At 62.4% G+C, this 119,827-nt stretch overlaps 8 protein-coding genes and 1 long non-coding RNA gene across 14 annotated transcripts; 5 read left to right on the forward strand and 4 right to left on the reverse strand.

Annotated features, from left to right (window-relative positions):
* Positions 1 to 858: 858 nt before the first annotated feature.
* LOC106495651 (myosin light chain kinase, smooth muscle-like) lies at positions 859 to 4,985 on the reverse strand. The gene is made up of 10 exons (XM_013956162.2): positions 4,863 to 4,985; positions 4,330 to 4,417; positions 3,980 to 4,183; positions 3,453 to 3,670; positions 2,824 to 2,947; positions 2,598 to 2,750; positions 2,246 to 2,366; positions 2,062 to 2,152; positions 1,508 to 1,645; positions 859 to 1,271 (listed from the first exon to the last, which is right to left on the reverse strand). The coding sequence occupies exons 1-10, from the start codon at positions 4,876 to 4,878 to the stop codon at positions 1,051 to 1,053; spliced, it is 1,374 nt and encodes a 457-aa protein (XP_013811616.2). The 5' UTR covers positions 4,879 to 4,985; the 3' UTR covers positions 859 to 1,050.
* An 8,084-nt stretch (positions 4,986 to 13,069) lies between these two features.
* On the forward strand, positions 13,070 to 15,895 carry LOC106495652 (uncharacterized). Its single transcript, XR_010886485.1, has 3 exons — positions 13,070 to 13,164; positions 13,973 to 14,411; positions 15,360 to 15,895. It is a non-coding gene; the product is annotated as an uncharacterized lncRNA (long non-coding RNA).
* Positions 15,896 to 19,500: 3,605 nt separating this feature from the next.
* Positions 19,501 to 20,676, reverse strand: HEXIM1 (HEXIM P-TEFb complex subunit 1). Its single transcript, XM_013956151.2, has one exon. The coding sequence runs from the start codon at positions 20,431 to 20,433 to the stop codon at positions 19,507 to 19,509; it is 927 nt and encodes a 308-aa protein (XP_013811605.2). The 5' UTR covers positions 20,434 to 20,676; the 3' UTR covers positions 19,501 to 19,506.
* A 3,844-nt stretch (positions 20,677 to 24,520) lies between these two features.
* ACBD4 (acyl-CoA binding domain containing 4) lies at positions 24,521 to 34,110 on the reverse strand. The gene is made up of 10 exons (XM_067311801.1): positions 33,876 to 34,110; positions 33,651 to 33,771; positions 33,443 to 33,527; positions 33,246 to 33,366; positions 29,995 to 30,108; positions 28,425 to 28,531; positions 27,157 to 27,316; positions 25,589 to 25,734; positions 25,137 to 25,181; positions 24,521 to 24,717 (listed from the first exon to the last, which is right to left on the reverse strand). Exons 1-10 carry the CDS (start codon positions 33,943 to 33,945, stop codon positions 24,607 to 24,609), a joined length of 1,080 nt encoding a protein of 359 aa, XP_067167902.1. The 5' UTR covers positions 33,946 to 34,110; the 3' UTR covers positions 24,521 to 24,606.
* A 5,401-nt stretch (positions 34,111 to 39,511) lies between these two features.
* Positions 39,512 to 53,779, forward strand: PLCD3 (phospholipase C delta 3). 2 transcript variants are annotated; one of them, XM_067312209.1, is made up of 16 exons: positions 39,512 to 39,619; positions 44,067 to 44,228; positions 45,424 to 45,652; positions 45,775 to 45,904; positions 46,229 to 46,454; positions 47,236 to 47,437; positions 47,587 to 47,731; positions 47,851 to 48,003; positions 48,112 to 48,264; positions 48,628 to 48,663; positions 49,257 to 49,416; positions 50,032 to 50,148; positions 51,902 to 52,083; positions 52,191 to 52,326; positions 53,245 to 53,356; positions 53,439 to 53,779. In XM_067312209.1, exons 1-16 carry the CDS (start codon positions 39,517 to 39,519, stop codon positions 53,692 to 53,694), a joined length of 2,502 nt encoding a protein of 833 aa, XP_067168310.1. In that variant the 5' UTR covers positions 39,512 to 39,516; the 3' UTR covers positions 53,695 to 53,779. The 2 variants fall into 2 exon arrangements, with proteins under 2 accessions (XP_067168310.1, XP_067168311.1); XM_067312210.1 differs by having other exon boundaries at positions 53,207 to 53,356; positions 53,439 to 53,607.
* On the reverse strand, positions 53,747 to 74,496 carry NMT1 (N-myristoyltransferase 1). Its single transcript, XM_067312211.1, has 12 exons — positions 74,347 to 74,496; positions 68,326 to 68,437; positions 66,501 to 66,645; positions 63,760 to 63,878; positions 63,085 to 63,176; positions 62,302 to 62,418; positions 61,622 to 61,792; positions 61,086 to 61,194; positions 59,754 to 59,924; positions 59,268 to 59,435; positions 58,677 to 58,814; positions 53,747 to 56,706 (listed from the first exon to the last, which is right to left on the reverse strand). The coding sequence occupies exons 1-12, from the start codon at positions 74,472 to 74,474 to the stop codon at positions 56,686 to 56,688; spliced, it is 1,491 nt and encodes a 496-aa protein (XP_067168312.1). The 5' UTR covers positions 74,475 to 74,496; the 3' UTR covers positions 53,747 to 56,685.
* Positions 74,497 to 74,864: 368 nt separating this feature from the next.
* Positions 74,865 to 84,880, forward strand: DCAKD (dephospho-CoA kinase domain containing). 3 transcript variants are annotated; one of them, XM_067312116.1, is made up of 5 exons: positions 74,865 to 74,925; positions 78,473 to 78,590; positions 80,577 to 80,780; positions 83,002 to 83,089; positions 83,717 to 84,880. In XM_067312116.1, the coding sequence occupies exons 2-5, from the start codon at positions 78,479 to 78,481 to the stop codon at positions 84,000 to 84,002; spliced, it is 690 nt and encodes a 229-aa protein (XP_067168217.1). In that variant the 5' UTR covers positions 74,865 to 74,925; positions 78,473 to 78,478; the 3' UTR covers positions 84,003 to 84,880. The 3 variants fall into 3 exon arrangements, with proteins under 3 accessions (XP_067168217.1, XP_067168218.1, XP_067168219.1); XM_067312117.1 differs by lacking the exon at positions 74,865 to 74,925 and adding an exon at positions 74,958 to 75,323; XM_067312118.1 differs by lacking the exon at positions 74,865 to 74,925 and adding an exon at positions 75,367 to 75,381.
* An 11,355-nt stretch (positions 84,881 to 96,235) lies between these two features.
* C1QL1 (complement C1q like 1) lies at positions 96,236 to 103,833 on the forward strand. The gene is made up of 2 exons (XM_067312029.1): positions 96,236 to 96,893; positions 103,605 to 103,833. Exons 1-2 carry the CDS (start codon positions 96,306 to 96,308, stop codon positions 103,782 to 103,784), a joined length of 768 nt encoding a protein of 255 aa, XP_067168130.1. The 5' UTR covers positions 96,236 to 96,305; the 3' UTR covers positions 103,785 to 103,833.
* A 2,196-nt stretch (positions 103,834 to 106,029) lies between these two features.
* Positions 106,030 to 118,314, forward strand: KIF18B (kinesin family member 18B). 3 transcript variants are annotated; one of them, XM_067311937.1, is made up of 16 exons: positions 106,030 to 106,047; positions 106,589 to 106,980; positions 108,791 to 108,948; positions 109,474 to 109,578; positions 109,848 to 109,958; positions 111,358 to 111,555; positions 111,807 to 111,983; positions 112,408 to 112,482; positions 112,673 to 112,785; positions 113,139 to 113,274; positions 113,550 to 113,665; positions 114,657 to 114,871; positions 115,618 to 116,188; positions 117,010 to 117,105; positions 117,317 to 117,408; positions 117,769 to 118,314. In XM_067311937.1, exons 2-16 carry the CDS (start codon positions 106,677 to 106,679, stop codon positions 117,867 to 117,869), a joined length of 2,568 nt encoding a protein of 855 aa, XP_067168038.1. In that variant the 5' UTR covers positions 106,030 to 106,047; positions 106,589 to 106,676; the 3' UTR covers positions 117,870 to 118,314. The 3 variants fall into 3 exon arrangements, with proteins under 3 accessions (XP_067168038.1, XP_067168036.1, XP_067168039.1); XM_067311935.1 differs by lacking the exon at positions 106,030 to 106,047 and having other exon boundaries at positions 106,480 to 106,980; XM_067311938.1 differs by lacking the exons at positions 106,030 to 106,047; positions 112,408 to 112,482; positions 112,673 to 112,785 and having other exon boundaries at positions 106,480 to 106,980; positions 113,044 to 113,274.
* The last annotated feature ends 1,513 nt before the right edge of the window (positions 118,315 to 119,827 follow it).

Genomic DNA, 119,827 nt, shown 5'->3' on the forward strand with positions numbered 1-119,827 from the left:
TGAAATATCCCATCCAAGGAGCCACACACACACTCATCTAACATTTATGGGGGCTGCAGTGCATTAAACTTTGCCACAGATGTCTCACACCATGGTGATCACTGGCTGCTAAAGGGTACAGAAGACCTATCCAAAAAACAGTTTGTTTTGCCAGTCCATTTGCTGAATTCTATACAATCTGGGGGAAAAAAAAAAAAGAAAAATTCAATTGCCAGTCCAGCTGCACCCAGGAGCTTTGACAGCTGATGGCGCTTTGTCTGTGTCACATGAGTGATCTCGGTCAAAGCGCTCTGACGCGTGGCTGTGTAGTGATTGTGAGAGTGGTGGATCAGTTTTGTTTAATAAAAACACAACCTTCCTCTTACCCGCTCCTGACCTAGCCCCTTTTTCCCAGCACAGTGCAAGAGGCTGAAAGGGAAGTGGGTGCAGGAGGAGAAAGAAGGCTTTACTGCCCTGCTTTAGTGGTTTTTTTGGCATGACCACACTCCTGCACCCTGTCCTGCACCCCATTTAAGCCAGGACGTGCTTGCAAGCCCTCTGCCTTTGGCATTGGCTAAGGGAGAGCAGCTCCCAGCCCAGCTTGAACGGGAGGTGGTTTTCACTGCGGCAAAGCACGAACGCCGCAGCCAGCCCCTTCCCAGAGCCAAAGCAGAGGCTGCTCAGCCTCACAGCACCAGGAGCAGGGAAAAACCAGAACAGCAGCAGGCCCAGGGTCCCCAAAGCCTGGTTTCTACAGAAACGGCTCCCCTGGCTGAGGCTGGAAGTCCCACTGTAATTTCCATCTGCTTGGGCAGTTCTTTCCCACCCCTCTAACTGCTTCTAGGAAAACAGAGCCGCTCAGGGAGCGCAGAAGTCTTCAGTGCTTTATTGGCCTCATGAAACACAGTGAGCAGAGCTCAGCCCACCGGAGGCGAGTCCTGGGGTCTGGACCTACAATGGGACAATCAGCCGGGTCCTGGCAGAGGAGGGAACTAGGCCATACCTCTGCTCTCAGCAGTGTCCTGTGAGCTCTCTTGGGACTGGAGGAAGCTTTGTCCCCTGGCGCCAGCTCTAGGTGGCCCTGGGCGGGGGGAGCACAGCCACCATGGCGCTGGTCTCTGCCTCTCCCACGGCCGTGACAGCCCTGCACACGTACTGCCCTGCGTCCTCCGGCACAAGCTCCGAGATGGTGAGGCTGCAGCACCCGTCGGCCCCGCGCTTGATGCGGACACGGGGACTGTCCTCAAGGGGAGCGCAGTCCTGGAGCCAGGTGACCTCCAGAGCAAGGGCACCTGCAGCGAGGTGACAGGGAAGAGCAGCTGCATTAAAGCAGGGGTGTGGCTCGCTCCCCTACGGTGGGTGCTTCTGCAGGGGAGAGCCAACCCCAGGGCACTGCCGGCTCTGCAGGACATGCAGCCTCCCTGGTTGCACGCTGTTACTGGTGCCACGCACAGCTCGGGGCTTGTTCCCACCCCAAACTGTAGCTGTCCTGATACCCTGCACTGCTGCTGGAGGGGCAGGACCTCACCTTCAACGCGGCACTGGAGACAGATGCTCCCACCTTCCACCTCCTCTTGGTCTGTCAACGGCTCTGAGAAGCTGGGGCCCTGCTGGGGTGGAAGTGCAAAGGCTTGGTCCTCCTCTGGGCTGCAGCACCAGTCTGCGGCTGGATGGACAGACAGAGAAGCGGGTGAGGGACCTGCTGCATTCGAATCTCCCTCCTCTGCCTGAGGAATAGGTACAGATCCCAGCAACACAGGGGTGGCATCAAATCCCCTCCCCAGGGTCTAGGGAAGAGAGCAGCAGGGAGGAGCAGCTGCCAAGGCAGCTCGGAGCACTGTGGAGCCGGACACACACTCTAAGGCTCCGTCAGAGACTGCCTCTCCAGGATGAGGACGCAGAGGACTTTGGGGCACTAAAGCTGGGCACGGAGTAGAAATACCCAGCTGGGCACGTGCCCAAACAGGGCCCAGGTGTTTGGTGGCACTGGGGCAGGTCAGATTCAAGGTGGAGAACGCTGCCAGGGAGTGGCAGAGAGAGCAGGTGAGACGCATCGGGGTCAGCACTTGCGGGGTCCATCACCTTCCTCATCCTGGGTGTCCGACACTTTCCTGTCCAGGTTTTGAGAGCGCAGGGTCAGTCTGTTGAGAGCCAGCAGGGCTTTTCCTGTTTTCTGGAGCAAAGAGAAGGAACACTGTGTCCCAGCAAAGAAATCCCCAGCCCCACGTCCTCAGCTCCCCACCCTGAGCACATCCCCACCGTGTACCTGCCACTTGCGACGAGCCAGGAACTGCTTAATCCTCTCCTTTGACAGCACCTTCACGCTGCTGGGTACCAGCTGCTGCAACCAGGGGTGCAACAGAGCCTCTTTGCTGGAGAGCCGGCACCTTGGGGGCAAACGGGGCAGCTCAGGGGACTTCATCGTGTTCAAGCCCTTGGAGGCTGACACAGCCTCAGAGAACGGCTCTGGGCCCAGGTCTGCAGAGGCCGTGCAGGCACTGCGTTCAGCATGGCAGGGCATGCTCACCCCCCAGGCTTGAGCTTCTCCTCCCCAAAACCCAGCTCAGCTCTATCTCCAACCACAGGGATATGCCCCACACTCATTCCACAGGTCCTACCAGGCATCCTTCTGCAGCAGCTGGCTGATGAAGTCTTTGGCCTGCTGGGAGATCTCCGAGAAGGTCTCCTCCTCAAACTCCCACTGGGCAGCTGTGATGTTGCTTAGTGTCTCCAAGTCATTGTCCCCCTGGAAAGGGGACTCTCCACTCAACCTGAAGTGACAGCAGATGTTAGTGGTGGCTCAGCCCTCTCCAGCCCAACCGCTGTCCACAGAAAGCCACTCACAGGATATAGCAAATGACACCAATGCTCCACATGTCCGTGGTGAACCCCACAGGCTCAAAGGAGACCACTTCTGGAGCCATAAACTCGGGGGTCCCGTGCAGCACCTTCACAGGGGTGCCTGGAGCTGCAGAGAAGACAGAGACCTTGGGACAGGTCTCCAGAGGTCCCTCCCCAGCTGGGATCTCCCTGGGGCAGCCCAGCTCAACCCCAGCAGTCCATGTGCCTTGGCCACGCTGCCAGCGGCTGGCAGTGGCCTTGCCAGCTCTGCCTGGGCCAGAGGGAGATGTAGCCCTGGTGTCCAGGTGGAACTGCCCCCACCCAGTGTCCACTGCAGGTCTTGGTGCTCTCCTAGGGCACCTCTGGGTGCTGAGCACTCAGAGCCAGGCCCAGGGGCTTGGGACTGCCCACCTCAGAGGAAGGGCAGGTGACAGACAGGTTTTCCTGGCTCATCCCATGATCACCAGGAAGGGCCCTGATCCAGTACTACAGGGCTGCACATCCTAGAGGCACATGCAGGAGGATGCAGGAAGCATCTAAGTGTCTGCTGGTCTTGCTGGATTGAGCCCTGCAGCAGGTCTGTGATGGTGGCAGTCCCTGCCCTGCTCGCCCAGGTATTTCCCCATGCTCACCCAGTTTCTGCGCCAGGCCAAAGTCAATGATCTTGAGCCAGTGGCTGCTTGGGCTGACGCAGACAATGTTCTCGGGTTTGAGGTCCAGGTGGACAATGTCCTGGCTGTGCATGTACTGGAGCCCCTCCAGGATCTGCCGCATGTACTGGATGCTGCTGGGCTCTGTGTGCTCAAAGTCTTCATCCACAATACGTTCAAAGAGCTCCCCACCTGCGATGCTGGGGGAGCAGACAGGGCTGGGTCAAGATCTTGGGGCCTCTGCTGGGGTCTGCCAGCCTCCAGAGAGGTGAAACCCCACTGGGGAGCCCTGTGGGCTCCCTCTTGTGGGTTGCCCTCTTGGGTGCTTCTTGAAGAGCCTGTGTCCCCCAAGATCTGCAGGATCCCGATCCATGTTACCCCCTGAGCCAGGGCCCCAGGTGCAGAGGCTTCTTCCCACCTTAGATGTTCCTCCTTGTTGCACCCAGCACCCACAGCAGGGCCCAGAGGTGGCTCTGCCAACCCCACGCTCAGCTTTCTCCCCTACTCACTACTCCATCACCATCACCAGCTCCTTGGGGCTCTGGAAGGCAGCAAAACACTGCACGAGACGTGGGTGATGCAGCAGGTTCATGAGCTCCACCTCTGCCTGAGCCGCCTGCCTCTCTTTGGGTGTCCGCGTCCGGAAATACTTCCCAGCCCGGATCTTCCCAGTGGCCTTTTCCTGCAGCCTGTACACCATCCCAAACTTCCCCCTGGGATGGAACAAGCACAAGGGATGGGGGAGCCATCACAACCATCCTGCGTCCCGCCTGGTGCGAGAGCTGGGCTGGGAGCCCTGCCTCATGGAGCCCAGCACTGGCATTTCGGGGGGAATGGAGATGCAGCGACCCCAACTTACTCTCCAAGCTTCTCCAGCTGGGTGTACACATCCAAAACCTTCTCCTGGCTGTTGATGGTAACATTGCAGTATTCAAAAGCCTCCTCACCTGCTGGGAAGGAGAGAGAGGTGGCCTGGGCACAGATCCTGCAGGGAGCTGAGCCCAAGCCACACACAGCTGAAACCGGCTGCCTTTGCTTCCCGGTCCTCATTTCTCTATCCCCTTTGATATATCTGTGCCGCTTCCTTCAGGTCTCATTGCTCTCCCCGCATGCTGCAGGTGGGACTCGGAGGGATGGGGTGCTCCTGCGGCACGTGCCCCCGAAGCAGCCCTGCACCCTGCAGTCACGGCGTTTCAGTGGTTTGTGGTGAGAAATGCCTTTCAGAAAGATTCGAGGCAGTGAAGAGTTTGAGCAAAGGGGCTACAGGGTCCAAGCCGGAACATTAAATGGGTCAGGACAGGAGATCAGCACCAAGTTGGAGGTTGGACCAGCAGTAAGGTCCCTATGTGTGGGCGGCATCTGTCCTGGGGCAGACTGGGGGCTCTGTCGTACCTTCTGGCTGGGACATTGTGGTGCTGCTGGCTCCTCACTGGGTGCTGGGCCAGGGGTGACAGTCAGGACCGATGCAGAATCTGGCCCTGGGGCTCCTGGCAGCCAGGAGGCTCCCAGGGTAACTGCTCCAGCTGCTCCCTGGGCTCTGCAAAGGGAAGACACAAGGACAAGCATGCAGTGCCGGACTTGTAGGAGCTGCACAGCCCTGGAGCGGCCTTGGCAGTTCACCAAGCCTGGAGGCACCAGCTATGCCGCCTCGCAGCCGGGGTGTTGGTGCCAGGCCAGCGGCATCGCCTGCTCGGTGTGTCTCTATGCTTTGCCGGCTCCGGCTCGGCACCTCAGCCCCAGCTCCTGCAGAGCCCTGTGCTTTCTCCATACCTCCACCACGGAGGCAGGAGACCACAAGCACCTTCCTCCACCAACCTCACTTGATCTCCCCATCCTGCAAATGGTGACATCTTGATGGACCCCAAGAGACCTAGCAGATACGCAGGGCCGAGTCCACACAGTTTGAAGAGGTGGGAAGCAAGTTTAAAGCAACCCTTTTCCCTCGGATAGGAAAAGTCTCTGGCCAGAGGAGCTGCTGCTCCTGGAAAGAAGCCACAGCCTTCCTCATGCCTCTTCTTGCATCAGCCAGGAAATCCCCAGGAAAGAGCTGTATTCCTAGGGCAAAGGAGCTGTTTCCTTGTGCGCGTCCCCTCCCCAATCTGCCCATGAGAAGTGGGCAGAGGCCAGAGCGCAGGGCAGCAATGCCCAAGGGTGCTGGGCAGAGGTGCCCGAGTGCCAAGCCGCAGTGCTGACCTGCTGCCGTCCGGTCCTGTCTCAGGCCACCAGCAGGTCCCTGATCCTTCACGTCCTGCCAGGCCACTACTTAGACACCAGAGTCCTGAGTGAGCTGGAGAGGAAAGGGAGACACCGGCATAAGGAATCCCTGCAGACATGTGGTCCAGATGGGGACTCCTCCCGGACCGAGAGCCCGCCTGGTGACGAGGACGCAGCCGGGAGCATCTCTCCCGCGCCGGAGCAGTGGTGCGGGGAAGAGCCCTCGTGCTCTCCTCCCTTTCCTTCCCAGGCACAATGGAGCATTTCCCCTTGTCCAGTTTCCAGGCATGGGGATAAACATCTCCTGGCGCAGACAGTGCTGCCGAGCTGGCCAGCGGCCACGCAACCTCCACGGCCCTCCCTGAGCCAGGGCCCATCACCGCGGGCCTGGTCCCAACCACCTGACACCCTGTTGGGCATCACCCAAGGTCTGAGCCGGGATTTGGGTCCACGATGGGCAGGTCTCGGCTGGAGACACAGCCCAGCTGAAAGCACACAGGGGTCTGCAGAGACCAGACCCACCTCATTACACGGCACAGGAAAACAGCAGCAAAGCTCTCAGCCCTGCACCAGGATGGGCAGGGTCCCAGTATCCCTATCACCCTTCCCGTATGGATTCAGAGCTGCTCAGGAGTTAAGTGCTATGGACACCTCCACTTTTGTGCTCCGGGCCAGCTGCAGGCAGCGCAGCCCCCACCTCGTCCTCCCCACCCATGGGTGGGTTCCTGCTCCACGGCTGAGTACTTCCACCTGCTCCCCCTATTTCCAAGCTCCACCTGCAGCCGGCATCCCACGGGAGCAATCGTTCTCCCGGTGGCCCCTGCCTCGGCCCTGGCTGCCCCCACAGCGAGCTCTGCTCTGTGCCAGGCACGGGGAGCCGAAGGGTTTTGCAACGGAGCAGCGGATGAATGGGAAAGGGCGGGGGGGGGCTGCAAAATTCCCCCCTGCCTCTGAGCCCAGGGATGGCAAAAAAGCCCGATGCTGGCGTTTGGCAGCATCTCCTCTGCCAGCTCCAGGGTTTTCCAGCCTCTCCAGGGCTGCTCCTGAGACCTCTGGAATGGACAGCGCCTGAGCGAGCCGGATGCCTGGGTCCTGCAGCCCGTCTAGCGCCAAGCACGTTGCTGTGCCTCAGTTTCCCCCCCTTAAAACCGGACTAACCGCGATTTGCCCCAAAGGTGCCACCAGACCGGCGGGGCTGGTGCAGGGGACGGCAGCGGAGGCCGTTGCGTCCGCGGTGGGAGCCGAGGGCACGGTTACCTGCCAGCGCCGGTGGGGGGGGGGGGGTCACGGCGCTCGCTCCGAGGCCACCTGGGACTTTGCCAGCGCAGGCAGCCGCTCCCGCCGCGCGGCCCAAAGTCCAGGACCTGCCCCGGCGCCTGGGGACGGACGGCGGTGGCGGTGGCGGTGGCTCCGCTCAGTGGCGCCCCGGCGGGATATCAACCGTTGCACGGGACGCTGGGGACAACAGGGTGGGGGGTGGCGGGGGGCAGCGGGGACCCAGCTGAGGAAATGGGGAAGGGTGGGAGAAGGGAGGGATCACCCCATGGCCCTGGGATCCCCTCCCGCACCAAAACGCACGCTCCGGCCTCTGCCGCGGCCTCTGGACCTGGTGGGAGCCTGCGAGCGGCTGCTGCCACCGTGGGGACGTCCCTGAGCCCGGCCCCTGCCCCTGGTCCCACTGTGGGGACACCTCTGAGCTTGGCCTGTGCCCCTGGTTCCACCATGGGGACATCTCCAAGCCCAGTCCCATGCCCCTGGTCCCACCACGGAGACGTCCCCGAATCCGGCCCCATGCCCCTGGTCCCACCGTGGGGATGTCCTCGAGCCCAGCCCATGACCCTGATCCCATGACAGGGACAACCCCGAGCCCGACGCCCTGTCCCTGGTCCCACTGCAGGGATGTTCCCGAGCCTGGCCCCGTGCCCCTGGTCCCACCATGGGGACAGCCCTGAACCCAGCGCAGTGCCCCTGGTCCCACTGTGGGAACACCTCTGAGCCCAGCGCAGTGCCCCAGTCCCACCAGGGGGACATCTCCAAGCCCAGGCCATGCCCCTGGACCCACCATGGGGATGTCCTCCAGCCCGACCACGTGCTCCTGGACCCACCATGGGGATGTCCCCAAGCCTGACCTCATGCCCCTGGTCCCACCATGGGGACATCCCCAAGCCCATCCCCATGCCCCTGGTTCCAGCATGGGGACATCCCGAGCCCAGCCCATGCCCTGGTCCTGTGCAGGACACCAGTGTGGCTGTGTGCTTGATGTGGTTGCTTCCAGCCTCATCCGGAGGGGACGGCGGTTGTACTCTGTCCCTTGTGTGGCCGGTGGGTTTGGGTAGGAGGAAAATGAGGAGTTTTAGTAATTAAATCGAGAATCCGATCAAGATGGCCCGGTCCGCGGGGGGAGGTGGAAGCGGAGGGAGGGGAGCGGCAAAAGGATCTGGGCTCCTGCAGCCGGAGACCTTCGGCATCAGGGAACCGGGATCTGGGCCATGGCACCGCGCGGGGTGCTGGGTCGTCTTTCAAGGCGGGAATTCGGGGAAAAAGGGCTGGAAAAACACCTCCGCTACGGACCTTGCCCCGGAGCAGGTGGCGCTTTCACGGCCTGTGTTCACAGAGGGCATGGGGACATATGGAGGACATATGGGGACATATGGGGGCACAGATGGCATAGGGACACATGGGGGACATATGGGGACATATGGAAGGCACAGAGGGCATGGGGACACATGGAGCACATATGGGGGGCACAGAGGGCATGGGGACACATGGGGGACATATGGGGACATATGGAGGACACATGGGGGACATACGGGGGCACAGATGGCATAGGGACACATGGGGGACATATGGGGGCACAGAAGGCATGGGGACACCTTGAAGAAATGGAGGACTTGGGGACACAGGGGGACACCGGGGACATGGGGAAACAAGGGGGGACACGAGGGCACACAGGGTCCAGGGGGACACTGGGGCTCACAGGGGACATGGGGGGACATGGAGGGACAGGGAAGACACTTGGGGGCAGCCGGAGAGACACAGGGCACATGGGGAAACACAAGGGAACGTGGGTGCCACAGGGACACCCAGGGAACACAGGGACACCCATGGGGACACAGGGACACCCAGGGGACACAGGAGCACCCAGGGGACACAGGGACACCCGTGGGGACACAGGGGCCCTGTGGGGACCCAGCTCAGGTGGCCGGGGTGGGGGAGGGGATCCTGGCTGTGGGCGGGGCCTGACCCCTTTGCACACCTGTGGTGGGTGGGGCTACATCCATGCGTGGGACAATTGGGGCGGGGTCACATGGGCCAGGGGGCGTGGCCAGGAGCAGGTGCTCTCCCATGTGGGCGGGGCCCCCTCTTGTGCAATGGTTGTGGGCGGGGCCGGGGCATTGTGCACTGCCTGGGGGCGGGGCCAGGCGCCAGGCAAAAGACTGTGGGCGGGGCCAGCTCCTTCCGCACCGGCCATGGGCGGGGCCAGGCCAGCGCACGGCTAGTGGGCGGGGCCAAGCCCGCGCTCGGGGGGGTTGTGGGCGGGGCCTGTGCCCTGGCGCAGCCCCAGCAGCCCGGCTGGGCCCCACCGGTCCCGTCCCAGCCCCCCGGCAGCGCTGCGCCAGATGTTTGCACGTGCAGCACAGCTGGATGGGGGCAAGGCACCAGGCTGGCAAAAGCCGTGTGCCGGCACACTGCCGGAAAGCTCGGCTTTCCTTGAAGTCCGAGTGGGCCCTGCTCAGCTCATGCCCGGGCTTAAATCCAGTAGACGCTGGAGGAACATCTCATGGGCTTCAGGTCTGTGCAGCAGGAGGTAGCTGGGACCTGTAGCTCTGCAAGATCGGGGTCGTGCAGACAACATCCAATGTCCCCAAAATGCTGGTATGTGGAGGAGCAAGGGGCCTCTGCCCGCCAGGAACAAAAAGGCACCTGGCCGGTCACGAAAACCCCTGCCGCGAGGCTAAAAAGTTCAGGAAACACCCAAATACACGCAAGAAAAATTGTTCCGGAGCTACGAAGCGCAACCCCTTGCTGTTACACCCGGCACCGGCTGCTCCCGGGGCAGATGGACCTTGAGCTACCTCCGCTCCTCTGGCCTCGAAAAAGCAAAGGAGACGAGCACGGGACTGACAGCACCTTCGTACTGCATGGAGCAAACACGCAAATAATCTTTGCCTAAAATCCTTGTGTTACAGCAACCTCAGGGGCTGCTAGGAATGAGAGGAGACTTGAGCCCAGCTGAGCCAGCTTTGAATTTTAACCTTTTTGGTGCACGGCCCCAAATCCTGTTTCCCCTGACTTTGCTTGGCCTCCCTGAGGAGGGAGGCTTGTAGCTAGCAGGAGCCTTTAAAAATCAAACCCAAAGACATTTGCAAGCCAGGATTGAAACAGGGGATGAGGCATGGCTCGTGCATATGCACCGAGCTCGCACGGGACTCGGGAGCGGGTTCGCAGGCCTCCCGCCGCGGATGGTCACGCTACAAAGGTTGCCGGCTAATAAAAAGCCAAGCGCAACGGCTGGGAGAGCCCCCTCCGTTACCGCAGGGGCTTCTCCGCCCCGAGCAGTCGCTCTGATCACAAGGGCCAAAAATAATCCCACGGGGCAACGGCAACCTGGGAGAGCTTCACTGTCCCTCGCCACGTAGTGACAGAGGGACGGGAGCTTTGCTTGCGCTGAGCGCGTGCGTGGCTTAGCTGTGCCAGGACGGCTCGCGTGCTTAAGGATACGCGTGTGCTTTGAACGCCCCACGCCGTTCCCAATGGTCCTGCGAATCGCAAAGTGTCCTCAACCCACGTTTGGCTCTGAGCAGTAGCAAGCTCCAGGCAGCACCCTAAACCCACAGGGAAGAAGACCTAGAGGAGGACAAGGCAGGTGGGTTCTCGCCGCAACCTGCCCCCGGGGTCCAAGGTGACTGTCACCAGCAGGGCTCCGGCTGGACTGACCCTCTGAATAACACGAAGTGGGGAGAAGACCGGTGCGCGGCCAACCCGGCTCGGTTGGGCAAGGTGAGGACGTGCTTTGGGGCTTGGCCTTGGTCTGGTCATCGGTGCAAGTAGGGTGAGACCAATCGATGAGGCGCCCGGGGAATCCAGCGCCATCCGCACTAGTTTGGGGCTCTGGGCTGGTGTCCTCGAGTTGCTGCTGCCACAGCTGCCAAACTCATCCTCCACAGGCGAAAATCCCCCGAAAGAAGGGGGCCCTCGGGCTTGTAGGGACGGACTGGCACCCGATCACTTAACATCGGCTCAAGGGGCGCAGAGGAGAGGTGAAGAGCGGCTGTGACCACCTAAGGGCATCCCAGGGGACCCGTGGACCTGCCTCCATCATGTCCCCTTTGCAGATCCCGACCAGCTGCCCAGATTTTAATGCCGCGGTTGGGGACAGGGACAAAACCCTCTCGAGGACGTGCTGTGGCCCTCCAGGAGGCACTGTGGGCTTCACCTCGGCCAATATCTCGGCCCAAGCCGTGAGGCCGGAGGCTCTACGTCCGGCTTCGCCTCCTGCCTGAGCGCGCTCTCGGGTTTTCTCCTGCGCTCTCTCCCGCCCCGGCACAGCATCAGGCCATCGCCACCACCCCGCCGCACACCGGGGCAAGTCTGGGCTTCTCGCTGGCTGCCGGCCCGGTTGCAGCTCCCAGCTCACGCAGGGCTGGGCTGCCCTGGCCCCGGGTGAGCCATCCGCGCGGCTCCGACACCACGGTGCCCCGCGGGACACCGCAGCAGGGGAACAGAGGGACGGTCACACCAACAGCGCGTTTCTCTCACATTTACGGCACACCTGCGTCCGACACGGCCCCAAGGAGATACCAGCAAAAGCCGGGGGCAATATTGCCTCATCGCTCAGAGAGATTTTAATTCGCAGTGAACCGGTTAAACATCCTCCTCTGAATTGTCCCCCCGAATGCTGGGAAGGGAAGCAGAGAGAGGGGTTTCTGCAGGAGCTCTAGGAAGGAAACGGGTACACCGCTTCGTTCAGTCCGTCCCCCCCCCCCTTATTTTTTTATTTTTAATTTTTTTAACATATTTTGATACACTGGTAGACTACTTTGGAGGGGGAGTTGGAACTGCTGAAATGAAATCTTAAAAAGCATGCGCCTGTGATTTTACAGTTTATTAGCCCCCCCCCAAAAAAAACCCTCTTTTTTTAATAGCAGAATGTGATTCAGAAAGCTTCAGCAGACTTCCCAGCCTGTCTCCCTGCATTGCTCACCACCCTGTTCTTCCCAAATTTACACACGGCCCCGATTTGAGGCCTGGGCCCAGCCTGCTCCTCGCTTCCTCCCCAGAAAGTCCAAGCCTCCTGCCTTCCTGCGGAGGCTTTTTTGCCGTTAGGGCAGTGCTGCTGGGTCTCCTCATCCCCAAAATACACGTTGTTGCGTTACACACTTGCCAGGCTTAAAACCCGTGACGCCGAGAGCGTGGATTTTGTAATAACCACAGAGCGGTGAGCAAGGCCGTCCGCGAGGAGCGTTATCAGCGCTGGCGGCAAGACCAGAGGCGTTGGGGGAAAAAATCCGAGAGGAAAACGCTTGGAAAAGCCCATCAACTTTGCTCTCTGGCTTGCTCCTTCGCTTGGGAAGCAAGATGGAGCCCACGTTCCCCCCGGGGAGCAGCAGGCAGAGCTGGAAGGAGAACTGATGTGGGGCAAGATGCATGCGCTCCCCCACAGCGCCAGCGCTGCCCACGCGGTCCGCGCTCAGCACACCGAGCGACGCGGATCCGTCCCGTAACGGCGGGAGTTGCGCAGGGCGAGCTGGGGGGGGGGGTTCGCAGCAGGCATTAAAGAGTTAAGCGCCAGGCAGCTGCAGCAGAAGGCAGGGCCTAGGAGCCAGGCAGCGGCCGGCCCGACGTGCCCCCCTTCAGGGCGTCTGGACGCAGCGGAACCGGGATTTCGGCGTCGCCGTTAGCGACAAACGTCCCCTCCCCCCCCCCCTCCCCGGGCCCGGCCCCGCCGGAACCTGACCCCGAAATGGAGGCGCCCCCTCCGTTCCCTTCCCCTCCCCGCCGACCCCCAGGCCAGGGCCGCGCAGGGCCCCGAGCGCCTCCTCAGCCGTTCACGGAGCGCGGCGGGAGGCGGCTGCAGGCCCCGGCAAGGCCGCGGTCCCGCCGGACCCGGTGCTCGGCCGCGCCCGTCGCCATGGCAACGCTTCCGCGCCCCGCGCGACGCTCCCCGGGAGGGGCCGCCCGGCATCACGGGACTGCGAGTCTCCAGCCCCATCGTGCGCCGCAGCCTGCTGCAGTGGCGGACTACGTCCCCCAGAATCCCCCGCGGCGGCGGCGCGCCCCTCCCCTTCCCCAACGGGTCGCGTCGCCATTGGCTCCGCCGCGCCGTCAAGCAGCAGCACGGCGGTGCCTGATTGGCGGCAGGGCGCCCGGGCCGAGGCGCTGGCTATGGCGGCCGGTCGGGCGGTGGGGGAGCGGCGGGCGCCATTTTGTGTGTGCGGCGGCCGCGTCCCGGGCCCCGCCGTCTGCCGGGGAGGCGGCGGTGAGCGGCCGGGAGCAGCGGCGGCCCTTCCGCGGGGGCGCGGAGCCGAGCCGGGGAGCGCGCGGCGGCGGCCCGGCCGGGCCTCCCTTCCCCGCGAGGGCAGCGCGGCTCTCGCCGGGCCGCGCTGCCGCTGCTCCGGTAGCGCCGCGTCCCGCAACGGCCGTTCCCCTCTCGGGGCTCCCGGTGCGGGGAGGCCGCTCGGGACCTGCCGGTAGCGCCTCGTCTGGGAGCGGCGGGGCCCGCTTCGCCCCGGAGCCCCCCTTGCCGGGAGGGGGGGCGGGTCCGCGGCCTCCTCCGGGGCTGAGGGAAGCCCCGGTCCCGAAGCGCGGCGGGTCGGGGCCACCGGGGGCCGCTCTGCCTCCCCGGCTCCCTGCGCCCGGCGGCGGAGGCCGTTTTTAAGCCGTGGTTCCGCCACACGCAGCTCTGCGCAGCCGAGGGGCTGGCGGTGCCGCGCCGCGAACATCACCCGTGCTCCAGCCTGCGCTTCCTAACGCTGGGGGGGGGAATCGGCCATCAGCCTTCTCCGAAGGGGGGGAGGAAAAAACGGGTTAAAACGTATTCGCTCGACGTGATGCGACAGCAGCGGGCTAAGATCGGTGTGGAGCCGGTTGGTGATTGACACGCAGTGGGAACAAAGTGGGGAGGAACAGCGTGATTTTATACTGAAAGTGAAATTTGGGTTAGAAACATGTTTCCTGGAAGGGTGGAAGCTGCTTGTTGTCTACCGTGCAATTACACACCACCACTTTAATACACCGTACCGGAAAAATAATCCCTCCGATTTAATCCTTTTGTTTCACACGTTTAGGCCAAACTACGGCCAGGTTTCCGCAGGGAGTTCTCACTCGCCGAATCCACTGGATCGCAGTTAATATGGCCTCCGCTCTCCTGCTGCTGTGTACCGAGGCAGCAATTATCACCGTGTCACTTGTAGAGCCTTAAAAATAAAAGCGCTTGCCTGTTGCTGGGGCTGAATCACTAACTTCTCGAGCTGATAATAAACCGGAGCGAACCCTGTCTTTGAGTTATAAATGCCATTCCTCTAAGCTGTTGGAGACGAGAGCTGGGGAAATAATTGAGTGCTTTTTCTTGTGCAAACTCGGAAAATGTGTGGTTGCTTGGAAGTAGCGGTAGGCAGTTTTGGAGGTGACAGAACCGTCCGAGTTCGGTTTCCTGATGCACCGGGAGAATTGCGGCAGCCTGTACACGCTTAGCGTCTTTTCCTGTGTATCCGAACGCTGTGGAAGGTAAATACTATGTTGCTAACTCCTATTTTAAGGTGTTTGCTCGTGAGCGGAGAAACGGGAGACGGGATCTGGGCTGAGTTCCTGGTTGCGTTACGGGCTGAGTTTCTTTCAGCAAGTCACTCAGCCGCGTTTCCTTCCCCCTACGAAATGGAGGTGATGCCAGCTTATCCCCTGGTATTGCTGGAACTTGGTTTGGGTGTAAAACAGGGAGCTTTTGGAGGCTTCTGCTTTAAGCGCAGATTGCGCTGTGAAAGGTGGAGTTTTTCCAGTTATCAAACAGTATTTTAGGTGCTTGCAGTGCATTTTTCGAAGAAGGTGCTTTGTTGAAATCACTCTGCTGACAAATTTTAGACCCCTCGACTTCCATGTCGCTTTACTAGTTTCTGAACTCCGGAGCCTCACGTTTTATAAATTACTGCATTTCCAAAGCTGGAGACGTTTATTGTCAGCTCTATATTAGCATACACGTAATAGCTGAAGGTCTAATTTTAAGTTGATTTTGCCAAACCGAAAGGTGTATTTAGCCTGAGCTGCGCGTCTTGCGCTTAACTGGATGGTTGGGGGGGGGGGGTTAAGGTTGGGAGCAGGCAGTGAGGGAACACGACGGGCCCGATCCTGACAGCCGGAGTTCAATACGTTGCAGATCGACCGAAAGCTGCCTGCTTTTTGGGAGGCCGTTAGGCGATGGCCGTGTTGGTGGGGGCTATAAAGAACTCTCCCTTATATAGGGTTAACTGTGCCAGAGATTTTCCTCTTTTAAAAAAAATGCTGCTTGTTTTCCAATAAAATATAATCATCAGGATTTCCAGAGCAGCTGCGTTGGTATATTGCCATAAGTTAAATCCAAAGACTCTAAATTAAATTAGTGCAAGTTAAGGCTTAGGCAGGTTAACTTTGTTATCGTCGGTACCTTATGCATTCGTAATAAAACGTGAACGATCCTAACAGCAGGGTTTAATGGACGCCTTCGAGACGGATTGCCGCGCCAGTAAATACAGGTAAGCTTAAATTCAAGTCCTGACGGATCAAATGGTTTTATTTTGTTGCTCAAGAGTGCCTCGAAGGGTTTGATCTGTAGCCGCGTTACGGGTATAGCTATCAGCTCCTGCCCAGCTGTCCCCTACTCCATGGATAAGGAAGCAGGCTTCAGATGGCAGAAGGAAATTGTAATGTCGAATCTTTCCTCCCTGCTCCGTTGGAGTGGTTTAACCAATGGCCGTGGTTCCGGCTCTTCCCCGGAGGAGAGCTCGCAGCCTCCGGGAGCGCGTTCCAGAAAGGCCTGCCCAGGCTGCCCTCTGCGAGTGCTGCGTTGAAACGTATTCCCCTGCCTACGGCCCACGAGAAAAACTCCCTGCTTCGGTACTCGAACTTTCCCAAATCCTCCGCGGAGCGTAAAGAAAAGAAAGTTGCGCGGCAAATTCTCTTCGGTTAACGTCAGAGTGAGGCTTCTGGTTTCCCCTTCGCGCAAACATTGAATGTTACAGTATTAACAAGCCGTTAAGATGAACTACTTCCTTTTTTTTTTTTTTTTTTATCATATTGCAGTTAGCAAGATATTAAGGGAGCTGCGCTGCTGTTCTGCTGCTTTGCATTTGCATTAAAAAAGAACGGCTGTAATTGCAAGCGGGATATTTTAGTCCCTTTGCACCCCCCTCCCCTTTTTTTCTTTGCAATTGTGCATTACCGAAACAATTCCTGCGTCTTCCACCTAGGGCGGGGAGGAGTACAGCCCTTTTCGCAGCGCGGGGAGGAACTTTGAGAGACCTTCAGCCGAAAAGTCTCTTTGCAAAACCGCGTTTCTAGAGCTGCCGAAGCTGCTTGCTGCGAAGTTGGCGTCGATGAACCGCGCAGCTGCCGTCTTGCAGCCGCGGCGGGCAGCATGGCAGCAAGTCCGTGCTTCCCGCTTGGCCCTGGCGTCGCGACGGGCAGGAGCTCTGACACGCGAAGCCCTGCGAGGCGGATTCCTGTCGCCGCTTACCCGAATCCGCGCGCGGCCGTTAGGTGATGCTGAAGCGGTGCCATAGCGCCGGCAACGTTCCCGTGAAACGCGGCTCGGCGCAGCGAAGAAGTTGGAGCCTGAAGGAAAGGGACAGTTGGCTCAAACAACCCAGGGAAAACCAAAGGGATGCAAGTCGGGAAAGGGATACGCTTCAAAGATTTTGGCGAGCGCGGCTGCCTTGCCCTCCGGGGAGGTGCTTGCCCTCACCTAGTTAAGACGGCGTGCTACCTTATTGTCAAGCCGGACTAATTGCTGCCCTTCGATACCGCATCACAGCCAGCGCGGCAGCGCTTTTATCTTCGGCAATCGCTAAGATTTTATTTGTTCCTCTCAAACAATCGGCCGGCTGCGGGCACGGGAGCCGGTTGCCTCTGGAGCGAAAGCGTAGGGCTCTGCCCGGCTCCGGCCCGAGTTTGCGCGGGATCTTAAGCCGACGAGCTCCCCGCTCATCACTGATCCACCTGGAGGTTTCGAAGGTCCCTTCGCGCGGCAAGGCCGCCTCTGCCGCGGGGACTGCCGCCCTTGCGCGGTGCTCGGCGCGCCTGCGAGGGTCGTCCGCGGCGCTGCAGGCCGGCAGAGCCCGGTTTAAACCCCGGGCAGCCGCGAGAAGCGCCGTTGCAAGGCGAAGCGCCGTTCTTAAAGGCCTTCTCAAACGCACATCGGCAATAATCAGATTTGTGTCATGAGTGGTTTTTGCTAAAACGGTTTAAAGCCTCAGCAGCACGATATAAAGCAGAAATAGTTGGTAGAAACAAAGCGGATTGGGCAGTTGATCATTGTGGCACGAGCAGCAGTAGTTTGGGGGGGTGTCTTCAATTTTTTTTAAGTTATATTCATTAAAGCAGTTGCAGACAACCTAGAACGAAGATTTATTTCTGTCAAGGAAACGTTTAGGGTAACTAGACGAAGGGCAAACCCTGTGGGCGCGCTAAACTCGATAGGAGACGTCGCTTTGTTTGTAGCAACTATTGCTGCAGCATTTGACGAACAATATTTGCTTGTATTAAGTCTTTCGCGTTAACCGGAGGCAAAGACCGACATTTCACGGTAGCACAGCGCTGCCTCTTAAAGTATAGTACCTGCTGCTGAAATTAGTGTAACCGGACACACGCCTGCTATTTTCCTGCCCCCGAAGAACGTGAAACCGTCGCACGCAGCACAGTTATTAAGAGAGACCATCTCATTTGGGCAAACAAATCGCAACGTGCTCGAAAGACTAGTCCCGGATTAACGAAGCAAGCGCCATGACTGGCGTTCCCATTCCTCGGCGATGAGCAGAATCTCCCTCGCCGGCAAGAGCATTGAGTTGTTCCCTGTCGCTGAGTTTTGCTCGCCGGGTGACTTCGGGAGGTGTTTGCCGGCGCCGAGCGAATGTCGGGCTCCCTCCTACGATCCAGGCTCCGATGCATCAGGCACCGTCTCTGCCGAATGATGTCATAGCAGAGGGGAAGGAAAAAAACCGGCAACCGGGAGGCTCTGGAGCAAGCAGAGCTCTCGGAGTTTCCTTTTTTTTCCCTTCCCAAAGCTAAGAATCGATGTCGGCACATGCCCCAGAGTAGAAACGGTGCCAGTTTGCGTTAAAAAAATCCATCCTGAGCCTTAAATCGCAGTCCCTCGGGCGCAGCGTTGCTGCGCTGCTTCCCATTCCCTGCTTCTGCACGGCTGCTTTTGCTGCCCACCCCGACCAGACCAGACCATCGTTGCGGAGCCCTTTACCTTCCTCCTCTCGTGTAATTTTAAGCCCTCTAATTTTTTGTAAAAGGATGTGTTTTGGGTTTGTTTTTTTTTTTCCCCCGTCTGTAGTGCGATGGCTATTTAAGCAGGCTGCTTCCCAGGCTCTCGCGTTGGAAGTTTCCTTCCGTATATACGTCTACGCGGGCTCGATTTTGAGCCTAGCGCCCTTCGCTTACGCAACAGTGCAAATCAGAGCAAGCTGTAGCTGTATTACTTTGGGCTTTAACTTACCTGTTCCCCCCCCCCCCAAAAAAAAATACAGCCCACGCAGTTGTCGGGCGAGGACAGAGGAGCCTCCTCCGCCTCGCTGCTCCCCGGGTCAGGCAGGGCGCTTCGGCCGCAGGGCAGCGCAAGGTTCAGGTGCAGCACCGGACCGTCTTATTCGTCAGCCATTTTCGAGGTGAGCTGCTGACTACCGAAACTTTTCACAGGGCCGCCGCGAAACTTCGAGCAAGGGGTTTTTTTCCCCTTCGAGTCCCTGGCCGTTAAGGCTGTTTCTCTGCGCTTTTTTTTCGCCACGATTCCAACTAACTGACCTAGGTTCCTACAGGAGTGGGAGGAAGATTAAGTTTAAATTGGCCTTTAGGCAAACAAATATTCTCTAGTATAAGTAATACATTAGGGAGGTATAAATAGCGTCCATTATACAAACGATATTAAGCAGAACCCAGGACGTTACCCCTCTTCCAGGTATTTTTGTTGTAGTATGTAAGAGTGTCAACTCATTTAGCAGGATTAGAGCTGAAATTAAGTGTCTTCGGGGGGGGGGGGGGAAGCTATGCAGAATGGCTGAGAAATTAGAGCTGATTTCGTCTCACCCCTTCACAGACCGGTTAGAGCAGACAGTGAAAATTATTCAAAACGTATTCCCGCACAGGAGAATGACATTTTGAGCATTTTCTAGAAATCACACCGAAACGGTTACAGTTACAAGTAATTAAATTTATTAGACCTCTATAACTTTTATAGTCAGTTTTGGCCAATTTACAGGTTTCCTGGGGATCGTTTTTGGTTGGAACACACAAGGAAAAAAAAAAAAAAAAGAGGAGGAGGGGGGAGAAAAAGAAAGAAAAGCATCATAAATCAAGTTCACTTATACATCAACCCCTCCCCTAACCCCCCCCCCCGCCACAGCCACCTAAAAAAAAAGGGGGGGGGGGGAAGCCTCAGCTGCACACAGGCTGAACAGGACACACACTACACTACAGCGAGAGCCTCCAGCCCCAGCGGGGCAGGGGCTTATTCCGAGTCCGCGTCGTAAAAAGGGTCCGCCGGCGTCTCTGTACACATGTATATAATGTTACACCCCCCCCCACTGTAAAAAGCCCCCCCCCCGAACCCGCCCCGCCCCCCCCCCCGGTGTCACTCCCCCAGCTGGCAGGGGGCTGGCTCCTGTCGGGGCAGGTCCTTCTCCTGGAGCAGCTGCAGGTTCTCGGCTCGCAACCTGTCCACCTCCAGCTCCAGCTGCCGCACCCGCGCCGCCTCCGCCGCCTCCCCCCCGTACTTTTTGCTCTCCATCCTCAGCCGGTTGTTCTCGTCCTCCATGCGCGAGAGGCACTTCTCCAGCTCCAGGTACTCCTTGACCAGCTCCTGCTTGCTCATGTTCTGCAAGCTCTCCACATGGTACCGCTCGTAGGTCTCCGAGAAGTCCCGCTGCAGAAACTCGCTGCCGTCGCCCCCCATGCCGTCGCTGCCGCCGTCCTCCTCGGCCGCCTCCTCCAGGAAGTCCTCCTCGCTCGTGTCGTCCGACTTGGCGGCCGCCCGCCGCGGGTAGAGCCCCGTCTTGAGGTCGGGCTCCTCCTGGTCGTGGTCCTCCATGAGGAACTGCGTGGTGTTGTAGGGGGCCACGGGCTGCCCCTTGGCGAACATCTCGGCGCGGAGGCGCGAGGCGCGCAGGCTCTGCCGCTCGTCGAACTGCTGCTTCTCCTCCCAGCTCAGCTTCGAGTAGGGCTTCCAGCGCCGCTTCTTCTTCGACGGCCGCCGCCGGTGCTTCTTCTTGGCCGGCCACTCCTCGGCGCGCCCCACCGCCGCCCGGTACCGCGGCCCCGCCAGGCCCGGCCGCGCCGCGCCGCCTGCCGCCGGCCGCCCCTCGGCGCCGCCCGCGCCCTCCGCCGCCTCCTCAGCCGCCCCGCGCGGCGGCAGCGGCTCGGCCTCGCCGCCGCCCGCCGCCGCCGCCGGGGCAGCGTCGCCGCGCTCCGGCTCGGGCTGCGCCTCGGGCTGCGCCTCGGGCTGGGGCTGCGGCGCCGGTTCTGGTTCTGGCTCCGGCTCGGCGGGCGCCGCGTCGGCCATGGCTGCGCGGCTCCGCTCCCTCAGGGACAGGCGCTGCCCGCGCCGCCGCGGCGCATCGGGGCCGCCCCCGTCAGGCGCCGCGTCCCCTCAGGCCGCCCGCGCCATGGCGCGGCCGCCGAGCACCTAGGGGTTAACGCGCCGCCGGCCGCCGAGGGGTTAACGCCGCCGGGCCCGCCCCCCCGCGCGCATGGCACGCGCCGCCGCCTCGCCTCGGCCCCGCCCCACCGCTGCCGCCTCCGCCCGCTCCCCGCGCCGCCAGCTCCCGACTGCTGCTCCCAGCCCGCTCCCCCGTCTTAAATAGCGCCGTCCGGCTCCGCCCCGCGCCGCGCAGGCGCGCTGCCCGCCCCGCGCCCCGCGGCATGCCGGGACTCGCAGTCCCTCTCCCCGATCGATTCCCTGGCTCCCGCCCGCCGCGGCGACTACGGCTCCCAGAACCGCGGCCAGCGCGCTGCTGCTGCCAATCAGCGCGCGCGCGGGGCGGGCCCCCGCTCCAGGCCCCTCCCACCGGCCGCTGCGGCAGCAGAGCTCCGATTGGCTGCGGCGAACGTCACTTACGCGCGGCTAAACCAATAGGAGCGCAGCGGGCGGCACTGGGGCCGTACCATGTGCTCGAGGGGCTTCCCTTCGCCGTGGGGCAGCGCGGCGCCCAACGACCTTCACGGCGCCGCTAAGGGCAGCGCCCGGCGCCCCCCGCGCCCAGCGCCGGCGGCGTCAGCGCCGCCCCCCGCGCCCGGAGGGAAGTGGTACGGCCCAAAAGTAGTCCCGGACGGCACCGCCGGTGGAGCGGGGGGGCCGCCGGGCCGGGCCGCCGCGGGCCCCGCCGTCCCGCGGGCGGGGGCTCGGCCCGCCCCGAAGCGAGAGCGGCCGCAGCGGGCCGGGCCGGGCCGGCGGGAGGCCGCGGGGAGGGGGAGGGGTGACGGGCGGGCGGAGGGATCCGGGCGCCGCGCTGAGTGAGGAGGCGCCCCAGAGGGGCGGAGGGAGATGTAAACAAACCCGAGCGGGAACGAGTCCCTCCTTAAAGGGGCCGTGCCCCCCTCGCGGAGGTGGCGCGGAGCTGCGCTCCCCGGACGCCTGGGCCCGCCCGCCTCCTCCTCGCGGGGGGGGGGGGGAAGGGGGGGGCAGTGCGGCCGGAGCCGCGGGCACACGCAGGGTCGGGGTCCGGCCCTGCCACCCCCGCGCTGGCGGTGTCGCCCCGGCACGGTCCGGGGGGGGGGGGGACACGCGGCCGAGGGGGGGGGGCTGGGCTGTAGGAGAGCCATGGTGGGGGAGGGGAAGGAGGGAGGGGCTGGGAGGGCCCCACGGCGGGGGGGTGATGGGGGCCCACGGAGGGGGGGGAAGGGCTGGGAGGGACCCCACGGCTGGGGGGGGGGATGGGCTGGGGGGAGGGGAGGGTAAAGGGGGGGGCACAGTCCATGGGGGGCCCCAGGTTTCGGGAGGGGGCTGGGCTATGGGGACCCCCGGCCTTGGGGGCCTGGCAGTGGGGGACCCCGGGGACAGGCGGGGGCGGCTCTGCCCCCCCCCCCACGAGACCCCCCCCGGGCCGGGGAGCCCAGCGAGGGAGGCGCCGGCCGGGCGCCTTCGGCCTCCCGCCAGGTGCTCGCCCGGGTGAAGGCAGGTTCAGCAATGCCGGATTTCCAGTTCCTCCCTCCTGCCGCTCGCCAGCACCACGCGGCGCAGCCGGCAACAACCCGCTCCCGTTGGGAGCCCCCGGCCCAGCCACCCCCCCCCCCGACCCCGGCCTCGCCACCAGGCCGGGGAAACCGAGGCAGGGCGCAGCGGCCTGGCTGCGGTTCGGGGCAGCCCTCCCGCAGCAGCAGGGCCCGGCTCCGCAGCCAAAAGCCCTCGAGGAAGCGGCCGAGGGGAAGCGGGGCAAGGGCAGCGCTCGCCGGTGCCTTCGGAGTGGCATCACCCGAGCCCGTGGCCACAGGGGGCTGAGGCGAAGGGAGGGCTCCCGAAATGCTGCCCCCCCCCCCCCGGCCGGAGCAGCCCCCACGGGCAGGAAGCTGCCACCCGCCGCGGTGCCGGTCCAGAAACACGGCCTGGCGCGTGGTCGCAGGTGAAAACCTGCTGCGGGATGGGAGCCGGGGGCCCTTCGTGTCCCACTGACGGCTGCCGCCAGCGGAGCTGGATGGCCCTAAGCAGCGTTGGGGGGGGGGGGGGGCACAGGGGGCTGGCAGCAACGTGAGCAGTGTCTGAGATGAGCCAGGGGCTCCCCGCGTGCCGGATCCTGCCTCCGCTCAGCACCGCTCCCTGCGGTGGCATTGCCACCCGCGTCGTGTCAGGCGGTGTCACATGGAGCTGGGGATGGCCCCAACCAGCGTTGGGGGGGGGGGGGCGAAAGGGGTGCAGGCTTGGGGATGGGGTGCAGGCAGCGAAGAAGGGGCTGTTGTCCCCTGAGGGATTTGGGGGGGGGGGGGGACAGGCTAAGTGGGACACCCCCTGTCCCCGTCCCTCCCTCGCACCAGCCCTGAAGCAGCTGGAGAAGGGGGGCCGGGACACACGGCTCAGCCCCTTGCGGGTTCCCGTTTCCCCAGCCCGGGCCTCCGGCGGGCACCGGGGGGGGGGGGGGGAGCTGGTGTTGGCACCGCGGCTCAGCCAGTTTAACAGCCCCCCCCCCCCCCCCCCCCAAAAAAAGAGCGGCTGGCGCTGGCCCGGCCGAGGCAGCAGGGCTGCTCCGTGCCAGGACGGGCTGGGAGCACCGGGGCCCCTTCGCCTCTGGCATGACGAGGGCTGAACGGGGAGGAGGAATCAGGCCGGAGCCGGGTTACAGCTCCTGCCCCGCCGCGTAGCCCCGAGGTGACGGTGCGGTGACACTGGGCTCCTTCCCGCCCCAGCTGCCCCCCTCCTTCACCCCGCTGGCACCCGGGTTGATCCGTGCACGGAGGCCGACGGGCTTGGGGGAGCCAATCCCGGGCATCTTACACCCAGCAGCAGCTCTCGGGCACATCGGAAAACCTGGGTTCTCCCCCCCCCCCCCCAAAACCCTGCGGTACCCAAAGGTGGGGGCTACACACGGCAGCTGCGTCACGTCGTGCCTCAGTTTCCCCAGCTGGCCCAGGGAGGAGCAGCCGCCCTGTGCGATCACAGGGACTTGAGGCACTCGGAGCCTTGTCACCGCCTGGGTGGGGACGAGTCTCGGCCTCCGCTCAGGGCCGACCCAGCGCGACGGCAGGCGCTGGGTCCGTGGCCCGGCCCCCCCCCCCCCTCCGGGCCCCGCTCGAAGGGGCTCGTCACAGGCTCAGGGAGGCCCGCGCTGGATGGAAAGGCAACTTTAATTCAGGCAGCTTTGGATGTTAAAGCACATCTTTAAACCGGGCTCTAAATCCAGAGCCTGCTGTGGTGGCAGGGATGTGCCAACCCGCCGGCCACGCGGGGCTGGGGCTCCCTTGCCCGTCCCCAACCCTCCCCGCCCGGGGCCGCGGTGACGAGCAGCAGTCGGCAGCCGACCCCCACGGCGCGTGATAGCGATGAGACCCCGGCTCCCGTCCGACGGGCAAGGCCGGGGGCTGTTCCCTAGTGGTGACAGTCCTTGTCCAAGCCAACCCCCCCCTTCCGCAGCTCCGTTGCCTTTCCTGCTCCTCGGGAAGCAGGGCTGTGCTTTACCGAAGGGTGCAGGGCCAGAGCGAAGCAGGCCCGCGGCCGGCAGCGGCTCCCGGCGTCGCGCCCGCGGCCGGGCTCTGTGCCAGGGGCGCCCGGATCGCGTGCTCGGCTCACGCGGGCCGCGAGCCCGGGGGCCCCACGCGCGGTGCAGCAGTGCTCGAAGACGGCGCTTCCCGAAAGAGGGAGGCCGCTTTCCCTGGGTGCAAAGTGCTTTTTCGCCAGCCCTGCGGTGCTGGAGGGACCCTGAGAGCGACAGATAACGGCAGGGCGCAGCAGTTCCTCCGCCCCGTGGCCGGGCGGCCGCAAAGGGGCTCCAGGCCGCTCCAGGCTCACATCTGGCCAGCCAAACCCCGGAGCCTGGGAGAGTCGCTTAAAAGAAGCCCCTTTCCCCGGGGGGGGGGGGGGGGGAAAGGTATTTCCCTCCTTGCATTGATCCGATTGCTCTTGCCTGGCTCGTGATAAGCGGAATCACTAATTATCAGTGGCGGCACCCGCTCGGCGGGCCGAGGGCGGTGGTGGCGGCGGCGCGGCAGAGCCGGGTCTCACGGCCAGCGCCGGGCCGGCCGCTGGCGGTCACCTCTTCCTGCCCTGCAAGCGGCGCAGCAGCCACTGGGCGACGAAGGGCCAGGTGACGAGGAAGAGCAGGGTGCGAGGGGACACAGCCAGGGGCCACGGGAACGCCGCCTGGGGAGGGGACAGAGAGATGCGGCGTGGGAGGGACGACGAGCTCGCCGGGGTCCCCAGCGAGACCAAACGTCCCCCCCACCCCTTACTTGGAAAGGAGGCCGCGGCAGGACACTGTCACAGCCCCACGATCCTTTTTGTATCCCTCACTCCACGGAGATCTTTCATATCTCCACGTGGCCCCTGCCACATCCGTGTGGTTGTCCCAGGTGCTAGGGACACGTCCCCTGCGCCGTCCCCTGCTCTACAGCTGAGGGACCCTCCGCTGTCCTGATCTACCCCCCCCCCCCAGCTCGCAGCATCTCCAAGGGGTGTCGGGGCAGGCGCCAGGGAGGCCCGGCGGGAACACGTGGGACAGGATGAGCTGCTGGGACGTCCAAGGACAAGGCCACACAGCACTGTGTCTACTTCCAACTCACCTGCGGAGCAAGCAGCCGGTCGGGATTGGCCTCGGACACGTCCGCCTGCAAGACAAGAGAGGTTTCCGGGTGCAGCTAGGGCTGGGGGCTGGGCCCCCCCCTTGCCGGCCACTGTGTTCCCGCAAGAGGGGGAACGGGCAGAACTGAGCCCAGTTCGGGCTCCTCCAAGGCACCAGGACAGCGCAGCCAGGACGGGACCCCGGGGGCAACGGGAATCACGGGGGCAGCAGCTCCTCGCCTGCACCCTGGGGCAGATCGGAGCGGCACCAGCCTCCGCCCTGTTGGGATGTGTCACGAAAGCCTGAGCTCTCTCCGCACCTGGGACACCTCAGGCTCCCCGTTTGCAGGGATCGGAGCCAAGTCCCAGCGGCCCCGCGGGCTGCGCCCAGGCCCCGGCGACGTGGCTGCAGGCATCACGGGTGCCGTGTCTCCCCGCGCGGCAGGGCACGTACCTGCGCGGAGGTGAGCGTCTCCAGCTGGCTCAGCCTCTCCAGCACTCGCTGCATGTCGTCCTGCAGGGCTCGGACGGCGCCGGCCACCCGCGCGTCCAGCTCCGGGTCCCCCTCGGCGTCCTGCTCTCCCGCAGCGAGTTGCGGATCTGCGGGGCACACGGGCAGGCGCTGCTCAGACGCAAGGCGGAGGGGCAGGAACACCCCTCGGGAGCAGCCGGGAAGGGCTGGCTGAGCACCAGCTTAGGCTAACGCTGGCAGCGAGGCCCCTACAAAGCCGCCGGGAAGCCCAGAACATCACGGATTCATCTGCCGGCTTCGCAGGACGTTACCCAACGGCAAACGACGCGTCTCATCGGGCGCCTACACCGCGGGCTCCCTCCCTGCGCGATGCCGGCTCTGCCCAGCCTCGGCGCGTGCGCTGCAGCTGCTCCCGGCACGAGCCGCGAGCTTCCAGCCCAGCGGCCCGCGTCCCTCTTCCCGAGCCGGGCGCTGCGCCCATCTCGGCGCTCACGGTCCTGCAGGGGGGCGCAGGCCAACACCACGTCCCCCAGGCCTCCCCGCACGCACACGGAGGCATGCGCGGGTCGCCTCGGCTCACCCAACGAGGGAGCAAAGGCAGGATGCCGAAAACCGGGCAGGACGCCCGGCCTGTTTAGCTACAACCGCGCGCTGCAGCTCGGCCAGGCCTTCGGGCTCAGCAGAAGCCCCGAACCAGCCTTGCTCCAGGCCACGAAACACCCGGATAATCCTTGCTGCGAGCGGGAGACGGGGAGGCGTTTGCTGCAACACGGGCTGCTCCTTATCCCGGCTCCCGGCAGCCTCGGCAAGCCAGGCTGTGCCACCTGGCTACGCTCCGGCACTCCGGGGAGCAGCTCAGCCCCTTCCCAGCGCGCTGGCGGAGGAGGGAGCTGGCGGAGGCCGGGGTCGCTTTGCGCCCATCCCCGTGGCGGCTTTATGGGCCTCGTTACAAGTTAACTCCCAAGGTCAAGCAGCCTGGGAGGCTTGGCGGAAACAGCAACGGGGAGATAAGCGTGACGGGTGGGCCGTGCTCAGGTGAGGTGGCAGCTCCACCCCTTCGCAGCGGGTGCTCGGCCTCGCTGCCCCCGGCGCAGCCCGCCCCGGGAGAGCTTTGCCAGCCGGAAAGCCGCCAGGATGCATCCGGCGGACGGGGAGAGCCACGGTCCTTCTGCCCTGTCTCTGACTACCTTCACCCTCTTCCCTGCCTGGAGAGAGCTCGCCTGAAGCTCCCAGCTTGGTTCATCCCACAGATGGCTTACGTGCCCCCCCTGTAACCCAGCCCACAAGCCCCAGATCCGTAGATTTTGTGGGATGAAACACTGAACTGCCTGGGAACACATGGATGGAAAGAAGAGACACTCGGAAGTCACTCAGAAGTGAACTACCCCTGGGTGCTGGAGCTAAACTCTGCCCCCCGTTAGGGGTGGCAGCCCTCACCTCTCCGCTCAGCCCCCGCGCGGACACCCCGCACCCGTAGACGCCCAGCCCCGAGCACAGGACGTGGGGACGGAGCAGCGGGAAGGCGCGCAGGAGCCAAACACTGCACCCACCTCTCTCCGAGGCAAGGCCTGCGAGGCCAGCGCCGCTCTTCCCCTCTAGTCTTCCGCCTTCAGCCCCCTCTCCCTCCCTAGCGGCGCGGGGCGCTGGGGGCTCAGGCCCGGCCCGGATGCCGTTTAGGGAGAGACCCCGTTTGGCCAGCAGCTGCCCAGCCTGTGCAAGGGTAGAGAAGAACGGCCCTGAGATCCCAAATCCTCAACCTCCCCCCGGGGCTGCGGGAGCAGAACAGGCAGGAGAAGCCGGCGATCCGGTTCCTCGGGGCTCGGCACCCACGTCGGCGCAGTCGCCTCGGACCTCTCCAGGCTGCGACGGCCACCGATGCCCCGAGCAGCTCTAAGCCTCTCCTGCTCCCTGCGCTTCTCCTCCCCGTGCCGCAGCAGAGGGCCGAAGAGCAGCATTTATAGCGGTGGAAGAGGCGCAAGGCTGAGCGACGTCAAACCACAGCGGCTGGACGAGTTATCAGCCGATTTGGAAGGCAACAGAGCAGAACCCCAGGGAGAAGCGATTCGCCCAGGCTCAAGCTGGCAGAAGAGCTCTGGAGAGAACCCAGGCATCCGGGCGGTTTCCTCCCTCTTGCCCACCAGGTCCTCAGTGCCTCACTGGAGCACCCTGAAGTGCAAAACTTTGCTGGTGGCACCCGAGACGGCTGTTAGCGACAGCCCAGGCTGAGCAAGCGGAGAGCAAGCGGCAGCGGTGCGAGCACGGCACAGCCCAACCTGCATCCGGGCCCGCTCGGGGCTCCCAGCCGACGCCAGGCCTTCCACGGCCTCCGGCTGCCTCCCTTTGTGGCCGTGAGCCCAGCCGGAGCCACGCTGCGGCAGGAACGAGGGAGGCCGAGGGCGTCGCTGGGGGGGGACGGGGACGCACCGAGGGCTCCTCGGCCTCCCCTCGGTGACGGGGACCGGGCTCCAACGCCACCGGGACACAAGGACCCCTCTCCGGTGCGTAACCAGGGCAGCAACGGTGCCTCAGCAGGGCCCCGTTGCGCTGTACGTTTGGGGAGCCTCAAAGTGCCTCGTTTGAGGGCTCCTGGGACGGCAGCACAGAGCAGCAGCGTGGCAGCGCCAGGGCAGCGAAAACAGGAGCGTGCAGAGGCGGGAAGAGCTTACGGCAGTAGGGAGAGGCCGAGATCTGCCTGTACGGAGCACGTTGGGCCAGGCCAGGGCAAGGCTGCCAGGAGGAGAAGCCTCCGTCACGCTGGCAGCAGGATGCCAGCACTTGGCAGCCCTCCTCTAGGTTGTCCTGCCCCGAGAAACGTTACCTGGTTGGGCTCCATCTGCTCCAAGGTATCGCAGTAAAGTTCCCCCTCGGAGTCACTGGTCACCTGGCTACCCTCAAGCGCTTCGGCGGCAGGAGCCAGCCCACCTCCTGCAAGGGAAGCACACGGCTCAGCCGCAGGCAGCGCCGGCGCGACAGAAAGGAGCTTCGGGAGCAGCCTCGTTCAGACGGCAGCAGAAGCCCAGCGCGGCCGCGAGGAGACGGGTCTGCAAGCAGCCGGGAAGCCAACGTCGGCATGCGCAAAGCGAGACACCAGGAGGAGGCCAGAATCCCTCAGCTGGGAAGCTCAGAGCACGTCAAAGCTTCGCACGAGGGAGCAGCGCGTTGCTTTCACTACTGCAAAGTAAACTGAGGCCCAAGGGTGGAGGAATCGGCTCCGTTACCAGCGCCAGGATCGCGGCCTTGAATCCAAGGACCAAATTCCCCTTTTCCTGCCCACCAGCTCGCAGAGTCGGGCTCGCAGGCAGGCAAATACAAACGACAAGGTGCTATTTCGGGGTGGGTTTCTTTGCACACGTACAGCTCCCACCTGGGGAAAGGGCCGCCGAAGCGTGACGGCGGCCAGCGGAAATCCCAGCGCAAAGCATCGCGCGGAGCCTTTCCGATTTGGATCTAAGGCCCCAGCCGCTCTGACACGGCATTAAGGTCTGCGAAGTTCGGCCTTTGAGATCGCCCGGCAGCACCGCGCTGAACCCCCCCCGGGCGTGATACGCACGCCGCCAACCGCAATCGGCGCCACGGGTCACCGCACGCCCAGCCGGGCACGCGGGCAGGCTGCCCAGCTCCGCTCACGTTCCCGGCCCACGTTCGCTTGAGGATTGCCACGGTTTGGAAGCAGGCGTTCGCTCTGTGACCATATATGCTCCTTGGGGGAGGGCTGGGAACGCCTCAGGAGGAATTCCTCCCCGGAGCACCCAAGGCAGAGCGAGAGGCCCCAGCAGACAAGGATGTTCTAGGCCGGGAGCACTGCGTGCCATCGAGGGAAGGCACGCAGAGAGCGCTTTTCCCAGCGGAGCTGCCAGCAGGTGGGTGGGAGAGCGTGCAGGGCGCTGTACAAGAACTCAGGACCAAGACGGAGACAGCCCCGCGCAGGCAGAACGAGGACTCCGCACAACTCCCGGTACCGCAAGAGGGGCCGACTTGGCTCGAGCCGCAGGAGAACTTCCCTCCCCGGACTGCGGCTTTCCAGGACAACATTTTCCCAGTCTACAAAAGCACATCTCACTCCCGCCCTCAAATCTCCCCCCCCTGCAATTTAGCATAATCAGACCTCTCTCTACAGATAAGAGCAACCCGGAGACAACCGACACGCTCAAGGTTACCCGGGGGTCAAGAACAGCTCCGAGAGCTGGATCCACGAAAAGCACCAGCTCTCGGATATTTGTGAAACGCTGATACGCAACCAGGGTTGGACCGGACGGGCCTGAAGCCAACGGCTCTGCGGATGGACGGAGGCCCGGCCCAGCCCTGCTGCTTCCTCCTCGGCCAGCGCAAGGGCCTGCGCCTCCTCCGTGGGGTCTCTGCTGGGTGCCGGCCACACCAGGGAGACCAACCTGGCACTTGCTCCCCGTGCTTCTCCTTCTCAGGCAGGGCATTCTCCAAGCGATCCCGAGCCGGGCTCCCTTCTTGGCTGTCCTGGCTGGCGTCAGTCACCTGCTCCTGATTGCCTGCGCAAAGGGGAAGGAGCGGATCAACGTTAAAGCCGTGCGGATGGTCCCGCAGTCCAGCCCACCCCGCTCCGCTCCGCGCGGCCGCCTCCTCGCAGCACCGCTTCCCCGTCAGCTGGGCTGGGGACACACGGAGTCGGGGCCGCCTTCCCACCGGGCCTGTTGGGAGCATCCGGACGCGGCGGGTGGAGGGGGATGCAAAGGCTTCCTTCCTACCCAGGGACTGGCTCTTCCCAAGCACGGGAGAGCCGGCTAGCTCGGCACCTAACGGGAGAGGAGAGAGCCTGCTTCGTTTGCCGACAGTCCGGGAATCGCTGTGGACTCAACCGATCAGCAAGAGCTGCCTTAGATGGTCTCATCTCTCCGGGGACGGCAGAGGAGCTGCTGTCCCAAAGCCCCTGCAGCAGCAGGCAGAGGGATCGGCTCCATTATCAGCCGTGGCCAACGGCCGGGTGAACGGTGACTGGTGACGGCCACCAGCCCTGTCCCCTGGCAGGCCACCGGGCCCGTCCGCACTAACGCGCGGAGCCAAAGCGAGAAGCGCTGGCCGAGGAGAGCGGTGCCATCGACCACGAGGGCTTTCAGCAGGCAGCGTGGAGCGCTGACATCCGCCTAATGTGACGGCAGCCCGGAGCGGGTCTCGGCCTTCCCCGCGGAGCTGCGCTCCATGGGAATTCACCTCTATCCGTCTCTTGGGAGCTCTGCAGAGCCCACGGGGTTAAGTCCAGCCACGCAGCCTTTCCAGCAGCCGGGACTTTGCTCCCTGCTCCCGGCCAGGCGGGTATGTGGCAATGCCGCCCTGCTCAGCGCCTTGCCGAGGGGCTGCTATTCCCAACGGGCCTTCGCGATCGCAACAGGTCCGTGGCCGTGGCACCTCCCACGAGGTCGAGGACAAGCCCCGTCCCCAGATCCCTCCTCAGCACGTTTACCGCGATCGCAGAGCCTGCCCCACGCAGACACAGAGCTTAGACGCAGGCAGGGTCCCGTCACCTCCCACGCCATCGCTCCAAGAAGAGCTTGGCTCCGACACCAGTCTCCACGTGCCTGCCGGGCTGGCAGAGCAACGTCTGGCCTGTGCTTAGGGCAGGGGCATTTAACTGTAGGTGCTTCAAATCTTGGCCTACAAAGATGCTCGTGAAAGCTTTCCTAACTGGAGATCTCTTTGGACCCCGAACCACTCACAATTCACGTTCCAAGCGACGGCTTACGGTATTTTGATTTTGTAAAAAAAAACAGGTCTGGCTTGCGACCACCCTGTGCGTCACCTCCGTCCTCCGAGGCACGGGAAGTCACGCAGCCTCTCGAGGGCCTCCGTCTGCCACGTTTTGGTTTCACCTCGAGCACTTCTGCGAGCACCTACCGGCCACAGCATCTGAAACCGCCTTTCTCATCTGGGTTATCATTAACAAAAGCTGCAATAGCACCAACGCTCAGGGTAGGCTTAGAACCTTTAAACACAAATGACTCAGCAGTTTAAGAAGTTCAGCGTTTTAAGCCACGGTTCAGGCACCTTGGGTTTATTTCTTTTGCAGATCCTATTAGGTTTAGACCTAAACGACAGACTGTCATCTGTAAGTGACAGCAGCACAGGAGGACACTCCCAAATGGATAATGATTCGGAGTTCAGACCCAGCTTTTATGTTCCAGGGAAAAATAAAGCCTATTTATCTTTTAATGGGACCAGAATCAGCATCAGGATAGAGAACAAGAGCGCTTGGGTACCACAGGAAGGACCAGCCATCACGAGGCCAAGCGATACCTTGGGGCTGAGGAACATGCCCTACAGGCAACAGGTTTTGGGCATCCTCTTCGGAAGCAGGGTGTGACAAAGCTTATCTACTGCCAAGCTAGTCTTCCGCCGGGAATTAGGTACAGCCAAACCTCCGTGTTTGGAGTTTGCACGTTCATTCCTCAGTAGCGGATCCCATTCCGAAACCTCATGGCTGCTTCTCAATTCAAGACAACCAAGTAAAACTCTTTGCTCGCCCAAACGCTCCCTGCTCTGTAAAGCTCCTGCCCCCCCTGCCCGGGGGGGCAAAGCAGCACTTTCAGGGTCCAGTTAGGCTCCACACAAGTCTCCCAATTCCCAGCCCTCCGTTACTGCCTGGGGAGGTCGCCCCAAGGCTGGGGGAATCCGCTCCGGCACTTTGCTTAGCGGGACCAGAGCGATGGAGCAGAAAGGAAGGAGACAGGAGATGAAGGGTGACCAAAAGCCAGAGATCAGGACCCTCTGCCCAAGCACGGCAGCTGAAGGAAGCGCAAACAGCTACGCCGTAAACCTGCCTGCCACGGAAGCCCACCAAGCCGATCGGCATCAAGTTTTCCAGCATTTGGGAAGTCACCGATACCAGCTAACTGGGCGAGAGTCCGCAACAGCCCTGCTTGCACAGCTCGCTGCTCGCGGCAAGTCGGAGAGGCTGAGGATCCTGCTCCAGAGGCGAGAAAGGCCCCCAGCAGCCTCTCAGCGTGAGGTAGCTGTCACCACAGACACACGCACGGAAAGGGCTGGGAAGAGCTCTCTAGAACAAGGCAGTCCCAGCATCCCCAGAGCCCAGCAATCCCATTTCCCAACCCCAATTTCTCCACATCCGCTCTGCCGCAAACACGCGGACCTGCCCAGCTGATTACGTCAAATGACCTGGCCTGGGGGACTGTCACGCTCGTCAGGGACACAGGCAGCCCGAGCCCGCCCTTTCCAGAGGTGGGCCAGAGTCAAGGTTAACCAAAGCAGAAGGACAGCCCAGCTGCCAGGAGATTAAACTGGAGCTGATCCAACTGCTCTACAATGTGGGGCTGTATATGGATTCGGGCCGTGGGATATTTAGGAACCAAATCCCAAGTTCTCTCCCCAAAGTTTCGGGGAGAGAAAGCCCAGACTGAAGACATACCTGGGTAAGAGTGACACTCAAATAAGCGCCTCATCAGCACCTGCCCGATGGCCGGGAAGACAGAACGGACACGGTGTGTCCATCTCCTGTACGAGCAGGGCAGTTAGGTGCGGGCTGTGCTGGGTACCGGGGCAGGGACAAACAGAGGCGCGGGAAGAGGGCAGGAGCGATGTGACGGGCACCGAGGGAAGAGCGTGGCAGAGGTGAGCGACATGCTGGGCGCCGGGGGCGAGAGCGGCTGCCACTCACCCCCTTTCGTCTTGAAGAAGGCCTCAGGGGGCCGGGGCATGTCACGGATCACCTCGTAGAGCGGCTCGAAGTACCCGAACATCTCCTGCGTCGCCTCGTCCATGGGCACCGTGTCGATGACCTGGGGAGAGCCACAGCTTGGCAGCGGGGCCCGGCGGGCGGCACCGGCCCCGACCCGACCCCGCTCCCCCCGCTACCTTCTGGGCCACCTTCTTCATCTCGGCCACGTAGGCGGCCATGGCCTCCTCCTTGGACATCCGCCCCAGGCTGTGCCAGGCGTCCCTGCGGGCGACAACGACCGCGAGGTGAGGTGACCCGGGGGGGGGGGGGGGGACAGGGGACACGACCAGCCCGAACCGGCCCGAACCGGATCCAGCCGGCGCGACCCGGGCCGCCCCGCCTCACCACTTGTAGCGGCCGATGGGGTCCCAGAAGCCGGGCCGTGGGCCCTGGCAGCGCCCCGCCGTCGCCTGCTTGTAGTAGCTGTAGAAACGCAGCATCTCCTCGTACGAGGGCCGGTACGAACCTGCGACACGACGGAGCCTCAGCGGCGCCGGGACCGGGGCTGCGGCCACCACCGCCGCCGCTGTCCCGGCCCCAGCCCCGGCCCCGGCCCCGGCCCTCACTCACCGCTCCGGGGCAGCCCCTGGATGACCCGCACGGCGGCGCGGAACTGCGCCCCGCAGCCCGCCTCCTCCATGGCGCCGCGCAGCCCGGCAGCGGCACCGGCAGCGGCACCGGCACCGGTGCGCGTGCGAGGGGGGGAGCGCGGGCCCAATCAGCGCGCGCCTTCCATCCGCGCCGCCGCGGCGCGCCCAATCAGCGCGCCGCTTCCGAAACGGGCCATGCTGCCCCCCCTCCCAGCACCCGCCCTGCCGCCGCGGTCGCTCCCCGGCGCGCCGCAGCCAATCGTGGCGCGGCTCGCTCGCCCCCTGCTGGCTGCAGAGCGCGTGGGCCTCCTCCTCCCCCCTCCCCACCCCCCCCCGCGGCGCGCCGCAGCCAATGGGCGCGCGGCTCGCGCCCACCGCGGCGCCCCCTGCCGGCTCGAGGCGGCGGCGCGCGGGGCCATGTTGCAGCGGGGCGCCGGGGCGGGGCAGCGGGACAGCGCAGCAGGGCGATGCACCGAGTTAATGCACCGGGGCAATGCACCGAGATAATGCACCAGGGCGGTGCAGCGGGACAGCGCAGCAGGGCGATGCACCGAGTTAATGCACCGGGGCGAGGCGCCGGGACAGTGCAGCAGGGCGATGCACCGAGTTAATGCACCGGGGCGAGGCGCCGGGACAGTGCAGCAGGGCAGTGCACCGAGTTAATGCACCGGGGCGAGGCGCCGGGACAGTGCAGCAGGGTGATGCACCTAGTTAATGCAGCAGGGCAATGCACCAAGTTAATGCACTGGGGCAAGGCGCCGGGACAGTGCAGCAGGGCGATGCACCGAGTTAATATACCGGGGCGAGGCGCCGGGACAGTGCAGCAGGGCGATGCACCGAGTTAATGCACCGGGGCAATGCACCGGGACAGTGCAGCAGGGCGATGCACCGAGTTAATGCACCGGGGCGAGGCGCCGGGACAGTGCAGCAGGGCAGTGCACCGAGTTAATGCACCAGGGCAATGCACTAGGACAGTGCAGCAGGGCAATGCACCGAGTTAATGCACTGGGGTGGTGCAGCAGGACAGTGCAGCAGGGCAATGCACCAAGTTAATGCACCGGGGCACTGGGGCAATGCACCAGCACAATGCACCGGGGCACCAGGGCACTGGGAGAATGCACTGGGGCAATGCACCGGGGCACTGGGGCAATGCACCAGGGCAATGCAGCAGGACAGTGCACCAGGACAATGCACCAGGGCAATAGGCAACGGCACGGTCTCGTTGCAAGGGGCAGGGGGCTCGCTGCAGGCCTGCAGGGGCACAGGACAGCTGGGTCCTGCAAGGCAATGGATTGTTATTAATTCTTATTAATCTTTATTCATTATTCGTGTATTCATTATTGGTACCCTGTGGATGAGGGTGCCCTGGGGTGGTTCGGGACCATGCCGGTGACACGGTTGGGGACACTGGCTCTGCTTGCAGTCCTGGGGGTAACGGCAGAAAACCAGCGCCCCCAAGCCCACAAACACCCCATTGCACCCTTGGGCCCCATGCAAGCCCCGCTCCCTCGCCGGTTGCTGGGGTTTCTCGTGATTTCAGGCAGCCACCCTCAACGGCAAGCTCCTGATCCCAAATTCAGGTTGTTTTGCTCCGGGAAAAAAAAAAACAAACAAACGAGCCAATATATTTCCAGCCCACGTGGCCGGGGCATTTGGAAACATTGCCTCCGCCCGGTGCAAAAGTTCAACACCCAGAAGAGAAGCCGAAAAGAGGCTTTTCAACCCTTTTGGCCCTTTCTGAGGTGTGACTCAGGCTTTCTGCTCCCTTCGCGCCGGCGCCTGGGGCCCGCTGGCTCTGACTCACTGGAAAACAAGCCCCGATCGCGGGCGCGGAGCCAGGCCGAGCGCGCCAGGGCCCTCAGCGCCGATTCCCGGCGACGCGTGCTGGGCTATAAGAAGCCGGGAACGCGAGCTTGCTTTCCACGGGCTCCCTCCGAATCGCTGCCGGGCTGCAGAAAATAGCGACGCTGCACGAGCGCTTTGCAACCAGGCTCTGTTTCGGCCGGGCGCGGGGAGGGATTTTTTTCCGCGTCTCGCCACGCTGCGGCATCGCCCCGGCGTTGGGCCCTGTTTATTTGCTGCAACGCGCTGTGCTCTTCCCGGCCTCTGGTCCTGCTATTAATAGCAGCGGTGATGGGGCTCGCGGGTGTGCTGTTATGTAACGTGTTTTCTTCCCCCCCCCCCCAACTCCGGCCCCGAGCGCGGCGCTGGCCCCGGCGCTGGGACGGGACGGCGGAAACGCTTCCTGCCCCGGGGGCTCGCGGTGGCGGCGGCACCGTTTCACGCTCCGCTTCTCCCCCGCGAGCTTCCCCAAAAGCGCCTCGCGGCCGCGGCTCAATTCCCCGGAACGCGATTCCCCTCGGGGCGGCGGAGGGGAGGACGCCGAGGACTTGCAACAGCGCCGGGGCAGAGCCTGCCTGCCGGGCTGGAAGGGCGTTTTTGGGCTGGATCCATCTGCTCAGTGTTGCGCTACATGCCCAGATGTTGCACCACCTGCCCAGATGTTGCACTACCTGCTCAGATGTTGCACCACCTGCCCAGATGTTGCACTACCTGCCCAGAGGTTGCAGCACGGGCCCAGAGGTCGCACCGCATTCCCAGATGTTGCACTACCTGCTCAGAGGTTGCACAGCTTGCCCAGATGTTGCCCGGCCTGCCCTGAGGTCGCACGATATGCCCAGATGTTGCACTACCTGCCCACGTGTCGCACTATGAGCCCAGAGGTCACACTGCCTGCCCAGATGTTGCACTACATGCCCAGAAGTTGCCCTGCCTACCCAGATGTTGCCCTGCCTGCCCAAATGTTGCACCACACGCCCAGATGTTGCCCTACCTGCCCAGAGGTTGCACCCCCTGCCCTGACTTTGCACCCCCAGCCAAGATGTTGCAACACCTGCCCAGATGTTATGCTGCCTGTCCAGATGGTTCTCTCCCTGCCCAGATGTTGCGCCGCCTGCCGAGATGCTGTGCCACCCACCCAGATATTGCACCTCCTTCCCAGATGTGACCCCCAGCTGCCCAGATGTTGCCCATGTCCCCCCCAGCCATCCACATCCGGCAGCTGAGAAGGGCTGGAAGCGCTGGGGAAAGCCGATGGGCTGCCAGGGAGAGGGCGGCACAGGGAAAGGGGCCGAAAGAAAGCAAAAATAGTTCTTGCATGGGTTTACCAGCCGGAGTTATTCTGGATTTGAAAGCCCGCAGCCGGCTGCGCTGCTAAAATAGATGGGGCTGACGATGCCCCTCGGTACGAGCGCACGAGCCTCGTGCAAAACTAAGGGCAGTTGCTTAAAATCGAAGCCGGCACCTTTGGCCCTGGGTGTAGCCACCCGACCGGCTCCGTGGGCAACGCCGCCGCCACTGCGATGTCCTGGATCAAACCTGTCCGTCCGCCGCCCGGTGCCCCTGGATCAACCCCTGCCGCTGTCACGGCACCTCGGGCCCTGTTTTGGGAGGGTTTGCACAGCCCCAGTGCTCCTGGCCGGCTGCAGGCCCCCCCCCGCTACAGTGTCAGGGCTCTGCAGCCTGGGTTGGGGGGGGGTCTTCCCCCATCCCGCCCCTCAGCAAGGCAAGGGCCTGCAGTCCCCCAGGAAAGGTGGAGACGGGGGGAAAATTCCCTGAATTGGGGGAAATTCCCATGCATGCTCCCATAGCTACGTGTTTCCACTTGCCGATGGGGCTGCACACACATATATGCACATGCATGAATGTGCACACCGATGCACGCATGCACAGGGCTGCACACGCAGACATGCATGCACAGACATGCGCATGCACACGTGTGCATGCACCTGCACGCGCAAACTTGCATGCAGAAATGTGTATGCACATGCGTGCACACGCCTGCACACACACAGACATGCATGCACAGACATATGTGCATGCACATGTGCGCACATGCCTGCGCACACACAGTGCATGCAAACATAGGTGCATGCACGCAGGTACCTGCCTGCATCCGTCTGGAGGCTCCCAGGATGGGAAGCGACGTCCCCAGCTTCCTCCCGGTCATGGGGAGCGAGCTGCCGTCCTGCTGCCCCAGCCCTGCTCTGCAGGGGACTGTCACCTCAGGGTGGCACTGGCTCCCCCGTCCCCTCAGTGCCACCCCGTCTGCAGGGCGGGCACCTTCCTGCGTGTCCTTGCACGCCCCGGCACCGGCCCTGCCCCGTGGCCACGCTGCCATCGTCCCAGCTGGCCACTCTTAGCGTCACTTAGTCTAAGCGCCGAGCTGTGACAAGCCCTGCTTTGGCTCAACAGACACTGTCCCCAGGTGTGCTGATAGGGAGGTGGCACATAGGTCCCATCTGTCCCCAGGCGTGCTGGTGGGGAGGTGGCACATAGGTCCCATCTGTCCCCAGGTGTGCTGGTAGGGAGGTGGCCTGTGGGTCCCCGCTGTCCCAGGTGTACTGGCAGGGATGTGGTCCATGGGTGCCTGCTGTCCCCAAGCATGCTGGCAGAGAGGGTCCCCGCTGTCCCTAGGCATGCTGGTAGGGAGGTGGCCTGCAGGTCCCACCTGTCTCCACATGTGCTGGCGGCGAGGTGGCCTGGGACCCCAACCGAGCCCGCTGTCCCAGCCGAGGCAGCGTTGTCCCTGCAGCCTCAGCTGGGACCCCCACGACCCCCGGATGGGTCTGCCGGAGGGAGGGGGGGTCACTGGCCGGCCGGCAGAGCCCACCGAGGGTCCCCGAGCCGGGGGGGGGGGGGTCCCCGGGAGAGGCTGGCCAGGCCCCCACCCGGGTCGCTCCCCTCTTCGAGGAGGTGCTGGGGGTTTTGGGGGGGGGGGGGGGGAGAGCACGGGGGTGCGCGGGGCCGGTGACGGCGGGACTGGGACGGGGCAGCTGCGCGCCGGGAGGAGGCTGCGTCTCCCCGGTGGAGATCGGGGCCCCCCCCCCCCCCCCCATCGCTTCCCGGTGCTTCCACCCGGTGCAGCCCGGGACTCCTGCTTGGAAGCTGGGTGCGCGCTGAGCCCCGGGGGCGGCCCGGCCCCCCCCCCCCAAGGCCATGTCCCGGTGCAGCCTGGACCCCCCCCAGCCCGGCCCGTTCTCGGTGCAGACCGGACACCCCCCCCCCCCCCCCCGGGCCACGTCCCGGTGCAGACTTCCCGTCCCAGCCTATTCCCGGTGCAACCCCCCCCGTGTAGCATCCCTGCTCCGACCCATTCCCGGTGCAGACCGGACCCCCCCCCCCCCCCTCCCCCGGGCGACGTCCCGGTGCAGACCCTCCGTCCCGGCCCATTCCCGGTGCAGATCGGACCCCCCCCGGGCCACATCCCGGTACAGCCCGGATCCCCCCCGTGCCGCTCCCGGTGCAGACCGGACCCTCTCGGGCCACGTCCCGGTGCAGCCCCCCCGTCTCGTCCCGCTCCGGGTGCAGCCCGGACCCCCCCCGTCCCGTTCCCGGTGCAGCCCGGACCCCCCCGTGCCGCTCCCGGCGCAGCCCCCCCCGCCCCGGAGCAGCCCGTTGCCGGCCGGGCCGGCACAAACGGTTAACGCCGCCCGGGCTGAAACGTGACTCCTCCCGGCGCCTCCCCGCGCCGGGCCCCGGTCCCGCCGGGGCCGCCCAGCCCCAGCCCCAGCCCCGGTCCCAGCGCCGCCGCCGCCGCCGCCGCCGCCCCGCGACGCACCATGATCTGCGGCAGGAGGACGCGGAGCGGCACCGAGCAGCCGCTGCCCCCCGCCGACGGCACCGGCGGCCCCCGGCGGCCCGGCAGAGCCTTCAAGAAGATGGGTGAGTCCCGGGGGGCCCCGCGCCGCCCCGGCCCCGGCCCCGGCCCCGGCCCCGGCCCCGGCCCCGGGCCCCGCGCTCCGGGCACCGGGCCCCGGGGGGAGGCGGGCGCCGCCCGCGGGCTCCGATGCGGCGGGGCGGGAGGGGACGGGACGGGGCGGCCGCCGCTGCCCGCCGGGGCCGGGGCCGGGGCCGGGGCCGGGGCCGGGGCCGGGGCTGGGGGGGGGCAGCGCGCCGAGGGGGCCCCGGGGCGGGGAGGGGCCCCGAGGTGTCCGGGACCCCATGGCCAGGACAGGTCCCCATGGTGGGGAGGGGCCCCGAGGTGTCCAGGACCCCGTGGCCGGGACAGGTGCCCATGGCAGGGAGGGTCCCCAAGGTGACTGAGGTCCCCATGGCCGGGACAGGTGCCCATGGCAGGGAGGGGCCCCGAGGTGACTGAGGTTCCCATGGCAAGGAAGGGTCCCATGGCTGGGTGAGGTCCTCACCATGGGCAGGTGTCCCCATGACAGGGTCAGATCCCCATGGCAGGGAGGGTCCCCAAGATGGCCGGGACCCTGTGGCAGGGACAGGTGCCCATGGCAGGGAGGGTCCCCAAGGTGAAGGGGTCCCCATGGTGGAGAGGGTCCCCAAGATGACCAGGACCCCGTGGCAGGGTCAGATCCCCATGGCAGGGAGGGTCCCCGAGGTGGCCAGGACCCCGTGGCAGGGACAGGTGCCTATGGCAGGGAGGGTCCCCAAGGTGACAGGGGTCCCCATGGCAGGGAGAGTCCCCAAGGTGGCCGGGACCCTGTGGCAGGGACAGGTGCCTGTGGCAGGGAGGGTCCCCGAGGTGACAGGGGTCCCCATGGCAGGAAAGGGTCCCATGGCTAGGTGATGTCCTCACCATGGGCAGGTGTCCCCATAACAGGGTCAGATCCCCATGGCAGGGAGGGTCCCCAAGATGGCCAGGACCCCATGGCAGGGACAGGTGCCCGTGGCAGGGACAGGTGCCCATGGCAGGGAGGGTCCCCAAGGTGGCAGGGGTCCCCATGGCAGGGAGAGTCCCCGAGGTGGCCGGGGCCCCATGGCCAGGACAGGTGCCTATGGCAGGGAGGGTCCCCAAGGTGACTGAGGTCCCCATGGCAGGGAGGGTCCCCAAGGTGACAGGGGTCCCCATGGTGGAGAGGGTCCCCAAGATGACCAGGACCCCGTGGCAGGGACAGGTGCTTATGGCAGGGAGGGTCCCCAAGGTGGCAGGGGTCCCCATGGCAGAGAGAGTCCCCAAGGTGGCCGGGACCCTGTGGCAGGGACAGGTGCCTATGGCAGGGAGAGTCTCTGAGGTGACCGGGGTCCCCATGGCAGGGAAGGGTCCCACGGCTAGGTGAGGTCCTCACCATGGGCAGGTGTCCCCATGGCAGGGAGGTGTCTCCACAGCTGGGAGAGGTCCCCATGGCAGGGAGTGGTCCCCATGGCTGGGACAGGTCCCTATGGAAGGGAGAGTCCCCGAGGTGGCAGGTGTCCCCATGGCAGGGTCAGGTCCCCATGGCGGGGAGGTGTCCCCATGGCTGGGAAAGGTCCCCATGCCTGAGACGGGTCCCTCCAGTGCAGCAGGGTGCGGGCAGATCCCACCTCCCTGCCCATTGGGTTCCCGTTGCCCCCCTTCACCGGAGTTCAGGCCCCCGCTGACCTCTTCATGGGAGTGGAGCAATTCCTCCATCCGCTTCCCACATGGGGAAACCGAGGCACGGCCGGGCAGGGCGTTCAGCCAAAGCCCATCCCCTCCGCTCGAACCGGCCAGGGCCGCGTGGGATGGAGAAGCAGCATCGTTACGCCGTGCGCTGGGTGCGGGGCGGACGGCGCTGAGCCGAGCCCTCGGACGCCGGGATCCCTGCAGGCCCCGGGCTGCGCGGGCCCGGCTGGAGGAGCGGGCTCCTCGGCGGGATTTTAGGGCAACCGAGCGATGCCCGGACGTGGGGCTGAGTCTCAGCAACTCGCTTCATTGATGGCCCGAGGGTTCGTCTTGCAAACCCAACGGGAGCAGGTCTGGCCTGGCCCCCTTTAATACCGGGGTGCAAGGGTGCTGTGTGGACGCGCGGTGCAGGCAGGCCGTGCTGCCAGCCCCCGGGCCGGCCCCTGCCTGCGCTCCGGCGTGTGCCGGGAGCCGCGCGTCTCCGTGCGGCTGTGCGCCTGCCTGCGGCGCTGCCTGCGTGTATGTGCGTCCGTGCGTGCCTGGGTCCGTGCATCCCTGTGTCTGTGTGTCCCTGTCTGTGCATCCCTCTGGCCACGCCTCCGTGCATCCCTGTGTCCATGCGTCCCTGTGTCTGTGCATCCCTGTGTCCATGTGTCTGTGTGTCCCTGCGTCCCTGTGTCTGTGCATCCTGGTGTCTGTGCATCCAGGCATCCGAGTGTCTGTGCATCCTGGTGTCTGTGCATCCATGTGTCAGTGTGTCCGTGCGCCCATGCTTCCCTGCATCCTTGTGTCTGTGCGTCGGTGTATCCATGAATTCCTGCATCCATGAATCCCTGTATCCATGAATCTGTGTATCCATGCATCCATGCATCTGTGTGTCCATGAATCCGTGTGTCCATGAATCCATGTATCCATGAATCCGTGTATCCATGGATCTGTGTATCCATGTATCCATTCACCTGCGTGTCCATGCATCTGTGTCCATGAATCTGTGTATCCATGAATCCATGTATCCATGCACCTGTGTATCCATGGATCTGTGCATTTGTGTATCCATGCACCAGTGTATCCATGCATCCGTGTGTCCGTGCATGTGACACTCGGGACAGCAGCTCCAGGTGCCGGCGGGCTGCAGGGTGCCGGGTGCTGTGCCGAGGGAAGGCCGTTTCGGCCGACTTCCCGGCACCCCGCGGGGGTGAGCGCAGCCGCCCGGCCCGGCTCCGGAGCCGGCACGCGCGGGGGCTGCCGGCGCTCGGGAAGGACAAGCGCCCCATTGAGCCAAGGACACGCGGGGGCCGGGGCGGAGACGGTGGCCACATCCCCGAGGCTGCTCAGCCCCCAAACTGCCGTTTTCCACCCCAGGGGAGCGTTTCCAAACGGAGCGGGAGAGACCGGAGCGCCGGGGCTGTTTTTACAGATTGCAAAAAAAAAGGGAGGAAATAACTGAGTTGTTTCTTGGATAATGGATGGAAAAGTCCCAGCCCACCGCGAGGCCGGGTGCAAGCCCGGCCGCCCCGTCCCAGCGAGCGGGTCGGTGACTCACCTCCGGTCCGGCCTCCCAGGCTATTCCCGTGCCGCTCCGGGCTCTGCCGTTGGCAACGGTGCACAGGGCAAGGGAGCAGGATTTGGGCGGCTCCGTCGGGATTTACCAGCCTCTGCTCCACGGACTGGGCAGGGCCCTGGAGCTGTTGCCCAGGGTTGTTCCCGCACAGGCACGAGAGGGGCTGGATGGTGGTGGCTTGTACCATCTGTCCCATCTCATCCCATCTGTCCTGTCCTGTCCTGTCTCATCTGTGTCTGGCCCATCCCATCCCATCCCATCCCATCCCATCTGTCCCCTCCTGTCCTGTCCCATCCTGTCATGCCTGTCCTATCCTATCCTGTCCCATCCTGTCTTGTCCCATCCCATAATGCCTGTCCTATCCCATCTCTCCCATCCCGTCTGTCCTGTCCTTTCCTGTCCCATCCCATCATGTCTGTCCCATCCAACCTGTCTTGGCCTGCTTGTCCCATCCCATGCTGTCATGTCTGTCATGTCATGTGTGTCCCATTCCATTCCATCCCATCCCATCCCATCCCCTCCCATCCCATCCTGTCCCATCTGTCGTACCTGTCCCATCCCATCATGTCTTGTCCTGTCCCGTCCTGTCCCTCCATCCCATCCCAACATCTGTCCCATCCCATCCCATTGTCCCATCCTGTCCTGTCGTGTCTGCCCTGTGCCATCTGTCCTAGTGTGTCTGTCCCATCCCATCACCTATGTTGTGTCCTGTCATGCCTGTCCTGTCCTGTCCCAACTTGTCCCATCCTATCTGGTGCATCCTGTTCTGTCCTGTCCCATCCCATCATGTCTGTCCTGTCCCATCTTGTGTGTCCTGTCCCATCTTGTCTGTCCTGTCCCATCTGGTCTGTCTCATCCTGTCCCATCTTGTCCCATCCCGTTCCTCCATCCCATCCCATCGTGTCTGTCCTGTCCTATCATGCCTATCCTGTCCTGTCCTGTCCCACCCTGTCCTGTCCTGGCCCATCCCATCCTCTCGTGTCTGTCCCACAGGAGTGTGTGCACTGGTGGGCGGGTGTGTACACGTACAGGTGTGCGTGCGGCTGTGCGCAGAGGGTTGTGCATGCGACGGTGCGCGTAGGTGCGCAGACGGGTGTGCTCCCGAGCCAGGAGAAGCTTCTGGCCGCGGTTCTTCGCCCAGCTCCTGGGGCGGGTGGGTGCGCCCGGGGCAGGCGGACAGCGGCAGGGTGCCGGGCGCCGACGGATGCGTCCCCTCGCAGGCCTGACGGACGACGAGGACATCAAGCTCATGCTGAAGGGCTCGCTGCTCTGGAAGATCAAGTCGCCGCGGCGGGCCAAGGAGCGCCTGTACCGCTTGCAGGAGGACGGCATGACCATCTGGTTCGAGAGGCGCTTCCGGCACGCTCGCTCCAAGCAGATCTGTAAGTGCCGGCGGCCGGGGACGTCCCCTGGGAGCTCAGGGCTCCGGGACCTGTCCCCACACCGCCTCGAACCGCAGCGAGCAGCTGGGAACCAGCTGGGGCCCTGAAGCCGCCAGTGGGACCCAGGGCACGACCCGGGACAGGGACCCTGGGCGCTACGCGGGACCCAGGGTGCGATCTGAGATCCTGGGCATGACCCAGGACCCAGGGTATGAGTTGGGACCCTGAGCATGACCTGGGACCCTGGACACAAACCTGGGACCCTGGGCATGACCCGGGACCCTGGGCTTGACCCAGGACCCTGGGCATGACCTGGGACCCTGGACATGACCTGGGACCCTGGGCTTGACCCAAGACCCTGGACATGACCTGGGACCCTGGGCACAACCCAGGACCCTGAGCATGACCTGGGACCCTGGATATGACCAAGAACCCTGGACATGACCAAGGACCCTGGGCACAAACCTGGGACCCTGGGCTTGATCCAGGACCCTGAGCATGACCTGGGACTCTGGGTACAAACCTGGGACCCTGAGCATGACCTGGGACCCTGGACATGACCAAGGACCCTGGACATGACCAAGGACCCTGGGCACAAACCCAGGACCCTTGACACAACCCAGGACCCAGGATATAACCCTGGGCACCACCTGGGACTTGGACCCCAGCCCAGGTCCCAGCCCCCAACCTGGACCCGACCTGTAGCCACACCACCACAGGGGGCCCAGACCCCCCCCCCAGGCCTTGCAACCCACTCTGCTCTGCCCCTCCAGCCCCAGCCCAGTGCCTCCCAGTGCATCCCAGTGCCTCCCAGTGCAGCCGTGGCCGAGCCCCCGGAGCCCAGCTGCCGTTGCCATCCTCTGTACCGGCAGCGGGACCAGCACGAGGGCCCGTTTCCCTCCCGGCCGGCCTCTGCCCTGCTCCCCAGCACCATCCTGCTCTTTCCAACGGGAAACAGCTCCATCCCCCCCGGCCACAGCCAGCGTCACCGTCCCCAGGATGCCACCGGGCTCTGTCTAGCCGGGGATTAGAGCGGCCGAAAAGGCCGATTAAGCACGGCCGTGACGGCGCCCGGCTCCCGCCGCCGGCTTTAGGGCAGCCGCGGGCACCCCGGGGTGCAAAGGGGCACCCACCACCGCCGCCCCCCCCGCCAGGAGCCGCGGGGGGGGACCGTCAGCGCCTCGTGTCCCCGCAGTCTCCGTGATGCACATCGAGGGCGTGCGCGAGGGGTACCAGTCCGAGGGGCTGCGCAAGTACGGCGCCTCCTTCCCCGAGAGGCACTGCTTCACCATCGTCTTCAAGGGCAAGCGGAAAAACCTCGACCTGGCCGCCCGGGGCGAGGAGGACGCCCGGCACTGGGTGCAGGGGCTCAACAAACTCATCGCACGAGTGGACACCATGAGCCAGCGGGAGAAGCTCGACCAATATCCTTCAATGGGAGAGCCAAGGCGTGCGGGGATTGGGGACGGTCCGGCACGCTGCCGTGGGGACGCCGGGGGGAGCCGGCACGGACACGCTGCCGGGCTCTTTCCTTACCTGGGCTCACCTGGATCCACGATATGCTGCGGCGCGCCGACAAGAACAAGGACAACAAGATGTGTTTCCGCGAGATCAAGAACGTGCTGCGGATGATCAACGTCGACATGAACGACATCTACGCCTACAAGCTCTTCAAGGTACCGCCGTCCCGCCGCGTCCTGCCGTCCGTTCCCCCCCCCCCCAGCACGCTCCGAGCGCGGAGGGCTCGGCAGAGGACTGCCAAACTCAGCACACCCAGGGTGCTCCTCCCGCCCGGCTGCCCCGCCAAGCACAACCCCCCCCCCCCCCCCGCCGAGCCCGGAGTCCTAGATCCTGCTGCGGGCAGGCAGCTGAGACCCCCCAAACTCATCACACCGGAGGGGGCCCCGATCTGCCCCCGCAGGCAGGGGCACAGCCGAGGCGAGGGGGCCGCCCCGTCCCGTCCTGTCCCCCCCCAAAGCTGGGCTCTCGGCTCCCCCCAGGAGTGCGACAGGTCGGGCGACGAGCGGCTGGAGGAGCGCGAGGTGGAGGAGTTCTGCCGGCGCCTGCTGCGGCGCCCGGAGCTGGAGGAGATTTTCGGGCGCTACTCGGGCGAGGACTGCGTGCTGTCGGCCGAGGAGCTGCGGGAGTTCCTGCGCGACCAGGGCGAGGAGGCCAGCCCGCGCCAGGCCCGCGCCATCATCCACGCCTACGAGCTCAACGAGAAAGGTGGTGGTGGTGGTGCTGGTGGTGGTGGTGGGGAGGTGATGGGGCTCCTGGCCGCGGCGCGGCCCGGCTGAGAACGGGCAAACTCAGCTCAGGGCTGGCGGTGCGGCTGGCTGCTGGGCGGGCAGCTGGCAACGGTGTGGAGCGAGGGGTTGAGGGGCGGCAGCCTTGGGGACGGGGACGTGGCCTTGCCTGCTCTGGGGTTGTCCCCGGCTCGCTGGAGCTGGGGCGAGGGCGAGTGGCCCATGTCATCAAAGCCACAGCCCCGTGTCCCCTGTCCCTTCCCTAGCAGCCCGTGTCCCTCCTGGTGAACGTGGCACTGTGGGGACAGGAGACATTGGGGTGGGGAAGGACACCAAGGGGACCTCCACATCCCCTGGGTGCCACAATGCCAGGCCTGGGGTGAGGGTGACACTATGGAGACAGTGGACACCAGGGTGGGGATGGACACCAAGGGGACCTCCAGGTCCTCTGGGTCCATAGTGCCAGGCCTGGGGTGAGGGTGACGTTGTGGGGACATCAGGGTGGGAAGGGACACCAAGGGGACCTCCATGTCCCCTGGGTGAGTGTACCACTCTGGGACAGGGGACATCAGGCTGCAGACAGACGCCAAGGAGACCTCCATGTCCACAGAATGCCACAGTACCAGGCCTGGGGCGAGTGTGACCTTATGGGAAAAGGGGCCATCAGGGTGGGGATGGTTCCCCATGTGCCGTGATACCAGACCGAGGGTGGCACGGACACGTGCCAGCCCTCTCCAACGCCCTGCTGCCGTGTCCCCCAGCCAAGCAGCAGGACCTCATGATGCTCGACGGCTTCATGATGTACCTGCTCTCTGCCGACGGGGACATCCTCAACCAGGAGCACACCAAAGTGCACCAGGACATGAGCCAGCCCCTGTGCCACTACTTCATCTCCTCCTCCCACAACACCTACCTGACCGACAACCAGATCGGTGGCACCAGCAGCACCGAAGCCTACATCAGGTGGGACCCGCATGGTGGCTGGAGGGGGCTCTGGGCGACCTGAGAGGCTGCAGAGTTTGGTGGCCACGGCCCCGTTGCTCTTGGCTGCTTTGGGGGCTGCCGGCTGGCCCGGGCGCCGTGGGGCTGACGTGCCGGCTCCGCATGGGCAGGGCGTTCATGAAGGGCTGCCGCTGCGTGGAGCTGGACTGTTGGGAGGGCTCCAACGGGGAGCCCATCATCTACCACGGCCACACGCTCACCTCCAAAATCCTCTTCCGTGACGTCATCGAGAGCATCCGCGATTACGCCTTCAAGGTGAGCGATGCTCCGTGAGGTGGGCACCACGGTGCTCCTGGTGGGGCTGGCAGCGGGTGCTCCACGTGCCGGGTGCCCTCGGCCACCCACTCAGCCCTGCCCGGCCCCTCCGTCCACAGCAATCGCCCTACCCCGTCATCCTGTCCCTGGAGAACCACTGCGGGCTGGAGCAGCAGGCCACCATGGCCCGTCACATGAAGGCCATCCTGGGGGACATGCTGCTGACCCAGCCGCTGGAGGGACAGGACCCCAAGGACCTCCCATCCCCGGAGGTAAAGCCACCCTAGGCTGCAGCGGGGACCAGCTTGCCTGCTGCTGTGTCCCCATCGGGCCAGTCCCGTGTCCCCACCAAACCCAGAGCTTGGTCCTTCCTCCTGCAGCAGCTGAAGGGGAAGGTCCTGGTGAAAGGAAAGAAGCTGCCAGACCTGCAGCATGAGCCCCGGAGCAGCGGCTCCCTGTCAGACAATGAGGACGAGGAGGAGGAGGAGGAAGAGGAGGAGGAAGAGGGCCTGCAGGAGAGAGGCAGCCGGCAGGTGAGGGGCGGTGGGCATGAGGCTGGCTCTCGAGTGCTGCTGCTCTCCTCAGCCCCACTGCCACCATGCCAATGGTAGAGGTGGGGGTACTGCGTGCTGGAGGACACGTTGTGGCCTTGCACCGGGCAGCCCCAGCACCCCGACCCAGGGCTGCTCCCTTGCCCCCAGCTCCTTGTGCCCCAAGGGGTGACCGTGACGGTGCTGCCACGGTGCCATGCTGAGCCCTTCTGGGATCCCCGGGTGTTTTCTGCTGGGAAAGGCCAGTGCTGATGCTGGAGAAGACCCTATGGCTGGACTGGTGGTGCTGGGGGGCCAAGCGCTCCTGGGCATCCCCTGACATGGTCTCTCTTTCTCCTCTTCCAGTCGCTTCACTCTCTGCAGGAGATCAAACCGCTGCAGGTGGGTTGTGGTGTTGGAGCCGGGTGTGCCGGGGGTCCGGCACTGTGGGGCTGAGCAGTCTCCGTGCCCGTGGGCATGGTGAGCAGCTGTCAGTACCGGGAAGAGGGGACTGAGCCTGGGAACCCGCCAGCAGTGCTTCCATTTTCTCCCATGGGTCTGGGGGCACCATGCCCAGGGTCTCCATCGCCTTGGGGTTTCCTTCACCTTGGGGTATCCATCGCCTCGGGGAGTTCTCCATCACCTCGGGGTCTCCATCACCTCAGGTTCTCCATTGCCTCAGGGTCTCCATTGCTTCGGGGTGTCTGTTGCCTTGGGGTCTCCATAGCCTTGTGTCTATAGTGCCTTGGGGGTCTCCATCATCTTGGGTCTGCATCACCTTGGGTTCTCCATTGCCTCGGGGTGTCCATCGCCTTGGGGTTTCCATTGCTTTGGGTGCTCCACTGCCTCAGGGTCTCCATCGCTTTGGGGGCTCAGCATTCAGTGTCAGCCTGATCAGGGCTCTTTAGAGTCCCAGCTGGGTTGGGTGGGGGGCCATGGTCCACGGGCAGGCGCTGGAGCCAGGGCTGGCTCTGAGGCTGCCCCGACTCCTCCAGGCAAAGGAGGCCTCACAGGTGGCCCCAGAGCTCTCCTCGGTGGTGGTGTACTGCCAAGCTGTGCCCTTCCCCGGCCTGGCCCAGGCCCTGCGCGACCCACGGCCCTGCGAGATGTCATCCTTCAGCGAGAGGAAGGCCCGGAAGCTCATCAGGGAGGCAGGTGAGGGTGAGGGGACGGGCACTGGTCCCAGGCTTGGCCAGGACGTGGGGCAACCACTGGGTGGGACAAACTGGGTTACTCTGGGCTGTCATCGGGGCTGCTCTGAGTGGTGATGCTCAGGGATGTGCTGCCCTGGGTCTGGTGTGGTTGGGGGACCCTGGGGTCCAGCACCCAGGGTCAGAGTCCAGGGGACCTGGTCCGGGGTTTGGGGTCAGGGTCCAGGATCAGGGTCTCAGGTCTCAGGTCAGGGTCTGGGCTCCAGGGTCAGGATGTGGGGCCAGGGTCTAGGGTAATGGGTCCAGGGTCAGGATGTGGGGCCAGGGTCTGGGGTCAGGATCCAGTGTCAGAGTCCAGAATCAGAGCCTGGGGGTCAGGATCCAGGGTCAGGGGCCGGGATCAGGACCAAGGGTCAGGATCCAGGGTCAGGATCCAAGGTCCAGGTCGAGGCTCTGCACCCACCTGGCTGAGCAGGTGCCTCCATGGGCACCGGCAGGAGGTCGTCTCCCAGCCGGAGAGTGCTGGGGCAGCCAGCGTGGCCGTGCATGGCACCCAGGGGTGCCCCGTCCCGCCCGGGCGCCCTGCGCACCCGGACCCGCTCAGCCCACCCTCCCGCAGGCAAGGCCTTCGTCCGCTACAACGCCCAGCAGCTCAGCCGCGTCTACCCGCTGGGGCTCAAGATGAACTCCTCCAACTACAACCCCCAGGAGATGTGGAACGCCGGCTGCCAGCTCGGTGCGGCCTCGCCAGGGAGGCCGGCCCCGCGCGGCACCGCACACCGCACCCCCCCCCCACCCCGGCACCCCTTGGCCCATCAGATCCGACACCCTTCAACCCCCCTGATCCATTAACCCTTGGCCCATCGGATCCAGCACCCTTCAACCCACCTGATCCATTAACCCTTGACCCATCGGATCCAGCACCCTTCGACCCACCTGATCCATTAACCCTTGGCCCATCGCATCCAGCACCCTTCAACCCACCTGATCCATTAACCCTTGACCCATCGGATCCAGCACCCTTCGACCCACCTGATCCATTAACCCTTGGCCCATCGCATCCAGCACCCTTCAACCCACCTGATCCATTAACCCTTGACCCATCGGATCCAGCACCCTTTGACCCACCTGATCCATTAACCCTTGGCCCATCGCATCCAGCACCCTTCAACCCCCCTGATCCATTAACCCTTGACCCATCGCATCCAGCACCCTTCGACCCACCTGATCCATTAACCCTTGGCCCATCGCATCCAGCACCCTTCAACCCCCCTGATCCATTAACCCTTGACCCATCGCATCCAGCACCCTTCAACCCCCCTGATCCATTAACCCTTGGCCCATTGGATCCAGCACCCTTCAACCCACCTGACCCATTAACCCTTGGCCCATCGCATCCAGCACCCTTCAACCCCCCCTGATCCATTAACCCTTGGCCCATCGGATCCGACACCCTTCAACCCCCCTGATCCATTAACCCTTGGCCCATCGGATCCAGCACCCTTCAACCCACCTGATCCAGCACCCCTCGGCCCATCCTGACCCAGCTGCCCTTGGCCCAACCTGGCATGGGCATCAGCCTCCCCCCCCCCCAACCCAGCACCCCTCAACCCCCCTGACCTGGTGCCCCTTGGTTCCCCCCCCAACCTGGCACCCTTCAGCCCACCCCCAGTGCCGGCATCAGCCCCCTCAGTGACCCGTTGGCCCTCAGCCCACTCCAACTCAGCACCCCTTGGCCCACCCCATCACAGGCATCAGCCCACCATGACCCAGCACCCTTGGACCACCTGATCCAGCACCCCTCGGCCCACCGCAACATGGACATCAGCTCACCTGCAACCCAGCACCCCTTGGTCCCCTCAACCCAGCACCCCTTGGCCCAGTCCGGTGTGGACGTCAGCCCCCTCCCCTACCTGGCAGCCCTCGGCCCACCCCAGCACAGGCATCAGCCCTCCCTGACCCAGCACCCCTCGTCCCACCTCAACCCACCCCGACCCAGCACCCCTCGGTCCACCTCGACCCAGCGCCTCTTGGCCCACCCCAACCCAGCACCCCATGGCTCATCCACAACCCGGCACCCCTCAGCCCAAACCAGCCCAGTACCCCTCGTCCCACCCCACCCCAGCACCTCTCGTCCCACCCCACCCCAGCACCCCTTGGCCCACCCCACCCCAGCACCCATCGTCCCAAACCAGCCCAGCACCCCTTGACCCAACACCCCTCATCCCACCCTGACCCAGCACCTCTCATCCCACCCCACCCCAGCACCCCTTGGCCCACCCTGACCCAACACCCCTTGGCCCAAACCAACCTGGCACCCCTTGGCCCACCTTGACCCAACACCCCTCATCCCACCCTGACCCAGCACCTCTCATCCCACCCCGACCCAGCACCCCTTGGCCCACCCCACCCTGGCACCCCTCAGCCCACCCCTGCGGGGTGCAGCACCCCCCGGCCGCCCCCCGAGCGCCCTCTCTCTCCCTCGGCAGTGGCCCTCAACTTCCAGACGCCGGGCTACGAGATGGACCTCAACGCCGGGCGCTTCCTGGGCAACGGGCGCTGCGGCTACGTGCTGAAACCCGGCTTCCTGCGGAGCAGCCGCGGCTCCTTCGGCCCCGAGGCGCCGCCGGGGCCCGGCCAGGCCCAGCACCGCCTGGTCCTGGCCATCAGGGTGAGGCCGCGGGGCCACCACCACCCTCCCGACCACCCGGCCACCCATCGGGGCCACCGGGGCCGCCGGCGCCGCTGGCCCAGCCGCCTCTCGCCCCCCTTCCGCAGGTGATCACGGCCCAGCAGCTGCCCAAGCTCAACGCGGAGAAGAGGAGCTCCATCGTGGACCCGCTGGTGCGGGTGGAGATCCACGGCGTCCCCGCCGACTGCAGCAAGAAGCAGACCCAGCACAAGCTCAACAACGGTGGGCGAGCGGCCGCCGGGCGCCGCAGCCCGGCTGGGGGGGTGGGGGTGGGGTCCCAGGGTGACATCCGTTCTCCTCCCAGTATGTCCCAGTCCAGCCCCAGTGCGACCCCTCCATCACTCCAGTACACCCCAGTCCAACCCCAGTGTGACCCCTCCATCACTCCAGTACACCCCAGCCTGGCACCGATGTGACCCCCCCGCCAGTACACCCCAGTCCGGCCCCAGTGTGACTCCCATACCCCCCCAGTACACTCCAGTCTGGCCCCCGTGTGACCCCTTTCCCTCCCAGTACACCCCAGCCCAGCCCGGTATGATCCCCAGTCCACCCCAGTCCACCCTAGTCCAGCCCCAATATGACCCCTGCCCCTCCCAGTATGACCACTGTCCCCCCCCAGTACACCCCAGTATGACCTGTGTCCCCCCTGTATACCCCAGCCCAGCCCCAGTGTGACCCCCACCCCTCCCCAGTATACTCCCTGCCCCAGTTTGACCCCTCGCACCCCCAGTACACCCCAGCCTGGCCCCAGTATGCCCCCCACCCCCCAGTACACCCCAATATGACCCCTGTCCCCCTCCATATACCCCAGTCTGGCCCCAGTGTGACCCCTTTCCCTCCCAGTACACCCCAGCCCAGCCCAGTATGACCCCTGTCTCCCCCAGTACACCCCAGTATGACCCCTGCTTCCCCAGTACTGGCCCCAGTATGACCCCATAGTACACCCGAGCCTGGGCTGGAGCCCGAGCAGCACCCGGCCCTAGCGGGGTGGTGGGAGGGACGGATGAGCCCAGTCCCCGCACCCAGAGCCCCGGGGTGGCCCGGGGTGGCCCGGGGTGGCCCAGGGTGCCCACGTCCCCCCGGCCTGACGCGCGGGGCGCAGGCTTCAATCCCCGCTGGGAAGAGACGCTGACCTTCCAGCTGCGGGTGCCCGAGCTGGCGCTGGTGCGTTTCGTGGTGGAGGACTACGACAGCGCCTCCTGCAACGACTTCGTGGGCCAGTTCACCCTGCCCCTCGCCAGCGTGCGCCAAGGTGGGTGGTGGGCGCGCGGCGCCGGGGCCGCGGCGCAGCGAGGGGCCGACCGCCGCCCTCTCGCTCCCTTCTTTCCCCGCAGGCTACCGCCACATCCACCTGCTCTCCAAGGACGGCGCTTCGCTGGCCCCCGCCACGCTCTTCGTGCACGTGCGGTGCGAGCGGCCGTGAGCTCCCGGCGCGGCCGCCGCAACCGGGACCAGAGCCCCGACGGCGCGATGGGCGAGAGCAACCCGCAGCGTCGCCGCCGCCACCGCCGCCCCGCGGCCCCCCGCCACCGGCAGCTCGGCGGTCCCGAGGTGCTCGGCGCCCAACGCGAAAGCCGGCTGCGTTTGTAACCCTGTGCTAGAGGACCGGCACCGGTCAAATATTTATACGAGGTTGGCAAGCGAGTGGAATAAAGGTTTATTTAACGGAGCCGGAGAGCGGCCACGGCTCAGGTCGCCACCGCCGAAGCTGTGCCGAAGCCCCAGGGGAGAGGGACGGAGCCGGGTTGAGGTTTCCAAGGCGGCGCAAGAGCTTGAAAAGCGCCTTTCCTTGGGGGGGGGGGGGGGGAAAAGGGAGATGCAGAGATTCGGGCAGGGAAAGACAGTTCCAGGGTTCTCCCCGGCCCTTCCCGCTGGGAAGCGCTGCCCTTCGCCAGCCGGCCGCCGCGGGCAAGCGAGGCCCCAGGTTTCCGATGTCCTTCCCGGAGCTGCCCGTGGCCAGGCGCACACGGGAAGCGCCGGCTGGGCGTTCGCAAGCGATGTGGCTTAAACCGCGGGCGGAAAAGCTTTGGGGAAAAAGCAAAAAGCCGGATGCTGGAGACAGTATCTTCCTAGAGCGGTTGCACGATGAGCCGTAAGGAGCAGCTGCTGCTCACGGGTTGCCAGCAGGCACCCACGGGTGCTCGGTTTGCACCCAGCTCCTCGCTGGGTGCACGGGCCCGGCCGCAGGGTGGGAAGGTTGCAGGATTGGCCGCTCCTGAAGCCCAAACGGTGGCCGGCACACGGAGAGGGCCCTCACGGACCCCTCCGCACCCCACAGCAGCCAAGGGAAGGACCCCAAGAGCTTCATGGGCTCCCAGCTCCACGTCCCTCAGCGCTGGTGTCCCTCCACAGCCTTCACCAGCTCTCCGCTCCGGGGGGGTGTCCTTTTGCAGAGGGCTTTCCCCCAGCGAGGGGAGGGCGCAGGAGGGGTGGTTTAAGCCAGCAGAAGCTTCGAATGGGCTCCGTTTCCCCAAGAGACGCCTCGAGGCTCACCTGAGCCGTAAGGAGCATCCCATTGCGTGTGACCTCCCCTCCAGCCCCAACGCAGGTGGCCTCCGGCCTCCTCGGCACGGTGGCGGGACAAGGGAAGGGACGTCGATTCTTGCATAGGTGATACGGGACTCAGCTCGCAGCCCTGGACCCCCAGCCCGGGCAAGGAGATCCAGTAGCTCTGCTGGGACAGATGTGGTGGCTCCTGGATCTTCTGTGAGGCCACAGAGGTCCAGGCCAAGGTGGGCAAAGCCCCCTGGGTCCACGGGGAGCTGGGTGTGGAGGAAGGGGCTCTCCAAGCCACGCGGTGCTCGCTCCTGTGGACACGGAGGCCTTGGGAAGAGGCCAGCGATGTGCCATGGGGCACGAGTGCTCAAGGTGTGCAGAGGGACGAGGATGTATGGTGCCCACAGCCCTTCGCCTTTGCTGCCAGCTTTGGAAACCTTTGCCTTGGAAGTCAAGAACATCTCGGAGCAATGGAAACTGCCTTTACAGAAGCAGCTCACGTGACCTGGGGCCAGAGAAGACCTGCAAAGGCTGCACAGTCACGCGGTGGTACCGGCGTGACTCTCCAGCCACCACCAGCCTTCTCCGGCCACCAGCAATGCGGGGACAGGCAGCTGGTTAGAAGAGATGGTTAGAAAAGACCACACGATGGTCCTTCCCCACTGTGGGCATGCGGCCTAGACGTCCCAAGCAACCACAGTAGTTCCTGGAGGAGCCACCTCCCGATTTTGTGGCAGGGCTGTTTTTCGCATGATTTGCGTGTGGGAGCCACGCTCTTCCCAGGCATTTCTGTCAAAGATGACGACTTCATCCCGACAGTTCATCTTTACGGGACACAGGGTTTCCACCAAAGGAAAGAGGTTGCTGTAGCACAAGAGCACGAGCCTGGTGGAAGAGGCACTGGAGCGGCTCAACAGGCTTCACCCCCGGGTGAAGAGGACGATCACACGTTTCAGGGAACCGTTCGCGTGCGTATCATTTTTGATGGTTTGGAAAACAGGCCTGGAGAGAAAAGCAGACGCAGCAGCGGCGACGGAGGGTCCCCTGATGCCCAGAGCACCCATCATGCAGCCCTGGCCTCTCGGGGAGCGGCGAAGGAGAAAGACTCCAGGAGTTAGAGCAGAGCTGGGTGCATCCAAGACGTGCTCCATGGGCAGCGAGGAGCCGAGTCCCCATGACCTTCAGGAGTTGCCACTTCTCAGTTCAGCGCTCGTCCTGTCGAGCAGAGAGGGTTCGAGTGTCCGAGGCTGGGGAGGAGAAGGGACAAGGCATCGCTTGCACAAATAGCCCTTAGTAATAAGTATCGACTTGCTCCCGAGCCCGCAGGGAGGGACGGCGCCATCCTCCCTCTCAAGGCACCTGCGGCAGAGCTGGGCTGGGAAGGACCGAGTTTAACGGAGGAGGCAGCAAACGGAGACGGCCGAGCACAGGGACAGAGCGCAGCCGGGTGTCTCCTCCAAGAGGCCTCGGGTCCCGAGCCCTCCCGGCACGCAGAAGAGCGCTTCAGCCCTGCCACGGCGTCCTGCTGCTCCCGTCCCGGTTCTCCACCAAGTCTGCGCCGAGCCGTTGGGTGCGGTTTGTGATGAACCACCAAGCTCGTTTCCTGGGGCAGGATTTGCCCTGTTGTGTGCAGACAAAAACCCGGCACACTAAGCGACTACCTCTGCCAACCCAGCTTCTTGTTGAGAAGAGTCACGGTCCGGGGACCAGGAGGTGGCCTTCAGCAGATGAGTGCATTAGTGTCAGTTTGGAACAGGAAAGATTTAAAATATATATAATATATACTTTTATTATTCACCCGTTAACTCCATTATATGCCAATCATGAGCTAGTTTCTGCAGTTACATTCCCTTGATCACGTCTTTACGAGGATGCAATTAAATCAAAACAAAGGAGACCACCGACGCCACCGGGGGAGCCGTGGCCGGCATTGTGTGATACAATCGTTAAAATCAGTCGATGTTTGTGTAGCTGGTTCAGTTCCACTTCTCCACACGCGGGTCCGGTTTTGGCGGAAACAGCGAGGGCAGCATCTCTCCTGGGCGCAGCTCCTCAGCGGCGCTGCGCTCTCCTCGTAGGGCTTGCTTACTGCAACACCAGTCCTACCTGGGAGAGCCAACGGAGATGGCAGGTGAAGAAGTGCCCGAGTGCAAGCGTCCTCTGCCCCAGACCCAAAGCTGGACAGACGCAGCTCTCCGTACCTCCTGAAAGGCCTCAGCAAGCTTGTCTGCGTGTATTCACCCACCGGCTCTAGGACCTTTGAGACCAACAGTCCAGGAGAGCCCTGCACAGCCCTTTTCCGGCTAAACGAGCAAGCGGTGCAGCCGAACAGGCACACGGGTCCTGCCAGCTGGGATCTGGGTAGGTGGCCAAGGTTTAGGGTCTTCCTAGCTGCTCTACAACTCCTGCCTGCATGACCAACTCAGACGGTCTGCAAGACAGAGGACAGCGCAGAGCAGTACCTCTGCTTTGGGGCTCGGGACAGAAATTGCTTCCTGACAGCCTGGTTCCATGACAAGTCCTGCTGTAGGAAATCAGCCCTTCTGGGGGCTCTTTGGCCACTGTGTGATGGGACGTGCTGGTGGCTGCTCCCAGGGATCTGCCCGGAAGCGCAGAGACGGGCTCAGACCCTCCGCAGGGCACAGCGGGAGAGCAGCTCCCAGCACCAGGCATGCAAAGCCATCAGCCCTTTCAGCGAGGGGAGGAGCTGGATAAACCTCCCAGCGACCCTCTAGAGACTTTTTTTTTTAAAGGATCGAAAGGTTTCAAAAGTGTCGATTGGTGGCACCGTGCCCTGCAGGTGCTGCGGGACTGGGTGCTGCAGGGACAGCACCCCAAATACCACAGCTGGAGAAAGCCACAGCAATAAGTAATTACATGCTAATCAGCCTTGTTGGACCTCACACCTCTAGCTGCCTGCCTACAGGATTCTCTCACTTTCCGGATAGCAGACACAGACCTGGCTTCACAAGTCCTGCGAGGGGAATCAAAGTCTAGTTGCGTTAATTAGTTGTTTTGATCTAGCTTGGACACACCGTAGATCCACTGCGCAGCGCTGCCGAGCGGGATGGCTTGCGGTTCTCAAGCCGCGCCAAGACGGCTGTGAACTGGATGGATGCTGAAATGCAGCATCTCCATGGTGGAGCCACGGTAGCCACAGGGCAACTGGATACTGCCTACGATGGCCCAGGGCAGGCATCTACCCAAGGTCTCTACAGGGATGGATAGAAGCAACTGCAAGTGCTTGGAGCAGCTAGGTGGGGAGTGAGCTGCTGGCCTTGGGGACGATGTGGCACCCCAGCGATCCCACGGCTCAGCCCCTCCACACACACTAGGAGTGACCAGGCTGCCAGAGCATCCCTATATCATGGGTTCCTGCTCAACAGTGACCCAACAGCTCTCAAAGCACGTCTGCTCTCTCTAGAGGAGCTCCTGTCCGTCTTGTCCCACCGGGACATGCCAAGACCCTGAAGACAGACTGACACACACGCAGAGGTGACACCCAGGCCCTGTGCAGGCTCACAGGGCACAGCAATCATCTCCTAGCTAAGGATGAGCGACTGCTGCATCCATTGGTGTTACATCCATTACCCCTGCAACCCTTCGCCTCTTCACAGATGACTATTAATTCCCCCGGGGCTCCACTCTGTATCTTGCTTTATATCAGTGCACATGCACGTGAGGTTAAGGACTCCTGAACCACTCTGGTCCCACACTGGTCCAAGTGTAAAATGAGTCTGGGGAGATTAATCGGTGAGAACTTCTCCCCAAGGACTCCCTCTGTGCAGGCACACCAGGTGCTGGTGGTGTCACTAGATTCACCCGTCACCATGTGTGACACTACACTGGACAGCAGCCGGCCTGGGAACGCAGAGGTGGGTGTGAGGGCAGATCCTCGCTCTAACACGGCAAGGACACGTCAGTCTGCTGGTCCATAGGTGGGATCCCGAGCTGGGGGCCCCATGAGGCGAAAAGGCAGTGCCAGACACCGGCAGCCTGTCCATCCCCACAGCCCTCAGTGAGGCAAGATCCCTGCCCACGCGCTGGCCAGGCTGAAGGACCAGCAATGGACTAACCTTCTCTGGTGCCATGCTGGGACACTTCCAATTGTACAGGTAATACTGCAGGTTCCCGTCCCCAATCCCAAACTTCAGCTTCTCCAGGAAGGTTTTGTTTTCCATGAGATCCAGTGCATTGAACACGTCGAATCCTTTCTGCACAGGCAAGAAACAAGGCCATCAGCTCCTCTAGCCATGGGCTGCTCTCCTCTGTGGGCACTGCCTGCCTCCCTCTCCTGCCCAGCTTCACACACGCAGAAGAGTGGAGCGAGGGTGCTGGGGAAGAACTGAGCACTGCTGCACCCGCTCTCAATTTAAGTGCTACGGACAGCGAGGCAATACCTTTTGCTGTAAGAAATGGGCAGACATTGGCAGGTGGGTTCTTAAAGGGTTCAGGCTACTGTTCCTTCCCTCTCTTGGGTTGCAGACCCTTCAGGATTTGGGTTTGTACAGCCCTGGGTATGAGGTACAAAGCCCTGCCCCAAGGCCGGCCCTCCCCGCAAGTCCAAAGGTAGCCAGGAGGAAGGAGACGCCTGCGGTGAGCTGCCCAGCACCCAAGGGTGTCGCTCCGGCCCTGCTCCCAACCTGCCTGGCCCTGCCCGCACTCACCGACTTGGCAAGTATGAGAGCATCGCTCATGAGGTCGATGAGAGGCGTCTTGGTGTGAACGTTGTAGAAGGAGTAAGCAGCTTTCAGACTCTTGTGAGTCGCGTGGTTCATGATGGTGGAGGGCAGTGTGTAGAAGCTCAGGAAGTCTGTCACCTCCCCAGGGGCGCTCTGAAAGCCAAGAGTGACACCTCTGTGACACAGCAACACGTCAGAGCCAGGCGATGCCTGCTTCGAACTTCAGAGGCGCTTTGCCAGTCTGAGTGGGCATGCGCCACCAAGGGCGCCCGGCAGGCAGACTCGTGGCAGCCCAGGACAGAGAGGCACCACCCTCCAGCAGCTCAAACCTCCAGCCCTGGAAGAGGATCTTTGTGCTCTCACTGCTCAGGGCAACAACCTCTCTGATCTCTCCTGCAGAGAACGGACCAGCTCACTTCACACTCTTCCGGCGGTGGGAGAAGCCCAGGAAAACACCCCCTGCCCTCTCACCTCTACCACAAAGGTGTCGATGATGTTCTCCTGAGGTAAGAACCAGTGCTCCACCTCCTCTCGGCTCATGACGGGCGTCAGGTGGAACTGCTTCAGGTATTCGGTCAAGAGCTTGTGCACTGCAGAAATATCTTTATGCTCCATTGGCCGCAAGCCGGGAGTCTTGGGAGTCTACACAAAACAGAACAAATTGTTTGCGTTGTTTGCAAGGGTGCTTTTACCCTTCCCAAGGACTACCCTTCCTCCTCAGCAGCCTCAGACAAGTCGCATGGGGATGTTCTCTGCTTCGATCGGCCCATTTTCAATCCCGCAGTCCCTGCCAAGCACTCTCCTCCCGGCCCTGCTTGTCTGGAAGAAGGATGTGATGGGCTGTGACACCAATGCAGAGATCGCAGAGCAGCACAGTGGGTCCCAGAGCCTCACGTGCTGGGTCAAGTCACATTGGAAAAGGCCTCCTAGTCATTAATGACATAAGGTTTCTGCTTCCTCCCAAGTCTCTGCTCCCGAGCACAGCGGGGCCAGGCTGGGAGAGGTGCCCCAGGCACAGCAGGATACTGCAAGGGAAGAGGTGGCGAGAGCACCACCCGGGTCTTGTCCGACTGTTTTTTATTTCCAGTATGACTCAATTTCTAGTCTAGGGTTGGGCTCACTTAGCAGAGCCTACTCAAGTCGCACAAATTGTTTCTTGATCTGGGTTTCTGCACAAAAAAATCGATGGCTACAATCAGCAACTGCGGCTATTGCTGACAGGGGAGGCAGAAGACACAGAGCCGTGTGCTGCTCAGCTCTAAACCAACGCTCACCAAACGAAACAACCAGCTCTGACCGACAGAAGGAGGCAAACAAGGTCAGGGAAGGTGGTGGCAATTTTTATGCTCTGGTTTTCTTTTCTCCTATAGCCAGCTGGGGAACATCCCCCAGCAAGACAACTGCAGTGACAGAACTGATCGGTTTGACTGAGGAATGAGGGACTAACCCAATTCAAGGTCACTCCGGGGCTGTGTTTGGACAGATGAAGGCTGTCACATCTGTATTCTCATTCTACCAGGAGAACAGGATATGACTCACCATGAAACAAAAGATCACAGGGATCTCTAGCTGCAAAACTTTGCCCTTAAAATACAGGTACCCAGGGAAAATAAATAAGGATTAAATAAAGCACAATGGCTTGACAGAGCCATTTATCATATGAAACACAAACCCCAGTTCTCCAGGCAAAAGACGGACTCAGCTGAGATATTTGTGTGTCTGATGTTGAGTCCCATCCCTTGCTCAGCTAGGAGCAATTCCTGAGCTTCGCCTCCGTAGCTTGCAGCCCTGGCTGGTACCCACCTCTGGCAGCCGATAAAGCTTCATGGTACGTTGCATAGTCATGTTCCTGCTCAGGTGGGAAAATTTGACTTCGATGAGTTTCCGAGGATTCAGGGACCGGTGCCAGTACCTGCAGAAACACACTCGCTGTGGGAGACTTGTTCTTGGACAGCGGGAAGGTTGCGAGAGCAGGAGGTTCTCGTAGCGGCCATGAGAGGGCAAGCGAGAACATCACGCCAGCTAGCGAAGAGGCTCTCACAGGCCAGGAGCTCCCACAGAGAAAAACAAGGGCGGCCTGAACTGCATGTGCTGCAGAAAATCTTCCGTCTCATGATAAATGAGCAGCTTAAGCAAAGCTACTGGACTTAATCCCCGAAGGACAGCGTGGGGAAGAGAAACCTGGGCTGAAATTGGTCTGTCTTGCCCCAGGGAATCCCACACCTGCAAGCACAGCCATCCAAGTGCTTTGCCGCAAGCCATGGAGGGGATCCTGGTAGGGGAAGGTCTGCAGAGGTCTCCCCCATTCCTAAGTGTTTCAGAGCACTGGAGTCACTTACCTGCAAGTCCCCACAGGCTTTGGCAGCACCACTCCCGCAGTGTAAACAGCCTGAAAGATCCCCTCCAGATGAACCCGCCGTGTGATCTCACGGATCAGAACCGGAGCCACTCGTTTGGAGCGCAACTTTTTGTGGACACACAGGAAATTTATCTCCACCATCTTCTTCTCTCTTAGGAAAGAAACGATGCGCAGGATGAGACCTGATTGTCCTGACCACGGAGATCAGTCTGATGTCTGGGCAATTTACTTCCAGCCCCCGCAAGAGACAGAGGAGTCAAATTCCCAGGGAAGGCCACGGGTTGAGGTCCAGGGGCCTGACACACTGGCGCTTTGGAGGACTCTCCCCTGAGCTGTTATCCAATAGTTTCCCAAGAAAATATGGTCTCCACTGGCATCCAGCCCTGGAGGATTAGAGCCAGAGCTCTAAGCTGACCTCGCTCACTGAGGAAAACAGCCTCCTCAGTTAACTGCAAGATATTCCTGCATAGAACTTCACTGCCCACCTTAAATATCCTCCACCTTCTCCTCCAAGCAGCAAAGCATCTCCACGACTGCATGGCGCAGGTCTGGCTCAGTCAGTCAGTGAGGGCAATGTGGTCAGACCCCTCCCGAGTGCTGCTGGGAAGCGCCGCCCACCATCAAGGGGCAGGAGAAGAAATTCAACTGAGCAGCACTTACGTGTCATAGATGTGGATAGTGGCTGGAATCGCGCTGATAAATCCAACCAGCTTCTTGCTGGAGACAACTCTGACACCACAGTGCCACTGGGGCAACCAGCCTGGAGGACGCAGTGCCCTGGAGAACAGACATGCTTCGTTAGTCATATCCCATCAAAGGTGCCCTGTGCACCTCCTTCTGCCTCCAGGCTCCCCACCCTGTCCTGGGACACTCTGTGTCACGTTCCAGGCCACCCAAGACACCTGTGGAGTTGCAGGCAGGAGGACAGGAGGGCAACTGTGAAGTTACAGGGCAGAACCGTTCGGGTCCAGGGGAATTCCTGCACTCTGTGGCCAAGGCCAGTTTTCACTTGCAACCCAGGAGGAAATCTGTGTTCTCGATTCGTAAACGCCCTGAAGAAACAGCAGCTCAGCTGCAATAGATCTCCAAGTATTATTGCTGGCAACAGTACTTGGCAGCCGTCTTCTTTCTATAACTCTAGGACAGTGGGAAGCTCCTCAGCTACCAGAATTTTTGAAACCACTCAAGGGATCAAAACAAAGAGGAAAAATCCAGCTTTAGGTTCCAATATCTCAAAGAAGCCTGAAGCAGGCAGGACTGGGTGAGAGAGGTCTCTTGCAGAGCACCTGGGACACACAGTTCCCGGACACATGTAGAGGGTGACACATGAGGAAGCAAGATTTTGGAAAAAAGTGAGAAGAGGTAGGTAAAGGCAGCTTCAGTGCTATCACTGGAGCTGCCAGCATCCAACACGCTCTGCTCCGTGGTCATGGTGCCACTCACCACAGCAGGAACTCGGGAGAGTAATCGAACCGGAACATGTTGTCATCGTCTTCCACGTAGTTCTCGTTCAGAAGCGTGTACAGCTCTTTCAGCTACAGCAGGAGAGATCAAGCAGGTCAAGAGAGTTATTCAGCAGTCACACCCCTCAGCTGCCCTGAAACACGACCCAGAACACTCTTTCTGTGAGGCTGCAGCAACAGGAGCCATGTGCAGCCATGTCCCTGCAACTGGCACGTCCCCCTTCTCCTTGCTGCTGGCTCTGGGCTCCTGAACGGGTGCTGCTACAGAGCAGGGTAAGCAGCAGGACACAGAGATACTCCTGCTACCCCCAGGTCATCTCTCAGGGAGATGGGTCATGATTTGAGTGTCTTCGTACAGAAAAACTTCATCCCTACACTTCAGGAACATGGAAAAACATTCCCGTCCGTCCATCCCCCATGAAGAAACCAATCAAAGCTGGCCAACATGGAACAGATGGGAGGCGAGTGCCTGTTTTGGGGGAAATCAGACCCACCTAACTAAGGAGATGGCGAGATCACTGAGCTGGAGTCTTGCTCATAACGGTGGAGGACACATTCCAGTCACCAGACATCTTCAGCAGTCCAAGCACTGCACTGCCAACCATGCAACAGAGACACCCTCCCAACTGGTGTGTGCCAAGCTGCCCAGACTCACCACGCCTCTATCTCCAAGGTCCAGGGCATCCCAGGTGAAGCCCTGGGGCAAGGTGTATGGCTCCTGACGGATATTGTCTTTGTCTGGTTCTACGGGACCGTGGGTGTTCACCACTTCTCCTGCAAGAGAGAGCAGGGAGCCATGAAGACGTTCTCTGCTGTTTGAGGCCAGGTCCCCACGACGCCTCGGGTGGCCTCACTTGACAGCCTCTCTCACCCCAGGTCCACAGCCTGAGCAATCAGGGGTCACTCACCCACCCGGCGTGGGACGCGCCATGTGTTCAACACCACAGCGCGGGGCAAAGAATCAAAACTGCTCTTTCAAGGGTAATGGCAGAAACCGGGGAGCGGAGAGGAACAGACTGAACTGATCAGAGCTTCAAGGCCAGAGCTACACCCTCCATGTCCACAAGCAGTACCTCAGGCCTCCTAGCTCCTGCCTGCCCGCTTTCTCTCCCTGCGGCAGAGGAGCTCTGTACGGAGCTGTAAATGCTCCCTGTGCACATGTGCTGATGATCCTTCATGTTTGCCGTTCACAGACTGAGAGCGCCTGACTTTTCATAGCAGATCAGGACTTCAGATCTCAAAGCGGCCACAGGAGCACGGCCTTCCCCATCGCCACAGCCCCAGCATCGGCCAGCACTTTCCCATGATCTGCTCCACCATCCCCGAAGCCTCAGATGGTGGCTCTCTCCCTGCCAGCTCCAGGCCCTGCCATCTGGCAAGCATCAGGATTTCCTTCCCAGTGCGTCTAAATAAGAGCTGCAGTGAACAAGACAACTTTTGTTTAAAAACATTGACTCCTGAAGCACTCGATTCAGCCAAGAGATGTTGGTTAAAGCACCGGCTTTCTCAGGGATGTCAACACAGCTCTGTAAACAGCGGCATCGCTTGAGCGCTGCCAAGAGAAGCACACCACACTGATTAGGAATTCCCTTAAAAAGGAGTTGAAAAGAGGTTTCCAGGCAATGGGGAGGTGAATAAACTCAAAACAAGAACTCCCCCCCATCACACCCGAGCTAGGACATGTTCCAGGAACGCTCATCCACGGCGGTGCCCTCTGTTTTGAGCAGGTGCTGAACAACCCTGAAACCTGTCCCCAAAATCCCACAGCACTTCTGTTACCAGACCCTAAATAGCCTCATGCAGGTAACGCTGCGTGCCACAGAGGGCTTTTGACCAAGCACCGAGGGAGATGGTGGGATCTAGCGAGGAGCCGGAAACCAGAGTGCAGAGTGCAGTCAGCAAATTGGTGTATGGAGGATAGGGCCATTTTGTGCCTCTTCTTCCCAGTCTTCCACCTTCCAGGGCTTACTGAAGCAGATATGATGTTTTTACTGTCGGGATCCTCTGGTGAAAAGTGCAAACACAAGGTCAGACTTTGCAGCCTCACGTAACCCTGTGCCTGGGGTATCTCACAAAGATTTTCCCAGCACAAGCGCAAAGAGGGGCCAAAGCCGAGACTACCATTTCCAGCAAACAGTCCTTTGAGATCAAGTAAAGCCTCAGATTGGTGTTGACAACATGCAAAGAGAATCACAGACATGGTGTTTGCAGCAAGAGGGATTGGACACAACCTCAAAGAAAGAAGTTACTGAGGAGCAGCCAATTTTCAGTCATAACAAGCTTTGGGTAAATCTAAAACCTATGGGCTTGGACTCATTCTCCAGCTCTCCTGAGGTCTGCATGGAGTTTGCTGGGAGATGCCAGGGCAGAGAGACGAAGCAAAGCAATCCCAGACAAGATGGGAGCGCGCAGGGATTTGCTCCCATTAGCTCAGGAGTGATGGCCTTCCAGCGAGGCGGCTCTGCAGCAGGGCACCCCTCTCTGGACACCCCTCTGCCTTTCAGATGTGCTCAGCTGCCAAGAGCTTCTGCCATGCCGAGAAACACCTCGCTACCGATGGCAAATCACTTTGATGCAGACGGAAAGAATCAAGTGCAAGCTGGAGAAAGGACTGGAGCAAGTACTAGAGATGGGAAGCACAGTCTAGCTGTTTGCACGGGGGAAAAAGGAGAAGAAGAGAGGGATTTCCCAACTTTAGACAGGTGCAGCACCTTGGAGGCGCAGATATTTGGGACATCCGTGCCTCCCCTCTCCCTGCTGGCTCAGACGCAGTGCCTGCCCTGGATGGGGGCTGCTGTGAGCCCACCAAGTGAACGATGTGGAGGCTCAGCACGTGGACTGGCTTTGCCGAGTGGCTCTGCTCGCAGGCTGGGCCTGTCTCAGTGATGTTCTGCCCCACAACAGTCCAGGGCTTACCCTGAGCTACCTTCCCCACCAAGGACCCTTTGCTGCCAAGCTTCAGCCCCCAGGAAAGGAGCTAGCTGGATCACTTCAGGTCCCGGGGACTCGGCAAGAAGGCTGGCAGTGTCCCACAGGAAACTTAGCCACAAATAGCTGGGAAGGCCCAACTGAAGGGCAAAAGACTGACATTAAGGGATCTTAAATCGAGGAGCCATCAAATCTGATGCTTGAAGTGGCTGCTTGTCCTTCTCAATCCCCACAGCCCTCCTGCAGCATGGATGGCAGGCTGGTCCATGGTCTGTCACTGACTGGTGGATAAGTGTCACTGATGCTTTCCTAGCTCAGGCACGACAGCAGCGCGAGGCCGTCTAGGGCTTGTTCGTTGGCCGGAAACCCTCACAGCTCCAGTAAGGGCTTCTTTGGACAGGCTGAGGAGCACAAGAGTTGTACCCAGGAGCACGCGGCTACAGCAAAACGGCAACAGACTGTACATACCTAGCTTGGGCACTGGCTGCGTGTCCCAGAACTGGTAGCTCCGCTTGCTGGCTTCCTCCATGGTTTTGGCAGGTCCCTGACCTACAGAGAAGAGCTCGATGGCTTTTTGAATCTCCTGGATCCTCTCAGCCGGTAAAGAGTTCACCTGAGTGCAGAGAAGGGGGGTAAAAGTGAGTGACCTGAGCTACGAGCTCTATTTCAGCTCCCTGGAAGGGCAAACAGGAACTCACCCTTCCTTGGGGCGCTGCCAGGGAGGGGAAAGCAGGGAAGAGATTCCCTTTCCAGCTTGGATCCTCTCATAACCCTCTGTGAGATGGATAAGCCCTTTTTCTAGCCACCTGCTACATGCTTAGACTTGTTTTTAAGGCACTCCCGGGTCAAAGGGGTGGAAGATCAAGCACCACAAGATGCCTTAAGCTTCAGTTAAAGGGAGGATGGTGTGAGCACAAAAAGCAAAGCTCCCTGCCTCACCCTCAGGAACGTCCACGCAGGGACGCCCCGAGTCAACCCACCCCCAGCGTTTGCCCTTTTTGCGGTGGCGTTTCTCTTGCACTACTTCAGCCTCATCCACCTAAGCTGGATCAAAGCAGTATCTGCAAAGGGCAACTTTGAGACGAGGCGCTGGGCAGCGCCAACAAGGGCGGCAGGCAGCAAGGCTCTTCCTCCTCCTCCTCCTCCTCCCCGCGCAGACCTCGCGGGGTCAGCAGCTCTGCCGTGAATTCACAGCCCCAGCTCGTCACTGATTAAAGGCGAAGAGAGTTTGAAACACTCCGAAAGCGCTAATTTAATGCTCTGCACCGTCAGAAGGACAACGCATTAGAAATTATTTGGATAGGAACTGGGAGTCGGACAGAAAACAGCTTAGGCCAATGTATAGACCGTTGTCTCGCCCTGCCACAGGTTTGGAGGGAGGACATGGGCTCCGTGGACCAGGAGGGACAGGCAAGAGCGATCGAGGTCTGTGTGTCGTGACAGAGATGATGTGCAGGGAGCAATTACTCACCATTTCTTATAAACACGGGAATCGGGGTTCAAACCAGGTTTAAAACAAACACAACACCTCGTTTAATGATGCCCGACACCTTGTCGCAACGAGATCCAAAGCGTTGGAACATCATAGAGGCAAGATGTGCAAAAACGGGTTCGTAACCGGCTCAGGTAAGCGTACGGTTCAGAGCAGCCTCCAGGTCCAGAGGGGCCGAAAGAGCCGATTGCCGGTGCCGAGAGGGTGCCACCAGGCCGGGGACAAACCGCACATGTCCCCCACTCGCACTCATCCCTAAGCACGGGCTGCTAGTCAAGAGCAGACAAAGCAGAAGGGGGCGAGACGGACCCTGCTCTGACCCTCCCGTTGTTCTCACGCTAACCAAAAATCGACAACATCAGATGTCGTCCAAGAAGTAGGAAAAAGCATTCGTTGTATTCGATGGGGGCAGGAGGGGAAGCTGGCAGGCGGCAGCCGGGCTCGGCCGCACAGAGCGCGGCAATCCCCTGCCATCTCCGCTCAAGGAGGCAGCTGGTTTCTGGGAAGAATAACTCAGCGGCGCCAGTCTGAACCTTTCACCGCGGCGCTGTAACTGGCTTTGACACCCAATAAAGGATCGCATTTATCCCCGAGCGCTCCACAAATACCTCCCGCAGCAATGGGAATTCCCATGCACGGAGCCAGGCCAGGAAATTAGTCTAAATCTCGGACTTTTGAGCAGCCAAGTGCTTCAAAACGACAGCAGGTAGCATCAGGACGGGGAGACCCTTTGCTGGCCGCATCAGAGAGGTTGAGGACAGGGCTCGCCGTCCTGCGGGGCCGCGCGAAGGGGTCGGGTACCTTTCCTGGCTGGTCCTGAGGCTGGTCAGGTTGATCCCCTCCTTTCTCTTTCTTCCGTTTCGGTTTCTTTTTCTTCTTTTTGGCTCCGCTGTCGTTCGCTGGACTCAAGCCACTAAGGAACAAAGGAAACATCATTGGAGCCTTTTTTCTGAGGACATTTACACAGTCCCTGTGGCTCCATAAAGAAAATAAAAGCTCCCTGTCCTGAGCCAGACTGAGCCTCTAGGAGCGGGAATACGCTGTGCACCAGGGGTGCAGCCAAGTGTGCTTTTCCCGGGATCCTTCCAAGCGCGGCTCTCGCCGGCGGGACTCGCCAGACATCTCCCACGCGCAAACATCTCCCGCCCCGCAGGTTTGCTCAGCCGCCCCGCTCCGCGCCGCGCGAGGCCTTCGGCCCAACAGACTCGCCGGCAGCAGCTGCCGGCAGGAAAACGCTGTCTCCTCTCCGTTTCGAGGCGTTGCTACAAGCGGGAATACAGGCGCAAGCTAGCTCTTCCCACCGCAGAGGCGACCGTCTAAGGAGACGGGGGGCTGTTGCGGCCGCACCGCCGGACCGAACGCGACGCCGAGACGAAACACGGGAGAGGCGCCCGCCGCGAGCACGTCGCGTAGGATCGAGGAGCGGCCGGGCTCAGCTCTCCGACCCGGCTGCGCGGAGGGAGCGGCTGCTTTCCGCCAACCTTTCCCGACGCTCGCCGACTCCACGGAGGCTTTTGCGGCCCCAAATTTGCCTGCAAATCCTAAAGAGAAGCAAGGGGCCTCCCGCAGCAGCGTCACTCGCGTCTGCTCCATCTCTGCCCACCTTCGTTTTGCTTTTTATTTTTATTTTCTCCTATGTTTTTCGCAGGGGACAACCTGCCTTAACGGGGGGAAGGTGCAGACTTAGGGAAGCAACGGATACGGAAAACCCCGGATAAGAACCGCCATCTCCACCGACCGGTTCACACGCAGCGCCTAGAGTCGCCGAGAGCTGCCCACAGCGTCAGCGGGCGCCGTCTCCCCCACGAAATCGGGTCCCCTCCTGCCTGGCGGATCCAGTTGCCGCATCCAGCTGGGCTCCCACCCCTGCACCCTGCTCCCAGGGCGCTTCGAAACCCATCCGGGTCGGCTCGCCACGGCCAAACGCGGCACAAACCGCAGGTTCAAAGCGTCCGGCGTTAGACTAAACGTGTCCTGCCGCCTCTTCAGCCCTTCTCGGATTAAAAGCTAAAGCTGAGATTTCGCAGAGAGCGTTCGCTCGGGAAAAGGTTCCTATTACGAGCGCGTGGGTTTTCCGAGCCCGATCGCTCCCCGCGTGCCTCTAACGCCGACCTGCCTGGCAAGTCCACGCTTTGTCTTACTAATCGTGCCAGCGTCCTACCTCCTCCTCCTCCGACGGAGCGACCGAGCCGTAAGCTGATTAGGCCCACGTGGAAAAAAAAAAATAATCAGGCCTAACGACACCGCGAACGCTTCCCGGCGCCCAGTGGATTTCATCCCGGCTCCGGCAGCTCGTTCGTTCGCGCAGAAGCTACCGAGGCGGCACGCGAAAGCTGCCGCCGGCGGCATCGTCCGCCCCAAAGGCGACGGAAAGCGTTTGCTCGCGAGCACGGGGAGCAACTCCGCGAGCCGCCGCGCAAAAAGGGACCTCGAGCAGCCGCCTGCCTGCGCTCCGAGAGGGTTTGAAACGCTCGATCAGAGAAAGAAGCGGCTGCGGAGCGGCACCTCCGCAGGGCTCGGCATCAGGAGGCGCCGCAGGCCCCGAGGCGCTGCGGATTGGTCCCGCGACGGCAAAGGGCTTCACCTTCGCCCCGGCTGCTGGTGAAACGCGGCGGCCGACACGACAGCGAAAGCAATTACGGCAAAGCGGCGCCGACATGACTATCAGTTTTAGTGACAAACGCATGACAAGTTGTCTTGTGTTTTTTTTTAAATCTGTCGCGGCAGGGCACCGGTGAGACCCCGGAGGAGTGCGAAAGCCACTTGCGGCTCCCCCCTGCCAGCAGCCGCCCTGCTCGCTCTTGGCGCGGCCGCGCGAGCGCTGCCCACCGTCTCCTCCAGCCGTCGGCACCTCCGGACGCACCGGGCGCGTGGCAACATCTCCTGCGACGAGGCAGCGGGATGGGTTTTCCCCGGTCGCCTGGGCCGTCGCGCTAATCCTTCCACCCGAGGACGCCGCCGGCGTCGAAACCCTCGCGCCCTGCTCAGGCCGCTTGCCCGCGGCCGGGTATTCGGGCGGCATCAGTTTGCTTCGCCAAGCGGAGCCGCCGAGTCTGAACTTCCCGCGGAGATCGGCGCCGCCGGCATCGCTTTGCCAAAGGCTCTCGGGTTCGAACGGCGAGGAGATCCTCCTCGATCGAGGAGCCAAACCATCGGGACCTGGAAGGAATCGGAGTAGAATAAAGACCAGCCAGGTTTGCCCGGCCACGGGGAAGGCGCCACCGCGGCTGGGAAACGAAAACCAAACCCAGCAGATGAGCAGCAAAGGGAACGTAAGAACGTTTCGGGTCCTTCGTGCTTCGCCAGAGTCCTAGGGAACCAAAGCCGGCCTCAGCGACGGTCACAGATGCTATTTTAAAGACGACGTATAACACCGCCGTCCGCCCCTTTGCGCCTCTGGCACCTGAAGCTCCGCAAACCAACCGCAACGCATCCCGAGACGGAATCGCGACGGTCCAAAACGCCGGTTAACGTAGCTGCAGCCCTTCCCAGCTGCGCGTGCAGCTTTTTCCCCCTCCTCGTACCTCCTTTTCAGCCCGAGCCGCTTTGACAGATAAAGTGGGTGGAGAAGGGCACGTTCGCTGCCCGACGAGAAACATCTTGCGCGAACTTTCCAGGTGCCCGCAGGATCTCAACGGACTTTTTCCCAGCGCCGACACGGCTCGAAGAGCCTCGCTCGGTAACGACGCTGGTTAGCCGGGAAATCATTTCCCGGGAAACGAATCTCCGCTATCGTTTCCGTTACCTTTTAGCGCTCCGGATGCATAGCAGCAGCGTCCGCCTTCTTCGAAGGGGCAGCATCGTGGGCGCACGGTGGTTAGAGCCAAAGGAGTGCAAACTACTTTTGCATTTTATATCTATATCTATATATATAAATATCGAGTTGAAATGGCGCTCGCGGGCGGTCCGAGGCGCAAAACGGCCCGAGAGCGAAAGATGGCAAACGGTAGCAAACCCCCCTTTGGTTATTCCTCAAAAACCAAACTGGAAACGCAGGTTTAGACGGCGCAGTCAGAAGTTTGCATGGACGCGGATCAGCTCCTTCCTCGCGGAGCCGCTCTTTCTCGTCGGAAAGATGTCAAACGAGAGACGGTAAATATCCGCTCAGTATTTAGATGCTGGGAAATCCTCCCGGCAAACCTGCAGCTAATTGGGCGTCATACTTGCATTGGTAATCTTATTAGGCTCCGGGGGGGATAGGAGAATCAAGCGGAAACGGAGGCTCTCCAGATGGCGGATCACACATCACGAAGCGGAGAGCCAAAGCGCCAGCGCGTTCGGATCCTCCGTCTCACCACGGTCCCTCGCTGCCCGTAAACCAACCAGTCTCTTCCCTCCGGCGTGATCAATCCGCTACCTAAATAATTCTTCCAGGGATAACTGGAAGAGGAACGGCCAAAACGTTTGCGGCAAGGAGCAGCCAAGGGGGAGCGAGTTACGCCAAGAAACGCTTTACGTGCTGCCTCCGTATTCCGGGAGCCCGTAAATGAAGCGGAGATTTCTTACCTGGAGGAAACACCCCCCATCCCTGCTCATACAAAGAAAAAAATCAAGACAACTATTACGCTGCAGTTCTCCCTCGGGATATAAACTCGGACAACTGCACCAGAGAGCAGCGCAGCCACTTCCCCGTGTCAACTTACGGCCAAGGCGGAGGAAACTCAATTCCTCTTTCCTGTCCTTAAAAGGAAAGGAAGTATAGCTATTGCTAAGTAATATTTTTATTTATTTATTATTATTTTTTAAACCTCAGAGCCAAGATCCGAGGACTCTTAACACGGACCGGGCGCAGAGAGGCGAACGCCGAGCGCCGCTCCGCAAACCCAGCTGGCAAACGGCAGCGTTGCCAAAGGACTTCCCTCCGGCCCGTTCTGCCGTGGGCAACGTTCTGCCTCAAGACCCCAAAACCCACAATATTCCTTCCTGCCTGGTCTTTCCTCTCCTGAGCAGATCTCCGACGACGAGGTTTTGTGGGGGACGGTGAAACTGCAGGAGAGCCCAGAAGTCTTCGCGGCCTGCGTTCGCTCTCGCTGCGTCCATCAACCACGTCTAACAGCCGTTTCTAACTCTATTTCCCAGTAAATCTGAATCGCGAGCTCTGCAAGCGTATTTGTTAAAGGACATTTCCCAGGCCAACCTCTTAGCTTGTTTATCCTCCGGCGCTAACCCTGGCAGAGGCAGGCAACCGTATTTTACCCCGTTAGGGTTCACGTGCTCATAGAAAGCCCGACGTCCGCACTAAGATGCTAAGAGCGCTCAAGAACACACCTTTTCCTGGTAAAGAGCAGTCTGAACAGCCGGGCTGGGAAATAACAGCTAGAAAAGCTTATACAATAATCGTGATTAAGCACCGTGTCTTCTCTCCGCTTGGATCTGCTTTCTGCAAACCTAATCATGTCAGAGGGAAAGAAAAGAAAAATCTTCCCGAGCACGGCTAAACCTATTAAACCGAGACACGGTGCCACACCCGGGAGGCAAATAAAATATAAACGCGCATCTGCGCTGTCATAAAAAAAAGCTTCTGTAATATTTCTTGCGTGACCTTTTATTACCTTTGGTTACCGGACAGGCGAACTCGCCTACAGAAAAGCTGCTGACGCAGGGGGAAAAGCTCTGCGGCTCCCGGTCTTTCCTTCGCAGAGCTGGGTAACCGTGTGCCGGGTCACCGGAGGGGCGGGAGGAAAAGGTGGGAGACGTTCGGGAGCGTTTACTGTCAGCGCAAAACGTAGATGTAGGAGAAAAAGGGGGGCGAATCCTCTGCTGTCAGCCACAGGCATCGCTAGGCAGCTTTGCACCTTATTTCGGGCAACGAAGACGGCGGGTAACGTGGGCGCCGGGTTAGGGACATTAGAGCTTTCCCACCTCACCACCAATCTGCCCTGCTGACTCCCCACGTCAAGCGTTTCGCCGTCGCACGCTTTGGCCGGCTTCCTCTGCGAGCGGCTCTGCTCGAATAGCAAAGCCGGCTCCGCTGAGGCTTGCAAACCCCTTGGCGATACCGACGGCAATTAAGGAACAGGCGGCAAAACCTAGTTTTTAAGATGGCTTAGGCCAGCGCAAACCGGCGTACGGCGGGGCAGCAGCCTGAGCCCCCGGCGGCAGCTCTTTTCGCCGAGCGGGGGCCTGCGCGGCTGTGCTCCTGACCGAAGGCGCGAGGCCGAAAAGCCAGTTCTCGGGACGCGAGTGGGACCAGGGCGGCGGGATCAGCCAAGCTAGAGGCGCCGTAGCCAACAAGCCCTAATGGGGCGCTTTTGCGAGCGATACCACAATGCTGGGGAGCCTGTAAGGGTGACCAGGGCTGGTGCACGGGGCATCCGGGACGTTGCACCCGAGCGCAAGGGCAGGATGTGCCACCGACCCGTCTCATTGCTGCAAAAAGGCACGTTGTGGCCCTTTTCTTGCAGTGACCCTGTGCTCCCTCAGCAGCTGAGCTGTTGCACCGTGACTGCTGCTCTCCAAACCCTTCCAAGAGCAACTGAGAAGTGCAAGAGGTCGCCAGGGGCGATGGGGCACCGGACCCGCTCCGGGAGAGCGTCGCCGGGCACACGGCACGCAGGCCATGTGGGCCCCCGTCTCCCATCCACGTCGCGGACAGGCCCGACCCTACTTAGCTTCAGGACACGCTCCCGCAACAGGAGTGAATGGGAGCCAGGGGGCCCGCCCCCACAAGATTGACAAGGAGCTCGGCCAGCCGCAGCGCGGAATGCTATCTGGCGGCCAATCAGGACGCGCGCGGGGCGGGGCTCCGCTCACTTCCCAGCCGCTGCCCTGCTCAATGGGCCTGGCAGCCGCGGCGGCGGGCGGCCCCGGGGCTCCGCTCACCCCCGGTTGGAGCCGTGCTCTGCCTCGTTCTCACAGTCGCTGCAGTGCTCGTGGTCATTCTCCTCCGCGGACGGCCGCTGAGGCCTCGGCGGTGGCCGCCTCACTGCTGTCTCACTGTCGTCCGCCATCTTGAAACGGGGCCTCGGAGGCTGCCGCACCCCCGCAACAAAGCGCGCCACGATTGGGTGGCGGGTCGCGGGGCATGCCGGGACTGGTAGTCTTCGTGGGCTGGACGGGTCCGGGTTGTGCCGGGGCCGGGACTACAACTCCCATGAGCCTTTGGAAGCACCCTGGGGGCGGGGCTCCGGTGGCGGGTGCCTGAGGCGGGGGCGTTCACACAGGGCAGGTGTGCGGGCAGGAATCTGCCTCCGCTGTGGCGGAGAGCTTCGTCCTGGGGCGCCGTCCGTCTCCTCGCATGTACACCGCGGGCCGGCGGTGCCTGTGCCCCCATGCGCTTCCTGCCCGAGGGGGCGGGCCGAGCTGAATAACAGCGGCACCGATTGGCTGAGGGAGGAGACCCGCTTCCTACCAGCCAATAGGCGGGCGCGACACTGCGCAGTGCCTGAAGCCCAGCAGAGGGTGAGTGGGTGAGGGCGCCGGTTGGCGGGTGGAGGGGCTTCGCCCCCTCCGGGCCTGCGGGGCGGGCGGCCTGGCCGGGCCCGGTGCAGCCGGCGGCTGTCGAGCTCCCTCCTCGGGGCTCCCCCTGGCTCGGTGCTGCCGGTTCCCGCTTGGGACGCTCCGGGCCTCCCAGCACCATCGTGCCCGGTGCCCCCGGTTGCTGCCCGGCCGCGGCCTGAGCAGGCCCCGCAGCGGGGACGAGCCGGCACCGGGGCTCTGCCGGGCTGGGGCTGAGCTGGGCGAGGGCTCCCGCGGGGCCGGACTAGCTGGGCGCAGAGGAAAGCCGTGTCCGGAGAAACGACACCCTCAGCCCCAGCTGAACGCCCCGGGGATTTATTTGTGTGGTGGTTGTCACCGAGGTAATAATAATTTTTTCCCACCCCTTTGTAATCGCAGGCTCCTCGAACCGTGCGCCAGGTCTGTCAGGACGCCGTGTCCCGGGACGCGGGACAGCGGGATAACGGGGTAACGCCTTGCCCAAGGGTGGCGTGCGGCTCAGCAGAGCACCCGTGGGGCCTCTCGGCGCCCTGCGGCAGAGGGCAATGCCCGGCGCTCCGGCGGCGCAGCGCTAAATACCTCCTGGCTTGCGGCAGGCGCCTCGCGCCCCGCTTTAAGCTGGAGAAGTCAAACCGCAGCGACGCCTCGTCCCCAAAACCCCGCTTCCTTGGGACGTCAAGGTGCACGTGCGTCAGCTCTCTCAGGGCACTGTTACTTACGGTAGCTGTAACTCGTTAAGTTTTGCGTTACTCTGGCTAGCTTCTGCGGCTGCGTTTTTGACTTCCCGCGCGCTCGTTTTAGTCGGCGCAGGCCAAAAATATCTCAAATTGGTGTATTTGGGGGGAAAAAAAAAACACGGTTCTGGCGCCTGCCTGTAACATCTGCTGGAATGGGATGGCCTCCCAACCCACGTGTACAGTTCAGACCCAAGCTTATTAAATATTTATACCTCGTACCGTGGATCTTATAGCTGCATAGTCTCTTTCTGCAACAGTAAAAGGGTTTTCAAGCCCCATCTGGATATGTTTTTCTAAACCAACCCTTCAAACTGCTCTTTTACCACTTCAGTAACCTTGCAGCAGAGGCCTGCCTGTATAGGTATGTAGGGGAGAGACAGAAATAGCAGGTTTTTTGGGGTCAAATGCCAGCGAAGACTAGAGGCCAAAATGTAGGGGCTACTGCGGTTATGAAGACTATATTTACCCTTCGCAGGCAGGGGAGAGATCTTTTTTTTTTAAAAAAAAATGCAAGCGGAGCCTCCACCCCTGCACGACTGTGCACCGAGGGCCTGATTCTCTCATTCTTTGCTCTGCGTTAGCCACGTAGGCTGTTTCAGTGGGAGTGTGACCCTCTCGCTGTCACACCGAGCCCGCTGTCACACGGGGAGAGGCTCCCCGTGGGGACTGGGTCCTCGCTTGGCAACGAAGCTTCGGATTTACGTCAGCCTCTCGCGAGGCGCTCGTGTTTATTGTAGCTGCCCTTTCTGATTCCCTTCGAATTCCCCCTTGCTGCTGCTGGCGTTTAACCCTATCCGTTTGCCGGGGTTCTTGGAAGGGAAGAGTGCACGGTATTGCTGCGCGCTGGCGTTGGCTCTCTAGCCACGGAATAAAGTCGATATGTGACGCCCTGCTGCTGGCAGGTGCTGCTGGCTCTCCCTTGCCTTTACTCCAACTCCCAGTTTCTCCCTCTGCTAAACAGCCTTTGGCTGCCACGGAGCCTATCCAGCCCCATCCTGGTCCCCACACCGTGCGCCTAGGTCCTGTTTGTAGGACCAAGATGTGACGAAGGTGCCTTTTCTTCCAGCAAAAATGAGAAGAAGCAGGAAGCGGTGCTGCCTTTTTGTAGATGATCCACCCGTTTTTCACCCATGGCAGTCCTCCAAGCTCGCGTTCCTGACCGCTGCCACTGGGTGCAAATGGGCAAGGTCCAAACAGCCGCGTGCCACCATGTCGGTGGCAGGTACCTGGTTCCCCTAAGTGTGGAGTTTTCGGAGCTGGTGTCCATCTGTTTTCGGCTGAGGTGTCTGGGGAGAGGTGTGACGCAGGAACTGTCTTAGGCAGAGAGATGGCTACCAAGAAGGTCAGGATCTGGAGCACGTGGTTCACCAGGAGAGGCTGCAGAAGCTGGGTTCCCTTAGCGGGACCAAGAGGAGCCTTAAGGGTCTCTTAACAGCAGCCTGTGACTTCTTGAAGGGTGGTTAAAGATGACAGAGCCAATTTCTTCTCAGAGGCACCAGATGATATAGCAAGGGGCAACTGCCACCAGCTGGGGCTTGGGAGGTTTGGGTTGAGCACGAGGAGACCCTCCTTGCTCAGCAGGGTGCTGCAGCCCTGAGCCAGGTGCCCAGTGAGGTGGGAAGCCTCCATCCTTGGGGTTCTCCAGGATTTGGCTTCACAAAGCCCCAGCTGCCCTGGGCTGGTGCTGGGGAGGGTCCTGGCTCCTGCTCCGGGGGGGTTGGAGTGGGGACACTGGGGTCCCTTCCCAACACTGCCACGATTGTGTGAAGCATGGTGCTACAGGAGCCCTGGGTTTCTGGGGCAGATGCCACCTTGCTCGCGGGAGGCCCCGCTTCTTTCTAGAGCTGCTGGCGTGTCGGTGAGGCTTCCAGCAAAAGGGCACGAGCGGGGTTCGGAGGGTCGTGTGATCCGAATCGAGATGCAGGAGGTCACCCAGCAAGCTGGGGCCTCAGCGCAGAAACGGTGGGAGAAATTCTCTGCTCTGGCTTCGGCAGATGGTTACAGGTTCCCTCCCAGCCTCAAAGCTGTCAGCGAGCGCAGCCTTCTCGCATTTAATGCGCCGTTAATGCCATCCTTGTGAGCTGACAGACACGAGCCTGCTGCATAGAGACGCAATTCCTTCCTTCCTTCATGCCGTCCACGTAGCGCGTGCTGTTGGTGACAGCGTTGGCTTCCAGGTAGAGCGGGGATGTGACTTACTCACTGGCTTCTGCGGTTTGCATCCCGCTTATGTCGGAGGTAGCTTCTCTCCTGTGACACCCCATCTGTTGAGCTCGAGCAGGGCTATCGCTACCAGTCCTCAGGTTTCGTGATCTGGGCTGAGATGTTGTGCGAGTTCTTCCCATTTGTCACCGATTCTGGGTCGCCCGTGACAACCCTGCCAGATATTTCAAGTGCCCTCTAATTGAGAATGCTGTACGTGAGACCGCGGCTCGATCCGTGCAAATGCTAAACCGATTCCAGCGAGTCGCACGGAGCTGCAGGGAACCTGCCTGAGGAATTTACAATTGGCTCAAGTCGCGCATCCAGAATCAGCGGGGTCTAGGGGAGCCCGGCTTAACCTGCCTCAGTGCTTCAGGCTGTGAAATAGGGGTATCTGCTCAGGGTGGGGTCAACGTTTTAATAATGCCTTGATCGCTCCCTGAAAACGTATGAATATGAAGCGCGAGCGGCTTCGAGTGAAGTTGCCCGTTTGGGATAAATATTTTGAGCGTGCAGCATGAATGAACCAGCTCCATTCTGGTGCGTTTTTCAGCTCTTTCTTTCTGTTTCAGAGCACAATGTTCCTGGTCGGACTTTCGGGTGGAATCGCGTCGGGGAAGAGCACGGTTGTGGCCGTATTCCGGGAACTGGGCTGTGCCGTGATTGATGCCGATGTTATTGCCAGGGAAGGTTAGTTCCGCGTAGCTGATCTTTCTCCCTTAGGTTCCCCTGACGACTGCGGTTGATGTTTGGTGAAGCGCAGACGGCAGAGGGTGCTCTGGGTACGTTAGATAACCGTTTCCCTCCGCTTCCCCGGTCCACGAGGACATGTGGAGCAGCTGTCTTGGGGGATTAGAGCGAGGATATATTTTTAATTAAAAAAAAAAAAAATCGCATCCTAACAACAAACACAATGGTGAGATCTCGGATCTCCCCCCCGGTTTCTCTCTCCTGGAGTGCAGCGCAGTCAGCGCTTCTCAGCTTCGAAAGCCAACCCTTTGCAAAGGAACTGCACTTCTCCGTAAAGCATGTTCCCTCTGCTCATTTGACTCCTTCCTTCATCCCCAGGGCACCCGACTTGTAACACGGTTATGTTACGTGCTGTCCCTAAAACACAGTAAGAAAATTTTCCTCCGTGGTGGATGTTACTCCTTTGTTAATACTGGGAGATTGGTCCACAAAATCATTTATGTCTTAATGTGCTGCAACAAAGAGCCCAGAACTTGTGTTAAATCTAGAGACATCTCCGATCAGGGAATTTGGGCTGCAGCACGCCTGCAGCTTGCTACTCTTGAAATGCACTCTCCTTGCTACGGAAGGGACCTAGAAATCCAGGTTTGTTGCATTGGTGGGAGTAGAGGAGTCTCTGTCCTCCTCGGTTGTGCGTGTGACGCGGGTTGAGACCGTTAATCCCACCGCACCATTAGGATAACGGGGAGAGCAGTGCTCGCTTCAGTAAAACCTGGTGGTTTTGTACACCAAAGGTTTCGGGCCTGCAGTTGAGGAATGGTGCAGACTTGACTGTCACTTGCCTGTGTCATGTTGAAGTGCCCGTGTTCTTCTGTTTGTTGAAGAACTTACCTTGTAGCCACTCAAAGCTGTGATGCTCTTACATTTTTATTGCACTGTAATTCCCCTTGAGGTGCGGAAAATTTGCTAGAGGTGCTGAAAACCCTCAGAGACTATAGGAAAACGCTACAGAACACTCAGCGTGGGTTTCCTACCAAACAATTCATTTTTCTCCAATTCCTTTTTCATATGTGTGTGTTTGCTACATGGATTTCACCCATACTGAAATGTCAATGTGAGATTCCAGTGGAGAAAGGAATTGGTCTTAAAGACTTTTATTAAGCTGCCCTGAGGCTACAACCCATGGCAAAGTTCCTGGATTTGGAGAGAAAATTATATATGCTCTGTCTTTCTCTGTGGTTAGCCTCAGCTTGATCTTAATTATGTTTTTATTATTGCATCCTTTTTGTTGGTAATTTTGATGTCTCTCAAATTATATTCTCGTGCAATGTCAGAGTCCCTGCAAACAGCTGTTGGGAATTGACCTCTTAGAAGGCTTTTGTGTTCGTTCCCATCAAGAATTTGGTGACTAACGTTAACAACAGTAAAATTAACAGCCAGGGCCAACCGCTAACTCATGGTAGCCGGGCTGTATTCACCCAGTGCTAAAGTTTTCAGCTAAAATAACCCTAATGTTTCTCCCCTTCTCCTCTTTAAGAGCTCCCTGCTCAAATCTTTGCCCTGCACAGAGTAGGAACAGGCTCAGTCCTGTTTCTGCCCGTGCCTTGACTGGTAGTCGTCAGCAAGTCCTTTCACCCGACCTGCTGACTTCTAACCCGGGGTGGCGGCACGCTCTTAGGAGGGTTGTGGTGCTGAATTAATGACTGCGGGATGCTTCGATCTCTCGTGTGTCAGCCTGCAAAGGGACCTTGGTCTGCGAGTTTTTCCAACTCGCTCCTGCAAGCGCTGATGCCGGGTGTCTGCTGGGTTGCGGCACTGAGACGCCCCAGTCTTGGTTCAGCGTGTGCTGGCAGACAGATGTGTTCTCTGCCGAGAAGAATAAACTCGGTTATTTAATGAGCAAAACTCATTTGAGGCCAACTGCTGATGCAAACACTGACTGTGCTGTAGAATTGGCTCTAACCACCGGCTGTTTAATGTTATCAGTGGTGCAGCCCCACTTCAAGGCCTATCAGCAGATAGTGCAGTACTTTGGCACCGAGATCCTCTTGGAGAGCGGAGAGATAAATCGCGAGGCTCTAGGAAACATTATCTTCTCCCACCCGGAGAAACGGCAGCTGCTGAACTCCATCACCCACCCCGAGATCCAGAAGGAGATGCTGAAACAGATCTTGAAATACTTTGTGCTAGGTAAGAGACCAAGCAATTCCGGCACGCCGGGACTCACAGCCGCACGACGGTCGTCTCCGCTCACGCCGGCTTTGGTTTTAAAGCGGGGAGAGGGATGGGGAGGGAGAAAGGGAGCGGATGTTGAGCGACAGCCTTTGTGCTCTGCCGCCGGTGGCCTTTAGCATCGGCCGTTGGAGGATTCATTGCTGCCCTTCCTGCCTTTCATTGCTGCCCTTCACGTTCTTCTACGGCTTAAGGTACGGCTGTAGGGCCTGAGAAAAGCCTTGCGAGGCCTCTTCTGAGATTGCTCGCTGGATAATGTCATACCTTCTGAAACGGCCAAATATTATTCCCTGCCCCCAACCTCTCTGGGCTTCGGTGAAAGCTGCAAAGCGCTTTTAGACTCGATAAGGTGAGAAATGGGCTGACAGCTGTGGTTTCCAAAGTCCCGCTTTTTCCCCTGATAAATATAACAAATACAGCTGTCAAACTTGGTCTAATCAAATGCCAGATAAGATCACCAGCTGTTTCGGAGGTCTCCGTGTAGACAGAAGGATGTCTTAATAGAGCCAGTCTAGTTGGTGGAGCTTATCAAAGCTGAGCTGTGTGACAGCTGAATAGCCCTACGCCGGGGCACCGGAGCAGCCGTGATCTCCCGAGGGGGGTGAGGAGGAGGAGGAGAAAGAGCGAAGGAGGCAACACGCAGGAAAACCGGCAGCCAAAGAGCTGTGGAGTTTTGAACCCGGGCTGTGAAGTCGGAAGGGAAGCGCTGTCCTGTCCTTGGCGAGAGCGCCAGCGTCCTCTCTGCCGCCTGATTTGTCCTCATTAGTCTGGTTTTAATGATTTGGGATAGCTGAAAGTCGTCTCTAAGGGCTTGGCTATGTAAGGAAGGCTCTATTGATCGAGCCATAGGGCAGCAAGAACTCGCTCCGGGTGGAGATGCTGGTAAAACGATGGTTTGTTGCATGATCATATCTTCATCAAAGCTTTGATTGCCACGGCCGGATCAGTTAGGGAGCGTTAGTTTGGTTTAAAACCAAATGATATTCACACCAACAAAACTGGAGGCATCCCTGGGGCCGGGGTGCGCTGTGTCTGAGCACGCGTACCGGGGAAATGAGGTCCCCGACTTGCAGCTTTTTCCCTGCCCTCGCTGGGGTTTGTCCAGTGTCTCAGAGCTGCAGTGGGAAACATCGCCGTTCGCGGAGGGCGGAGGAGCGCAGGGACGCGGCGAGGCTGGTGGCAGCCGTAGGGCCGGGGAAGATGTGTCTGGCGGTTCCAACTTCTCCTCCACCAGCTGCTCCTCACGGTCAAGGAACTGGAGGTGGAGTTCTCCTGGTTTGTCCTACCTGGAGGCAGGCTCGGCTCTCCTCGTCATCCCTTTGCTCCTGCTGTCCCCATCGATCGTCGTGGCTCTGTTAGAGGAAGCACGGCGCTTACCAACAAGGGGGGCAACCAGGTGGAAACACAAGCGAGGGGGGGTTTCATGCCCTGGGGTGCAGCAGGGAGGGATTCGGGGAGTGTGTTGGCTGGGCACATGCTGTCCGGAGGGGATTTTAAATCAAACTTGGTGCCGTGTTTGCGAGCCTGGCGCAGGACGTGCCTCTTGCGTCGGTGGGATCCCCGTGAATTTTCAGGCCCTGGGAACGTGCCCAGAGGCACTCGCGTTTCGGTGTCGGAACTATGAGAGATTCGCAACGATTTGCTTCCTCTCCTTGTAAAAGTGGAACTGTTGAGCTCAAGCTTTCCAAAAAGAGAAGGCAACTAGGCTGGAAACGGAGCTGGAAAACATCAGCTCGGATCACTGTAGCCTGGCAAAGTCCTCGTCAACTGCAAGAGAGGAAAGCAAATTCTGCTGTGGGCGCCGCTCCCCTAGAGAGGCCGGCGAAGGCGATGCGACTGCTCTTGCTAGGGATGCACGGGCGCTTTCGTTTGAGCCTCTCGTTTCGGTTCCTCATTATATTTCTGCAGCTTCACCTTTGGTCGGAGATCATCCAGGTTATTTTGTTTTATTTTTTTTTTCCGGTGGAAACTTGGAACGGAACCATTTTCTCCCCGCGAGAGGGAGGAGGACCAACGTGCTTTGCTCCTCTCTCTGGAGCAGCTGTGGTCGTGTAGCTGTTAAGCTGTCCCTGCTTGCGTTGCAGGAGCAGCTGTAGCTGCAGCGCACATGCAGAGCAAAGAATTCGGAAATCCAAATGATACATATTAATTTTGGGGGGGGGGGGGGTTGCTTCCGCAGGCTACCGCTACGTGATCCTCGATATCCCTCTGCTTTTCGAGACCAACAGATTGACCAAGTTTATGAAACACACGGTCCTGGTTTATTGGTAAGTGCCATGGGAATGGTGAGATCCGGGACGTTGCAGCCTCCCGGGGCGGTTGCAGGGGGGGGGTTGTCACCTCCCTCCCTCTCCGGGGCGAATTTAGCTGCAGCCGTGGCGTGAAGCCCTTTTCATGCGCTGCCTCTTTTCTGTGAACACGAGAAGTGACACCTTCCTTTATCCTAGCTAATGAGCAGGAGGTTCCTTACCGAGGTTTCTTTGAAACCTGGCACCTTCATAAAGGGAAAATCGCCGTCTTTGGGCTTCGCGCAACCCGGCCTCTGCTGGTTGAGGTTCTGGGGACTCCCAGGTCTTCTCCTTATGGGCGGTGGGAATGGCAGGAACGCTTGTGGGTGGTGGGAATGGCAGGAACGCGCGGCAGGACCTGCCTGGGCAGTGGTGGTGACCTTATCCGTGCTGCAGGGACCGGCTCGACTGATCTGAAAGGGGAGACCAGGAGAGTCCAGCATAAGGGAAGGGTGGCCATGCTCCACCTAAAGTGAAGAGGGGGCAGATCTTTCTCCCTCATCCCTGGCCGTTCGCCCTCGTGCTGAGGAAGGCAGGCGAAGCCCCGCACGGGACCTCCTGCCTTCCCGCGCTCCTGTCTCAGCGCCGCGTTCCTGCCCCTTGCAGCGACCCGCGGACGCAGCTGTCGCGGCTGATGAAGAGGAATGGGCTGTCCCGGGCCGAAGCAGAAGCGCGCGTCGCTTCCCAGCTGCCGCTGGGTGAGAAGCGCAGATTAGCCAGTCACATCATCGACAACTCCGGGGACCGCGAGAGCACGCGCCGGCAGGTCCTGCGGCTGCACGCCCGCCTGGAGGATTCCCTGGACTATCTCTGGGCCCGGCTGGCCGTGGGCATGGCCGTGGCCGGGCTTGGAGGGCTTGCGTACTTCCTCCTCCGGCGTTTCATTTCTTAATTCACCTTTTCCTTAGAGTGTTTTTTTTTTTTCCTCTTGTCTGGGAAGGGTCTGGATTTCCAGGTTTGAAAAGGGCAGGGAAAGGCCGCCTGTTTTAATGAGCTTTGCCAGCTGAATGCAGACAGTAAGATGAGGCATCTCCTTGCAGACTTCCCAAGGTGAACGTGCGTTGTTTTTTTTTTCCTGCAGCACCGTCTCCCATCTACTTGCTTTAACTTCTTGCTCAGGTACTTACGGATCAGCTGCGTCTTGTGGGGTGGGATCGCTCCGGGTGCGCGGCTGCTGCCCGCGAAGGGGGTTGAAGCCCTGGGCTGATCCGTACGGCAGGACTTCAGCCCCCGCTTCAGCCCAGGGGGAGTTTAGGCACTTTAAAGTCTTCCAGGACAATCTCTTTAGCGGGGGAACACGTGGCCTCTCAAGTCCTTTTTCTGTCCCCAGGTTGGTCCCCTCCTAGCACTTGGCCCTGGCTAATCCGAGTTGAGGTGAGAGATATCCTCCTCTTTCATGGAGATTTAATGGAAAAGCCTTAAATCTGTCCGCGGGGGACAGATGATGCATCATCTCATGAGGAATAGGTGTGCGGCTGACGGCTTGCAGTCCCTCCAGCCCTGTATTCCTGCCGCTGCAGCCTAAGTAATGCCGCGATCATTACTTGTGGGTCCCCCCCCGCCAAAGGCGGGCGATGCCGTGGGTCGTTGAGGGTCCGGCGCATCCGTGGCGGGGGCTGAGCCCTGGGAGCTGCCTCAGAGAAATGCATTTGCTGCTGTTTGAGGTTTTTTTTTCCCTTCAGCGGTTCCCTGGGGGAGAACGCGAGTCGGGGCGAAGCGGGTGCTGCCTCTTCGCCTTCTTTTTTTTTTTTAATAAAGTGCTAAACAGCAGACGGCTCCCTGTGGCTCTTAAATTTCCAGGCTGCCAGCGCTGCTCTTTCCTAGCCTGCTCCCAGGTTGTTTCCACGCTGCGGCACGCCTGCCGCTTTGTAAAGTTCACCGCTGGCGAGCAAAGTTTACGAGCGCCAGCGCGCTTTCCCGAGCGCGGCCCCCTCCGGGGTCCCTCCGCCGGTCCCGGGGAGCTTTACGGAGTGCGGCGGCGGCGGCAGCGGGGAGAGCGAGGCCGTGCAACCCCCGGGCGGGTTGCAGGCTCCGGCTGACGGCTCGGATCGCGGCTCCGGGCCCCATGCGGCACGGATGGTTTGGCGTGAGCGAGGCTGGGAGGGGAAGCAAACCCCTGGCTTGTTGCCGGCTTCCGACGTTGCGTCGCTGCTCTACCCGCCGGGCAGCCCCCCCTGCATGCCCAGATGTTTTAAAAAAGGTGGATGCAAAGCTGCTGGAAGCTTGAGAGCTTCTGCCTGCGCTGCGGTGGTCCGTGGGCTTGTGCCTCCCCTTCGCCTCGCCACGATGCCCCGCGAGCTCGGTGTCCGTGCGCCGGGTGGGGACGGAGCACGAGGAGGGCAGCGGTGCTCCATGCTCCCAGCACCAGCCCTGGCAGAGGCTTCTTTTCCAGGGCGGCACGGACCTGCCGGGCTGGTGTCCGGTGTCGCTGGGAGCCCTGCGTCCCCCTCCTCGCTGCCTGGGCTGACAGGTCCCTCCGTCCCGTGGGGCGCTTGCAGTGCGGCTTTGCCCAGCCCTGAGCCAGCATCTCTGGTCCAGGCTGACTCCGGATGCCCGGGAACGCTGTAGGTATGGACGGGCAAATCCTCAGGGATTTAACGATGCCCCGGGGCAGCAAACTGGGTGCTGGCAGCGCTAATGATGAAACCAGCTCCGGCTCACTGCCGTGGGCAGCCGCGATAGAGCATCGCTGAGCTCCACTATCCGGCCGCCTTGGGCATTCCCGGCTCTTCGGAACCAGCCCCAAGCAATAACCCTCTGCCATCCTTTGCTCTCCGCACCCGGGTCCCGCCGCCTGCTTTTTAACGCGCCTTTAATTGCGGTGGCAACGGCGGCGCGGGGAGGCCCTTGCAGCGAGCCATAAATCAGGGCCGGAGCAGGACGGGCAAAGGCAGAGATAAGCCCGGATTGCTTTCCTCCCTCCCGGCTCGCCTGCTGCCGCGATAAATGGGGCCGCGACGAGGCCGGGAGGGGAGCGAGCCCGGCGCCGTAATCGCATTTGGCGCTTCGCTCCCGGCCTGCTGACGTTTTTTCCAGCCGCTAATGAATTTAGCGGGGCCGAGGGAGCGAGTGGGTTGTTTTTTTTTCCGGAGGGGAATTTAGGGTGGGTGGGAAGCGGGTGCTGCCCGGTGTTTGCTGTGGGTGCGTGGGGGGGAGGCCGGCACCCTGGGCTCTGGGTGTCCAGCCAGGTGCCCGGGCACTCAGCACCCAGGCAGAGGGTGTTCGGCACCCGACCGTGGTCTCCTTCCCATGGGTGCCCCCGTGGAAACCCTTTGGGGACAAGCCACCAGGGCGTCCCCCGCCACCGCCATCCCCGCTCCGGGGATAACCCCCGGCTGCCCACCGGTGACGGATGCGCTCGCTCCGCAGGCTGGCAGCGCCCTTTAGTCTCATCCATAGCTCAATCGATGGCCCTGGAGGGACCCTGAAGGGCAGAGCCCGGCGCCCGGATGGGTGACGGCGGCGTGGCAGCCAGCGGCCCCTGGGTGCCATCGCGGCCCTGGCCCTGCTCTCCCAGGGCCGGAGCAGCTTCGGAGCCCGGCACGTCCCTTGTCAGGCCGGCGGTCCCCAAGGAGCGGCTGTATCCCGGGACCTGCGCCTTGGCTGAGTCCTGTGCGCTCGTGACACCGATGGCCACAGCGTGGCTCGGCGGCAGGCCCAGTCTCGTTCGCCGGTGGGAATGGGGTCCGGGAGCGCAGGTTGGGCGAGGACGCCGGCACCCAGGGGTGACGGCCCCCGAGGAGGGGGGCGGCGGAGGGCTGCTGTGTGGCGCTGTCCCTGCGTGGCCCCGTGGTGTCCTGAGTGTCGCTGCCGCTGCACGGCCCCGTGGTGTCACCCAGTGTCTCTGCCACTGCACGTCCTGCTGTGCCTCCCGATGTCACGGTCAGTGCCCGGTGCCTGGGATGTCACCTGGTGCCATTACCCCTGTGCAGCCCACGGGGTGTCACAGTGTCACTGCAGACCCCACAGGGTCACCATCTCCCTGCACATCCCACGGGGTGTCGCAGTGTCATCGCACAGCCCTCGGCACGTCACCCAACATCCCCATCCCATCACCCAAAGTCCCCATCCCGTCACCCAGCGTCATCATCCATCGCCCGACATCCCTGTCCCGTCATCCAACATCCCCATCCTATCATCTGACATCCCTGTCCCATCACCCCAAATCCCTGTCCCATTACCCAATGTCCTCATCCCGTTGCCCAACATCCCCATCCCATCACCCAATGTCCTCGTCCCATCACCTGACATCCCCGTCCTGCCACCCCATGTCCCTGTCCCATCACCCAACGTTCCCATCCCATCACCCAATGTCCCCATCCCATCACCTGACGTCCCCGTCCTGCCACCCCATGTCCCTGTCCCATCACCCAACATCCCCATCCCATCACCCAATGTCCCCATCCCATCACCTGATGTCCCCGTCCTGCCACCCCATGTCCCTGTCCCATCACCCAGCATCCCCATCCCATCAACTGATGTCCCTGTCCCGCCACCCCACGTCCCTGTCCCATCACCAACGACCTCATCCCATCACCCAACGTCCCCATCCTGCCCCCCCATGTCCCTGTCCCGCCACCCCACGTCCCCATCCCGCCCCCCCGACACCGGCTGCCGCAGGAGCCCTGCCCGCGCCGCCGCCGAGCAGGCAGGGGAGGAGGCACCAGCGAAAATAAATCAATGCGTGACTTTAATATATGTGCTCTCGGCGTCTCTGTGTGCCACAGGATTATGAGTAACCTTGATTCGGACTCTGCGTCCGTGTGCCGGGGCCCCCAGGGAAGGGAGCGAAATTAGGCAGCCGCGTCCCCGCGCCTGATTGACACGCGGGTAAACACGGCGCGGCGCCGGGGCGGCCGGCGGCCCGCAGCCCGCGTTGGGCATTGCCGTCACGTTCGGGCGATGAAACCGCTCCGAGGAAACGGCTCCGGCCCTGATTCCGTCGCGCCGAATGAAATCAGCACCAGCTCCGGGTCCCCGAGAGCCCCGGCGCCCGGCGAGGACCCAGGCGTCCTGGGACCCGCCGGGCTGGCGTGTCCCCCTTGGTGGGGACGGGGGCTGGCTCTGCTCCTCGGTGGCCTCCCCAGTCCCCCCCTCGGTGGGGAGAGCGGTGATTTTCCGTCAGTCAGCTCCCGTCCTCGTCAGCCGGCCTCTAATTAAGTCGTGGTGTCGCCAGCCCTTAATTGCACACCGGCGGGAGGGTGCTCGGGCCCCGCTGAGCCCGAGACATCGTTAATTAGAGGCCGGGCGACGTGGCCGGCGCTTGCGGGGGGAGCGCGCGGAGGACGTGCCGCCCCGGAGCCAGGCGCATCCCGGCTCCTGCCACAGCCCCGGGGCCAGCGGGCCGGGAGGTCCCATGGGATGAGGTGGCCTGGGTGGGTGTGTGTCCCCCATGGGGGCCGAGGGTCGGTCCTGCGAGGGTGCGGACGTGCTGGCACATCCCATCCGAGCGGGAGTGTCGCTGGGCACCGGAGCCGGGGGCTCAGCCAGCTGGGTGGCCAGCAAGCAGCTAGCCAGCTGGCCACCTCACCACCTGATGGGCCGCCCAGCTGGCCAGCTAGCCAGCCAACCAGCCTCTTAGCCAACTGACCAGACAGCTAGTCAACTGGCCAGGTAGTCAACCAGCTACCTAGCTAGCCAGCTGGCCAGCAAGCCAACTGGCTAGCTAGTCAAGCAGCCAGCTAGCTAGCCACCTGGCTGGCCAGTCATCTGGCCAACTAGCCAACGAGCCAACCAGCAAGCCACCCAGCCAGCCAACCGGTTAACTAGCCAACTGACCAACCAGCCAACTGGCCAACTAGCCAATGAGCCAACCAGCAAGCAAGTCAGCCAGCCAACCAGCCAACCAGCTAGCCAACCAGCCAACTAGCTAGCCAACTGGCCACCCAGCCAATCAGCCAGCTAGTCAACCAGTCAACCAACCAGCCAACTGACCAGCAAGCCAACCAGCTAGCTAGCCACCTGGCCAGCCAGCCAACCAGCTGGCTAATCTACCATCTAGCAGCTACCCAACCAGCCAACCACTCAGCTAGCCAAATAGCCAGATGATCAACCATCTAGTAGGCCTTCAAGCCTACCAGCTGGCCAGCCCTCTACTAGCCAGCCAAATGGCCATCTAGCTGTCTGGCTAGCCAGGCAGCCAACTGGCCAGTTCTCTGGTCAAGTCCCCAGCCGAGTGTGCAATGAGCCTACCAGCCATCCAACCAAACAGCTGCTGGCTGCTAGTCAGCTAGCCACCTGGCCACCAGCTGGCCGTTGGCTAGCCAAGCCAACTTTCTGGTTGCCAGCCAGCCAGCACCACCTCCCCAGGTCCTCTCCGAACAGCTGCACAAGCTTCCAGCTGGAGATGTTTCTCCTTTGAGCACCCAAGCTCAGCTGGGCTCCTTCCTCACCTGCTGCATGATGGATACATGGGTGGCCCAGGACAGGCCCGTGACCGAGGCAGTCTGCAGGGACGTGGGAGCCCAGTGCTGGCTGGGTCCATGCTGTCCTGGCCAAGGCCCTGCCCTGCTCTGTGCCTCAGTTTTCTCTTCCATTTTATCCCGCCAGAAGCCCAGGCTGGTGCCACAAGCTGTCCTCCAGCATGTGTCTGTGAGCCCTGTCCCTGGGTGCCCCGGGCTGCACCCTCGCAATGCCTGGACATGGGCCATGGACACCCAGCGAGTGACTTCTCCTCCCCTTCAATGCCCTGGGATGGGCGCTGGGACCCCCAAACCCTGCAGTGTTTGAGCCCATTTTGTCTCCAGCCCAACACTGGGAGCTGAGTCCTGCCGGGATTATCTCCACCTCGGGATCAATCTGTGCCACCTTCCCCTGCTCCTGGACTGATGTAGGCCGGCTACATCACCCAGGTGCCACCCTGTGTCTCTCCCCAGATGTCAATAGCCTGGACAACTCTGCATTAATTCCTTCATTTAATTGCTCCTGTCTCCCAACGAGATGGTCGCGATGGCCTTTCCCAGGAATGGAGGAGATGCTGGCCTGGGCAGGGAGGGACCCTCTGGCACCGATGGGACAATATGTGCATGTTGAGCCATCCACGAGCTTTGCACGGTGGGGGCTGAGCTCCTGCAGCTCCAGGGGCCATGTATGCCCGGATGGGATGGGAATCGATGCAAAGTGCCTGGATGCGGCCAGGGCTGGGGTCTGGAGAGGTGGTTGCATTTCTGGGGGGAGGTCACAGCCAGGCTCCTTGCGACCAGGGACAGCGCTCTCCAGGGGGGCTCCCAGGTCAGGTCCTCCTGCCCAGCAGCAATGCAAGCTGCCTTGCTCTGATGGCTTATAGATGGGTGAGTGTGCAGATGGATGGATGGATTTGGGGACAGATGGATGCACGGACACATGGGGATGGATGCATGGATGGATGTGGGGACAGATGGATACATGGGCACACGTGCGGATGGGTGCATGGATGCATGGACACACGGGTGGATGGATAGATGGCTGGCTGGCTGGACGGATGAATGGATGGACGGATGGATGGGTGGATGAATGGGTGCATAGATGCATGGATGGATGTGTGGCCAGATGAATGTATGGACATGTGCAGATGGATGCATGGATGGACATGTGGATACATGGATGTGAAGATGGATGGATGCATAGAAAGAAGGATCTGTGGATGACCGCATGGATGTGTGGGTGGATGAACGGATATACACATGGGTGCACGGATAGATAGGTGGATGAGTGGCTGCATGGGTAGATGGACAGAAGGAAGGAAGGAAGGAAGGAAGGAAGGATGGATGGATGGATGGAAGGATGGATTTGCAGGCGGATGGATGCCCCCGCAAGGCAACGGGAACCAGCACAGTGACCCCACACGGGAGCTCGGGAGACCTGTATCTCTTCCCAGCCCTGCTCCGGCCCGTGCACCCCTTGCCACCCGGGGGGGGGGGTCCCATGCCCACCATGCCCCCCCTCGGCGCCTGCCCACCTCCCGCCGCCGCCCGGAGGCACCGAGCCCGTGACCAGCGCGCGGCCGCTCCAACCCGCCGCGTGACGTGATGCAGGCTGGCAGGCGCAGCGGGGCGCGACGGCACGCGCCACGGGCGCGCGGGGGCTTTGCAGCCCCCCCCCCCATGCCCGGATGCAGCAATGCGCCGTTGCAACGGGCTCCGGCGCCCAAACAGCTTCCCGTTCCCGAAGATGTCGGCGGCACCGCCGCCGCGGGGGCCCGGCTTGGCGGCTCAGCCGTGACGGAGCTGCCGGCCTCGCCGCGGGAAGGCGGCCGTGGTGCCGGCTGGCTGTCACATTCAAACGTGCCGATGTATCATCCTTAGCTGCTCGTTTCCTCCCGGGCTCTTTTCCCTGGCATCCGACCCCGGCTGGCTGCGGGAAGCTCGGCCGGAAGCGCCCGAGGACCGCGGCTCATCCGGGGCCGCGTTTGGGGTCTGCTGGGTGTTTGGCCGCGGCGTCTTGCTCCCTGGCACGTGTGTGTGCACACGCACATGGACATGGCATGTCTGTGCGCACCCACGGCTGCGCTCAGCTGCACGTGCACCCCTTCACGCACATGTGCACATGTGTGTGCACACATATATGCACACGTACGCACCGTTGCACTCGCCTGTGCATGCCCACGTGCACCCCTGCACACAAGCACATGCATGCACACACACCCCTACGCTCACCTGTGCTTGCACACAAGCCCTCCTGCACACGCACACGTGCACAAGCACATGCACACACATGTGCACACGCACACGCCCCATTGCACTTGTCTGTGCACGCACACACGCACCTCTACACACACAAGCGCGTGCACGCACACACTCACCTGCACGTGCACGCCTGCACCTCTAAACACATGTGCGCAAGCACATGCACACACGTCCCTCTACACTCATCTGCACACACACACACATGTTTGCACACCTAAGCTCACTTGTGCTTGCACACATGCACCCTCCACACTCATGCGCACAAGCACAGGCGCGCACACACCCCATTGCACTCACCTGTGCATGCACCCGTGCACCCGTGCATGCAAGCACATGCATGCACACCTGCACTTGCACACGTGCACCCCTGCACACACACACACACACACACGCTGGCGCCTGCCCACCCCGGCCCCGCTCCGCTGCGGCGCCCGCTTCGCCCCCGGCGAAACTCGCCCTTGGGGGGGGGGAACTGAGGCACCGCGGGGCCCTGGCCCAGCCGCCCTCGCCAGGCCCCGAATCCGCCTTAATTAGCTCTCCGGCGAGCGGCGGAATCGGAAAGGGGCTGAGACCCCCTCGTCCTTCGCCGCCGCCGCCGCCCTGGCCCCCCTCGCCGGCGCGCATCGATCGCGCCGCCGAAAAGCTCGCCCCGGCCTCTCCCCGCCGCCCACCTCCCCGCGCAATTATGCAAAGCAAACAGCCGTGGGCTTGCGCTGCGCATTGATTTTGCAGGAGCTGGTGTTAGCTTAACCTTTCCGGAGGAACCGCTGCCGCGCGGTTGCTCACGTCAACGGGAGCCTCCTGATGGAGCCGCGGCCACGGGTTTCTTTTTTATTTTATTTCCCCCCCCACCTCTTTTTTTAATTCCTCCCCTTTTCTTGCAAACTTGGCACTTTGGAGATTTGCTGCTTGTTTGCTCCTTTCCGGGCAGCCAGGCAGCTCTGATGCCGGCACCTCGTGCGTGGGGACATGGTGGCTTGGGATGGGGCTGGCCTGGGGGTCCTTGGTGGTAGATGAGCGTCCTGCTGGAAACGGGGTGGCTCAAGAGTGTGCGCGTGTGCAGGCGTGCGTGTGCATGCAGACACACGTGTGCGTGCACATGACTGTGCGTGCATGTGTCTGCACATGTGCACTCATGCATGCACATACACATGCACATGCACATGCAGACACGCATGCATGCACACAACTGTGTGTGCATGTGTCTACGTGTGTGCACTCGTGTGCATGTGCGTGCACACAACTGCGTGTGCATGTGTCTGTGCATGTGCACTCATGCATGCAGGTGCATGTGGACACGTGAGTGTGTGCATGGCCGTAGGTGCATCCATAGGCATATGTGCATGTCTGTGTGTGCACATAGACACAGGTGTGCGTGCGCAAAATGCTGTGTTCATACGTGGGCGCGTGTGCACGCATGCATGCGCGTGCATTCACATGTATGTGCATATACATGAATGTGCATGCATGTGTCTGCGCGTGCGTGTGCATGCATGCGTATGTGGACGCGAGTGCATGCACATGTCTGTATGCATGCACCTGCACATATGCAGTCCTGCATGCATGCATGTGTGCACATGTAGACACATGCATGCACGCCCACGACCCTGTGTGCACACATTTGCACGTGTGCACACGGCCGGCTGCACCCCTGTGCATGCATGTGCGTGCACAACCACCCGTGCATGTGTGCAGGGTGTGCATGTATGTGTGCACGGGCTCTCAGACATGCGTGTGCACATGCATGCGTGTGCTCGGGTGCCCAGATGTGCGCACACACACGCACGGGTCGCTCGCTAGCTCCGGCTTTGCAAAGCCCCGTGCCGAGACCCCGCGCACCCCTCGGCACCCGAGCGCACCCCAAGGACACGGGTGGCCGGCTCCCATCCCGGGGCACCCACTGCGCCGCGGGGGGGGGTGACTCATTTAGCCCATCGCCTCGGCAAGGCGGCAAGGCATATTTTTAGGAGCTCATTAAAAAAGCAAGAAGGGGGGGGGGAGAGAGAAAAGAAATAGGGAAGAAGTAGCAGATTATGAGTTATTTTTCATGCCGGTGACAGCGCGGAGGGGAACTGTCAGGGCTCGTCTCCGCGGGGGGGGAAGGCCGCGGGCGGGTGCACCCGCGGGTGCAAGGGGCAGCTCCCGCCACCCCGCTGCGGCCCCGGCCGGCGAGCGGCGCGAGAAGCCCTGCACCAGCCGGGCACCGGCTTTTGAACCGGAAAAAAAAAAAAGCAAAAAGCCAAAAAAAAAAAGCAAAAAAGCCTCGTTAAGATAATAGGAATAATTGCCTCCCACTTTGGGAGCTTCTTATGAAACGTGTTTTTCGGTGGCATCTTTATCTCGCTCGCCGGTAACTAAAACCGCGGGTCGTAAGTGGCTAATTGATTTCTGCGCGCTGATTGAATTTGAGGCGCTGCACGCGAGCGCAGGGGAGAAGAAAGAGGTCGGCGCGGCCCCGTGCGCCGCAGCGCGCGCGCGCCGCGAGACAGCGGCATCGATTTGCCAATCGATGCTTCGAGGAATGATGAAACGTTCCCTTCGCCGGAGCAGCCCTCGACGAAGTCTCCGAGGCTCTTGCAAAGACGGCTTAATTAGAGCGCGCCGCGCTCGCCGCCTGGGGCCCCTGCGGGGACAACCCCGAGCTGGGCACCGGGGCGTCCCCGTCCCCCCGGCTTTTGCGGGTGCAAAGGGCCACACCGCGGTGTTGCGTGCAGGGGTGGCACACGCGATGACATGGCAGCGCGGGAGCCGGCGCCAGAGCGTTTCCAGGCCGAGGGAGAGGGGAAAGCAAAAGCCACCGAGGGCTGCCGCAGGGACTGGCAGCGGTGGCTCGGGGACTGCGGCACTGCGTGGGGACGGAGTCGCTGCCGGGCAAGGGAGCTGCCTAGGCACATGCGTGTGTGCACGCGTGTTTGCACGGCTGCTTGCACCCGCGCTTGCGTGCCTATTGCATTGGCACCCGTGTGCGGCTATGCACGTGCCCACGGGCGGGCGTGCATACGTGTGCGCACGTTGGCACGTGTGCATGTGTTTGCACACGCATTTGTGTGCACGTTGCAATGGCACACATGCGCGGCTATGCATATTTATGTGTGTGTGCAAACGTGTGTGTGTGCGTGCATGTTTGCACGTGTTTGCACAAGTGTTTGTGTGCACGTGGCATCGGCACGTACGCGCAGCTCTGCGTATGGGTGTGTGTGTGCGCGTGTGTGTGTTTGCACGTGTTTGCACAAGCGTTTGCACGCCGCATCGGCGCGTATGTGCGGCTCTGCATATGTGTGCACACGTGTGTGTTTGCACAAGCGTTTGCACGTCGCATCGGCGCGTACATGCGGCTCTGCACACGCACACGTGTCTCTGCACACCCAAATGCGCCTCTGGGCCGGCAGCGGCGGGGCCGCACCCCGCGGGGCCGCTAAACCCTGCAGAAACCCGTCCGCGGCCGCGCTCGGAGCCGCCTTCGAGCCGCAGATGCCGCCGAGGCCTCCGGTTCGTGCCGGTGCTGGAGGCGGCTGTCGCTGCCCAGTGACCGATCTGCCAGACGTCGGGCCCCGGCCGCGCTGCCCCGGCTCCTCGCCACCTGGACGCCGGCCTCCCCGTCCCCGTCCCCCGCCGCCACTCGTGTCACGAGCCCGGCGGTGCTCTGCAGCAAGGCGCGGGGCGGCTTCCGACGCTGCATCCCGGCGGGCGGCACCGGCCGGTGCCGCGGCGCCTTCGCCGCCTTCGGGCCCGCGCGGCCCCGAGGTTTCCCCCGGTCAATCGCCGCCGCCGCCGCGACCCCGCCGCCGCCTCTCCGAGCGCGGCTCCAGCTGGTTTTTATTCACCCGGGAGCTCGGGCGAAGGCGGCGGAGGGGGGCGACTGTCGGGTTTGGGCTTAATAAAGGGATTTTGGGGGCTGGCGGTTGCCCAGCGGCGGAGGCGGCGGCGGGGAAACCGGGGCGAAGCGGGCGGCAGCGGGGCCGGGGCCCGGCGGTGAGTCCGGCCGGGGCGGGCGGGGGCGTCTGTCGGGGCCCCGCGACGGGCGCCCCGAGGGGGCGTGGCCGGGGGCGTGGGCGTGGCCGGGGCGGGCGGCCCCCCCGCACCACCTCCGCGGGCTCGGAGGGGGCGTGGCCGGGCGCGGAGACCCCCCCCGCCCCTCCCCTCCTGGCGCGCGGCAGTGGGCGTGGCCATAGGCGTGTCCGGGAGGGAGAGCCACGCCCCTCCCCTCCCGGTGCGCGGCGAGGGGGCGTGCCCTGGGGCGTGTCCCGGGCGGCGAGCCCCGCCCCGCCCCGCCCGGTGCGCGGCGAGGGGGCGTGGCCGGGGGCGTGGCCGGGGCGGGCGCGCGGCGCGGGGCGCACCGGAGCCAGCGGAGCGGAGCGGAGCGGGCGCCGCCGCCGCCGCCGAGCCCCGCCGCCGCCGCCGCCGCCGCCCTGCCCGCCGCCGGCCCCCCCCCCACCGGCACCATTCCCGCCGCCGGGCGGCAGCGCGCCCCGGCCGGGCGGCGGCTCAGCCTCGGCCGCAAAACTTTGCTGGCGGCCGCTGCCGGCGTGGTGATGGTGCTGGTGCTGGTGGTGCTCATCCCGGTGCTGGTGAGCTCGGCGGGCGCCGACGGCCGCTACGAGATGCTGGGCACCTGCCGCATGGTGTGCGAGCCCTACGGCGGCCCGCCGCCCGCCGCCACCGGCGCCGCCGGCCCACTGGGCGAGCGCGGCCCGCTCCCGCCGCCCTCCACCCTGGTGCAGGGTCCTCAGGGCAAGCCGGGCCGGCCGGGCAAACCGGGGCCGCCGGGGCCACCAGGCGAGCCAGGCCCACCGGGGGCCGCGGGGCCACCGGGACCGCGGGGCGAGCCGGGGCGTCCGGGTCCTCCCGGTCTGCCGGGTCCCGGGGCCACGGGAGCGGTGAGCATGGCCACCTACACCACGGTGCCCCGCGTCGCCTTCTACGCCGGCCTCAAGAACCCGCACGAGGGCTACGAGATCCTCAAGTTCGACGACGTGGTCACCAACCTGGGCAACAGCTACGACGCCGCCTCGGGCAAGTTCACCTGCGCCATCGCCGGCACCTACTTCTTCACCTACCACGTCCTCATGCGCGGCGGCGACGGCACCAGCATGTGGGCCGACCTCTGCAAGAACGGCCAGGTAAGGGGCGCCGCTGGGCCGCTCGCCTGCCTGCCTGCCTGCCTGCCTGCCTGCCTGCCTGCCTGCTGCTGCCTGCCCCGCTGGGCCCCCTGCTGGGGCGCCCGCAGCCGCGTCGCCTCCCTCGCCCCGGAGATGCGCTCCGGGTGCACCCTGGAGTGCCCTGTCCTTCTTCTGATCCTGGAGATGTGCTCCAGGTGCACCCTGGGGTGCCCTGTCCTTCTCCCAGCCATGGAGATGTGCTCCAGATGCACCCCGAGGTGCCCTGTCCTTCTCCCAGCTCCAGAGATGCGCTCTGGATACACCCTGGGGTGCCCTGTCCTTCTCCCAGCTCTGGAGATGCGTTTTGGGTGCATCCTGGGGTGCCCTGTCCTTCTCCTGGCCCTGGAGATGTGCTCTGGGTGCACCTCCAGGATGCCCTGTCCTTCCAGACCTGGACATGCGCTTCGGGTGCATCCTGGGGTGCCCTGTCCTTCTCCCAGCTCCAGAGATGCGTCTTGGGTGCACCCTGGGGTGCCCTGTCCTTCCTTCCAGCCATGGAGACACACTCCAGCTGCGTCCCCAGTGTGCCCTGTCCTTCTCCCGCCTCTGGAGACGCGCTCCGGGTGCACCTCCAGGGTGCCCTGGCCTTCCCCCAGCTCCGGAGACGGGTCCTGCCGTGTCCCCGGGGGCGTGCTGCCCCCCGCGGTGGCTGCAGCCCCACCGGCCCCCCACCCTGGAAAATCCCTGCGCCGCTCCGCCGCGGCGGGGAGAGCACCTGGAGCGGGGGATCCACGGGGGCCGGAGGACGGCAATCGCCTCGGCCACCGCCTGCTCCTGATGCCGGAGCCCGAGCCCACCCGCCTCCCCCTGCCCTCCCATCCCGACCGACGTGGGCTTGATTTTTTTATCCGTTTTATTTTCTTTTATTTTTATTATTTTTATTTAGGCAAAGCCCGGGGGGGCCGAGCCCGGCCCGCCGGGGCGCTCGAGCCAGCGCGGCCATCTAAGCGCCCAGCGACGCCTGCTTAAGCCGAGACCCGAGTTGCAAACTCCGGATGGGGCCGCGATTGCCGGGGCCGGCGCCGGGCGGCTTAACGCTTTGCCTCCCGGCTGCGTCTTTAGCCATCCGGCTATTTTCCCCCCCAATTTTCCCCCCCTCTTCCTTCGCCTTGCACCTGGCATTCACTACCCCGAATTTGGGGCAGGGGGATGATCGCACGCTCGGGAGCCCCGTCTAATATATATATTTTTCCCCCCCCGCTGCGTCACGCGGTGAAAAAAAACACGTTGTTTTTTTTTTTTTCTTTTTCCCCCCAAAATAAAACGAGATGCCGAGCGCTCCCTTTCCCACCAAATAAACCGTCGAGCCGGGCCGGGCCGCCGAGGCGAAGGTCCCGCGCGGGAACCGCCAGCCGCGGCCCCCCCCGCCGACACCGCCGCGGCGCTCGCCTTAATGAGAGCCAGGGGAGCCCCGCACTGGGCGGGAGCTGCTCCCGATGATTAATTAGCATTAATTACTCTTATTTGCATTACGTCGGAGCGGCGGGGAAGGCAAACGGTGAGCGGGAAACGCTGCGGGCGCCTGCTGGGGTGCAGGGGGGGCGACGCTCCCTGCTTGCACCCCGGGGAGCCCGGCTGGAGCCGGCACCCGTGCACTGGGTGCTCCGGGCGTGCCGAATATTCCCACGCGGCAGGTCCGGGTGCTGTCTGGATGTGTCCGGGTGCCGCGTGCGTGCTGCTGATCCCGGGCGGGTGCTCCGCACCCGTGCCGTGTGCCGAGGATCCCGGGGCTGTTTGCTCGCTGCATGCGCGCGCGGTGCACTGAGGCCTGGCTCCCGTCGCCCACGCGCCGCGTGCCGGCGATCCGGGCCTGTCCGGAAATGGCACGCGCGCTGCACCCACTGCAGCGCCTAAAGGCATCCAGGCGCTGCGCACGCACCCCACGCTGCACCCACTGGAGACCCCGGAGCCTGCATGCACTGCACCCACTGAGAGCCTAGACACAGCACCCGCTGCACCCACTGCACCCCGAGACCCCGGAGCCTGCACCCACTGCACGTGCTGGAGACCCCGGATGCACAAGACGCTGCGCCCATCACACACACCAGAGACCCCAGAGGCAGCACCCACTGCACCCACTGCACCCCGAGACCCCAGAGCCAGCATGCAATGCACCCACTGCACCCACTGCACCCCCCACAAACGGAGACCCCAGAGGCAGCACCCACTGCACACCCCGAGATCCCGGGTGCAGCACCCACTGCACGATGAGACCCGAGCCATTGCACGCCGCACGCACCAGCCCCCAGCACCCCCCGCACCCAGCACCCTGGCACTGCCGGCCACTGGCTGCGTCGGGGCCGGCTGCAGGTCCCGGGACCCCCCACGGTGCCGCGCAGGGGTGGCCCCGAGGAGCCGAGGGAGACGTTAGAAGCACCGGAGGGGTCCCCAGGGGCACCGTCGCCGGATGCCGTTGGGCACCCGGGGCTGGAGCAGAGCATCCGAGCAGCCAGGAGCCGGCGCCGGCTTGGGAAGGGATTTTTTCGCTTTTATTTCTCTCCCTTTGGGCAATGCAGCTCTGCAAAACGAGGGGACGCACGTGGGAACGTCACCCGAGGAAGCGGCTCCGCGGGTGACTCGGCCTCCCGGCACCCGGCGTATCCTGCGGTCGGGGGGGGGACTCGCCCGCAGACGAGTAGGAATTTTTTCGGCAAAACCGAGGAATCGCCAGGCTTGCAAAAGGGTTTTTCTCCGTACCTCCCGACAGGGAAATGCCTCCGGCTTTTGCTCCGGGTGCCGGCTCCGGGAACCCCGCGGCGGTGACAAGGGGGGAAAGCGGGTCCCCGCGCGGGGCCGGGAGCCAGGCTGCGGCTGCTGCGGGATGCAAAAAAACCGTCGGCTTTTAAAGCGCTTTCAGCGTTTTCCGGCTGCTTTGGGGGCTCGTTAACTCTCCCATTGCTGCGCGTGGGTAAACTGAGGCACGGAGCAGCTCTGCGGTGCCCGGGCGGCTCGGGAACAGCCGGCGGCTCCGGCCCTGTCATTTATCATCGCTAGTTAGGGCTCGCGGCTGGCGGGCGCGCGGTGACGAGGCGTCTCCTTAACGAGGGAAGACGAATGGCCCAGCGCCGGCGGCAGAGCGGGGAGGAGGGGACGGCGGCTGCATGAAATCGCTCTCTCCGCCGCGCCGGCCGGGAGCCTGGACGTTCCCCGGGTGCCTCCGCTCCGTGGGGGACCCTTTCCCTGCCGGTGATGCTTAGGGACGGCAGCGCCCCGTCCCTGCCCGGCGGGGACCTGGGTGGGGGGGGGGTTTCCAGCTCTTTCTCCCTGCTTCTTCCCACCCTCCTCTTCTTCACGCCGGGGCGACGCGGTGACGCTCCTGCCACCCCTGCCACGTGCTGCCCCGCGGAAAGCGGAGCCTTAATTAAGCGGACGCGGAGGGAGAAATCGCTCGGCCGCGGCAGCTCCGTTCCTCCGCGGGGCCGGCACTGCCTTCCCCGTCGCTGCCGGGAGCCGGGATGCCACGGCGGCAACCTCCCCAGCATGGTCTGGAGACGAGGGGCGGCGGGGACGCGGCTGTCCCCGGGGCTGCCGGCGTCCCCTGGAGGTTGGGGCACTGCGACAAGCAGCCCACGGGGATCCGCTCCCGATCCCGCGCCTGCAGGGGTGGGAACCCCCGTGGGACGCGGGCGGATGCGGCTGACGATCACCCTTCGCAGCCTGGGTACCGACGTGGTGGCTCCCGCCGGGACCCCCAGCCCTGGGGACACCCGCTTGCTCCCAGCGCCGTAGGGAGCGCTGCCAGCTCCCGTTGAGCCCAGGCTGTGTCCCCTAGGGCTTCCTCCTCGGAGCCGCTTCCAGAGCTAATGCCAGGCAGAGGGGTAGAAATAAGGGTAGATTTTTAGTGTGGTGACAGTGTTGGTGGCAGCCTGTGGATGACAGCACGGTGGGTAACTCTGCATGTGAGAGCAGTCCCTGTGAGACTGGTGGGCCATCAGTAGGTTTCAGAGTGAACAGCATTTGAACAGTGGGCTAGTTCACAGCTGCGAGCTGCCTGCAGACAGGCGCAGCCCCTTCGCCCTGGAAGGCTGAAGGATGTAGCCCCGCAGGAAGAGCTCGGATGGCCGAGGACGATGAAGCAAGGAGAGCCGGGTCGCGGAGACCGTGGGCCTCTGCATCACCAATCTCCCTCCAGGAGCGTCTTGATCCGGGAGCTAGTGCCTTGACAGGGAGGACACTGCTTCCAGGGGGACAAAGGGACCCGGGGAAGCGCCGCCCTCATTTCACCCGCCGACGGCGTCACCCCAGACGCTTGCTGCCGTTGGCCCCGGTGTTTCCCTAACGGCGTTTGCTCCTGGCCCCGCGAGAAGCATCGATCCACTCCCAAAGGTCGGCGCTGCGCCGTCCCCGCCGGCGGCTTTTAGACCGCGGGAGCCGGGGCGCTGGCGGAGGGAGGTTTCCCGAGGCTCGGGGCAGCTTTGCGGGCGGCTCCTCCGCAACCGCTCCGTGACGGCTCCGCGAGCGGCGAGAGGCAATTTCGAGCCCGGACTTGTCAGTTCTAATTAGGAGCATCTTCTCCCCGGCGCCTCGCTTTGCATTTCACATGGGATTTTTTCCCTGCCGCCTTGTCACTGTCACCCAGGCCTGTGAAACCTTGCTGCAAGTCTCCGGAGCGAGGTTAGATCTGATTATCCAAATAATTCTGTATCATCAGCAAGCTACGGAGACGTCGCTCCTTTTCCAGGCGTTTTATGGATATATTGAGCACGGGCGTCCCTGCGGGCTCTGCCGGGACCTCCTGCCCTCGTCCTCCTGCGCTGGATGAGTGTTTAGCAGCCAGAGCAACCTCTCTTGCCCCCGGTTGGTCTTCTTAAGAGGCGCTGGGGACTGGCGAGTCTAATTTTGGGGATAAGCCGGGCGGCTGCTCTGCCTCCAGGTCCCGAGTCACGGTCCTGCATCCGAGACCGGAGCGGTGGTCCCGTGTCCAAGCCCGGAGCTGCAGTCCCACATCTGAGCCCAGAGCTGTGGTCCCAGATCTGAGCCATGGTCCCACACCTGAGCCATGGTCCCGCATCCAAGCGCAGAGCCATGGACCTGCATCTGATTCATGGTCCCGGATCATCTGAGCCTGGAGTCGTGGTCCTGTATCAGCTGTGGTCCCATGTCTGAGCCTGGAGCCATCATTCCACATCTGAACCATGGTCTCATGTCCAAGCCATGGTCCCACATCTGAGCCCAGAGCCATGGTCCCACATCCGAGCCATGGTCCCACATCTGAGCCATGGTCCCACATCCGAGCCGTGGTCCTGCATCCGAGCCCAGAGCCGTGGTCCCGCATCTGAACCGAGGTCCGACATCTGAGCCCAGAGCCATGGTCCTACATGTGAACCATGGTCCCACATCTGAAACATGGTCCCATGTCCAAGCTGCAGTCCTGTGTCCAAGCCCAGAGCCACGGTCCCACATCTGAGCTTTCTCAAGCTGGATCAGGGAGAAGCTCTGGGAGATGCTCGGAGGAGCTGCAGTGATGGACCCCCAAGCCCTCTGTGCCAGTGCTGTCCGGGGGCCCATTCACCCGCGGGTGGGGGTCCGAGGCAGCCAGCACCCTTCTACTGGGGCACCCAGGAGGGAGCAGGGTTGGGGCCAGCATGACAGCGGCACGCTGGGCATCGCTGCCAGGTGGCCTCCAAGCCCGCCATGTCCCATGGGTGGGCTGGGACCCTGCTGAGCACCCTGGTGGGGTGCACGCCCCAGGGCACCCATGGGTGTCCCGCAGGTGTGTGGGAGCAGGCTGCCGAGGCCTGTGCTGGTCTCTCCTCTAAAACCGCGCAGGTCCCGGGGCGCAGGGGTGGCAGCGTGGGCTGGCTGGTCCCATGAAGGGTGAAAGAAAATGCCCCGGAGCCATCGACAGGAGGGAGAGCTGGGGCAAGGGGACAGTGCCGTGGGGGTGCTGGCCCCACACGTGGCTCTGCCCCCACCCCTGCCCCTATCCCTGCTCCATCCTCCGTCCCTGCCCATCCCTGCCCCGTGCCTGCCTCTGACGGTGGAGACCCCCGCGTGGACGTCGTGGCAGGCGTGGGGGCCGAGGCAGGGACATCCCGGCACGGGGTGCCCCACGGGGTGCCAGGGCGTGGGGCTGAGACGGGGCGCAGGGCCGAGGAAGGGACACTGGGACGTGGAGCTGAGGCAGGGAGGCCAGGGCATGGGGTTGTGACGTCGGGGTACGGGGCTGACGCAGGGGCCCTAGGGTGGGGGTGCCCCTTGGGGTGGCAGGACCCAGGCAGGGACACGAGGCCAAGGCAGGGACATGGGACACGGGACCGAGACAGGGACACCAGGACGCAGGAGATGGGGCTGAAGCAGGGACATCAGGGCATGGGGCCATGGCAGGAACATGGGACACAGGGCCAAGGCAGGGACACGGGGTTGAGGCAGGGACTTGGGACATGGGATGGAAGCAGGGGCATGGGACACGGGGTTGAGATATGGACTTGGGACACGGGATGGAAGCAGGGACACGGGACTCGGGGCTGAGATATGGACTTGGGACACGGGATGGAAGCAGGGACACAGGACTCGGGGCTGAGATATGGACTTGGGACACGGGATGGAAGCAGGGACATGGGACATGGGGCTGAGATAGAGACTTGGGACACGGGATGGAAGCAGGGCCGTGGTGGGGCCGCGGGGCGCCGCTGGGGGTGCCGGGGATGACACAGGTGTCCCCCCGCGCAGGTGCGGGCCAGCGCCATCGCGCAGGACGCCGACCAGAACTACGACTACGCCAGCAACAGCGTCATCCTGCACCTGGACGCCGGCGACGAGGTCTTCATCAAGCTGGACGGGGGCAAGGCCCACGGTGGCAACAACAACAAGTACAGCACCTTCTCGGGCTTCATCATCTACTCGGACTGAGGCCCCCCCAGGCCCACCACGGCCGCTCCCGGGGGCCGGATGGGGCAGGCGGGAGGGTGGGTTTTTTGGGGGGGGGTGGGTGGGAGGGGACCGACCCCCATGCTGCTCCTTCCCACTTGCCCATCCCGTGGCTGCCAACCCCGCTTAGCCCCACAGCGCCCGGGGGCCCCGCCGGCACGTATATATATATATATATGTACAGGACGCGTGGACGTGCCTATGGGCCCCCGCTGCCCTCCCGCCTCGTCCGGTGCCGGGGTCGTCTTGCTGGGGGGGGGGTGGGAGGGAGGCGGGCCGGGGGGGGCCGCGTTCCTGCCCCACGGCGGGGCGAATCCATGGTAAAGCAGAGCTGTGACCTCTCCCCGGCCTGGTGTCTTTTTTTGACCCCCCCCCCCAATGCCCGTCACGGTGGGCCCCGGTGGCGTTCGGACGTCCTCCCGCATCCCCCCCCCCCCGGGTCATCCCAGGGCAAATCCCGAATGAGCCTGTCCCCAGCGCCCCGGGGCTGTGGGGCCCGGGAGGGTGCTGCGGCGAGACGGGTGCTCGGCTTGTCCCCGAGCGGCCCGGCCGAACGCACGGCTGCCTCCACCCCTGCCCGATTTGGGTGCTCAGGGCTGACGGACGCCTCCGGAGCGGGTGCTGGGTCAGCAGGGAGCCTGCAGAGGTGTTGAGGCCAGTGGGAGCCCGCAGTGGCATCGAGGCTGGTGGGTGCGGGCTGGCAGGGAGCCCATGGAGGTGTCAAGGCTGCCAGATGCCAGGCCAACAGGGAGCCCACAGAGGCGTCAAGGCCGGTGGAAGCCCATGGAGGTGTTGAGACTGGCGGGAGCCCATGGAGGCATCATGGCTGGTGGGACCAGTCCAGTGGGGAGCCCATGGAGGCATCACGGCCAGCGGGGCCGGGCCCGTGGGGAGCCCATGGAGGTGTCAAGGCTGGTGGGAGCCCATGGAGGCATCATGGCTGGTGGGACCAGGCCAGTGGGAGCCCATGGAGGCATTGCGATCAGCGGGGCTGGGCCAGCAGGGAGCCCATGGAGGCATTGAAACTGGCGGGAGCCCATGGAGGCATCATGGCTGGTGGGACCAGTCCAGTGGGGAGCCCACAGAGGTATCACGGCCAGCGGGGCCGGGCCCATGGGGAGCCCATGGAGGTGTCGAGGCCAGTGGGAGCCCATGAAGGCATCATGGCCAGCAGGGCTGAGCCAGTGGGGAGCCCATGGAGGTGTCGAGGCTGGTAGGGAGCCCATGGAGGCATCACGGCCAGCGGGGCCGGGCCGGTGGGGAGCCCATGGAGGCGTTGAGGCTGGTGGGAGCCCATGGAGGCATTGTGGCCAGCAGGGCTGAGCTAGTGGGGAGCCCACAGAGGCATCAAGGCTGGCAGGAGCTCACGGAGGCATCACGGCCAGTGGGGCCAGGCCGGTGGGGAGCCCATGGAGGCATCGTGGCCGGGCCGACCAGGCCATGGCAGTCTGGCCACCGGCCCAGCAGGGCTCCAGGGCACGGAACGACCACGGTCCCTGCACGAGCGGGCAACGAGGGGGGTCAATCCCCCCCCCCCCAGTTGTATTCACCCCGCTCCTGGGCAGCATTTGCCCCCTCGTTGCAGTGGCGGGTGCCTGCGCCCCAGTGCCGGGGGGACCCCGCGCTCATCCCTCATCCCTAATTAGCGGGGCGGACGGAGGCTGCCGGGGAGCCGGGCTCATTAGCGCAGCGCCGGGGCTCGGGAGCACCCACCAAGGGGGATGTCAGCTGGAAAACGCGAGGAGAAAGCGGTAATTAAGGCCTGGCTCGCCTCCAGCCAGCGCCACCGCCCCGGCCTCGCCTGACACCCGCCGGCCGGGCCGGGGCAAGGGCAGCGCCGGGGCCGGCGGTCGCCACAGCCCCGAGGGGACGGGGATGGGCGCCCCGGGCTGGGCGAGGCTGCCCGACCCCTCGCTGAGGGGCTCACGGCGGGGCGGGGGGCTCGGCGCCCCCCCGCGGGCCCCGGCGCCCCCCCCGCGGGCCCCGGCGCCCCCCCCGCGGGCCCCGGGTGGATGCGCCCCCCTCCCCGCCGCCGCCGGCCGCAAGGGGGAAGGGACCCAGGCGTCCGAGCGAGCCCGCGGCGGCGCCCCCAGCAGCAGGACTACAACTCCCGTGGCGCCCCGCGCGCGGGCCGGGGGGCACGTGACGCGGAGGAGCCAATGGGAGAAGGGGAAGCGCGCGGCCAATGAGAAGGGCCGGAAGGGGTTGCCGGGAGATTTGAACGCGGCGAAGCGGAAGCGGCCGGGTGCGGTGGGGCAGCGGCTGGGGGGGCGGTTGGGGCCCCGGGAGGCCGTGGGGGCCTGGGGAGGGGGGGCAATAGAGGACCCGGGGAAGCTATAGGGGACCTGGGGGGCAGTGGAGCCCGGGGAGGGCACTAGGGGCCGGGGGGGCCATAAGGGACCAAGGGGGGGCCATAGGAGCCTCGGAGGGGAGGACAGTATGGGCCGGGGTGGGCTATAGGGGACCGGAGGGGCAGCAGAGCCCGGGGGGGGGCAATGGGGGACCCGGGGGGGCTGGAGGCCCAATAGAGGATCGGGGGGGCAATAGAGGCCATGGGTTGGGTGCCGAGAGGGGCCATAGGGGACCAGGAGGGCAGTAGGGGACTGGAGGGGGCAATAGGGGTTGGGGGGCAGGATCGGGGGGGAGTAGGGCCCCCAGCGAAGGGACGTAGCTGGGCACGGAGGGAGGGGAGCAGAGCCCCTGGCGGGGGGGGGCACAGGGCCCCCAACGGCCGCATGCTTCCAATCTCCCCCTCTGTGCCCCGGCTGAACCGTTCCCACCCCCAGAGACTCTGAGGATCCCCGGAGCGCGCGGGGCTGAGCCGAGCGGGACCGCGTCTCCCAGCCGGCGCTGGGCCCCGCCGCCTGCGGCCCCATGGCGCTGGGCCCGCCGCCCGAGGAGGGCACCGTCGCCGTCGTGGTGCGCGTGCGGCCCCCCAACCCCCGCGAGCGGGAGGGGGCTGCGCACGCCGTGCTGCACGTCGTCGACCAGCACATCCTCGTCTTCGACCCCGAGGAGCCCGGTGGCCTCCTGGCCGGCCGTGCACCCAAACACAGGTGCAAAGACCTGAAGTTCGTCTTTGACCGCGTTTTCGGAGAGGGGGCCACGCAGGAGGAGGTGTTCCAGCACACCACCCGCGAGGTGCTGGACGGTGTCCTCAACGGCTACAACTGTTCCGGTAAGCCGGGGGCTTCCCAGCGAGCACCTTTGCGTCTGCCCCGTTGGGCTCGCGTCCCGGGCTGGGTGGACTCAGCAGAGCTGTGGACACGCGCCGTTGTTGTGCTGCCGCGCTCCGATCTGGGGAGCTCGGGGACATCCCTGGTAGAGCTGGTAGTCGCTTCTCTCCTCTCGCACTTTGATTTTTCGGGCAATGTAGCGGAAACTCCCAATCAGTTGGAGAGCCGGGATCGTACAACAACAACGCGGTAACAAATACCCTTAAACTTCCCCGTGGCTTCAAGCTGCGGCAGCTCAGCGTGGGGATGTTCCCGACACTGAGGTGTGGTCTGAACTCAGCAAGCAGATGGGGTGAAGCTAAACGCTGGGTGCTGCCGTGGGAGAGGGTCGGCGGAGCAGGCAGGGCACGGGGGGGGGGACACTGCTCGCAGCCAGGGCCAGCCAAGCCACAGACACGGCAGGTGCTGCTCCGCATGGGTTAATAGGAGCATCGAGAGGATTATTCCGCTCCCTCGGAGGCAGCGAGGCCTCAGCTGGGCACCAAGCCTGCTTTGGGCTTGACGCTTAGCGAGCGATTGAGGCGAAGGACGAAAGAGAGCCGCAAAGACGCTTAGCGCTTTCGGAGGCGTCATTTATAGGACGGCTGCAGGAATCGGGCATTGGTGTAGGAAAGCGAGACCGAGCAGGTGCTTTCCAGGCGCGAGGGAAGGCGATCGCTCGCTCTCCGCCGCCCTGGGGCGGGAAAGACGGAAAGGAATCGGGTGAATTCACAGCGCAAAAGGCGTTCTGGTTGCGCCAATCCTTTCCCGACCTAAATCGTTGTGGCAGGCAGAGCCACGAAACCCCCGGCGGCTGCTTAGGGAGGACGCTGGAGTTCTGCTGCGGGAGACGAATGCGTGTCGGGGTGCTCGGGGGGCTGCCGTGCCCCTCGTACGCATCTCCCAGGCTGACAGAGCCGCGCGGCCGGGCCCGAAAGCTCCTCGCCGCGCCTGACGCTGCAGATCCTTGCGCCGTTTGCAGGCTGTCAGGAGAAGAATAGCATAACTAGCGTGTCACTTCTGCAAGGCAGGCACCGAGCGGGAGGCAAGCGCTCTCCTGTCTAATCATGCGCCGGGCTGGGCACTGGGACTGCAGGATGCTATTCCTGGCTCTCCGGCTTGCTCTGCGAGCCGCTGAAGGCTGGCTCTGTCACTGTGCCCACCTGGCAGGCATGTCTTGTGTCTCTATCTGCATAAAATAACTCCAGGATCCTCAAATGAGATACTCTGAAAGCACAAAGTGTTGCTAATGGGGAGAAGAGCTGAAAGTCTCTAGATTAGTGTGTCCTGCTCTGATGTTAATGCTTCAAAGAGGGTGTTGAAAGACTGGGAAAAAATGAGATGAGTTACAAGGTCTGGGGGAAAAAAAAACACCTTCTAGCGAGAGACGGGGGGAGCCGGGTCTGCTCAGCTTGTTAACGGGAAGGTTAAAGGGTGACTCGAGTAGGGCCTCGAAGTGTCTAAATGGGTGACGGTTTGGGGACTCGCTCTGCCTTCATCTGCTAAATTAGAGCTGCTGTGGCTGAAAGCCAAAAGCAGACAGAATCGCGCTGGAGGACAGTGCAGATTTTTAGCGCTGAGGGCAATTAACTGCCGAACCGATTTGCCTAGTCTCTGCCTGATCTCCCGCCTTCCCCTACGAAGGCTCAGAGCGATCCCGGCCCCGTCGCGGGGGTTGCCGGAGGAAGCTTTCCGGTGGATGGACAGCCGTGAGACGACGTTGCGCTGCTCCCGTTAACGACGGTCTCAAACAGCCACCCTTTCCCTTCGCAGTGTTCGCCTATGGTGCGACCGGAGCAGGGAAAACCTACACCATGCTGGGCTCCGAGAAGAGCCCGGGCATCATGTACCTCACCATGGTGGAGCTGTACAAGAGGATCGAGGCCAGAAAGGAGGAGAAGACCTGCGAGGTGCTCATCTCCTACCAGGAGGTACGCTGCATCCGAGCTGTCCCTTCCCGCCTCTGAGTCACCGTCCCTAGGATATAGGGCTGACATGGGTCCTGTAATGTCGCACGGAGTATCCCAGCTGCTCGGGATACCCCCCTGCGCTGTGAGCTGTGTCTGGCACCCCAGGGTGGCGCTAACTCAGCCAGAGCCTGACTGGAACCAGGCTCATCTGACTGGTTAGGTGAACTGGTGCTGCTGGTTTCTTCCTGCCAGTCTCCCATCCGGAGCCTGGGAAGTTTCTCTTCCTTGCTGAGATGACAAAGTGTCTGCAGGCTTCATAGCTATCTGCTTCTGGCTGGCTGAAAGGGCTCTAGAGGAGCGGTGGCGTTTAGAGCACCGTCAGCTGCGCCGGTGTAACGCCCGGGAGGTTGTCCTCAAGGTGTTTCTCTGTGGGGACACGTCTGATCGGGTTGTGTGCGACGCTGGTGGAAAAAGCTTCTTTCTCTGCTCGCTGCGCCTTGCCGCTGGGCAAACGACCTCAGCCTTACTCTGGGTTGCCTGCTGCAGGTGTACAACGAGCAAATTCACGACCTCCTGGAGCCCAAGGGCCCTTTGGCGATCCGGGAAGATCCAGAGAAAGGCATCGTGGTTCAGGGTCTCTCCTTCCACCAGGTAGGTGTGAAAAGTGGGCACAAGGTCTGGGCAACAGTGCGCCTAAACCAGCTCTGGAAGCGAATGTGTCCCCTGGGGCCACGTGTGTGCGAAGAGCGCGGGGACGCTGTCTGGGTGGCCCCTGGCTAGCAGCAGATGTGATCCTGAGCTGAAGTGAAGCCCTGCGGAGCGGCGGGATGTCTGAGCTGCCGTAGTCGTTTAGCGTCAGGCTGACGCGGTGCCCGTGCGCCCTGGCCCGCTGATCCCTGCCTCGGCGCCTTCTCTCCCAGCCCAAATCGGCAGAGCAGCTCCTGGAGATGTTGGCCAACGGCAACAAAAACCGGACGCAGCACCCCACCGATGCCAACGCCACCTCGTCCCGCTCGCACGCCGTCTTCCAGGTGAGGGGCGACGGCTGGGGGATCGCTCAGGCTTTGTGCCGAAAGTGGGGCTAGGAAACAAGCCTGCGCAGGGTCCAGCCTTCCAGGGACTGACATTTAGCCTTAGGCTTTTGGCTCTTGCAAGCTTGGCAGTTGGGAACCGTGTGTATTACCCGGCTTAGAGCAAAGGGGACCAGTTATCACAGGCTCAATCTTGTGCCTCCTAAGTGCCTACGGGCAGCCTCTCCGCTCCGCCATCCCCTCGGCGCTGAGCCAAGAATTACATTCCCAGCTCTGTAAGATTGGCCCTGGTTCGTCGGTGCTCTCCTGCAGAAACCTCCCAGTTGATTTCAATTCCAGCCGGGCCGTTCCCCGAATTAGCAAGGCCGTCACGGCTGCAGGAGGACACTGGGGCCTCTGACTGTGATTTCAGTGTGGACCTGGTGCCTTGCCCGTTGCTGCTCGCAGGGGAAGTACAGGTGTCTGGACGGCTTCCCAGCTGGCTTCCCAGCTGGGCCCGGCGGTGGGCTCTGGATTCCTGCCTGCCGCGAATCCATTAGCCGTGCTGGAAATCTGCCCTTCCTGCTGCCAGTTCTGCCTCCCGGCAGGCGAACCACAGTCTGGTGAGAAGCCTGGCTCTGCGTGAGGAAGCAGGACCAGCTTCTCCAGCGCGAACGCCTCAGCCTATGAGAGACGGTAGCGTGTCCTGTTCAGGGAGCTCCCGGGGGCGAATATGCTGCTGAGGACGTTTTATGGTGGTGGGAGAAGTTTGCTTCTCCTAAAAGATCTTTAGGGATGCAGAAGGCAAAGATGTGAAGCAGCGCAGCAGAGCGAGCCTCGGCAGCAGTGTCGCTCCTCACCTGAGCCAGCTGTGAAGCGGCCTCAGCACCAAGAGGCCTTGGCCGAAACCCCCTTGGGGACATCACTAGGCTGTGCCGGCTGGCTCCGGGGGGCTTGCAGCCCCTGTCAGGGTCCAAATTTGCAGGCGTGCACCTGGATTATCATCTTCCAGCGCCTTTCTTGAGGCAAGACCCACAGCTGGACTCAGAGCTTGGGGGTGATGCTGTGCATGAGCACTTTCCAGGTCCCAGCAGGATCTCAGCTAGCACGTAGCCCTTCAGAGACCCAACTCGCTGTGTGCTGCCTGCTGACAAAGCATAGGAGATGCTGATGGTTTTCCCTAGCTCTGTAAGCTCATGTGAGGTCACTTCCACGGCTTTGCTGCTCATGTCATCGCAGTTTTGGCTTGTCTTTTCAATGTGTCAGGAGCCTCTTTTCCCCCTGCCTGACATTCTGGTGCCTGTGATCCACTTCACTACATCAAAACAACATCAGCACGTCATCCTGCTGGCGATGCAGCCTCCAGCCAGCCACCTCACCCCTTAGTCAGCAACAGCCTCACAGATCTCTGTCCTCGCAGATCTACGTGAAGCAGCAGGACCGTGTTGTCGGCCTCGCTCAGGACCTGCAAGTGGCCAAGATGAGTTTGATCGACCTGGCAGGCTCAGAGAGAGCTTCGGTCACCAAGACCAAAGGAGAGCGGCTCCGGGAGGGCGCCAACATCAACCGCTCGCTGCTGGCCCTCATCAACGTCATCAACGCTCTGGCCGATGCGAAGGTAACGCTGCTCCTCATGTAGCACTGCTGGACTCTGCCTGTCCGGGGTAGGTGAATGAGAGGGGGGTGCTTGTGCACCAGACGTGGTGATCCCTCCAGTGTGGTGGGGATGACAACCTGGGCTGGGGACAGCGGTAGGGATGGCTCTGATAGGTGGCATGGGGCGTGTGTAGCCATCTCCTCATGGCACAGGACTTGGGGCTGAGCATCTGTGAGCCAAAAGCTGAGCAGAGCCTTGATCTTTTGGTACAGAGCAAGAAAACCCACATCCCGTATAGGGACAGCAAGCTCACACGGTTGTTGAAGGACTCCATCGGCGGCAACTGCCGCACCATCATGATCGCTGCCGTGAGCCCCTCCATGCTGGCCTACGAGGACACCTACAACACGCTCAAGTACGCCAACCGGGCCAAGGAGATCAAGCTGTCGGTGAGAACCTTGCGTTGCAGCAGAGAGCTGCTGTGTTTTTTGGGAGCGGCTGGGGATGGGTGGGAAGGAGCTGAGTTTCACAACCTGCTGTGGTGCGTGTGGGGTAGCTTGGTGGGTGCTTCTCTGCTCCATCTTCAGTTTTCCAGTCCTGGGAGTGCTGCTCCAGGCAGAATCCAGCCCATGAAGCTACAGATGCTGAGCGCCCTGTCTTCTGCTAAAGCCCCTCAGCCCGGAGCCTAGAAAGGCTCCTGAGTGGGACAGCAGGTCCCTGAGCACAGATCGTGTCTGCTCCAGCTGCCCCGGGGCTTCCTGGGGATCCTTGAGCCCAGAAGAGGTTGAGGAGCTGCCTTCCTCTGGAGCTGGGAGAGGGGGTACGCGCTGCCTCTGTGCTTCTCTAACCTCTCGCTCACCCCTGGCTCTGCAGCTGAAGAGCAACGTGCTCAGCCTCGACTGCCACATCAGTAAATACGCCGTGATCTGCGAGCAGCTGAAAGCGGAGGTGAGATGCTGGCGAGGAAGGAGAGCTCGGGGAGACAGGACACAACCCTCCGAGTTTCCCTGATCCTCCGCGAGCTGCGTGAAGGTGCCGTCCACCAGGAGGGCTGTGTTAACCTCCCTGCGGCGACGGGGAGCTCTCATCTCCCCCGGGTTGCGAAACCGGCTGTGAAAGGGGTGAACTTTCCTCGTAGGTGGCAGATCTGCGGGCGAAACTCCGCGCCTACGAGGGCAGGGCCAAGGGTGCAGAAAAGCAGGCGCCGGCACCGCTGGCTCCCCCCGGCTCGAGCCCAGTGGGGACACCCAGGTGAGGCTGTGGGGCTGGCAGGGAGGGGGCACAGAGCTGACTGCGACCTCCCCGTGCCAAGGAGTCTGCGGGCTTTGAGCGCTGATCGGAGCCCAGGCATCAGTCCGAAAGCGGATGAGCTTGACTGCTGGTGTGCACCATCTTCTTGATTGTGTGCAGACCTAACGAAGCCGGACAGATTGCCGTGTGCAAGCATCACGGGAAGCTGGGCTGCAAAGACTAAAACTTGTTCTGTCTCCTTCATCCCCAAATTTCTAGACAAATGCGACAGCTTTCCCAGCAGATCTTCTTTGGCTCAGTGACTTCCCCTCTGGAGATTTTCTCTTCCCCAGGGTTGTTTCTGGTTTATGTAGGTTGGAGGAAGCTGTCCCAAAGACACGCTCGGACCTCCAGGTTTCCTGGGAGGGTGACCAAGAGGCAGCTGCAGCACAACCAGAGTTGGAAGCTGAATGGCCTGTTCAGCCCCAGAAGCTGGAATCGGAGGAAGAGGTGAGAGAAGGAGCGGGCAGCGAGGGAAGGCTTGCCATGGCGAGCCAGGCCTCTCAGGGGGCACCTTTGTGGCACAGAGCGGTCTGCTGAGAGAGGGCAGGAGCTCAGCAGACCTGCGGGTTCCTGGGGCACCTGGCTCAGCCTGTGCTAGGCTCCATATTGCTAGCAAAAGCCGTTAACTTCCCTGATAACAGGGCATTTAGGGGAGCAAACTCAGCTTAGCTACGGGCTAATCCTGGGCTAGATGGCTAAGCACTTTTGGATGATCACTCCAGGCTCGAGAGGAAATGCCCCCCAGCAGCCCCAGAGCAGCCCATCACATGGATCTCCAGCTGGAAACGAAGAAAGCAAGCCTTCCTCTGCAGGGGTTGTCCAGCAGCCAGACAGAGACGTGAGTGTCCTTGTGCCGTCCCCATGTGCCCCTTCCTCTTGGTTGCCTGTGAGCGCTGTTTCCCGGGGAGGGTGGGTTGTGCTTGTTCTTGTTGCACATAACCATCCAAGGGATGGTCTGCATGGACTTGAGAATAGGTCTTTGCTTGTAGACCACTGCATGCCCTACAAAGAGAGCAGATTTGGCCCCTGGGGATTTAATCCCATGGGATAACCTTTCCCAGGCATGAAGCAGAGAGGGACAGATGGTCCCTGGGGAAGGTCCTCTTTCACCCATGCCCTAATCAGCTGTCATGCCTGGGAAGAAGAAGACATGAGCTCAGGAAGCGAATATGTGGTGCAATGAATGGTCAAACAAGCCTTCTTTCTGTCCTGGCAATGCCGCTTCCAAGAGCAGATGGAGGTTTCCAGGCACAGCAAACACAGGAGCCTTAAGTGCAAATCGTTAGTCGGAAACTACCTCTGCAGAGACTCTCCTCCTGCCTTGGCTCCCCCAGGTCCTGCCCTGGCAGGGCTCTCATGGCACCATCTACTGAAGTCTCTGCCCAAGCATCTTGGCAGAATGAACCTCTTTAGAAAGATGTCTTGAAGGAGGCTGGCCTTGATGTGTGCCTGGATCTCTGGCTGACTCTAGCCAAGCCAACGAGTGTCTGAAGCCTGGCAAAAAGTCTGTGGATGCTGTTTGGCCCCTTGTAACCCACAGGTGAACACACAACTTGCAGGTCTGGTGCTCTGGCAGGAGGTTTACAGCTCAGGTGTCTCACAGCTTCAAAGTTTGCCTCTCTTCCCCCTAAACTGCACTAACAAGCTCTGACCCAAAGGAGCAGGTATCTAGAGGTGATGCTGGCGGTTCTGAGCCTCTGCTGCTGGTGACACCGGCCCAAGATCACTGTCTAACTGGTTCTTGGGTCTGAATGCAGACCGGTTGCTTTGTGCCGGATCAGAGGGAGGTCACGTCCCCTCATCTGGCATTGTGTCCCTCTCTGTCCCAGGCTCGTAGCTGCTGTCCTGAGCATTGCCCGAAGGCAGTACTCCCTCCTGAAGGCTGCCAACCTCTTAACTCCTGACATGGTCTCTGAATTTGAGGAACTGGAGCGCAAGGTCCAACAGGAGGCTGGTGCGAGCCTGGAGCAAGCCAAGCTGCCGAACGGACCCGCAGAGACCAGCGGGGCTGCTCCGGCCCAAGGGCCGCAGCAGGACCATCACGGTGAGGACTTGGGACAGTCGGTGTGCTCCCCTCTGCTATGCCTCGGGGAGTACGGGATGTGCTGGAGGGGTGCTTTGGAGGAGATGGTGGTGGCCATGGGCACAGGGCTGAGAGCTGAGTTTCCTCCTGACGTGGTCCCTGGTGGGGCAGGCCAAGAGCAGCTCCCAGCCCCATTTTGTAGAGCCTTTCAGGCTAATGAGCATCTCTGGCAGCCCCGGGCACCTAGGAGCAGCATGGAGCCCTTGTCTCGGGGGAATTCGTTGTGTGTGTGCAAGTCAGCTTAAATGGGAGCGGTATTTTCGGTCCAGGAGACTAAGGTAGCAGATTTGACCCTTACTTTTCTGGCCGGATTTACTCCTTCTCGGTACGTTTTCCCAAGTCGGCCCAGCTACAGTCTTCCAGCTGGCATCTGAAGCTCTTCCTCCGCATCCTCAGTGCCAAGGCACAAACCCAACAGTGAAGTCGTGGATCCTGCACACCCTGTTTTCCAGGGGCAGACTGGGCACTTGCTTTGGGGCTGGTCCGGTGCCTTTAGATTAAGGAGGCGTCAGGATTTGTCCTGACTCTTTCCCTCTGGGTTTAATGTGAGCTTAGTTTGATGGAAATACCTAGGCTCGTACCTAGGGCTGGGCAGATGCCTTCACTCAGCTGTAATGATGGGCAGAGGGGGATGCTCCCGGAGCGGAGCGGTGCCTGGGTACGGCCGTGAGCAGGGAGGTGACTATTTTGCTTCTCCGCTTCCCTAGCCGAGGCATCCGTCAGCGTGCCTGCCACCAAGCGCAGTGCCCCCGTGACAAGAGCAGCTCTGCGACGCTTGCAGCAGCTTGCTCCGCTCGCCAGCCCCACGCTGAAGACTCCCGCCCTGGCTAAGAAGAGGAGGAGGTCGGAGATGAGAAGCGCTTCGGGACGAGGAACTCCTCACAGCCTCAAAATGCAGGCGAAACGCCAGCGGAAATCCTCCCTGCCGGACCTGCGGAAGGGCTCCAGGAGAGAAGTGGAGACTCCCGGGGCGAAGCAGAGCTGGAGCACCCCCTCTCCCAAAGAGACTGAGTCCTCCCAGCTACCGCCGTCTTGCACCCCCAAAATCTGCCCGTCGACGGTCACCAAAAGGCACGTGCCCTTGGCGATGTCGGCCGCCCAAAACCGCTGCACCCCGGCTGCCCTGACTCTCCGCGACCTCAACATGACTTTCGACCTCTCCGAGGACAGCGGTTCTCCCACCGTGGCCAAGCCGGGGACCTTCAGCCTGCCCCAGTTCCCCGGCTGGGAGAACGTCCAGTGCCTCCTAAACAAGCCGGACGGCCCCTTTGCGCCCAGGTTAGTGCTACCGCCCCGGGGTCTCGAGGGCTCCTGGATGGGTTATCCTGCGAACGGTGCAGGGCTGCGTGTTAGGGGACTTCTGCTGGCTCTCCCTTTCTGGTTGAGTTGCACCCCTGGACTCTCTTTGTGGATCACGGCAGCTGGACTAAGAGGGGAGACAGCAGAAGTAACAGCCTGATGGGCAGGCAGTGGGCCAAGCTTGTGCACAAATTGCTTCCAAAGATACGGAAAGTGGTCTGAAAAATCAATTCCTCCTTTGCCCTTTCCATTCGGACTCCGGAGGAGTATCCTTCAGAAAGCTTGTTGAGCCCGAAGCGCGTGTTGTGAACCAGGTGGGGCATTGCCTCTTCCCCGAGGGAGCCGAGGAGAAGTTAGAACAGGGATTGGGACCGTGCAGTGTTATCTTTATTTTTGGCACTTCGGAGATGCTCTGGCTTTTGCAGAGCTGGGTGAATTGTGCGGCCCTCTGGAAACGGAGGTTGTGATGCCCCCGGTGATGTGAGAGATCTTCAAGGAAATGTTTCCTGTAAAGGATAACTGGGGAAATGGAGGTAGAGAGGAATGGCCAGACCACGACCGCCTTGGAGAGCGGTGGTAGCCGGGCGCCTGCCTCTGCGCAGATCTGTCAAGGCCTCATCCATGCTTGACCTGTTTCCCCCGTGAAGCTGGGCAGGTCGCGTGGTTGCCTGTGACTTCGGTTCCCTGCATGCGTGTGGCGCTGGCCCAGTCTCCTCCCAGCCTCGTGAGCACGTCAGGGGGGTGTCAGGATGCGACCTTGGCGTTTTGCAGGGTGCTAACCCTCTTTTCCTTGGCCGCAGAACCTCCATCCCGGTGTTCACCATGAGGGGTTCCTCCATCCCCAAGCCCTCCTCCGTCTCCAAAGCGTCTGCCCAGAAGCGGAAGCGATCAGTGAGGTGAGACAGCAAAGGTCCCCGGCACGCTGTGTCCCGGGGTGCTCCGTGCGGGTGCGAGGGCTGATGGCTCGCTCCTGGATCCTGGAGCTTGGAGCCCCCAGCCTTGCCCGCCTCGGCTCCATCCCGGCTGCAGCCGCGTCTGCCTTGAGCCTTGGGGTTTGTGACAGCCCCCAAAATGGCCGTTCCCCAGTGTCACTCTTGTCTTTAACAGCACCGCTTCCCGCTCGCTGGGAGGGCTCCAGAGCCGCATCGCCCGCCTCCCGCGCAGCAGCCGGAGGTCTGCGCATCCCCCCAGCGTCGCAGGTAAGCCCTTCTCCGCACCCCGCCGGGCACACGGGGAACCGGGCTCCCCGAGAGATCCCTGCCTTGGGGCAGGCAGCGAACTGCCGCCGCTCTCTGCCAAATCCCTTGCGCGGTTCAGGCCGCTGGAGGGGGGGAAATACCTGGAGTCGGTACCTTTTGGCGCTGGTGGAAGATGCTGTTTGGGGTTTGCCGCTTCCTGGTGGCAGGAGCGTGGATGCAGCCTCTGGGAAGGGTGGTGGGTGCTTGGAGCAGGCTATAAAGGAGGATGGAGAGGGCAGCGCCTGGATCTCCTCGGGGAGAGGACCTGGATTTGCTCGTTTTACCCAGCCCTCATCCTCCTCTCTCTGTTTGCATCCTCAGAACATCCTCAGAAGGGCAGCAAGAGGAGCATGAAGGAGCTAGGGGAGCTCGGCAGCGCCTCCGATGCTCCCAAACCACAGGCCGTGAAGTTCGTGTGCTGATTGCCCCCAAAGTCCAGGAGCCCTCGCCATGGGGGCCCAAACGCAGGTGCCAAAATTTACCTTTCTCTATGAGCCCCATCGCATCCTTCCAGCTCCTTCCTCAAGGTTTGGGGCCCCATCTGCCCCTTCTCCTCTGCTCCGTACAAGCAAAGGAGCTCAGGACCTTCAACCCCGAGCTTGTTCCCAGCTGCCTCCTGCCCCATGTCCAACCTGGGGCCCCCCCCAAAACTGGCCAAACATCTTCCAACTCCCATCGCCGGGGCCCGGCAGCATCCTGGATTACATGTGCCTTCCCTCTGCGCGGCTCTGTATATTTTTGTAGCAGATGGATTATTGCTGTTCCCTCTCAGCCCCTCTGTAATCCGCGCCGGGGTGTCGAGTGCTGACAGATGGGTGCTGCTAAGAAATAACACGCGCTTTTAATAAATCTTTTAGCTTAAAACCAGAGGGGTGAGGGGAGACGTGTGGCTGTTGCTTCTCGCCTCCTTGCCTCCGCCTCGCGCGGGGGGCGGTGGTTGGGTGCCGGCTTCCGTCCACGCGGGCCCTGGACCGGCCCTTGCTCCCCTGGGAGCTGCTGCGGGTGAGCTCCCAGCCCTGCCCGGCCCATCGTGGCTTCCCATCTTCACGCTGGCGGCTTCGGTCCTCGTCTCCCGTCGTTGGAGGCTCCGTAAGTGGCTTTTGCCCCTCTGTTGGATCTGCCTTGGAGGGCCTGGGTGGTTTGCTCCGTGTCCCGTGGAGCGGGTGAGGAGCGATAGAGGCCGCTTGCCTTCCCCGTTCCTGCCAGGCCCCTTGCCGCTGTGCTTGCTGGCTGCGGAGAGATGTCCTGCACTGTTTTCCCCCTGCAAACCCCTCCTCGTGCCATCCCTGCTCTCGCCCCCTGGGATCCCTTATCCCTAGCTCCAGCCAGTTGCCAAATCCACATCTCTGCCCGGGCACCGCGGCGGCTCCCCGTCCTTCTGTGCCGCACCGGAGCCCGGAGCGCCCAAGGAGCTGCCTCTTAGCTGCTCTCCTTTCCCACCGGCCCTGGCAGGGGGTGAAGCGATGCTGCATCCTATTTTTCTAGGCCGGGCTTGGTCCCCGGGTGCCGTGACACATCTGGGTCCCCGCGGCCACCGTTGAAGGCAGCTTCCTCCCACGAAGCCTCTGAACCGGCCCAACTTTGCCGAACGGGAGGGATGCGGGGTCTGAGCCGGTGGAGCTGCACGCAAGCTGCTCCCGTGGGGCTCAGGGAGGTGACCGGCTCCGGCGCGGAGAGCTGCTTTGCAGCAGCCAGTGCTCGCCTTTGTATTCCTGGAGGCTGGAAGCTTATCGTTAAAACTTCCAGCTCTCTCCAAGTTCGTTTGCCTCATTAAGAGGAGGCCGGGGGTGGGGGGAGAGCCCGGATCTGCCTCCCCGCAGCTGCCGGGAGTGACAGCTTTTTGCAAGAGGCATCGTCAATGCTTTGATCCCAGCTGCGTAGGAGCCGGGAGAAAATAAGTATCAGGGGAGAGGAGCGGAGACTTCCTCGGTGCCCTGAAGCCCCGGCGCCTGCCTGGCCTCCCTCGGTGCTGGTGCGTGTCCCTTCGCCGGGAAATTCGGCTCGAGGTGCCCCGGGGACCCTACGGTGGTTTTACACCCGTTTGAGAGCACGATGCCCTGAGCCGCCCTCGCGGATGAGGAGCTTTGCTGGGGAGCGAATCGCTGTGATTTAATTCCTCCCTCCGGTCCCCGCGGGCTGCAGCCCCCCTGCACGAGCCGGTGCCGGTGGCAGCACCCAGGTGTCCTGGCGCCCCGGCATGGGCTCCGGCCCCCGTGAGCATCCCGCATCCGTCCTCGGTCCTGTCCCCGGTCACCGTGGCCAGGGCAGGGGCTGAGTGGGGGTCCCAGCACCGTCCCCCGCTCTGCCCTGCCGGAACCAGGGGCTGGCAGGACGAGGCTGTCCCCTCTGGCCACGGCTGTAGACCCCAGGGACACAGCTG

Source organism: Apteryx mantelli, chromosome 28 (assembly GCF_036417845.1).
Source record: "Apteryx mantelli isolate bAptMan1 chromosome 28, bAptMan1.hap1, whole genome shotgun sequence".
NCBI classification, from domain to species: domain Eukaryota; kingdom Metazoa; phylum Chordata; class Aves; order Apterygiformes; family Apterygidae; genus Apteryx; species Apteryx mantelli.

Excerpts from the sequence above, each read along its gene's own strand:
- C1QL1 (XM_067312029.1), top strand. The coding sequence starts at position 96,306 with ATGGTGCTGGTGCTGGTGGTGCTCATCCCGGTGCTGGTGAGCTCGGCG. Across the intron at positions 96,894-103,604 it reads ACCTCTGCAAGAACGGCCAG|GTGCGGGCCAGCGCCATCGC; the intron begins GTAAGGGGCGCC and ends CCCCCCGCGCAG.
- KIF18B (XM_067311937.1), top strand. The coding sequence starts at position 106,677 with ATGGCGCTGGGCCCGCCGCCCGAGGAGGGCACCGTCGCCGTCGTGGTG. Across the intron at positions 109,579-109,847 it reads AGGGTCTCTCCTTCCACCAG|CCCAAATCGGCAGAGCAGCT; the intron begins GTAGGTGTGAAA and ends CTTCTCTCCCAG. Across the intron at positions 111,556-111,806 it reads ACGCTCTGGCCGATGCGAAG|AGCAAGAAAACCCACATCCC; the intron begins GTAACGCTGCTC and ends CTTTTGGTACAG.
- NMT1 (XM_067312211.1), bottom strand. The coding sequence starts at position 74,474 with ATGGCGGACGACAGTGAGACAGCAGTGAGGCGGCCACCGCCGAGGCCT. Across the intron at positions 62,419-63,084 it reads TCTCCCGAGTTCCTGCTGTG|GGCACTGCGTCCTCCAGGCT; the intron begins GTGAGTGGCACC and ends TCTGTTCTCCAG. Across the intron at positions 61,195-61,621 it reads AAGCCTGTGGGGACTTGCAG|GTACTGGCACCGGTCCCTGA; the intron begins GTAAGTGACTCC and ends GTGTTTCTGCAG.
- PLCD3 (XM_067312209.1), top strand. The coding sequence starts at position 39,517 with ATGATCTGCGGCAGGAGGACGCGGAGCGGCACCGAGCAGCCGCTGCCC. Across the intron at positions 47,438-47,586 it reads AGCACCGAAGCCTACATCAG|GGCGTTCATGAAGGGCTGCC; the intron begins GTGGGACCCGCA and ends CCGCATGGGCAG. Across the intron at positions 52,327-53,244 it reads CCAGCACAAGCTCAACAACG|CTGCGGGTGCCCGAGCTGGC; the intron begins GTGGGCGAGCGG and ends CTGACCTTCCAG.
- HEXIM1 (XM_013956151.2), bottom strand. The coding sequence starts at position 20,433 with ATGGCCGACGCGGCGCCCGCCGAGCCGGAGCCAGAACCAGAACCGGCG.
- DCAKD (XM_067312116.1), top strand. The coding sequence starts at position 78,479 with ATGTTCCTGGTCGGACTTTCGGGTGGAATCGCGTCGGGGAAGAGCACG. Across the intron at positions 78,591-80,576 it reads CGATGTTATTGCCAGGGAAG|TGGTGCAGCCCCACTTCAAG; the intron begins GTTAGTTCCGCG and ends TAATGTTATCAG. Across the intron at positions 80,781-83,001 it reads CTTGAAATACTTTGTGCTAG|GCTACCGCTACGTGATCCTC; the intron begins GTAAGAGACCAA and ends TTGCTTCCGCAG.
- ACBD4 (XM_067311801.1), bottom strand. The coding sequence starts at position 33,945 with ATGGAGGAGGCGGGCTGCGGGGCGCAGTTCCGCGCCGCCGTGCGGGTC. Across the intron at positions 33,772-33,875 it reads CCAGGGGCTGCCCCGGAGCG|GTTCGTACCGGCCCTCGTAC; the intron begins GTGAGTGAGGGC and ends GTCGTGTCGCAG. Across the intron at positions 33,367-33,442 it reads TGAAGAAGGTGGCCCAGAAG|GTCATCGACACGGTGCCCAT; the intron begins GTAGCGGGGGGA and ends GGCTCTCCCCAG.
- LOC106495651 (XM_013956162.2), bottom strand. Across the intron at positions 2,751-2,823 it reads GGTGTCATTTGCTATATCCT|GTTGAGTGGAGAGTCCCCTT; the intron begins GTGAGTGGCTTT and ends CTGTCACTTCAG. Across the intron at positions 2,367-2,597 it reads CTGCTGCAGAAGGATGCCTG|GTGCCGGCTCTCCAGCAAAG; the intron begins GTAGGACCTGTG and ends TTTGCCCCCAAG.